Consider the following 124,391-nt stretch of genomic DNA (forward strand, 5'->3'; position numbering starts at 1 on the left):
TTTTCAGTTTTGATATAGTAATAAATCAGTGAGTTAATTAGTAGCAGATACATAAGTCTGAGATATGCAGTTAATTTGATTTGCCTTTTGGATCGAACCAATAAAATGGATAAATAAATTGTTTGATACTTAACTTCCTTCAAATGTTTCACAGCTCCTGGATAGAAGAATACAAGCTTAAACTTTACTCACTACTATATGATCTTTACAGTGACTGATCTCAAGAATAAATGAAGTGCCAATATTTAAATTGCTTGTGGTTATAGCAACAGGTATGGATTATGCATTTAATTATATTCAAACAGAAATTTGTCGTATTCGAGTATCATCAATTAGTTTTAAGTTTTGATATAGTAATAAATCAGTGAGTTAACTAGTAGCAGATACGTAAGTCTGAGATATGCAGTTAATGTGATTTGCCCTTAAGATCAAACCAATAAAATGGATAAATAAACTGTTCGGTAACTTCAAATGTTTCATAGCTCGTGGATAGAAGAATACAAACTAAAACTTTACTCACTACTATATGATCTTTATTTCTATTTATGTGATTATTTCTGCCTATAAACTAGTAATATTCATTAAGTACTTCTGGTTTATTTTAATGTATAGACAAGCAGGAGTACATACTGAAACATGGAAAACACATACTTCCAGAATTGTCATAATTAGTTAAAAATTTAAATTATCAGCTGATTGACCGGTAGTTTTTAGGTATTTAAACTATTTGTTGAGTAGCTATTAATATGCTCTGCCATGTTGGGCATTTGCAAACTTTCCTTGCCATATGTGATACCTTGAAAAGGGATAATTTTGAATGACCCTAATTTTTCATTGAAGAACATTAATTATACATTGCCATATACAATTTTTTTCTTAAAATGGTGTTAAAGCCAACAAAGTTCTGATTGTATGAATTTAAGCATTGATAAAGACAATATTATGAGGCTGGCTCATTCGTGGCTTGCACGTTTCTCAGACTGCCTATAAATTGGCTCAGATGGTTTTACCATGGAAGCCCTATGATTTTGGTTATACTAGTTGGCCACAGATAGAGGATTTCATATCAAAAACAGCCCTACCGGAGAGCAATCACCTGCAGGTTTCTTTTTGCTCCCAAAAGCAGTGCATTATATTTTACAACTTATATTACATTGACAGTTTTATCTGCTTAGTTGAACTAGCTTTGCTGTTGAAATTTCATTGCCTTCTCTGGCGATTGGCCAGGCCATACAACTGTAATCCTTCACTTTTCTTTCGTCAAATCTGAAGTTTTGTATGATGATTTTGACTATTATGATATCTTAGCAGGTCGCAATCAATTCTGGTGGTCTTCCTACACCAACACTGTACAACATATGATGGCGTCTTCAGTCCCTTTTGTATCACAAGAAGAATTCAAGATATTTCATGAAATTGACAGGGAGTTATACACGATCCTTGCCATTAATTTATGGCGGGATCCTGTGGAATCTATGCAGGTTATAGCTTTATTTCTCTGGTTGGAGCGAGCAGGCTTTACCAATGTTGTAAAGAAGATATTATCCTTGCCGTACACATTGATAAATGAGCTAGCAGATGAGGCAGTCACATGCCTGAACATCATTAACAACAATCAATTTCCTTGCTTGTCTGAGAATAATGATCTTCCTGTGATGCAGTGCTTGATGGCCAAAGAAATCTCTCTGAGTTTTTTTTACAACAATCGGGAATATGCAACTCAAGGGGTCACAAAAATTGCAAGCGAAGTGTGCATTAGAGCCTTGGCTGACATCATGCAACGAGCCATTGAGAGAAATGCTGCTCAAAGCGTAACAGAGAGCCAGAAGATGATAGGGAATTCTATCCAGAAATCCTTGGTTCAACCTGCATATCAGGTGACATATTGTCCGAATGAAATGACTCAGCCTTGGATCCAACCAAATGAGGTTCCACCAGATGATAGGACTATGTTCGTTACTTTCTCCAAAGGGTATCCAGTGAATGAAAGAGAGGTAAGAGAATTCTTCACAAGATGTTATGGGGATTGTATAGAGTCCTTGCACATGCAGGAAGTTCAATCAAGTGAGCAATCCCTGTTTGCTCGTATTGTTTTTCGCTCGTCATCTAGCATTGATATGATTCTGAATGGTATGGGCAAGGTAAAGTTCACCATTAATGGGAAGCATGTCTGGGTTCGGAAATTTATTCCAAAACGCCCAAAATCCTTGCCGTCACCATCACAGCTTCCAAGTCTGTAATGTTCATTGCAGTTTCGGAAGATATTGTTAGTTATGTCAGTGTCATTTTCCATGAATAAGTAGATTACATAATCTGTGTTATTTGAATATTAGAGTGGCAATATGCCATGCTAGGCAAAGTAGTTTGGCTGGTTTATGAGTTAAATGATACGTTCAGTTTGAAGTTTGGCCAAATTCAGATGCTAGTTTTCAGTTCAATTTGTAGTCCTTGGATTTTCTCCTTCAAAATGACCATAAATGAGGGAGATTAGGATTCTGAAACTAAATCCAAGCAAAGCAACATCAATTTGAATATCTTCAGCCTCTTTTTTGTAATTAAGGAAGGTAGGTTTTCACATGAAATTTGCAATCAAATGTGGTAACCTCTTTAACCTAGAAATGAAATTTGGCAACAGGGTAAATTTTACTCTTGATTTTTTTCTTTCTGGAAATAAAATAAATGACTTGCTATGCTTCTAGCCAAACAACCAAATCTAAATTAAATTGCAATAAATATTACTTTAAAAATAACTCTCTAGAAATTGTACATTATTAATAAGTTTAATTCTTTTATTATTCAATAATAAAAATAAAAATATTAATTAATAAATTTCAAAATATCACCAGGACTTGGGTTCCAGTGCAGTCTCCACCATGTCGTCTTCTAAATCTAAAATCTTGGAAACTCAGACCCAGACCCAGCAAAGACCTTTATAGGTAATTAAAGATGACTGCAGCATTTTGCTCAGAAACGCACGCGGTTCTAATGTTAAATTTGTTAAATGAAACATAAATTGATTTTATTTATTCATTTTTAGTTTACAAGGTTTATTGATTTTCGCAGTTTTGAATGGAGAAGAACCCACCTCGTGGGATGAGCCATACAGAATAAATTTGATACCTTTGAGTTGTTTCTCAAGTCCAGAAAAGAAGTCGAGGGGTTACGAGTTGGTGTCAAGTTAGAGGTTCTCTCCTCTAGCTTTTACAATTTTTTAGAACGATTTTTGTTGTTTGAACTCTTAAAACAAACTTCTGGAGTATATTGGTTGTGGTTACTACTGGTGGAGAAAGTTGTTCTAATTTTGATTTTAGTTGTTTGGTTTTGTTTGATGGGAATTGAGAATAATAACAGAGTATGGCATCTCGATGTATGGACTTGTGTTGCTTGAGTTTCTTCAGTTATGTAGGACTGTTGGCTTTCATATAAGGATCCAACTTTTCTTGTTTAACCATAATATTTTCTCTATATGTTTGTTCCTGTGCAATACCAATTTATATTTCGCCATCTCTTTGTCACTTGATTCAAAAATATAACCGGAGCTTAGTAATGTGAGCATAGGCATGATACATGGGAATACCACTGTTTGTGTTGTGTATTGATTTTTACTGGACATACCTTGGATGTTATTTGTGCGGGATATATGTTGGCCTGTACATTTACCAGACAAATGAATAAAGAGGAGAGCGTATACTTGGCTCAAAGTGAAGTTTTTGGTGTACTTTAAGTGATAAATACTTTAATGTAGTTAAGTGATCAAGTATTGATTAGAGATGGCAATGGGACGGGAAGGGGTTGAATACTTTAATCCCTATTCTATGCTTGTAGGGGAAACTTTTTTTCATCTCCATCTCGTCTTTGATACAAAGATGATAAGAATTGTCGTCTCTAATATGAGGATGACAAAGAATCTTCATCCCCTTCCTGTAAGAAAAATTTCTCTTCTTTTACTCTTTTTATCCTTGTGGGAAACATTCCCCACATTCTCTCTCTATCTCTAGTAGAAAATTAATGTAATATTTATTAGATATTATAATATATTTGTAATAATTCAAAACTATTAAGAATAATTCAATGTGTAAGGGTTTAGGGAATATGGAAGGGAGGAGACAAGTTAGAGATATATTTATTTTCATTCCTACCTCATCTCTGACTACGAAAATTTTAGTTGTTCTCATGCATGTTCTCATTCCCTTCTTTATCAGGGAATCCTCTCCTCAATAGGAGAGGGGCAGGTTAAAAACCCAATTTTATGAGCCGAAAACCCGATTTTATGGACCAAAAATTGTCATATCTAGTATTGATTTCAAATTAGAATGTTTGATGTCTTGAATATCTACTTCATAAAAATGGGAATTATGTGGCTTACACGCTGAACATTGTGCACTATCTCCTTAGTCACTTGCAACCATTTCGAATACTTAAATTCATGAAGTGGTATCTATATTTTAGATGTTGCATTAACTTAGCAATTGTGAAAGATTTTGTTCATAATTTTGAGCAGTTCTATAATGCTTCCATAAATTATTACCAAGTAAAGAACATATTGAAACCTTTGGCCTCTAATCGAAGGTGGTAGTTTATATGATAACTTTTTTTTTTCGGTAAGTAGTTTATATAGTAACCTATCCATCAAGATGTACGAATTCTTTTAAGAAAGATCTCTGTCACCAAATATCTGAATCTCTAGGTTGACATTTTATCTCGATTTTTGTCCTAAAGCATTCCTGTCCTAGGACAAAATAGGATTTTACATACGATTGCATGTTCTGCATGATTTCTGCAAATTTTAACTAATGGTATAGGTAACTTTATTGCTTGTTCAACTAAGGTCTATGCAAGATTTTGGAGCAATGTTCAAATTCTTGTAAAATTACAGGTTGTTATAGGCCATAATTTTCAATTGCATGCAGTTGGCTGGAAATGGAAACTCACTACGTGTTTGGGTGGAGATGGAATATCTTGGATCCAATATAAGACATCTCTTGGTTTTGCCGAGGTGCTGTGATGAATACCGAAACCTGCAATTCCTAATAAATTCCGCAAGCACGACAATTTCTTACACACACAATCAATAAACAATCAACACTCATCCAAAATTTATATTTCCTGAATGCCAATGTTTATACAACTCACACCAACAACACTTAGCAAAACCTAATTAGCAAATGAACTCCGATAATTCGAGGCAATGGTCCTTCCCTATCAACTATTGTTACCCAAACCTTGTTTTTTAGTTCTTATCCTCCCTCTTTTTCTCTAATCAGCCTATATTCCACCCCATAACAAACTTCAACATTTTTATAATCGCATAGGCCCACGTGATTTATTTGTATCATTAGAAACTCCTCAAATCTCACCCTTGACCACATTCCATTCCTATCCCATTCAGTCAGAATAAGAACCATATCTTCTTTTCTATACCTCATGCTACTGAAATGACTACTACCTCCATTTTTTAACTACCAATGTGATGGCCATAAATTCTCTCCCTTACACTGACCAAGATTTCCCCCTAGATGACAAGACTTGATTGATATAGACTATTGGTCACCCAATTTGCCTTAGAAGAGCACTCCATCTTGTACTGGAAGCATCCGTTTCAATGACAAACTCATTGAAATTAGGTATTGCCAAGACTAGAATTGTAATCATAGTTTCTTTTAGATTATTGAATGTCGTAACAACTTCTTATTCCATAAACATGAATCTTTAGTAGCTTAATCAACGGGATTGTTATTCTTTTGTACCAGTGCACAAACTTCCTATAATATCTCGTATGCCCCAATAATCCCTTCTACTCTCTAACAACCCTTGGAGTCAACCATTCAACCATGTATTGAATTCTCTCTGGATTTGTTGGTACCTCTTCATTTGAAATGATATGTTCTATATGCTTTATCTTCTTTTACCTAAATACAAATTTCTTTCTATTCACAACCAACTGACGACCTTGCAGTGTTAATATCACATATAAGTGTTTGTTATACTCCTTCAAGGTTCGACTATATACCAAGATGTCATCAAAAAATTCAGGAAATACCAAGATAGCAAGTGAGCTTGAAACACTTTGTTTTTGAAGGATTAGAAGGCAGTTGGGGCATTAAAGTGTTCGAACAACATTACCAAAAACTCATAGTGTTTGTTATGTGTCCTAAATGTCATCTTTTCAACGTCTTCTTCACATTCTTGAATTTAGTGGTAACCCGATTTTAGATCCAACTTGAACAAGATAATTGCTCTCCATAATTCACTCAATAACTCGTCAATGGCCGAGATAGAAAATTTATCCAATATGGTGACCTTGTTCAGGGCACGATAATCCACATATAAACCCTAACCCTCATCCTTCTTCACCAAGAGAATAAGACTTGAATATGCACTTACACTTGACCTAACAATTTCAGTAGCAAACATCTCTCTTGCTATTGTCCCTACTTTTTTTTTTTTTAGTGTGGGGATATTTGCATGGTCTAATGTGGAGACTTTGACATGGTCTTGGGGTTTCTTAGATGATTTAGTAAACAATTCTTAGAATTCCTCCAAAATTTCTTATGCTTTTGGCTCCACCTCGACCCCTTATTGGTTGTTTTTCTTAATTATCGATTGGAGTTAGATAAGTATGCCTTATCCCCTCACTTCAAATGGTCATATTGTTGGACTTAGTAGATACATCTACCTTCATCAAAGAGGGGTCTCTAATAAAACAACCTTCGTCCCTTCCTAATTGAATTTGACAAACTAAGTAATCTAATTTGCCTTCACATAACCCAATTTTCGTAGCCAAACTTCTGCCAATGTAGCATCCACACCACCTAACCTAGTAGAAAGAAATTTTGTGTTACTTTAAAACTTTGTAAATCAACACTACATCTTTACAAATTCTTATTCATCCAACTCTATATTCATTACGCATAGTTATCTTATATCAATTTTTCCAAGGGATTGGAAGTCCCAACTTCGCCACCAATCGTGTTGAAATAAAATTGTGAGTTGCCTCACAATCTAGCAATTTAGCTATGTTTACTTCTTCGATTTAGCCCTGGAGCTTAATGGTCATTGAGGAGTTAAGATCCACAATCAAATGCAAAGATGGTTCCGACATTTTCTCCTGCAACTCATTACAACTTTCTGTGACCTTATGTCTTTGTTGACTTTGCTTCCTCCTTATGAAAAACATGCAAATGCAGCTACTGTAATTTACACCAATGATTGCAAGTGAACTTTTCATCACATTGAAAACAGAGGTCTTGATTGAGTTTGGCCTAGAATCTCAAGTTGGTAAGTCATTGAAATTTCCCACTGTGCTTGTTCTCTACAGTGGATTATGTCGTCGATGAGTTAGAAATTTAGATATGGATTCAATTGATTTGGAATTTTGTTGGAGTTGTTATTGTACTCATTAGGTGATATTTGTGGATTGAGTCCTAATGTGAATCGTTGATGATTTGAGAACCTGCCTGCTCTAAGAAGGTTAAGGTTTCAGTCCCAGGCTATAGGTTGAGTCTAGTTTTATACTTGGAGAAGGCCTAGTCTTTTGCTTTATCTAGACCAACAAAAATTGTTAGGCCTCTTCCTCTAGCATAAGCCCAATTCTTGTCTTTGGGTTGACGAAAGGGCTATTAATTCTTCATGTGGTGTTCCCTCTTGAATCGATCTAAACCACTTCCTCACTACAATTATAAAGTCAGCCCAATCAATGAACAACCTCACCTTGCACCATTATGGCCATCCCATCACTATCCCTTCTGGACAAATCGTTGCTAAAGAGATCCTCTCCAAATTTGAAACTCCATTGACATAGAAATCTCTTTACCTTAAGTAACCTTGAACGATGACATCTCGAACTATCTACTTGGGTTTTCCTTTCAATTGTTATTAGATGTCAAAGGCATGGGGTACTCCCTCATCCCTAGAACCATAGTCATTGTTGGTCTTCCTTCACCCTGCGTCATCAACAGTGTTAACTGCATCAACTTCATGGAGTTTTGTCCCATTGATCCCTTACCTCATTTGTTGACTCAATTTGAAGAACCCAAAAGATCTCCAATATTCTTGTAATGACTGAACACTTCTCGAGTAGGTCTATCTTTTGTATAATACAAATATCATTCTTTAACAACTCTATTATTTTTTTCACTTTGCTCATTTCATTATCAACTCCCTCGATTCTATCCTCCATCCTAGTATTAACTATCCTTGGAAAGTGCTCTATTACCATTTGATGAATACTTGTAATTCCTAATAAATTCCACAAAGACAACAATTTCTTACAAACAGAGTCAATGGACAATCAACACACAGCCACAATTTATGTAAGAACCATATAGGAATATTGAAACAAGAACGATTTATATATCCAAAATACTAGTGTTCATACAACTCACACCAACAACACTTAAACAAAACCTAATTAGCTAATGAACTCTAGTAGTTCGAGGTGTCATTCCCTCATCAGCTATTGCTACCCAGACCTTGTTTACTAATTCCTTATCCTCCTTTTTCTCATCTCAGCCTATATTCCCACCATAACAAACTTCACCTTTCTTTCTCATCCCATACGTCCATGTGGCATCTCCCTATCATTAGAATCTCCGCAGAACTCACCCTCCACCACATTCCTTTCCTGTCCCAATCAGTTGGAATTGGGACCATGTCTTCTTTTGTATACCTCACAACCAAAGGTCCTATCATGTTGATTTGCGGTTCAGTTGGAAGGCAGGTTATGCTCTTCTAGAGATTAATGAGCAAGTTCCTTGAACTTCACTACAGTTACCACTGAAGAATTAATGAGAGCTTTAAACTTGTATTTAAAATATTGTTAACTTAATTAGATTTCAAAATCAATCGTCCTCGAATGGTTTATGCAAGTGCTGGCTCTTGTTCCGCTAGAGATAGCAATTCAGTCATGTATATAAGGAAGAACTCTTGTTTATGCACAATATCATCACGTTATGTGCATTTTTTTATTGGTGATGGTTGAAACTTGAAACTTTGAAATTAACAACACACTAGGTACTGGTGAACCATTGTCAACCTGAACTCAGGAATGTTGCAAGCATCTCTAGACAGAGTTGAGGTTATTCTTACGCATACATCATGATACTTTTCAAAGAAACCAGGTAGACATGTCTTTGACGTTTGAACTTACTATTGGATGTAGAGGTCCTCAAATACTAATTTTTAGGATATGAGGGATGCTTGATCTCGCCAGATTTCTTGTCTTGTTACCCTTGCTGTTAATAATTTCTTACTTGCATAACAGATGAGATGATTTTCTATTTATGTTTGCCATTGAAGTAAACATTAGACATTGACATTATATAAGGTAAGCATTATTTGTGCAACTGCATGTCAGAATTCCTAGGTGGTTTGGAATGGAGTACAGTGATTACTGATAGTTTTGAAATTGAAAGTGGAGTGGGTTCACCTATGCAGTTGGCTTTGGTACAGTTGAGTGATGATTGTTATAGCTGGTGCATGTGTCTATCCACTGGATTCCATTTGCTCTAAGTTGATGTAGAAGCTATGTTTTATCTATATTGCATCCCACTTTGGCCTTCTAAATTATTTATATGCTTTTGATAACACAATTAGATACACAGATGATATATCATGATATAATTTAATGTTATTTTATTCTTAATTCAAAATCTTTTAATAATATAATGATACATCATTATATATCTAATTATATACTAAAAAATTTGTGTATATAATTTTATTAATATTGAATTCAGTAAAAACAAATTGTATCAAAAGCTAAACCAAATCAAGATTGTACCCTGCTGGCAGATGAACATCCTTCTTATGCACGAGGCGATTCTCAGGTTGGTTTGGCAGTTAAACAGTTTTTTTTTTGTTTTTGAAAATTGAAAGAGGGCAACATGTCATTTACAAAAGCTCAAGGCAAACGACATATCGGTTGGAAGATCCGTCTTTGAATTCCATCTTGATCGTGTTTCGGGTCAAATGATTCGGATACAGGTCAAGTTACAAACCTGACTATTTTTAGCCTACATATGTCTATTTTCAACATTTTAAAAGTTGGTTTTCTCAAATTTTCAATTCTAATTCATCTAGATAATCAATTTAATCTAAAAAGCTTAAAATAATGTGTAAAAAAAATCAATCAATTCAAGAGATAGGATATAACAAAATTCAACATCAGGGATAATCTAATATTCTGATAACGACTGTAAAAATTCTAACTGATCTATCTATGCATAAATCATTTAAATAGCACATAAATTGATATAAATTAAAATTCGGAGTCGAAAACTAACCTCCAATTATTGGTTGAAACCTTTAGCAGTAATTCAGCAGCAGTGAATTCTCTTTCTTCCAAGCTATCCAATTCTTTGAATAATGGTGAACATAATAGATTAGTTAAAAGTAATAAAAAATTATTTTATTAATCTATTTTTTATTATTGTTTATTTTTTATTACCTGATATTATTTTTTAAAGATAAAAATATTTTTATTTTTAATTAATATAACAATTAACCTAATAAATATTTTATAATTACACTAAATAATCTTTAGATTTAAGTAAAATGATATTTAAATATTCTTTTATTACCTCTAACAAAATATAATAATTATTTATATATGTTAATTTTTATTAAATTTAATTATATTTTATGCTAAATAATTTTTTTGATTATTTTTTATTTTTTATAATAAAAGATTACTTTAACCAAACGTTATGAATGATTTCTTTTTCACCACATTTGTAACTGCAAAGAAATGGAAAGGCAGGGTTAGCCACATTGGTTGCTCAATTAACTAGGAGTGAGCGATTACAATGGAGGAAAAATCACACATTTAAATGAGTATTGCTACTTTTAAATACTAAACCAATAAATATTATTACTCAAAAGATGTAATTTTTTTTTTTAATCGAAGATCTTATTCGTACTAGTTGGACAGATAAATTCATAGTATAGCAATTAAATTCATAATTATTATATAAAAGAAATTAAGATTTTATCAGATAAGTGAAGTAATGTAATGTTATTCATTAATTGATGCATTATTTATCTTCGTTTCATAAGCTAGTTTTATATTCTGACTCTCCCGATATATTTTAACTCTTTCAATTATCATTTGACAAATCGCTTTGTGTACTCAACTTTGTATATATACTTTGCTAGGCAAGTACTTTTATTCATTACAAATATATAGTCTATAAGATCTTAAAGATCTAAGAAATCAACAACTTTTTAACATAGGATCAAGAAACCCAAGAAAACAAGGAAAAATGATTTGAATAATTCCTTAATTTTTTCATATATCGATTCATTAGGGTTTATAACATGTGTATACTTGAATGAAATTATTAGATCAGCTACAATTTTTAGAAATACATCTCAAATGTAGATCAAGTGAAGAAAAAAAAAAAAACTAAATCATACCTTTTTAACATCTTCCGATCAGTAACTTAACTCCGATCTTAGATTTTTGACACAAGCAAAGAAGAGAGAAAAGGGAACAAAACTGATGAGATATTTTAATAAAGAGTAGAAGCGTATTCGAGAAGCTTCTTACCCTTTAAAGATAAAACGATGCGTTTTGTTTTTTAAATTATTGAAAACAAAACGCATAATTTCAAATAACGCATGTAAGAATTTTAAATGATCTATCTATACACGAATACTTTGAACAACACATAAATAGATAAAAAATAAAATTTAGAATTGAAAACTAATCTCCAACCATTGATTGAAATGTTCAATGATAGTGAATTCTTTTTTGATCCACTGTTCTTGCATACTGTCCAATTATCTCAATAATATTGAAAGTAAATTTTTTTAAGAATTGTTTCTCAAAAGAATTATGTATAGTTTCCTTATAAGCATCTTGTTCATCTTAATTAACCATCATTGAGCAGTTACAATGAAGAAAGAAAAATTTCACACATAAATGAGTAATGTACAACTGGTCTGATGGAACCCATAGTTGTGTGCACAATCTAGTTTTGAAAATATTTTAAACCAAATTGAAAAAACGGTTTGATGAAATCTCATATTAAACTAAATTGAATTGAAAATTACGGATAATCCCAGTTCTCGAATAACTTGTATCTTATCATCATTTGCCAGGGCTCCCTGGAATTTCCAGAATTAAGATGCATGCATTATACTAATTTGAATAATCAATTTACAATGCAATAAAAGCCACACAAGCAACAAATACCGACGACCATAAACGGAAATTCTCAAAGCCAAATTTCTGAAACTATCATGGCAGCCAACATGCTATCATGAGCAACTTTCCCAATGAGGCCATGTTCACATTCAAGAACAACAATTTCAGTAAAACATAACTAGCTTCTAAAACCTTTAAGCACAACCAAATCACTCAAGTTCTTCATTTTCACACCAGTTAAGGAATCTCCAGACCCATTAATCCCACAACCATTATCCACTACAACACACTGCTTCTGTTCACCTGACTCAGATGAGCCTTCATTACTCCCATGGAAATACTGATAATATTGCCATCATCATGCGCCACCACAATTCACACTATTATTTTTGTTAATAGAGAAATAAAACTGCATTGTTTATGATTTGATCTGGTTTCATTTTCACCTAAATCACAAACTAAACCGTAAATATTTATTTCTCGACCAAACTGAAAAATACTTGGATCGAGTCTTTGATTGGATCAAGGTCCAATCTGAGTATTAGAACATTTACCCTTATTTTATGGTTATCTTTATCCATCCAATTCAGTGTAAGGGTATTTTTTGAAGGTTCAACTCCTGATTTTCTGAATTTGGTTTTTGGAATAAAAGACCCAGACAACACTTATAATGAGGGTCGACGGTGATCTGGGGATTAAAGTGGCGTACGACAACTGGGATGTGAGATGTGTTCCAGATGAGCCCTTCTTTTGATAGGGGTGTGATCATAATCTTGCCTTATCTTTCACTTCTTGATTGTAAAGTCTGGAGTCGTCTGGTCACTAATCACTTGTTAACCGTTTAGTCACTATAGTCGTTGCATCTTGTTACACTTGAGAGATGACTTCAACAAAAACTTTCTGATCAAGAGTTTTGAGTCCTTTTAGACATATGGTACTAGTACAGGAAAAAAGACATTAGCACTATAACAGTTCCATCCAAATGACCATAGAAGTCGGAAGTCTGCCGTGTACCTGCCAGTGTAACAATGTGCAAAGTCCGGTACCATCAACTTTGTATGATTTTCTATCAAAAAGTGTTAAAGAGTGCATTCCGCAAAATATTCAAGTGAGATGTGACTGTAAAAGACGAATGCAAAATGGAGCCTATATGAGTTCTCTATAGTCAACAATGAAAAAAATAATTATACCATCTATATACAAATTTGTCGAGAGCTAAAACCACTTCCACGATGAAACTGTCACAAGACAAAAACCAAATCTTCAATCAATAAATGGCATACGCGTAAACTTATGATAAAGTTGCAGTGTCACACAAATTGTTCCATTGCATCAGAAAACTAAGTCCATGACAGTGTAAAGTCCAAAGCTGTAAGAAGAAAAGAAATTTAATTTTTTTTTTTCCATTATGCAAGTTTTTTAGTCAAAACCAATTGCATTCCTTGCATGAAATCTAGGGTTGGCAGTAAACTTTTTCTTTCACATGCCATGCGTTGGAATTAACTTACTGCATCTACATTTGAAGTTTCCAGGTTACAACAAAATGCTAGCAAAACGCATCTGTAGATCTGCACTTATCAACATTGAACATAATGCTGACTACAAGTAATGCAATGGAACTTCTTCATAATCAGGCACCTTGAGATGTTTCAACAGTGGAGACATCCGCAAACCAATGATTTCTACCTCCGTATTTGAGTGACCTTCGAGGAACACATTTGTAATCTAAAAACATAACAAATTTCCAAGTGTCAGTCAAAGAACAATGTCGCAAAAAGTTGATAAAAAGGTATTCACAACATAAGTCTACCTGAGTGCATCCAAAGACTTTAAGGATCTTCAGTGACAAACAGCTATCAACAATCAGACCCACAGCCTCATTTGTCAAATTTCGGCAAAAAGATATATCTAAACTCAACAAGTTTCTTGATCGCTTGACAAGGGATACTGCAGTGTTGTGGGCAACCTATAAAAAAGTCTCAGATCCCCATGAAAATTTAGAGAAAATAATAAACCCCTTTCACCTGACTAAACTTAAAATGAAAAACAGTGATTAGCATATTTTGAACAAAGGCATCACACTCATAGCCTATCTCCTGCAATATGCACAGACCATTACTCAAAATAGATAATGTGCTTACCTTGACACTGTTCATAGAAAGTTCTTTCAAAGACTCCCCAGAGATGTCCAAGAATGCAGCAACAGCTTCATCACTGTAACACCGAATGAAGTGACAAAAAGTTTACAGTTTAATCTTAGGATGGCATGAGATGTAAGCATGCAACATAACTTGCATCTCATCAAGAAAATAAGATTCAGAACACAGTAAAAATATGAATTATTACATTTGTATAATCAAAAAGATATTTTTTCATCTTCAGAGTACTGGGGAAAAGCATGATTCAGACTATACAATTAAGCAGGAATGACTCCGCATAGATCTTTTGTTTGACTATAAATACTTTCCCAGGATGTCTGGGCTTTCATATCTATATATTCACCAAGCTAATGAAAAACATTTCGAAATGCCTTCTTAAATAATTTATCAATTCAACAGGAAAGTCATTACTAAAAAACTCCAAAAAGTAGCCCTTTCCTCTAAAGCTTGCATTTTTTAAAAGGAAAATACACAGTTATATGGTTATGAAAGAGCATAATTTCAATACTATAATTGCTTAAGAATGGCAGCATATATTCTTAGAAAATTTTCCTACAACTGAGTTGTGCATGTTTCAACTATCAACTATCGCGACAAGAGTTTACAAGAAGCTGTTGATAATACATTAACTGCTATATTTTCCTCTGTAATACGTTAATTACAAAATCACCCATTGCTCACATCAATGTGGCAAAGATGACAAATGACAAATGACATGGGGTCAAGAGTTCACCTGAAGGAAACAACTTAAGCAAGGGAGTTAACGACTCTGGATTATTAAATACATATAAAATAATAATAAAGAATTATACAATGGCCAGTAAACTCCATCCCTCAATTTATCTTAAATGCATAGGATTCAATTAATCAATAATCACCATCATCATCGATTCATAAGTCCACCAAAATATTATACAGTCTTAATCATCCTTTTATTTGAGCATCATCATCCATTGACTTTGTCTAATATATCTTATGTCCACTACTCCTTTTCTCAGCCTTATTTAACTCCATATCATAATATCCAAGCCCCAAAAGTGAACATCACAATCTTAGGTTTTTTTTCATTATCAATTAGGTCCCCTATCCACCAAATCCCAAAACTAATTTATTACAATGATCAAATTAAGGCGAGAAGACTCAATGAACAGCATCAAATTTAAGCAAAATCACTATTTAGAATTACAATAAGTTTGAGGCACAAATGTTCAAAGGGGCTGCTCAACTAAACTCAATTTAACAAATTCAAAACATAGGATAGCACTACAGGGAATTGTAGTTCCACCCACAGTGTTTAAGGAAATAAAGTCCCACTCTAGCGCCATGAAAGCTAGTCTATTAACTCAAACAAGATTAAACACTGTTACCTCATTATGCATTTTTCACCAAGCTGGTGCTTAATTATATCAATAACCAAATAAATGAATCAACTATTAGAAAGGAATTCCATTTTTATGTTCACACTCAAATATATGCATGCACACAATTTAAAGCAGCAAATCTGTAACAGTAGATCATAAGCAAATACTGAATCACTAAGCAAGCAGGAAGGGAAAGTAAACTGTGATGCAACAATAAAGTTTATTATGTTGTACAGAAAATATATAAACTCCCAGTTTTAGAGTAGAAACCTGAAAGCATTATAGCCAAAATTCAATTTTTGAATTGCTTGACAGCCATTTGCAAGATATCCAATAGAGAAGTCTGTCAAGCGGCGCAAGTTGAAGATATTAAGTCCACGTAGTCCCATACAGGTTTCAGCAATGGCTTTCAGCGAAATATCAGTCAATTTCCTGCATAAGAATAGGAGTCCTACGTGACTAAAGGAGGTAAAGTAACTCCGAAGCTAAGGAATTTTACAACAAAAGTTTCAGAAACTTACACACATTCAGACAAAACAAGCTCCTTCATATTATGACCATGAACACTAACAAATTCTCTGATAAAATCATCACTAACAGTTTCAATGCGTGCTACTGATAAAACCTCTAAATATTTTAGCTTATTCAGTGCTGGAAGAATAAGCATAGCATCAACATTTTGGCAATCATTGATGTACAGTTCATGCATAACCGATCCCAATGAATTTGCTAGGATGTCAATGCTAGTAGCAGTAACAAAGGAGCACTCGCTGAGATTAACACATCTTAGTGCTGGAGCAGAAGAAACGATTCCCTGAAGCCCAACATCTGAAAGCCGGCATGCTCCACAGAGGGATAAAGTAGTTAGGGAGGGCAAACTATTTGATGACTTCACTAAGGTAGAAAGAACTATGTAATCTGGTAGGCGTCCACAGTGGTCAAGCTGTAAAACCTGATTTCACAAAACAAAATTCAGATTCTCCACAAAGTTCTTCCCAATATAAGACAAAAGACCATATTTCACACTCAATATTCTAGAAGATGATCCATAACCAAAAGTAAAAGTCTTTCACAAGATAATATCCAGTCTGAAACAGAAAAGCAGGTCAGGGAACTATGTTCCACTTGCAACCTCAAAACAGGAACCACAAATAATTCCTTATCTGATTCATTCGTTTCTCACAATTACTAGTCCAAAATTTCACCAAAAAGTTCTTCCTGAAACATACTATGAACACCATCTACATACAAAACATTAATATAAATCATTTACCTGGAACAAATACTAGTAAAATAATGGGAAAGCCAGAACAAGAAATATGAAACTAAAGCTCCGTTTAAAAAAAAAAAGAAAAGATCATACCGTCAAGTGCCCGGTGTCACAATCCTGAAAAGCTTCAGTGAACTGTTCCTCTGTTAGCCACGAGCATTCGCATAGACGAATCTCTGTAGGGGACCCAGTGACAAGGAGGTTTAGAAAATGACTATTCATCCTCCGAGAACTGCATAGCCTCACACTGAGCTTGTGCCTTAGCGCATCCGGGACATTTTCAAGTGAAGTCATTGCATCAGCGTTCTCTACAAGAACATTTAAACATAATTCTTTCAATGATGGAATACGCAATTTTGAACGACCCCGACCAGTCTTGGGAATCCACGTTATTGCTGTAGGATTTTTATTCCCTAAAGGGTTGTTCCTATGTTTCCTTTTCAACTTATCATCTCTATCCCTAATAATCTTCATAGCGGTAGAGAAGGGACCCGGCCAATCTTCAATGTCCTCTTCATTCTCAGGAGACACTTGCTCTTGCTCAGAGAAAAGTGCAAATCTAGATGCATTCTGCCTTGCTATATCTCGAAATTGTTCCATTCTTGATTCGCTCACCCTCACACTACTGTTTCGTTCCATTCTTGATTCACTCACCTTCACTCTATTCTTTCCAACTACAATTTCTCCTGAAACATCAGCTGAACTCTTAACTTCATCTTCCAAATCCCCTTCAATATCGCCACTTCCCTTCAATACCGAGTCTTCAACAACCAGTTTCGTCTTCCCTTTCTCTTCTCTACTAAACTGCCTCGTACGGTTTACACTACGGCTTTGGATCCTCTCTGTCTCCAAGTTCTCCCTATCAACACCTTCTTCATCTTCTGTTATCTTTCCCTTCTTTTCATCCTCATCCTCAACTTCAAACTCTAATTTCCCCTTTCCTTTCTCTCTTATTTTCCTTACATTACCCTGCTCATCACCAAAATTTTCTTCCACTTTCCTCTTCGCAACTTTCTTCCCCGACCGCAAATTCAAACACCCACCACTTTCCTCACTCTCCGAACTCAGCAAACCCTCATTCATACCCAGCTTTCTCTTCCTCTTCACCAAACATTGCTCCACAATCTGATCAGCGCCACAAGAAACTGATGATTTTGAAGCGAGCCGAGCACTCCGTCTGCAAACGGATATAGGACCATTTTCGCGGGTCTGGGAGGGAGTAGCGGGCACTATGTTGGCTCCATTTTTTACCGGTTCGATTTCGGGTTTAGTTGGAAGTATTTTGTGGGATCGAAGGACTGTCATATTGATTGGTGCTAAGGAGAGGAAATTATGCATGAAGGACTGTCATACTGAAAGGCGCCTTTGGTTGTAGGGAGGTATTTAGGGCTCGAAACTTCTCTTGTACGCCGATTGGGGTTCTTCACTTTTCCCGCCAAAATTGCACAGTAACGGCATTTGGGCCTTTGGGCTTCTGGCCTGCAGTCTTTTAAGATAGAAAAAATATAATAAAATAATAATAAAATTATATATACCAATTTTAAATATACATTTGATATATATTATTATAAGATTAAATAATTTTAAATTAATAATAAAATAATATCTAATTATATAATAATATATATAAATATACATATATTTATTTATCTAAATAAATATATATAATATTATTAAAAAAATAATGAATAAATGAAGTTTTTGTGTAAGGGATAAGACAAGTGGCAAATATTTAAGATTTTATGCATGAAATTCATCTTAATGATATTTTATAATTAAATTTTATTTTTTATTCTAATAAAGTTTTATTGGTAAATAATTTTATCAAAGATCCTTAATTCTATTAAGGTGTATTTATTTTTTAAATCACCCAAAAAAGAAAAATACATCGTTTTGAAATGTATATTTTAATAATATAATTTAAAATAAATTTTAATTTGATCTGAAATGGAATGAAAATATCATGTTTGAGATAATTTTAAATTTTAAAGACAAAAAATTTAAAAATTTGAGGATACAACCAAATAATCACAAAGTCGCAAAAACTAATACGATAATAAAAAAGGTTCACATCTTTAAAATCAAAAAAGGAAAAATTATTACGTTAATAAATATCGTTAATTTTTTTGTATAAAAATATCTTATAATGATATTTAAATAACAAAACTGTGTTTTATAATTTATTTTACAAACTCATTGACAACATTAAAATCTACTATCACCATCGATGATACTATCATTATCCTGTTATTATCGACAATCCTAATAGAACATTCAATCAAGCAAACAAATATACACCTAAGCACACAAAACCCCTCCTCTCGCCCCCATCCCCCCAACCCCAACATTCAAATAAAAAATACAAGCCGAGGTGAAAAATCAAACAAACAAAATTCTCATCATTGTTTCATCAATAATTAAATATGTTCATTCAAAAAATTGACTATGATTGTAATCACATTATTCTAGAGTAATTTTCGTTAAATTATTTTATTTTGGCATAATTACAATAAGAATAAGACTATTTAAGGGAGATTTCAACTAAATGGGCAATGATTAATGTGTTTCATTTGGGACAAAAGTTTGGAAAGATGTAAAGAGGGTTGGGAAGTGTCAAGAGGTGTAGAGATGAAGATTGATGGAGAAGAAAGTAGAGTTGTGGTTGTGCTATGGAGATGGTGGGACGCGAAGAAGAAATAAAAGAAGAAAGAGTGAATAAAAAAGATATTATATTTATTTTTTTAAGTTATAATTAAGATTTAAGTAAATACATATTTAATACCATTTTGTAGTCGAATTATAATTAAAATTTACATAAATATACAAATTTAATATCATTTTGTAGGTAAAATTAATGGAAAAAATTAAACGAAAGATGATAATTTGTCGTTTTTTAATTTTATAGATAGTAACTATTATTAAGGTAAAAAAATGTGGGAAATAGTTTTTTTTTTTTGGGTAACAAAGAATCTCGTCCGAATCAAATATCTTTTTGAAGACAAACCAATCATATCAAGTAAGATAAATTTCGAGTCTAATAATTGACTTCATAATTATTGAATCAAATAAATTAAGATTTTGATTTTGATACGTTATTAGAGAATAATTGAATCTATTTTTTTTTTTACATATATAAAAATTAAGTATTAACTAAATTTAAGTTTTGATTGTTCTATATAAATAAAATTAATCATAAAAACTCAACTGATTAATTATAAATAAGTTTATCTTCTTTTTTATCATAATTTAAGTTTTTAATATATTTTTTAATTAAAAAACATAATTTTTTAAAAATTATTTTATTATTAAAATTAATATGCCCGACCCACTGTAATGCAGGGTGTTTTGCAAACCTTCATTATTTAGCCGGTCGGTCCAATATACAAGATCCATACTATAGGGAGGATTGGCCTAGTAGTGAGGCAGCTATAATGTCATATTTCTTATTTTATACTCCATTACTACTATTTTAATTTGTCACGTACATGCCAAAATTAAATGAAAGAACAATATACCTTTTAAAGAGTAATACATACATATATTTTTTTACACAATTTAAATATATAAATAACATTTTATCATATAATTAGATATCACTTTAGTTTGATTTAAAATTATTTATATAATAATATATCATCTGTATACTAAATTATATACTAAAAATATATATATATAATTTTATTGATTTTTTAAATTGAGACACCCACTAGATGTGCTAAACAAATGTGGCAAGATTGAATTATTTAGAGGCCAAAGGACTATTTCCCACCCAAATTTTAATACAAAATTAAATATACACTCGTGGTGTTTTAAAAACTCAAACACATACCCATAAACTAACTGCCTTTAAAATTTTTTATTAGAATTAAAAATAAAATTATTATTTTATCAATAATATTAAAAAAATATATAATTTTATTTCATTTCACCCCTAGCCTCAACTTTGAAAAAATAACTTTTTCCCCCAAATCTCTAGGATTTTCTCTTCTCTCTGACGATGGTAACCAACATGGTCTCCACCTTTAGCCCAGTCGTCTCCCTTCTTGATAGACAACATTGATGGAAACGAAGTTGGTCTTGTCTTCATTGACAGAGACAAAGTTTTTTGTCTCCGTTGAAGTCGTTTGTTAAGGAAGGAGATGATCGGACTAAAGGCAGAGATGGTGGCAGCCACCATTGTCAGAGAGGGGAGAAAACCCTAGGATTTTTTTTTTTTGGGTTATTTTTCAAAGTTGAGGTTGAAAGGTGAAATGTGAGTTTTTAAAACTCGGGATAGAGAAATGAGATAAAATTATATATTTTTTAATATTATTAATAAAATAATAATTTTATCTTTAGCTCTAATAAAAATTTTTAATAACAATTAATTTATGAGATAAAATATGTATTTATCTTTGTATTAAAACTTAAATGAAAAATAGCTCTTTGACCTTATTTAGATGGTGACCGGGAAAAAATAATGACCAAAATAATTACAAGCAATGCCGTGACCTTTATGTGTAAATTAAAATAGGAAGAAATGGTCTGGTTTCGTCAATTTTGGTAGGCAGGACGTAGGGAAATTAATTAAGTGGTTTATGTGATTTTAGTCAACATATTAGGTGTTTCACGATCGGTGTAATTAATAGAATGAAATTGGACAAATTTGTTTTAATATATAACATAGATTTTGGTTGAAGTTACCCAATATTCAAACTTGGAATCTTATAAGTTCAAAGAATTTTCGACAAAGAATTAGTCATCCACTAATAATATTTTGCTAAAATTAGGTTTAAATGTTTGTATAAAATGTTTAATACTTTTATTTTATAGGTTTTTTCTAATGTTATTATGTTTATGATGAAGGGTTTTTGTTTATCATTTCGAGTTAGGGTTTAGGATTTTTTTTGTTATGAATATTGTGTTTTTTAAAGCTAAAATTGATTCATTGTTGATAGAAAAATAATAAAAGATTCCGACTGTGTGTTTTTTTGTTTTTTTACAAAATTCAAAACAATAAAAAAAAACTTTTCAATGTGATTTACTTTATTGATTTTCTAGATATTAAAGGGTAGAGATTCAGTGATGTACTCATACATTTTGTATTCCTTTAACAAATAAATAAAGATAACTAGTTTTAGAGTTTGATTTCAATTGAATGAAGTTAATGTCTACTCCATCCCATTAGAATTCGCGATAGTCATAAGGGTGGCATTTGGTCCTCGCATGTTGATTAGAGGACCAAAAAATATCCCTACTTAGGGTTATTTCCTAAGATATTTGAAGGGAAGGCTATAAGTACCTTGCAAGTCTCATATTAACTATTTAACTTTTGTTTTAATATACTTTATTGACAAGTTTTGTGTCTAACATAACAAAATGATATTAACCTATCATGGAGTACCTTGGCTTTATAGAGATTGACACCCCCAATAGACGGTCACTTAATATTGAGCAATATGTCAATTCAATCTAGAAATCTCCCACAAAAACATACTTGGTGATGATGAAAAGATCTTTGTATATAACGATGACATCTCGATCAATAATTGTTATTTCTTGCCCAATCCTTGCCTTGATTTATGTGAGTCTAACTGAATTTCGATAACATCTTACCACAAAAATGTGAGATGATGTCAAAGATGTTGTTGACACATAAGCATACGAGCAAGGGCCTTATAACCATGTTTTAAAAGAATATTGACCTTTGAATCATGACATTTAGTTGGCTTATTGTGCAAGCTATGCATTGTCGGCTAACGTTGTGAAGCGAGTAAGCTCACACTAGGATATAATGCATGAGGGAAGAGCGAGCTTAGCGGTGCACATTGGTTGCACTTGGTGGTTAAACTCCAAGCCTCGAGAGACACCAATGTCATGAGTTTTGACCACCTCAAAATGTATGTCTTTTGTAGGCTATGTCTACGTAATGTGTGGGAATATGATTGTTTGAGATCCACCTTAGTTAGTGTCCTTGAAGAATGCTTCGAAAAAGTATGTTTATAAAAATTACAAGCGAGTATTTTAAAAAGGATTCGATTGAAAATAAAAGTCTTAAAGAAAATTACTAAATTTTATGAGAGCTTTCTTATCTAATTTAGGTTGAAATTTGTTTGTATTTTAACAAGTTTATGTGTTTTGAGCTAAAAATGTATATAAACATGGAAGAACACAAACAACATAAATACAATTACACTAAATTATATCTAACAAATAACCAAATAATCGAGCAAATTATTGGTTGAATTAAACCATAAAAGCAACAATAAAAAACCTTAAAATTTGAAATGTCAAAGGAAAACAAATACCTTATGTCCGAAACACAAAAATGTTAAGGTCGGTTATACAAGATTCAGGCAAACGAAATTGATTCATGACGTTTGAAGATAGAAAGATAGAATTTTATACTTAGATTAAATGGTATTTATTATAATAAGAATAATAAACAATAAGTAAATAGTAAAATTTAAAGTTTAACTTTTGCGGTGTTATCAGTTCAATTTTGAAAAGATATTCTGAATTTAGTGAGATTCCTTTCTTTAAAAAAATAATATAAAATAGTAGCAAAATATGAGAAAAAGTTTTCAAAAAGCCAATATTATATTCTTATTTATCTTTTATTATTATTTTTTTGAATAAAATAAAGAGTGACATAAAAGTTCAACAAAGAAAGTTGCAAAGTGAAGAACAGAAGCGGCGCCTTCAATATTCAACGCTTCCGTCAACTTACGCTAATATAAGTCCATGATTCACAGCTACGCTGACGGTGTCTTCACTAATTAATTTCGATCAAATTTTAGGGTTGTTAATATAATTATCAAAATTAAGAGAGTGCACAAAAATTGACTAACTCTTTAGGAGTTTTACGGATATAACTGACACATTATTATTGGAAGGAAAAATCTATATATAAATAAGAGCAATACTATGTGTACCTACTTTGGATACATAAATATATATATACTCATATATGTCATTATATGATTGATTATTGTTTTATTTTCAATTCAAAATCATCTAACATATGATGACACATATAAATACGTATATATTTATGTATCCAAAATAAGTACACATAGTTTTATTGTATAAATAAATCTTAAATTTATTGTCCACGATCATAATAACTTGAGATAAACCTTCAGACTGAAAAATTCTTTGACAAAATATGAACATGAAGAGACATATATTTAAAACTTTTACTCACATAGGCTTGCATGCCAAAAGTGTCAATATACATATATCAAAATAAAGCCTCAAACATAAATGTAAATCTGATCATTCATGTCATTAATAATAGTGTCTAAAATCTCAAAACAAATAATTAAAATATGCAAAAGTATCACATGGTCTCAAACTATATAACTTTATGCAATTTTATAGGTTGACCCGTTACTCATTTCGTTTGCCTGTAAAACCACAAACAAAGAAACGTGTGAATGTTACAACACGTCATAAATAGATGACCTATTGACACTTTAAGTGCAAAACAATTGAACTAGTGTTCTTAAGTTGAATTGAAATCTCGTATTATGTGATCTACCTACAGATGTTTTCTGACATTTTGGATGCATATCCGTCTAACTACAATATACTTTTCCTCTATAATCATAGGTATTGTCATCCTGAATGACTAGTTTTAAACTCATAGTATCATGCAGATACCAACTCTGATCTAAACATCCCTAATGCTATGTGAAAACATACTAAAGGACATCTCAACTTGCAAATCAATCTCGCCTCCACCTTGAATGTGATGATTGTGTTTCTATTACCACTTCCCTTATATTGACATTGATTGACCTCGCCATTAAGGTTAAGTTTTGAATGAATTCATGACAAGAGTGACAGAAGATAAAAAGACGATGTTCAAGAAGTGACGTCAACTTACTTTTAAATCGTTAGTTTTATCACCGAAGAAATTAATTAGAGAAGAAATTGATTCTAATATATGTTTTGCACTATAAAAGTTTGAAAATATACTAAACCTTAGGTAAGAATTAGCCTTTTGGCCTCTCCAAAATAAAAAAATATTGATCGGAGGTTGAGAAAATCATTTTATCAAAATTCCAGTGGAAAATACTTATTCAACCAAAAATTGATATTGGTAAAATCCCAAGTCCCTGTCGGTCAACTGACTAATTCATAACGTACCTTTCATTTAATTTTAATTGACAAACCTTCAATGGCAGCTAATCATTAATGGAAAGTAGTTATTTTACCCTTTCAACACCGAATAATCTGAAAGTAAATGAATTCTCATTCTACGCGATACGCGGATTTCAGACTTTTTGGGTTTTGGAGACATAACAACGTGTAATCGGCTAAAGTCTGTGTCTGCTTCAATCTATCGAATAGAGTTTGTTCAGTTTGTTGATGACAATCTCCTCAATTTCCAGTCAAGTATAACAACAGTATATACTTCTAATACATCGGCATAATGGGTCATCACCACCATCACAACACCGGCGATGGAGGAGTTTCTCATCAGCGGGTCAACAGCCCGCGATTCTCCGGCTCAATGACTCGACGAGCTCACTCTTTCAAGCGTAATCCTAACAACACTCAGAACAATGTTAACGAGATAATTACTAACACCAGTGGTTCTAGTTTTAGTACTCACCATGAAATTGATGTGCTAGTGAACTCTCCCAGATCTGAGATTGGACCCAGCTCGGGTTCTTGTGATACGTCTGAGTTTAAGCACCAAACTGTGAACCATGTGAGCCAGAGAGTTCATTTAAAGGGTTTGTTGAAGAAGCCAGTTGTGGGATCTGTGGTTTTAGTATTGGGTTTCAGAGAAAAGAAGAAGCTTGGTCATTGGATGTTCTTGGTTTTTTGTGGGGTTTGTTTGTTTTTAGGTGTTTTCAGGATCTGTGTTAATGGCTGGTTTGGATCTGCCATTGAAAGAGCCGCCTCCGATCAGGTTTGCTTTACAACTCTGTTTATTTCTGTATGTTGGTGATTTTTTGAGCTTCTGTAGTTTAATTTCTATATATGTATGTGGTTCATAGTGCTATTTATGCAATGACTGATGGCATATCAATTGGGACGTGCTATCTGCTTATAGTAATGTTATGAAATTTTTGCATGTTGCAGTTTTGAAGGTTGTTTCTTCTACAAGGATTTTGTTTGATTGAAGGCATCTATTTTCCTTCTCATTACAGATTTGTTCCTTGCTCGTTGGAATAGAATGATGCAGTTTTGTTATCTGCAATGCATATTTAAACTTTTTGTTGATCGTATTTAACTTCCTAGTGTGTAATGTGGAAACCCAACGTCTAACATCACCTAACACAAGAGTAAAAAGGCAAAAGGAATTTACATGGAAACCCAAAATAAGGGAAAAATTACAGGCAGAGGAGTTGTGCTCATGATTTCATCCCAAAACTCTTTTCCTAAGGCTGGATTTGAAATCATACACTGAGCCTTCTCAAGTAGTATTCTGTTCATCCTTTTTACAACTCCATTTTGCCGAGGAGTTCCAACAACAGTTCTATGTCTTGCAATGCCTTGATTTTACAAAATTCATTAAATTCTTCATTGCAGAATTCTAACTCATAGTTTGTTCTAAGTCTTTTAATATGCTACTCTCTTTGCTTCTCAACTTGGGTCTTTCACTACTTGAAAGTAGCAAACACTTGATTCTTTCTCCTTGAACAAATATGTCCAAACTATTCTAGAAAAATCATCAATGAAGGTGAGCATGTATCTAGCTCTACCTCCCTTAGAAGGAACTTGGGGTGGCCTCTAAAGGTTTGAATGGATTTAGTTTAGAGTCCCTCTGGGCTTGTGTGTGACTAGTGCTGAAACTTACTATTATTTTTTTTTCTCAAACATAATGTCCACAGAAACTTCCCTTTATGTTATCCACATAACAACCCTCTTTTACTCAAAACTGCCATCCCTTTCTAACTCATATGACCAAGCCTCATATGCAAGAGCTTGGTAGTATCTGAATCAGATGTAGAAGTGGTAACAACTGTTGATCTTGTAATTTAGAACCATGCAGTAAATACAGAGTACTAATTTTGTCAGTTTTCATCAATGACAGAGCACCCTTGGAGAATTTAAGTACTCCTACGTCACTTCTAAACTTGCAACTGTTCCTTTCTAGAGAACCTCAAAAAATCAAAATCTTCTTCTAGAATGTGTTTCACTCCTGAAAGTGTTCTGGTTACCCCATTATGCATCTTAATTTGTAGTGTGCCCATTCCAGCCGCCTTAAATATGTAACCATTACCCAAAAACACACCTCCATTGAATGACTCATAAGTTGTTAACCAATTTTTGTTAGGAATAACACAAAGAAACTCACTGATTTTGTCATTTATAATATTTGCTTCTTCTGAGTTAGTCAAATTATCATTTGCTTTTTGTCTATTTTCCAATTTGAAAAAGTCGGCCTTTACATGTCCCTTCTTCTTACATATATTACAAACGAATTTCTATTTTTTGACATGGACTTAAACTTTTAGAGACTTCGAATTTCTCTCCTTTAGTCTTCCTCAATCAATAAATAAACCAACATCCTTATTTCCTTCGACAACTGTCAAATTCCTATCAATCTTTTCTTTTGTCTCTAAATTTGACTTTACCTAATCTGAGGAAAATTCATCTCTTCCATATATCATGGTGTGCCTAAAGTTCTTAAAGGAAGTAGACAACGAACACAAAAATAAAAACATTTGATCCTGACCTTCAATTTTCACATCTAGCTTCATCAAGCTAGATGTGAAATTTAAACCTTCTGACCTCCGCAAAGTGTAGAGAAATTCTTTTAACTATAGCTTGTTGGTGAGAGATTTCTTCAAGTATTTAATATTTATCCCCCAATTTCATCCTTGCTCCTGCAACAGTTTTCTCCTTCATAATTTCTCATAGTATATTGGCACTCAAAGCCGATTGGATTGACAAAAAGGCTCTTTCATCCATGTCATCCCATCCATCATTGTCCAAATTCTTTGGTTGCTTTGCTTTCCCATGCAACGCCTTCTTTGTAACTTCAGTGGTTAATACTGCCATCATTCTATTTTGCTAGATTACAAAGCTAGTTAACCATCAAACTTCCCAATTTCAACCTTAAAAGATGATGCTAAAGTAGATACTATTAGTACCTGCTTTGATTCCACTTGTTATGTGAAAACCTAAGAAACAAATAATGGAAGAAACAATGCAAGATCAAATGAACTTACGTGGAAACTCAAAATAAAAAAAAATCATGGGCAAAGGATGGAGAAATCACTAATACTGTAGTTTAAATTACAAGGAGAATACAAGAAATTGAAAGCTTTCTTGAATATCAAGCGCAAAAGAACATAAGGCGACTTGCTTATGCCTCTCTTAAAACTTAATAAAATCTGCAAACAATATATATATACATCTGTGACAGAATGACCTTTCCATTAGATGGAATGCTTGTTTTGGAACTCAAGTCGTGGCCTCTCAAAGTAGGAATGAGACCATTTGTCTGGTCATTCACTATTCTTCCCAAAATTGATGATTCAAGTGGAATGTTCGTTCATAATGATGAAATGTCTGTTTTGTTGTTGGAACACTTGCTCTTCAACCTAGGACACCTGTTCCAAAATTCAAGTCACTACATCCATCATGGTGTATAACTTATGGAGCATGTTGTTTGTAAAATGATGTTTTGGGTCAACATATATCTTTTATTGTTACTAATTGAAGTTCATTATTTTACTTACCCAAAAAACAAAAAAGGAATTTTAGTATTTTCATAGCATGATAAGTTTGTTTGTGCATATATGAGCTCTTGCATTTTCTTTTTGATTACCTACCTATATCTTAACCAAGCTAGTCTTGTGTTTTTCTAGGACTTACCTTCCTCTTCCATCGCTCAGTCAAATGTAATGGACCATAGCTCTCATGATTACCGGACAGGGGAAGGAGGTAATGATGTTGAACGGACTTTAAAGATGGTTGCATCTGGTGTTGTTGGTAGTAACTATGGCACTACCGAAGTAAGTGTCAAACACATAACTTATACATTTCATCTATTTTTGTTTTTGTTAGTAAATATAAGAAGTCATAATTTTTAACAGGAATTCCATAAAAATGGTTTGTTACTGAGAATGAAGAAGATGTTAGCTTCTTGAATAGTTCATTTACTTCATTCGTGAAATTGACTTCTTGTTCAGTGTTCAGGTATCTGGTCCCAGCCTAACAGTGAGAATTACACCCAGTGCATTGGTGATCCAAAAAACCACAAAAGTAAGAAACTTATACTTGTGTTTGTGTTCCTTATGTTTTTAGCATCCTCTTAGTTCCCAATTCTTGCTTCTCTTGGCAGAGCTAGATGCAAAGACAAATGGCTACATGCTCATTAATGCTAATGGTGGCTTGAACCAGATGAGATTTGGGGTCTGGCTGTTGTGTGTTTTTATCATTTCTACAGGATTATGTTGCGTGGTTCATCTTTTCTGATGTATCCATAATTTTAGAGTGCAGATATGCGATATGGTTGCTGTTGCTAAGATAATGAAGGCAACACTTGTCCTTCCTATGCTTGATCACAACTCTTACTGGGCTGATGAAAGGTTTGCTTCTTCTATGCATTTTTCTGATTAAGATAACTACAAATGTGTTGTGTTTTACATTTTATTTACATGTATAACACATCAATACTCAACTTTTAGCCACATTGATTAACCATCAATGACTATTAATGACTAACTTGGTCACTGAACATTGTGGTTAAGCTTTGAAAATCCCGTGTTAAATTGTGGGAAAAATAGGTTTATAATGTTGAAATTACCATATCTCTCTTCGTGTTGATGCTCTTGCTACCTTAAACCATTGGCACAGACATTTGTCATCTGGGAACTAGTATTTACATTTTCTCTGAAAAAAAATTATTCATTGTGTGACGTCCAGTGGACAGATTTCAATGCTAAAATGGCAAAAGAATCCCTTTTAGTTTGAACAATGCAACCATGTGCCCATCACTTAAGTGACAGCACATTTCTGCCATCATCACTGGAGGGTTTCTTCCAATAATACTGAACAGATAATCTTTTTTATGATCATTTAATTGAATCTTTATGATGCCCTCAGGATATTTTTTTCTGATATGTGTGTGGTCAAGTGGAAAAACTTGTACCGCATAGCATTCATTTAATTTTCTGTAATGCTCTATCATAATCTAATTCATCTTATTTGTACACCACAGTGGCTTCAAAGATCTGTTTGATTGGAAACATTTCATGAAAACACTTGAGGATGATATCCATATGGTTGAGACATTACCGCTTGCCTTTGCTGCATTAGAGCCTTTCAACAAAACACCAATATCTTGGTCTAAGGTGAGTAAATGTTTTATCTATAATTAGCTGATATCTCAGTATCTGTAGGACAAACCACCTTAGGCACATGCCAGTTAATGTGGGCCTTCTTTTTTCAACAAAGAGTAGTGCACTAAGCTACATGTTAATTTATTCTGATATGAACTTTAGGAGAACTACACCTTAAAAGATAACTATTGAGATTGAAGAGCCCAAGACCATATAAACCCTACATTAGAAGCCCATGCTTTCCAATGTGAGATCCAAGTTTCATACTTTGCATTTAGAATCCTAACAGGCCATCACCTTTCGCAACCCCAGCACCCACGTGGGCTGGCTGTGTGCTAGCTTCTTGCTAGTCTCAGGCGAACATTGCAATGTCGGCGTTACCACCCGCGCCGCATAATTGCTATTGGAAATGGGTGTGGGTTAATGAAAGTCGGGTTATGGGCTGGAAATGTGGCTTGGTGTTGGGTTGGATAAGTAATGGGAGTTGGGTTTGGGTGATTGACAACTTGGTTATGGGCTGGAAATGTGGTCTGGTTTGAGGAGTTGGGTTGTTGGTGAGTTGGGCTGATAATGTGAATGGGCTGTGGGTTATGTAAAGTGTTAATGTTTTGAGAGTTATGGGCTTGGAAGAACCATACCTCAAAAGTTAGCTATTGAGATTGGAGAGCCTAAAGTTATATAAACTTCATATTAGAAATTCATACTTTCCAATGTGGGAACTAAGTCACATACCTTGCACTTAGAATCCTAACATACCATCACACTTCATAGCCCTAACGCTTAGGCAGGCTAACTGTGTGTTAGCTCTTTACTAGCCCTGGGTGAATACTGCAATGTCGGTGTCACTACCTGTGCTGCACAATTGTGGCTAAGAGATGTAATGGCGGGCCTGATACCAAATGATATGAACATTGGGAGAACAACACCTGAAATAGTCAATTCGATAATTTGGGTACTCACACCGGTGTGCAAGTGTTATGCTAAGCCATTTTTACATCATTCTTGCTAGATCTTCTATTGTTGTAATCTTCTCTGAGATGGAGTAGTAATCTTTTAACTTGTATTCTTTTCTTCAGGTTGGCTATTACAAAACAGAGGTGCTCCCCCTGTTGAAGCAGCACAAAGTAATCTATTTTACCCATACTGATTCTCGTATTGCCAACAATGGAATCCCAAGTTCCTTACAAAAGCTGAGGTGTCGTGTAAATTATAGGGCATTGAAGTATTCAGCCCCCATAGAACAACTGGGAAATACCTTGGTTTCTAGAATGAGAGAAAATGGAAGCCCATATCTTGCTCTTCATTTAAGGCAAGTTCTAGTACTTGTATATGTTACACTGAGTGAGTTGGAAAATTTTTCTTTTTTTCTTGGGGTGTTTGTGGCCTGACCTTTTTTAAAAAATAAAATGTGTATTATTTTGCTCTCCCTTATTTTGAATTTAGATGTTCAGGTTTTTTTTTTTTTCCCTAAAAGCTGTATAGTTAATGCTAACTTTTTATTTAATATTATTTTTTTGAAAATGAAACCACAATAGTATCTACACTTTTGAGTTCTGATGGCAAATAAAGAATAAAAATTGAGTAGTATTATACGTACCCATTTTGAATGCATAAATGAGTACACATTTGTGTGTATCATTTTGTGATTGAGTGTTATTTTATCCTTAATTTAAAATTTTACCTATTAAGTGTGTACCAATTTGTTTACTCAAAGCAAGTACATATAGTTTTATTGATAAAACTTATAACTATCTGCTTTATCTGATTATCTGGAGAATCAGTTGTGTCATTCTGAGACCAACAGGGTTCTCTCACTTTTTGGCAATCCTAACTTAGTTTTCAATCTATACTAAATTGTTTTAGATTTGAGTACTAGTTTGCAGAACTACTGTCAAGCATGTTAGTTTGGAGCTTATGGAAAAGGGGATGTGATCCACTTGCCCCTAGGATGGGCTATATGAAATGTGAAGCCCTATTTTGACTTGCAGATTTTCTAATAATTTGTTGTTTTCTCTGGCCTGTTGCTTGGACTATATGAGTTCATGCTGAACTCAGTTACTGTTTTCTGATTGGGGCTTTTAATTGTTTAAATTGCTAAAAGGAATTAAATAATAAACTAGTTTTTTCATGAACCAGTGTGATAGATTAAGCTTAATCTTTTTATGTTTCTTTTAGGTACGAAAAAGATATGCTTGCATTTACAGGGTGCAGTCATAATTTGACAGCAGAAGAAGATGATGAGCTACGTAGGATGCGATATGAAGTTAGTCATTGGAAGGAAAAGGAGATTAATGGAACAGAAAAGAGATTGCTTGGTGGCTGCCCGTTGACCCCTAGAGAGACTTCACTTCTGCTTAAAGGGCTGGGATTCCCAGCCAGCACCAGGATTTATTTGGTAGCTGGTGAAGCTTATGGTAAAGGAAGCATGCAATATCTTCAGGATGCCTTCCCCAATATCTACTCTCATTCCACTCTTTCTACAGAAGAAGAATTGGATTCCTTCAAAAATCACCAGAACATGTTGGCTGGTTTGGATTATGTAGTTGCGCTACAAAGTGATGTATTTCTTTATACTTACGATGGAAATATGGCAAAGGCGGTTCAAGGTCACAGGCGGTTTGAGAACTTCAAGAAGACTATCAATCCAGACAAGTAAAGTGCTGACTTATCTTAGCTCATGCTGTCAATTTCCATTCTAAACTTGTGAATAATAATTTCATTGCAACCTACATTGCAGGATGAATTTTGTCAAACTTGTTGATGAATATGATGAAGGAAAAATTTCATGGAAGAAATTCAATTCAAAAGTGAAAAAGCTACACAAAGACAGAGATGGAGGTCCATATCTTAGGGAGGCTGGAGAGTTTCCAAAGCTGGAGGAGAGTTTTTTTGCGAATCCACTTCCGGGATGTATTTGTGAAACTGCTCAAAATACATAGGTGTTAAATGTAAAGGATTTGGAAATGGAATTATATCATTTGAGTTGAAGTTGAAGCAAGAGATGGGTAGGTGGGGTGGCAGTGCTCAAGGTGTAATTTGTCTCCCAAGGAGGCAAAAATTTAAACATCCAAATTCAGCTTCATGAGAGATGTTGGAAAAAGAAAAGAAGAAAAGCAAATGGCACATATCATTACACAGGTGAAATGAAATGTGGGAATCCATGCCATGAATGGGAGAACTCTATTGAAACAAATGTTATTGGGTTTGGGGTTATTGAAGTGTATGTTTGTACTTGCAATTGGTTTTTACAGGATAATATTAATGCTTCTGAAATACGATTTTCAAAAATTTTAATTGCAGGCTAAGATCAAGTAAATTCAGTGCAGACAATTATATAGCTTTTTTATTTTTGGGATAGAGAACTGAATTTTTCATCTAGATGTTTCCCTTTTTTTAATTCTTATAATTTAATTAAAGGGATTTGTTAAAAGAGAAGTAATTATAACCGGTTATAATTACATCTTGGAACTGAGAACGAAACGTGCAACCCTTTTAAGTCATTAATGTTCTTTTAGTGATCCAAAGACTATGGCTGACAGATTCAAACTGACTTCAATGGTGTCTAATTTATCTATTGCAATCTGGCTAATGGACTATTTCCTCTCGGGTGTTTGGTTTGAAATTTATAAGATTATATTGATAATTTATCTTTTATTCTTTTATTTAGTTTATCAATAATAAAAGATTATAGTAATATTTTATTATCAATATTGATTTGACAGGTAATATAGATGGTAATCTGATTACCACCTTTATCTTAAGTATTTAAAGATTACTAAGATAATCTTGATTTTATTATAATTATATTATTATTTATTAATTTTTTGAAATAAAAATAAATTTATTTTTAATTAATACAATAAATAATATAAAAATATTTAAAAATAATTATATTTACGGCCATTTAAGTAAAATAATTTACTAATAATATTTTATTACCTTTAATTAAACACAATAATTATTTATACTTATCAAATTTAATCAAACATAGTAATCATTTATACCTAGTAATCTATCTTCTAAGTAATCTTTCTATTTTAGTAATAAAACATTACCCAAACCAAACACCCTTAGAGTTTTAACCTAATTTTAAAAACATATTTACGATATTTAAAAATTTTTAATATCCATTAATGACTTAACTTTTATTAAAATTTTTTGGTAAAGATAATGATAAAATCGTTATTTTATTTTAAAATCCTAAAAATTTATATTATTTTTCTCTCTTAATTTAGAACACTAATAATTTTTTTTTATAATTAAACTTTAAAAATCTATATTTTTTTTTAAGGTTTTTTCTTTTATCTCTAGTAATTTGGAATTAGTTTCCACCGTTAGTCAGTTTTTTCACCATCCCATTTTCATTTTGTAAGACGAAAATAATTCATCTTTGTCTGATGAAAATGAGATGGTGGGAAAGGCCAACGGCAGGAATCAATTCCAATTGATCAAAGATAGAAACAAAAACTCTAAGAGGGAAATATAATTTTTTAAAGTTTAATTATAGAGAAAATTTTTAATTTTTTAAATTAAAGAGGTAACATGGAATAAATTTTTAGGTTTTAGAGTTTAAAAATAAAATAATAATTTAATTTTTGTCATTAACAGCAATTAGCGTATAGATAGTGTTTGAATTTTTCAATTATTATAGATATATTTTTAAGGTTATGGTAAAACTTGGGTGGAAATAGTCTTTTAGCCTAACAATCTTTCTCCAAATAAATACTTCTACTTTCCAAACGGGCGTCGATGGCTAAAATACTGTGACTGCATTATGGACTCTACAAGATCGTGGAGATGTGCAAGCTAAGCTACTTCGATCAACCGGAATTCCTGCATGACTACACGCATTAATAAACACATGAAACTTAAGACAAAATGTTTAAGCAACTATTTAGATGAGCTTCTTCCTTCAAACTCACGATCCTCTGCAAGTGTGAGTGATAGATATGGGCATAAAAAGTGGAACAATCTCTTAAAAATTGTCTCAACTGCAAAACAATTTCCAGTTCACAGATCACCTAACAATCTTCATGTTATGGTTCGAGCCTCCTGTCGTTCGTATTTCATGTAAATACCGAGGTGCAACACTACGCTTGGGTTTCAGAGTGATTGCAGCCGTTAAAGACGAAATAACTTCCAAACATTGGTATGATACCTTCTCTTGATAGTGAAGACCGCTTGAGTCCAGTCCATCAAATACTCGAGATATGCGGGCGCAGACACCTCTATTGGATTCTTAATCTTAACTCCATCAGCCCATCTATACTTGCATCTATGAGTAGACAAACTTAGTGCATGCATAAAATAGCCCTTGATTCATTTGCCTATGAAGAATTACGACAGAATATTAGGCTAAACAGAGCAAGAAAAACTTTGAGCTAACTTGATGATAATTATCAAGATTCTAACTGCATTAACTATTTTAAATGGAAATTCAGAAGGGTTGAGGGATCAGAATTATACGTTGGTCTAGCAGTCATCGATGGGCAGTTGCATGTTGTGCAGAATTCAGTTAGAATACCATAAACAATATTTACCTGGCTGAAGAAATCTACAGCTGTAGAAGAAGAACATATCCCTAAGCAGACACTGAATGATAAATTTACACAGAATTTGCCATTTGAACATAAAAATTGCGGTCAAGAAACCCAAATGTTGAAGTCCTTACTGTTTACAGCTAGCCACTCACTAACATCTTCTCCAGGAGGCAATCTTAACTGGTTCTCTCAAATTCCTACTACCCAAGGTAACATCAATAAGTTTTGAAGTTGAGCACCCTGAATTTGCATAAAAGATGCATTCAGTGAAGCCTATTCCATACAGAAATAACACCAACCGTACTTCCTGAAGGGGCGTTTTTCAGGACGAAAAGTCTTCTGATTTCAGCAGAATTAGGCAAAGTTAAAAATGAAAACGGCAGAGAATGTCAAATCAGAACCATCGACGGCACAAAAAAAGTATTTATATTCACAATCTTCTTGAAAACTTTCAGTTAAAATACAGTTCTCTTAATATATCATATCATCAATTGCATACAATTGAATGAACAAATTTGAAACGTGTGTAATGCGTATAAGCAATAAAGTTCCATTTTGAGCATGAAAATCAACATCCGAAAAGAGATTATATGAAAAAGATGATCGTCATCTTCCGAAACCAAAACCAAGAGGACTCAAAAAGTTATCGATTAATGCTAAAAATACCTGCTTCCAAGGTCGAAGAGACTCGTTTTCTAGCCACCTAAAGCAAGAAAACAGAAGCTGCAGAAACAAAAAATTTTACACGTACATATATAAAGAGAGAGACTTTCAAATTAAAACATGTTAATTCATAAACACAGGGCGATGACAGACTGGCAAAAATATGTCTAAGCTGACAGAGAGAGACAGAGCTTAAGAGACGAACACAACCAGACGAGCTGTATATATTGTTTGTTGGATTGTGCATTGGTGTTGTTGGGTGTTTCTTGTTATGTAAGATTGTTGGCAAATTTGATTTCGTCCACTTCAGTTTTGGTTGGATCACGGAAATAAAAATATGAGCTTTTTTCCCTTTCAAAGCAATTTTTTTCAGTTCAGCTGACGGTTACAGTGACAGTGACAGTGATGGCAATGCCACCGCCCAAAGTTCCATTCACATGGCTTCTTTTCAAATGCAAAACCATTCAACAATTTAAACAAACACACACTCAGCTCTTAATTAGAGGCTTAAGCCACCCACCGCCTTCTCTAAGACCTACCGTTTCTTTCGCTGCCCTAAATCCCTCTGGCGATATTCATTACGCCCTTCGTCTCCTTTTCCAATCTTCCACGCCCCCTCAAATATTCCTCTTCAACACCCTCATTCGTGGCCTTGCGCGCGCCTGCCACTCGCACTCTATGTCTACCTCCTGCTTTGTGTTTTATAGAATGATTGACTTGAATGTTTTCCCTAATAACTTTACATTTACGTTTTTGTTCCAGGGTTGTGCTACCAGTCGTGATTTTGATTTGGGCAGGCAGTTACATGGTATAGTGGTTAAAAATTCTTTTGCTTTGGATGTGTTTGTGAAAAATTCTGTGATACAGTTTTACTCTGTTTGTGGGAAATTGAGAGACGCTAGATGGGCATTTGACGAGAGTTTGGATGTTGATGTTGTTTCGTGGAATTCAATGATGAGTGGATACCTAAGGAATGGTGAGATTTCAGAGGGTCTTGAGTTGTTCGACAAAATGCCTAACAGAAATGAGGTTTCTTGGAATAGTGTGCTTAGTGGATTGGTTAATTTCGGTTTCTTGGATGATGCTTGCAGAGTTTTTAAGGAGATGCCATGTAGGAGTTTGGTTTCTTGGGTGGTGATGATTTCTGGCTATGCTCAGAATGGGCAACCAAAGAAAGCCTTGGCTTTGTTTAGGGGGATGCAGCTATTGAATTTGGAGCCCAACTCTGCAATTTTGGTCAGTGTGCTTTCTGCATGCTCACAGTTGGGAGCTTTGAATCATGGGAACTGGGTGTACTTTTACATTCAAAAGAAATGCGTAAATGTTGATTCAATACTTAATGCAGCTCTAATTGACATGTATGCAAAATGTGGCAGTATTAATTTAGCAATGCAGGTATTTCATTTATCCAAGGAGAAAGATGTTTCATCTTACACAAGCGCAATTTCTGGCCTGGCAATGAATGGACGTGGTATAGAAGCATTTCAGCTTTTTGAGCAAATGAAAAGTGAATGCATCTCACCTGATAGTATCTCTTATTTGGCAGTTTTATGCGCATGTAGTCACATTGGATGGGTTGAGAAGGGTTTTCACTATTTTCATTCAATGCTAGATGATCATGGAATTGAACCGGAGTTGGATCACTATGCCTGCATGGTTGATCTTCTTGGCCGTGCTGGCTTGTTGGAGGAGGCAGAAAATTTCATTGCTTCAATGCCTATGAAACCAGACAATGTTATCTGGGGGACTCTCCTTGGTGCCTGCAGAGTTCATGGTAATGATCAGATGGGTCAAGGGATTGGGAATATGTTGATAGAATCTGATCAAAGCCATGATGGCTGTTACATTCTACTGTCCAGCATTTATGCTAAAACCATGAAAGGGGACAATGCCGAAGAAGTCCGGAAATCCATGAGAGCCAAAAACATAGAACGTGTCCCTGGGTATAGCTTGATTGAAGTGGATGGTGTTGTTCATGAGTTCTTGGCTGGAGACAGATCCCATGACAAAACAGAGGAGATCTACACAGCGTGGGAAGAAGCTGTTAAAAAGATAAAGAACTATGGTTATAAGGCTGAAACAAGAGGGGTTCTATTTGACATTGAAGAGGAGGAAAAGGAGACTGTGATTGGTTACCACAGTGAAAAACTGGCTTTAGCTTTTGGGTTAATCAGCACTGAGCCTGGATCTGTAATAAGGATAGTTAAGAATATTAGGATCTGCAATGATTGCCATTCAGCAATGAAGCTTATCTCAAAAGTTAATCAAAGGAAAATATCTGTAAGAGATAGGAAAAGGTATCATCATTTTGAAGGAGGTTCTTGTTCCTGCATGGATTACTGGTAACCAAGCAATAAACAAACTCCACTGAAGGAAAAATTTGTTCTTAATAAACAATTCATGGGTGTAAAATTGGAAAATCTGGAACTTATGCAACAAACACTAGAGAGTGATCCACCATGAAGTTGGCGAGATTTAGACCCACAGGTCTTATCCAAAAGAGTTGCCTCCATCTACATGAATCCCCTTCTGAGACTAAGCTCAAGAGAAGGTCACATGTGCCTTTAGCCTTGGTTTGAATCTCCACAATCTGACCTGGTTTTCTCATTGGGTTTCCTCTAGTTCCATATAAAATAAGCACCAAATGTGGGCTACCCTTTGAATTGAGAATAGGGAGTTAAGCATGGAGACAGGCTGATTTTCCTGTATTTCTCTCGGTTAAACGACGGAAACCCGTTAATTCACTGAGTACCAAGATAGTTTAAGAGGTGGCCTCTCTACGATCTTGAATTTTTTGATCTCAGTTTCATTCAAAATTAATATACTCTTCAGCTTATCCACTGTCATAGTCTGTCAAGGTGACCCTCGAAATGGTCAAGAACATGTATGTTTGATTTATGTGACTTCACTGAATTTATGCTCAGTTTGAAAAGAAATACAATGCCTACAACTTCCTTGCCTTATCAGTGCATATTTATTGTTTTCTTTCTTATTTTTAGTATATCAATAAGTAAATACACAGAATTCGAGAGGATTTAGTATTTAGGGTTTAAGATTTAGAGATAAATATTACAAATTCATGGTGACAAGAAGTAGCAATAAAATTGCTTCTTATTAGAGATGGATGCAGTGACTGGGATCAGAATTAATTCACCTCCAAAACACAGTAAACAACTAATAAACGAGATTCTATTTATTGCTGAACCAATTAACTTATGGTTCTCGATAGATTAAATCCCAAGGAGAAGCCAAGGAATTGAACAAAAAAGACACCAATTGGAGGCTGTCACGCCAGTGCTAAACAAGTTTAATTAACCTTATCCAGTGCCACCAAGAACGGCCTTGAGCTTCTTAACCTGAGCATCATCAAGGAAAGTAGTCTTCTCAACCAATTCAGACGGCAAATTGTTTCCGAACAAAGCATAGTCGACGATTTGGAGCCCGGGCTCGGACTGCTGAAGCTAACAAATGCCAAAGCCGGACTTCCCCCTGCATTCACCTGGAAGTGCAATAAACCTTGGGGGAAAACCATAATGTCACCCTTCTTAAGAGACTTCAAGTAAACTGCATTTGCATTGGAAATGAAGCCAGCACAAATTGAGCCTTGGATAACAATGAGCACTTCTGAACCTCCAGGGTGAGTGTGCATTGGCACAACTCCGCCAGGGGCCAAGTCTAAACGGGCCATGGAAATACCAAGGCCATTTACACCTGGAAGTTGTGGAGAAAAAGCTGGTGTCACGGCGGCTTTGATAATGTTTGAGGTGTTACCAGCAGCACCAAGGCCAGAGTAAACAAAATCATCGACTGTGACAGCCGATTGCTTCTTGCAAGAGTAGCCTGCAGGGCCTTCCGGGGCTGAAAGGTCTGCAACACAGAAGTCTTGCACGGCGGCATAGGAAGAGGAGAAGAGGAAAGAAAGGAAGAAGATTGGGAGAATCATTTTGGTTAATGTTGATTTAGATTGCGTTTCCCAAAGGGTTTATTCATGCTTATATAGAGTGGTTATTTTGGCAATCGTCCTGTTATGTGGGATAGGACCATGCAAGATGTCACGGGCATGGCAAAGGCTATAGGTGTTTCGGAGAAACGACACACCCTGGGCCTCTCTGGTGCATTTTCCCAGATAAAAACAAGATTTCTCTTTTTGTTTGAAAGAAGCAGACAGAAATATCAAATATCTTTTACGCTTCTGTTACGGTAGAAAATATCTGTTCATCATTCAAGAATTATTAGCTCTGTAAAAGCTTTAGGTAGTCCATTAATAGGAATATTTATTTTACATAAACTAAATAAAATCATCCAATACTATCATTCAATATTGATTGCTTTAAGTTTATAGAAATACTCGAATTATCATGTATTTGAATCCATAAAACTTTCAAAATTACATGCATTAGTTTTCTGCTCTTGAAACATCTTCTGATAACTTTTAAAATGGGTAAAACCATAATCTATATATTTCAGATTAGGATATTAGATCACATCGAAGATTTAATAAACCTTATACTTACACTAATGCTATCTATCCAAATTATAACATTTAAAAACGTTAAACTTATTTTCATTGATTATTTAAATCTATCAATTGCATCATAACTTAAAACTGTCGTCTCACTATTCAATTAACTATTTTATTAAACTAAAATTATATTTAACATTAACCCACATTAAATCCACCTTAATTTTTCTAAGCAGTTAGAAAGACCTAATAATTCTACTTATTAATCCTTCTTTGCACCCTGAAGTTTAAGTGAAACGTCCTTGGATATTGGCATATTAATGGAAGAAAATGAAATGCAATATGCGAGCAATGATTAGATCTTTAATATGAACCATTAATGAGGAGATGATTGAATATCAACCAGCACCATTCATATTCTGATGGAGTCAATTACCGTAGGAGAAGGAGAGGCGTAATCCATTTTAATCTCAGAATCATCAAAAGAGACGACAAAGTTAGTTATATTGGCACTTTCCAGGATTCTCATAAGCCAATCAACAGTCGATGTTATAAAAAATCTTGTGGTCCATTAGCCCACGTGATGGGATGAAAATTAGAGCATAAGATGACATTTTTACAGCTAACAAGACTTTGCAAGTCTTCTTCCCTCTTTTAATGCTATCCAGGAAAAAATTTGTGGAACGAAGGAATTCCCTCTTTTCCACGGCTTCTCAGTTGGCTTTTTAACAATCTGAAGAGCTATCTCAATATATAGGTATGCTGTTGTTGTCAAATTTTTTGTAAAACTTGTCTCATTCTTTGACACTGTTATGATATCTCCGGTGTACATGTGACTAACAAAAGAAATGAACCATAAATTATTTGGTGCCAAAAGAAGAGAAAAAGAGAAAAACATAAAGGCTCAAGCATTACATGAGCTGCAATGTATTACATGGTAGTCTCCTATCTGTAAAACATCTTCTGGAGAAGTGAACAGTTGTAGAAGCCTATGCCTTGACCTAAAGGATGCAACATGTTAGCTAGCATTCAAATATACTTACAGTGGAAAACTATAACTTTCTGTTTTATCAACTCTTCATCATTATATTATCCTCTAAATGAATTAATCAAGAAATTATTATTTGAATTTGGATTTTAAATATAACTGATAGTATTGCAACTATAAACCTTATGAATTAACAAAATTGATGAAATACTAGAATTTTCAAAAAGAATGTCTAAGTTCGAGTCTCGAAATTGAATTTTAGACATGATAAAATGCATGTTCATAGGTGGCAAATAGTCCTTAAATTTCCAAAGAAGATGATGTAGGCACGGGATAGCAATGGATGTTACAAAAATAGTAAAACTTGTTCATATCACAGGAAGAGAGAACAATCATTCATAGACCATAAACAACTTATTTAGCTTTAAGTTGTCTTCACTATGAATATGTAAAGATTTTGAGTTATGTGAAAGTCATTGTTATAAGATTAAGTTGAGGTGCCACAATTGTGTGATGTGGCATAAGGTTAAGTAAATGACTAAACGTGTCACTACTATAAGATTTATGACATGATGCACTATTGTTCTGTGACCTGTGGCACAAGTTCATAAAGTTAATATTGCATGATTTTTGGCTTAAGAACTCAAATGTGAAAGCATGAGGGTTTTTGTGTGATATAATACTTATGAGATGATTCATGCACACGTTTGATATGGGAGCATCCACAGTAGGATGTCAATCTTAGTAGTCCATGTGATATATATGCATGGAAAGAGTGATTGCATGAGTTTATTTTTTGCATGGCTAGATGCTTCATGCACTTGTTTGCAATAGGGAATACCTTAGGATTCTTTTAGTAATCCATGTGATATGTGCACAAGGAAAGGGGTATTGCAGGAGTTTATTTTCCTTATTTGGCTAGGGTTTCTACGCATTTGCAACTTATTTTGATGGACAAAGTGAAATAAAGTGAAATGAAGTGCTTGCGATATAAAAAGAATAGTTATACTTTCACGACGAGTTAAGTATTAGGTTAAGCATATTTTATCATCACAGGAAATGTCAAGACAGATTGTCTAGATAATGTTAATTGTTTGCGAGAATACACAAGTTAATGTAAGTTTGACATACTATATTATTCACTTACTTGTTTAGTGTTTTAACACTGATTTATTCATTATGTTTATTTTGTGGGTAGGAGATGATTGTGCAAAGTTACTAGAGGAGTGAGGGCCAATGAGAGAGGATTACATGAGGAGGGGATTAGCATGATGTTATGTTTATGTATTTAGTTATGTTCTCGCTATTTATGCATGTTTACAATTTTTGGATGTAGAACATGTTTACAAGTTTTTAAAGTAATGACACCTTTTGCATGCCTGTATAGAAGTTTAATCAAATTTCATTTAAAGTTTTTATGATGAGTTACTTTGTTATATTTTTGTCTGAAATGAATAATTTTAAAGTAAAATAAATAAAACACGTTTTTTTTCGAATATATATCTTTTTTATAAGGTATTCGTTTAAAGATAGGTATTACAATTTTTAGTATCAGAACATTATTTTGGAACCCAAATGGTGTCGTAAAATTTTAAGTAAAGGTAAATGTGTATAAGTTATAACTCTCACACGTCAACCACTGCAAGTTCGAGCTACCTGCATTTAAAGGTTTTTGTTAGGTTGAGCTAAGTTTTTGGGTTTTGTAGAATGAAGAGATCAAGACGATATGCTCTAGGGTTTCCTATCCCACCTGAGTCTAGCAGTTAATGGCAGCTGCTTCAACATCAGTCTCAACCGATGGACACCACTGAGATCAAAATTACTGTACATGAGGTTTTAAGAGAGAACTGGGTAAGTGTGTTGGAGAGTATTGGACACCTGGTCAGTGCACCACTAACGATTACATGAACAAACTGCTGAAGAAATTCAACATGGGTACCTTCATGGATTATGAAGAGGATGAAATTACTACGGGAGGAAATAATAAATATTAATAATCAGGCTGTACAATAGAATAATAAGGTTACATGAGTCAGTTCACCATGATAAATTCTACTATGAAAACTAGGAAAAAGCCTTTCTTTGTAGTAGGTTCGACTACCACAGGAGCTATTACCAATCTAATTGGTACTTTCCTTTTATTGATTCTTAGCTGAGTGTGAGGTATTTAAAGTGCAACGCATTAAAGACATATTAGATCACGGAGCGCATGGGTATTTGATTGACCAGTTTTTGAAGGATGGGATCAACAACAGAATTGATGAGTATGGTGGATTCTTGCAAACCGATGCAGATTCTTAATGGAGGTGGTTCAAGCGCGCTGTGAGTGAAGCCATTGGCGCAGACCGAGTTGGTGTAAGAATTTCGCCCGCAATTGATCATCTTGAGGCCATAGACTCTGATGAACTGAATCTAGGATTGGCAGTCATTGAGAGACTAAACAAGCTCCAGGAAGATTTTGGTGAAAAGCTGACATATCTCCATAGAACACAGCCTCGATAGACCGCTTATGGACAAACAGAATCAGGGAAAGCGGGCACTGAAGACGAAGAAGCTAAGCTCTTGAGTCTTGAGGACTTGGAGAAGGAGTTACGAGGGAAGCTTCATTTCTAGTGGTGGGTTCACCAGGGAGCTTGGACTGCATAGACTACCCTTTCCTCAACAAAGGAACTGCAACCCACTCTCGCCTTTGATTGCTGTTTTTGGTGTTTGGTGCAATCAATAAAGAAAAACAATAAGTTGAAATATATATGTGGACTGAAATTCTCTGCTGTAAACATGATTGGTTCCTGGAACATGTGGTCATCTGAACCAACCAACCAAAACAAACAATCAGTCCTTCTACTGGATCCATCAATCTTGAAATGTAAAAGAAATAAACCTAAAAAGGAAAACTGATTACTCTGATGCCGATACTCAAATTTTATTGTTAGAAAAGATTTTTTTAAAGTGACTGATCATCAAAGTAAAATAAGATATGTCTAAGTCATTGAAATGAATAATATGTGAATTAGAATCGAATGAAGTTAATTTGATGGGATTCTTCATAACAACCTGTGGCTGGGTAGATTGACATCAAAACACTCAAGGAATCTGAGCTGCCAAGTGATCTCTTCATAATTGAAGTGAATCAAAAACAGTCAAACAGATTGATGTTGTCAGATCAAAACCTTTTTAAGGCTTTGTTCCGTGTTGGTTTTATGTGCCTAGAATTTTTCAGTGGGATCTTTAAGAGCTCAAGATGTTCTTTTTCTTTTGTACAAACAAGAATTGTACCATGACTCTCTCTTAGCTTCAATGCAAAAATCACAGCTATTTCATTAACATCCAAGACACAAATAAAAACAAGGCCAAATGACCATGTCCCACCCAAGGTTTGATGCAAATCCCATTTCCCACTAGTTAACTATCAAAAATTCAAGTACTCACCAATTTGTTAAATTTTACTGTTATTATCAGGGTTAAAATTATTATTTAATAAAAATGTTTTAAAAAACTATAAATTCATCACATTTTTCCCTTAGTTTAAAAACTAAAAATTCTTTTCTCACCCAAAATTTGAAAAATGATTATTTTGCCTCCTAGGGTTTGTATTTTCTCCCTTGCTACTTTTCCGACAACCAAAACTGACCAACCTCCTCCATCCCATCTCTCGCATGAGGACAAATCGTCCACTAATAAGAGGTCGGCCAACAATTTGTTGACTCAACAACACGGAACTGTGAGAATTTATAATAATGAATTTTAGTTTTTTTTAAATATTTTATTAAATAATAATTTTACCCATAACAGTAACAATAAAATTTAACAGATAAATAAATATTTAGATTTTTAAAAATTAATAGGTGAGGTATTGGGTTTGCATCGAACTTTGTGTGGGACATAGTCATTGGGCCTAAAAAACAAATCCAAATCCACAGGCGAATTAAGCCAACGCCTTCTCTATTCGCACCATTACTCATATTCAGGGGTCTGTGACTGTTCATTTACAAAGAAATTAAATTCAAACAAGGAATTAAATAATGAAAAAGAGAAATAAAAATTGAGAGTTTGGTGTGAATAGGAAGATCAATGAACCAGTTTAATTACATTGGCATTATCACTGAACCATCCTAAAGACATTTATTTTGGTATTACATATACACTTAGAAATGAAGTGTCACCAGGAGTAGTACGTATTACTTAACAATGAACTTGTTTTGTCTAGAATATTGACTATAGAACACTCACTCTAATAGTATGCCACTTACACTATCGTAAACCATTTATGCCAACATTAAATAATTGTACATACCCATCATGCTTCTTCTGCAACAAAACATTATACTTCGGTGATATTATTGTCTATTATTTTGAAGGTTGGAAAATTGATATGGTGAAATCATTTAAATATGCAACGAAATTTCCATGGTGAGACCACTCTATAAAGTAGTGGTTCAGTACTATTATATCAAATTAACCATGGTTGAAGTCGTGACAAGTTCAATGTTCAAAACCTGAAAATTATTTCGTGGTTTACTTAGTGAGATAACCATTGAGAATGTTGGTCTTGATTAATTTCTGGAATACCCACAATATGACATAAAATTATTCCCATAATCAGTCACTCTTTTAATGTCTTTTTGGTATAATTAGTTCCTGTGAAACATAATATTCTGATCCTGTAGTGAGAAATTCCCCAATTAGTTGGAATTTTCAAGTTAACTCCGCATTGAATTTCAATTTCCTGATGAACACTTGTCCATAAACTTGTGTTCCGGAGGGTGGAGCCAGATGGTTTCCGGCATTTGTCATAGGACCCATTTGGCATTAGAATTCTCCACCTCTCGGAAATGGGGACGGCGGTTGATGAAATTGGAGCAGCGCCACCAGGTTGATAAACAACATCTACATTCATAAAATATTTCACCGTTGGCCAACTTGCCACGGTTGATAGAAAATAATGGCGCCCTTAGCATGAACCACATTCACCACCATTTTCCATGCCTCCACTTGTTCTTCCTTGTAAATTCCAGGATCACCAGAAACCAGAAGATATATTAACTAGATACCTAATTGTGTACTGCAGAAACCAAAGCTCACTCCGTGATGAGAAAGCCAGCAGGTGTTGATCTCTGGGGATAATACGTAGCCAAAGCCGGCTGTAGAATTCCATTCAAAGCTCTGCAAGTGACACCGACCTGTGAGACAGACTGAACTTTTTTTTATATATTCGTAAGTTAGAGAGATTGAATTTGCCCATACTGTACGGAGAAAAAAGAGTGATCCCTCTTTCTGTACTTTTCCGGCAATACCACTGCTATTGGTTAGTGAATGATCTGATTATTTAAGAAGACGATGGTGAATATAAGAAGATAGAAATGACAGAACAATAAAGAACAAGTTCAAATTGGTTATTTGAAAAAAAAAGGCAAAAGGACTTGTTTCCCACGCAAGATATAGTGAAACACCAAATCCTACTCTCTAATTTTCAGAAAGGCCAAAGGCTTAATCCCCCCAAAGTATGTTGTTTTGTCAAGTTTTCCTTTTTAATTTTAAAAATCCCAATATCTACCGATGACTAGTTAAAATTAACGGTTCTAAAGACAAATTTGTCATTTTATCTGTAATATTAAAAATAAACTAAAATATAATCTACTTTCCTCTCCTAAATTTTAAAAACTAAAAGTTTTCCCCTAATCCAAGTTTCAAAAAATGATAGTTTACTCTTAGGGTTTAGTTTCCAGATCTCCAGTGCCATTGTCGATAGCCTCTATCACCCGAAGCTTCTTCTCCCTCGACGATCTCTCTCTACTTAGTTGAACGCTGATCAGACATCCAACTAAGTGGACAGAGACTGTTAGAAAAAGAGAAAGCTTCGGGAGGGAGAGGCTACTAGCAATGACACTAGAGATCTGAAAATTAAACTCTAAAGGAGAACTGTCATTTTTTAAAACTTAGATTAGGGGAAAACTTTTAGTTTTTAAATTTTAGAAGGGGAAAAGAGAAAAAATTTTAAAGGGTTAGAATTCCGTTAATTTTAACCGCCATAGATGGGTAAATGAGATTTTCAAAGTTAAAAGGTGAGAACTTGAGATTAGAGGATACTTTAGGTGGAAAATAGTCTTTTGGTCTTTCAAAAACTCAAATATTCATTTATAAGTCATTTCATATTAAAATTTTCAATTAAAATAAAAAATAAAATGGTTATTTTAAAAATAATATTAAAAATTAAATTTCATTATTTTTGCCTTAAATTCTAAAAGCTAACAACTTCACCTCTAACTAAAATTTTTTAACTTTGAGAAGTAACATTTTTGTCCCTAAACTTAGGGTTTCCATTTTTTTTCAATTTCAACAGCCCCCAAAACTTTTAAAAACTAAAATTTCACCCCTTCTTGAACTTCAATTTCCAGCATCCCTTCAAGCATCCTCTTTGTTCATCTTTGCCTCTTCCTTCATCTAAGTTGAGTCGACAATGCGACGAAGTCCGACCCCCATCTATGACAAAGAGGCACAAGCGCAACATTTTGGATGAAGAGATGTTATGCCTAAGACTCGTCGTTCAGATGATCATCTAGAAGATGATTTGTAGGGTGGGGAAATGTAAACTGGTGCCGACGACAGTTTGGAATGAAAAAGGGATGTAGTCGGCGCCAAGATGGTGACTTGAGGTGAAAAAAACCTAGGTTTGGGGGGGGGGGGGGGGGGGGGGAGGAATGTGATTTTTTAAAAACTTTTTTAAAAAGGGTGAATTTGTTAGTTTTTAAAACCTGTGAGAGAAATATAATAATATTATTAAATAATAATTTTTCCTCTAACCTTAATTCAGATTTTTAACAGAATTTAACTTATAAATAAGTGTTTGAGTTTTTGAAAATTAAAAAATAATACTTTGAGATTTCTTTATACCTTAGGTGAGAATAAACCTTTTGGCCTTTGAAAAAAAAAAAGCCAAAAGACTTGATTCATCATCAAACTTCTAATAATTAAGTGCGAAAAACTCAAACTTCTAATTGTCAGTGCTTAAAGTTAACAAAATCAATTAAATTTAAGGGTATAATTGTTATTTAACCATTGATATTAAAAAATAAAAAATTATCTCATTTATCGTTTTAATTTTAAAAACTAATAATTTTCTCTCTATCTAAATTTAAAAAAATTTTATTTTCACCCTAAGGTGTTAAGTGATTCAATGTTTGTAAATTAAAATGCTGATTTCATCTTGTAAAAACTGTTGCAAGTTTACGCTTTTGTAAATTAAATGCTGTAAAAATTGTTGCAGGCGTTGGCTTCGTATCAACTAGGAATTTTAAGAGGAAGCACATAGTTTAAATTTGGTACTCAATTCTTCTTTGTCAGGGCAAAGGACTATTTCCTACTTTTGTTTTAGTTGAAATTCAAAAATACACTTATGATAGTTGAAAAGGCCAAACAACTATTTCCCACCCAAGGTTTAGCGTTTTCTCAAAAGTCCCCCCTTTAACTATGGAAACACCAAACACCCATCCATGACCGGTTAGATTTAACCAAACCCTAACGGTGGTAGGGGTAAAATCGTCATTTTGGCTATAATATTAAAAATAAACTAAAATAGAATCTAATTTTGCCCCCCTAAACTTTAAAAACTAAAATTTTCCCTCACCCTAAGTTTTAAAAAATCACAGTTTCACCCTAGAGTTTGGTTTTGAAATCTCCGACGACCTCTCCGGCTCCGTTGCCGACGGCCGCTCCCTCCGGAAGCAACCTCTCCTTCCGGCGATCTCTTTCCTCCCATTTGGAGGTCCGATCGACGCCCGGAGACGCCGTGGGAGACGAAGACTTCGTCGGGAAGACGAAGTTCTTCGTCTTCCCAGACGAAGCCGTCGTCGTCGTCTTCGTCTGGGAAGATGAAGAACTTCGTCTTCCCGACGAAGTCTTCGTCTTCCACGGCGTCTCCGGGCGCCGATCGGACCTCCAAATGGGAGAAAAGAGATCGCCGGAAGGAGAGGTTGCTTCCGGAGGGAGCGGCCGTCGGCAACGGAGCCGAAGAGGTCGCCGGAGATTTCAAAACCAAACCCTAGGGTGAAACTGCCATTTTTTAAAACTTAGACGGGGAGAAAATTTCAGTTTTTAAAGTTTAGGGGGGCAAAAGGAGATAAAATTTTCAGCCGTTAGGGTTTGGTTAAATCTAACCGGCCATGGGTGGGTGTTTGGTGTTTCCATAGTTAAAGGGGGGACTTTTGAGAAAACGCTAAACCTTGGGTGGGAAATAGTCGTTTGGCCTAGTTGAAAAACTCAAATTTTCATCTACAGTCCAACTTCTGTTAACTTTTTCTGTTAAAATGAAGGGTAAAATAGTTATTTTACTATTTATATTACAAAGTTATAAATTTTATTACTTTCTCCCATGTTTTAAAAATTAATATTTCACCTTAATCTAAAATTTTTAAACTTTAAAAAATAACATTTTCACCCCTAAACTTAGAGTTTTTATATTTCTCAAACTACGTCGCCCCCCAGAACTTTCAAAAACAACAATCTCAACCCTACTCTTCAACTTTAGCTTGACGTCGTCTTCGACCCTCTCTTTCTCTCGGTGCACTAGAAAACCATACGACGAAGAGAAGGAGATCCCTTCGTCGCATGGTGCGATGAAGACACAAAGATAAGAGGTGTCTCTAGAGATCTGCTTCTCTTTGTCGCACGATTTTTCGACGCATCGGGAAAAGAAAGAGGCTAAAGAAGATGTCAGAAGAGATTTAAAAGCTGAAGTTGAAGAGTGGGGATGAGATTGCTAATTTTGAAAATTTTAGAAGGCGATTATTGTTTGAAAAATATGGAAACACTAGGTTTGAGATTAAAAATGTTACTTTTTAAAGTTTAAAAACTTTAAGTAAAAGTAAAATATTAGTTTCTAAAATCTAGAGGAAAGTAATAAAATTTATAATTTTTTATATAAATAATAAAATAATTACTTTACCCCTCGTCTTAACAAAAAAAGATTAATAGAAATTATATTACAAATGGGAGTTTGGACTTTTTAACTAGCATAGGTATGCTAACTTCAGCAAAAAATTGGGTGGGAAATAGTGGTTTGGCCTTTTTATTATTATTAAATTTGATAGACACTTCCAAGTCAAAAGGCCATTAATTAAGATTCAGAACAAAAATTGAATTCAGTGCATAGGTTCATCTGCATCTGAAAAATTGTTGATTTAAAATTAGGTTGACCAAATCTTATGCTCTACAACTTCATATGATATTAAAATCAGTCTTCACATGCCCCATTGACATCGACAACTAATTTAAATTAATCATAGTTGATTATAGTCAGTTTTATTAAAACCTGTCAGTAATATTGATTTAATCAGATTAATAAGTTATTATATTTTTTTAAATACTATCAAATATTTATTATATTTTTTAAATATAAAATATAATTTTAAATATATTAATTAAACAATTAATATTTCATTACATAGATAAAAAAAATCAATTACATATTGTTAGTTTTAAATAGTTTTTTTAGTTTAATAAATTTTTTGAGTTCGACCAAATTTCACATAAATCAATATTTATATATAGAGTATATTAAATTGTGAAATCGGATTAAATTATACACTGGTTCACGATTCAATCAATCAAACTAGACAATCTGATCCGATTTTAAAAATATTAATTATAGAAGTCGAATCGTATATTAAAAATTTAATTTTTTATCGTATATCATATTTTATAATATATTTTTTAAAAATTAAAATAATAAAATATCCTAAATTGACATCTCATTCTTTTAAAAACTGTTATAAACACTCATAAAAATTTAAAATTTATCATATAAATTCTTTCATATAATCATTTTTTTATAAATATATATTGATCTATATTAATAATATATATTACATCATAAAATATATATACTATATTATATAATATATTCAATATATTATATTAATTAAATATATCTTATAATATATATATATATATATATATATATAATAAGGTAATGATATCTATTATTATAAGTAATTAACACCAACTCATCGATGGAGTCGTAAGGCACATGATTTTGGTTCAGTTGGTGTATCCTCTCTACACGTAATTGTTCAACCATTAAACATTGTTCTTTAAGCTTTGGATTTATGTGACATTTTACATGGTTATACAGTTACACCAATAAAAGTTTGATTCTCATAGAATTCCTCACCTACCGACCTTATTAAATCAGTGTGGAGCCGGTCATCGACTACAAATTTTGACCTTATTATACATTAATTTGTATTGGCTAAAACTAAAATGGCTGCTAACAGTTGGGCTTTGACGGGAGAAGAAGAGGTTTGGAAAACTCCATCGATAGCTACAACGAAGATGGTCGATAAAAAGGAAGAAAAAATCTTGGAAGAATATAATCACTTTTGAAATATTAATTTTTAAAATTTTTTAATTAAATAATATTTTTATTCTTAATTTTAATAAAAAATTTTAACAATAATTGATATTTAAATTTAATAAACAGGTCGTGATTAAATACACAGGCTGAATTGAGTTTTCAATATTAACTGTGGATTTAAAATGATAATAACAAATATTAGCGCCTCCTTGGAAGGTGGTACGAGGATAGTAATTTCGGTTCAAAATTAGGAGTCTTGCTCTAGATGGGAAGAAAATTTCCTTATAAAATTGGAGAAGAGAACAAAAATAAAGATTAAAAAAACCCTTGTAATATAGAAAGGCCAAGAATAGGGATATATGTGTTCGCTTCCTGTCTCGTCCTATCATTTTCTTTGTCTTCATCCCTTTATACTAATATATTTATTTAAAATACTAACATATTTTTATAATTTTAGATTATTTATATTTTTCAAATTTATTTAGATTTTTTTGTGTATATTAATATAGTTAATATATAATATTTAAAATAGTATGTTCATTTAATTTTATTGTTTAATATATTTATGATGTGTTTAAATAGTATGTAGAGAGCTTTTTTTTTGTGGGTACAAAAAGAAAATTTTTTTTTGTAAGAATAAAAATTTTTTGTTTGTAAGAAAACAATAAAAATCTTTGTTATTTTTATAATAAAAACAAAAATAAATATCTCATATGGACTGGGATTCTCCCTCAACCTTTTTCTATTGCTATTCCTAAGGTGGTATAAAATATAGGGAAATTTTATAGAAAATTCCCACAATATTATTATGAATAATTCACGAGAGTAATATCAACTCAATTTCATCAAAATCTTATAACAAAATTCAATAGATATATTATTTAAAAGAAGAAAATAATTCTTTAAACATAAAGACGCGAATCGCGGAAGGGCAGTGGGAAGAGATCTATATACATTCCTAATTCCCAAACTTCCATAATGAGTTCAACATGAATCGGATTAAATTTGATCCGTGTTTATTTAAATTTAAATTTTAATTAGATTTAAATAAATTTTAAAATAAATTAAATTTAATCAAATTTAAATTTAAGAATTCAATTTTTTCAAATTCAAACTTTATGAGTGATCAGTTTATAAAACTCGTGAACTTAAAAAATTTAATACGAATTGATTAAAACAATGTCATTTTGAGTAATATAAATCAAAACGATATTGTTTTAATATCGAACTAAGCTTAAATTTGAGTTCGACTTCTCTCAAATAAACTAAACTTGAACACTTTGAAGTGAGTTCAACGAGTTTAAATTCAAGTTTGGTTTAATTTAGTTCGAATCCAACTCTAAGTATGAATTACACTTGGGTGGGTTATCTGCAGGTACCCCTTTAAAAAATGGGCATATGTTTTGGATTTTTGGATTTTCTTCTTGTGGGTAATAGACTTTTATGGGCGAACTGAGTATGCCAATTGGTACTTGTGATTTTTTTTAAACTCATTTTATTTTTTTCTTTAATATTAAACTTACAATACACACAATATAAATTTCACATACTTTTTCTTTTTTTAATATAAAATAAACTCAAACTCACTTTAAAGTTAAATTAAAAAAACAAATCCATTTAAAAATTTGCTAGTTTTTATCACTCTAAGGCTATAATATTTGAAATAAATATCTATTTTTCACTAGTATGACAAATTGATTATTTTTTAAACTGACCTATTAGTTTATTATTATTCAAATATATGGAAGGCATTTTTATGATTTGACATAGATTCCACTCCTATATGAAATACTTATCCTCTCTGTGTAGAAAATTTAAAAACAAATTATTGAAAGATGTAAAATGAATACATTAAAATAATAAAAATAAAAAAAAGTAGTGTAATATTAGTAGTTAACTTATGAGTCGATCCGTACCTATAAAATCAAATACGAGTTTTAAAAATTATCACCTATATAAATCAACCCGTACATGTTTTACCCACTCTTGTTTTTATTCGGTTTGTACTTGGTTTGCTCATCCGTTTGTCAAGTCTAGTATGAATGAATAAACAATAAACATGATTATGTTATTCCATAATGTGTACAAGAATTAATTCAATAAAACTATATGTACCTACTTTGAATATATAAAATAATACACATTTATATGTATACGCATATGATTAGATGATTTTAAATTAATGATATATTTATACTTAATTATATAATAATATATATTAATATATATTTATTTATGTATTCAAAATAAATATATATAATATTTTTTAAATTATATTGTAAAATTAGGGATGATCGTTTTCCTTGTATGGTTATGAATAAAAAAAAGGGAACAAAGTATGGTTGGTCCATGTAAAACATGAATGGGGCCTAATCTATATCACAAGTAGAAAGGGGGCACGCTTTGATCTCATCATCATGCCGCTCACTGACTTTTCCCCTCATTTAACACTAATTAATCAGGTCCACAAAACGTCCTTTGCTTTCTTTATAAGTTTTTTATTTAAATGGGCAACTTCCTGGAGAAGTCTGCTTCAACCGTATAAATAAAATATTAGTTTAAACAGTCTGGTAGGATTCGCAAGTGTCAAGATAAGGCTTAAACGTCCACGTGTGAAAACTATACCCCTAAACGAATGCTAGCCGTGAGATTTAGAGGGAAAACTATGCCGTTTTAACGATTGACAAATGTGGAACGGGGACACTGTATGCTTTGTTACCAAACAAAATCTCGTTACGGCTCACAAACCGTGTGCACATGTAACAAAGCAAAACAAGAAGAAGGCCGTCCCCTAAAATTTGCAGCTTTTTATCGACCAACACAAGGAGGAGCACGGGCTCTGTCTTTCTTCTTTCCTCTCTACTTCCAAGCTTTGAACTCTTGTTATACCGCCGTCTCAACTTTTTCTTCTTATTGAAGGTGAGTTCATGTTTATTTCATGGCGAATTATTGGTATCTCTAGGTTTTTTTTTTAAATTTTTTTATGATGAAGAAAGGTTATTTTTCTAATCGGTGTTGCACTTTGGAAAATCATCGGTTTTCAGTTGAATAAATTTTTATTTTTCTTTTGATCTAAGTTTTTGTAACTGAAAAAGTTAGATAAAGGGTAAGTAATGGAAATGAATGATGAAAAACTGAGGGAAAGTTGAACTTTTGTTCTTGTATGAACTCAAAGTATTACTTTTTAGTACACAGGTTTGAAAGTTTACTATATCTGTAAATTATACTGTAAGTGATTGATTTTTTTTCTTTTTAAGAACAGAATAAATTAATTTTAGTACTTGAAAGTTTTGCTTAATTTGATTTTGCTATTTCAAAAGCGGTAAACTTTAGAGTTAACACTGTTTCTCCTAACATGTTTGTGCTAAGATTTTCTCGATGGAAACTTTTTTTTTTTTCAAAGGATTTTCTACTTTCTCAATTCTCTTCAGCATCTGCTGCACTGTTGCTTTTTTTTGTTGACACGTTTTAGTCAAAATCTAAATAAACGTTGAGTGAAACAGAAAGAAAAGGATATGAATTTACTTGATAGTTTGAAAACTGATGAATTAAGGATCCGCACATGTTTATGTTCTATGTTGTTGTATAGTTCAGTTTTGAATAAATTATTTTGGAATCAATTAGTTATAAAGCAATCAGAGTCAGTTGTGCTGCTGCTTGAGCACGTTTGACTTTAAGAGCTATTTCAGTTGAATAGAATATTTTTGTGAAATAAGTGTTTTATTCCTGTAGATAATTATCCTAGAGTTGGACTTTTGTTTATATGGGATGTTTTTGCAGTTGAAGAATTTTTAGGATGTCTAAGAGTGAAGATTCTGTTAGCCCTGGATGGAGGGCTTCATTTTTCATGCCAAGCACTGAAGATTTTGCAAGAGCTGTAGCTGCTGCTGCCACTGCTGCTAATTCTCCTCGACCATCTGTAGTTTTCTCATCAAAAGATGAGAGTGGTGATAGTCAATTTCAGAAAATGCAGCGCCGAGTTACAAGAGTATTGAAAGGGTTCTCGCATCCTCCTGAAGAGCAAAAAACTGGAACTTACAATCCAGAAGTTCTAACCAGCCAAAAGCGTCAATGGGCAAGCTTTCAGTTGCAATACTTGGTATGTATTTTCATTCAAGTGTACTTCATACAGGAATGCCACTGTTTTATAGTACTTGGTATGTACTTTCTTTCAACTGTACTCCATCCACTAATTCCACAGTTTTGTGTATCAAGATTTTTTGGTAAGTGTCTACCAAAGGATTTGCCTTTGGGCCCAAGTATTTTAATCAACTTTGTATATTTTTGTTACTTGTATAATTGTGACTCAAATCTTTATAATTCTTGTTAATTCAGTATAAAAATTTATTGTCTGAAGTTGTTAACACGCTTGACATCCATTGTTTTTTGTTGTGCATACTCTTTCTAAATGATGTCTTGTATTATTTTTTAATTCTGTTCATTTTGTTTTTATAACAGTTGTCCTATTCAAGTTTTGCAGGTTCATAGGTCCTTGAAAGAGCCATCAAGGCTTTTTGAGAGCATGGTAGTTGTTGGACTTCATCCTAATTGTGACATTCAGGCTCTTCATAGGCAATATATTGCTAGAAAGTCTGAAGGTTCTGGTAAACTGCGAAGCGCTCTCAATTACCAGAATTATTCTCGTGTGGAACCCAATCTTGAACCTCAGGTGGGTATTCTTGTTTTAAAAAATGTTGAATTTTGTTTTGTTAATATGCGACAATGTTTTAAGCATTGGTTTTGTTTTATGTTTCGACTTTCAGGTCTTATTTGCATACCCTCGAGAAAAGCAGCTGCCACTTAAATACAAGGATCTCCTTTCATTTTGCTTTCCTGGAGGTGTGGAGGTTGGGTATATACTTGATTATTTTCTCAAGAAACTAACCTTTTTTATTACTATATTAATCGCAGTTGTGTTAGCTTGCCTGTTCTTGTTTTTTTTTTTTTTTTTTTTTTTTTGAGTCCAGTAGTTGTCACTAGTAAAACTTTAGATGATAAAGAGAGGCTTTGCTAGCCATTTTCACATTCATGACATGCATGACAGCTGTCATGGTACTTCTGAAAATTCTTGTCTTGCCTCTTGACAAACAGAGATGTGTACTTAATTAAGGAAAATGGGCTTAAGATGTGGATTTTGGAAGTTCAACTGATTGAAAGAATGGGTTCCATTGCTAATCTGATTGTATCTTTAAACAGTTATATTGTGAAAGAAAGCAATAACATGCTCTTGTGTTATCATAACTGAATTGATATCATCACGGAGTGTGATGTCTACTTTGAAAAGAGTTGAATTCCATATTCTTATGTGCTTAATTTTTTTGAGCTGACTTTATCCAAAGTCATTTAATCAAGATTGATGTGCCTTCCATATAGATATCTCATACATCTTTGATGTGTTGTTTTAGGTTCATGCTGTTGAGAGAACGCCCTCCATGAGTGAGTTAAATGAAATCCTTCTTGGGCAGGTATTTTTGCTCTCAGATTTTAGTATAATTTTCTTTTCTAGCTGACTCTGTACCTTATCAATCTTCCAAGTTTTGTCCATAACCGGTCTCAGTAAGTTATAGATGTATGTTAGAAATGCGGTTGATTTATAATTATTCTTACAAGAACATAATTATGCAACTATCACGATGCATGATTTACACATTATGGTTTGGCTTGACATCAGTCTATAATTATAGCATTATCACACACATAATGTGCGCTCACCATCACATTGTTATGATTCAACAATGTGGGTTTAGCTGCACAAATTAATTTCCACCTTTTAGCTTTATGTGAGATCATATTCCTTCTGTCTTCCCTTAGGCACATTTCTAGGTGATGCTATAGGATAATGTCAGGCTTTACATTAGCATTCAACAGAAATCTAGTATGTAGACTTCAGAGGCGGCCGTGTAGAAGATGAGATACTGACAATAACTGACAGTTTTTTCTGTTGGTAGCAATTTGAATCTTTAGCATCTAGTTTATATAAACTTTAATCTAGAAATGTTGTTTTTATTTATGGTTTAAAATATATATCTTGTCAAACACCGTTTTTAGTTTTCAATGCTTGTTTTGCAGGAACACTTAAAACAAAGTGATTTCTCATTTGTATTCCGGCTACAGGTACTACAAAATACTGTCATTTTATCTCTACTTTCTTGATTGCTTCTATTATTTATTTTTATCATGTCATTTCTTTCATAAGCATTTACCATTTCCTCTTTCCATTAAAATTTTTGTTGAACTTCTATTATTAGTTTATTGAATGTGTGATTTTCACAGCTGATAATCCCATTCAGTGTCTGCTGGTTGTCGTTTGCATATCTGAGGCAGATCTATTATTGTAATTTATAAGATGGACAGTGTTTTATAGGTTCTGTGGGATCTGCATTTTCATAAGCAGTTAATGGGATATGTCCTTTTTATTTATTTCAATGACATTATTCTGATTTGTTTTTGTTGTTTATGAATTTATGACTCTATTACACCCTTTTTGATTCCTAGGCTGATGGTTCAACCTTGTATGGGTGCTGTATGTTAGTTGAGGAAATAGTGCAAAAACCATCTGGATTGCTTTCCATAATTTCTGATAAGCAACCTTCTTGCCCAACTTTGAGCCGTCATTTGCTGACTACAAGAAGATGTTATTGCATTCTTTCAAGGCTTCCATTCTTCGAGCTACATTTTGGTGTTTTAAATAGGTGTGTGTAATTTACCTTTTGTTATTCTATTCGTTATTATGCAGTCTTGTTTACTTTTCATGTGGTTAATATCTTGATACTGTGCTGGAAATTAAAAGTTTCAGTGAACTAAAAATATATTTGTCCAAATTGCATTAAGCTTCTTGTTGGGTGGAAACGCATTCAAGAGATGAATCTAAACAAATTAAAATATACTTCTTGAACGATTTTTAAAATATGCAATGGCAATGATGATCTTTGTTTAATGTAGAATCTAATTTGACATAGGTACAAATAAAACTTGCGAAGAATTATCAGCTTTAAAAAAAGTATCTTTTGATTGTTGTTTGCATTGATTTATTATTCTTTTCTGTAGCATCTTTGTAGAAGAAAGATTGGAACGGTTAATGAAAGGCATGGACAATTTAGATTTTGAATGCTTAAGCAAGGAACAAAATTTAGATGATATACCATTTGATCAAACATCTGTAGAAGACACGGTGAATGGAACAGCTGAGATATCTGAGTTAAATATGGGTGTTTCAACATCTGGAAGAGTTAATGGTGATTGCCACCTGGAGAATCAGATGCTTGAGGCTGATGTTGACTTGTTGGAAAAAGGTGTCAATGATGATACTGCTACTCCGATAGATCTTGAACCTAAGATGATTAGAACTGAAGGAGAATCATGTGGTGCAGACAGTTTCCCTATGAACAAGCAAGCAATAGAAAGACCTTTACCAAATGCTGTCCTGCCACTCCTGCGCTATTATCAGTATGAAAGCTCTGAATCTTCACCCAGGTATGTTGTTTCAGCCCTTTAATGTCTTTAATACCTTTATGATTAGTAATGCTTTTTGTTGGTGAATTGTTGCTTAAACATTTACAAGTCTTTGTAAGTTAAAGTTTAATCTTTCTCTTGCTAGATTTATTTGACAATCCTGACAATAGCAGATTTGGGATTTGGGACTTGTAGTCATGACTTTGGTAATTTTAGAAGTACTCTGTCAAAAAATGATTTTTGTTTTAAATAAAAGTTGTTTTAAGAAGTTTAATCTTTTTTGAGCCAAATTGTATGGTCCAATAACAAAATGAAATTAAGGCAGTAAAAAAATCACTTAAATAGATTTTACAAGAGGACTTGTGCATATTGGGGACCAAGCTTTTCTGGCTGGCTAACCTGATGTGCAGTGTTGACTGTAGTGTGCTTGAGCATGGAAATGGGATTTTGTTAAGTATTCAGCTACATTTTCACCCAATACTTCAAACAAAAGAACAAATAAAGAAAAAAAAATCATTTATTCATAAGAGAGTATTTACATGGATAGATTGGATAATTCAAGGAGACGAGACCTCCTATTTCCGACCATTCGAGGTACTGAAGACTTCTCAATCAGTCCTAAGGCTGCCTACAACCCTAAGGTTCCCAAAATCCTTAATTCTTTTTTTCTCCCCTATGAAAATCCTAACTGCCCTTTTATATGATAAAATCTAACCTCTAAAATAGGACAAGTGTCCCCCTATCTTGATGTTACTCACCTTTTAAAAAACCATCTTGTCCCCAGAGTGAAAACATGGGATTTTTTTTGCATATAGATATATTTTGCTAGATAAATTTGAAATTTCAAACCATAGGCTGGCAGAATTTGGTTTGACCCACGGGAGAAAACATCTAAACAGTTAATCACATCCTCTCATGGCAGTTGTGATATCTTACCTTTTTTCCTGCTAACTGTCTCTTCTTTTCTTAGTTGCTATCTATTAACTTTCCTTTTTTGTTTCTTCTTATCTGCCAACAATAAACCCTTCCCTTTTTTCCCCTTGTCTCCTTCTTTTCAGCTTTTTCTTCCCCTTTTGCCAAACCCTAACTCAGCACCATTGTCTAACAATTTTTACCTGTTCAATCACTGTCGCCATGGCCTTTCATCTTCCCAATGCCAATTAATCTTTCACCATCATTTTCTGACATTGATCTCACTTCCAAAAGTGATGTTTCAGCTTTGCAATGACCTTCACCGTCCGTTGATGACTTCTAGACTTCCATCTTGCTGAACCACTGTCCTCCCTTGTCATTGATCTATGCTCTAGCCGCAACACCGTTCTATCTTTTCAGCGTTGTTTCAGATTCTTTCATTTTTTTTTTTCTAGTGTCTCTTTGATTTCTCCACCATTTTTTGATGCTGATCTGTATCCCCACACCCATTGTGGGACCTTTCCATCTCCCTTAGGTTCCACCAGAGCTGATTCGACTTCACGTTGGCGGATCTACTCTACCCAAGCTTCCCACCATCAATCTTCCTGTTCCAGTCATCTCCCTCACTAGATCTCACTGCTATAATACCATTTTGTCATGTATCCAACCACAAATTCACCCGAACAGAAAAAAAACCAACGAAGAAAGAAAACAGAAATAATATTATTCATAAAAGGGTATTTACATGGATAAACTAGACAATTCGAGAAGTCAGGGCCTCCCATTTCCAGCCATTCGAGGCACTAGAAACCTCCCAATCAGCCCTAAGGCTGTCCACAACCCTAAGGTTGCCCAAAATCCCTAATTGTTCTTTTCTCCCCCCTTGATAATCCTAATTACTTCTTCATGTAAAACAATCCAGCCTCTAAAATAAGACAAGTGTCCCTTATCCTAAATGAGACTTCAATGTCAGAGGCAACATTTATAGCAATCTTACCCTTAATACTATCTGTTATAAATCTGCATTCAAATTTCCTGTCTCTGTCTTGACTGTGGTGGCTTATTGTTGTTGCGCTTATTGGTGATAGTGCTAATGGTCATCGAGTGACAATTACTCTTAACTTATCTATCATTGCATTGACATTTTGTCAGTTAAAGTAGTAAACCAGTTGGTCCAACCCTGAGGAAAGTATTGTATATTTTGCATCTGTATTATTGAAGTTTTAAGACAGATGAGTTCCATATTATGCTTGCACTTTACCAGGTAGCATATGACCCTCGCTAACCTGTGCTCTTAGGTATCTGCCATAACTAGATAGCCTACAGTTATAGGTTGAGTAAGTTCATGTAGTTAATTGTAATTCTTATTTAAATTTATTATGTTGCCTGATCAAATCAGCATTGGGTTGCTTAAACAACTTGGATATTTGAGGCCTTGGCAGACTAATTTTTCTTTATATTGACTTTTGATGTATTGTTGGAAAGCTTTGCTTTTATTATCAAATTCTGTGAGGCATGACTGGCCTGAAAGTATTGGTGCATTGATTACATTGCAATCTTGCAAACTCATTGTCATTTTCAATATTTTGGGTTTGTGTTACATTGATTGAGTGAACTTTTTGCCTTCTCTTATATCTTGCTTTTGCAATTACTGGAGCTGCCTTAGCATGCCTTTTTAATTGTTTTGTGCAGTTTCCAAGGTTCTCCCTGTGAAGACAGGAACTTTAGGAGTGACGTTGATGATACAGAGACAGACGAAGCATCTTTCTCTGGGCAGGAAGATTCTGGTGATAATATTGATATTCTTGAATGGGCTAAGGTTTCCATTTATCTTTTTTTTAATACCTTATAATATATTGTGTGGGAATCTCCTGTGTCTCTTAAAAGTTTGACCAATTTCACCAAATTTCCAGGCAAATAACTATGGATCATTGCAAATTCTGTGCGAGTATTACCACTTGCGTTGCCCTGCAAGGGGTACAAAACTTTGTTTTCATCCATTGGAACATCTTCATCCCTTGGAATATCATAGACCAGATGAAACAATTTTACACACTGCTGGGACCACTATTGATTTGAGATCATGCAGTTCCAGTCTGGAATTTGTGGAGGTAGATGTGACGCCATCTTTTTTTTTTTTTTTTTTTTGCATATGTGTGGTTAATTCTATTGTTTCTTGCTAGAAATTGTGTATCTATCACATTTCCAAGCATGTTAGGACATTTCATCTTATTGTTTTTGCTTTGATCAGGCACATACTGCACTCTGGGCAGAGGAGGAAGCTACTGCACTATCAACATGGACTGTTGCTTGTTTATGTGGTTCCTTGCGGCTTGAAAATGTAACTTTATGTCTCTTTTTTGGATAATTTCTCATGATTTTTGTCCTCTTTCAGATTCAAGGTATTTCATTGAATTAAATTCTTGGGAGGATTGTTCATGGCTGTAGTCTGTTATAATTCTTGGGACAAACATGTCTAAATTTGTGCAATTTCTGTTTTGAGGATGCAAATTTATTGAGTATAATGATGCTTGCATGAGTAATGCATCTCTGATATTTTAACTCATCCATTGGATAGAGATATCGCTTTGATTTTAGTTTTTGTGTCAGAACTTATTGCTTTTAACTTGGATTAGTAATGAAATATTTTTATTCCGTGGTAATTTAGTCAAAATGAAGAAGATGCTGCATATGCTTGATATATATCCATGCTGATTAGATCAAATGGGATTGTGCTATATTGTTATGTTGGATGCTAATTTGAATGTGTTTTCCTGTAATGCTTTTTCTTTGGACCTTCATAAAAAGGCTGAAGATTGTACTTATTTCTTCCTGCAATTTGCAGGTGTTAACATTGTTTGCTGGAGCTTTGCTGGAGAAACAAATCGTTGTTGTTTGTTCTAATTTGGTAATACTTTCTTGGAGGTTGATGATTGTTTATGCATGGGGATTACAGTCCTCTCTATATAAGATTCCTTTTTTATCCAAATCTATTGTAGGAACATATAAAATTCATTATTTCAAATTTAAATATGGATATCTTATCCTGAAAGCTCCTTGGACCAAGCAGCCCTATTGGCCATTTAACTAATTGATATGAACCGTTTGTTGGTTAGGTTGGTTTGGGATTTTTCATTACTTGTGTACTGCAGTGCTCTGATTGAAAAAGATGGCTTAGTTGGGCCTAAAAGATTTCCATGGGTCTATTTAATAAATTATCCAATGCAGATTCCTTCCATCCAGAACCTTGAGAAAATTTAGTCCGATACTTTGGATCTTTTGCTGTTTCTTTTACTTTTATATATTGATGCTGAACTGTGAATGGAGAAAATTTTGTGGACTTATATTGGGTTTCTTATTCTTGTATACAGGGAATCTTATGTGCATCAGTTTTGTCTATTATTCCTCTAATACGTCCCTACCAATGGCAAAGCCTGCTAATGCCAGTATGGTTTACTTCTGACCTTGATTTTTGTTTAGTGTTTCTTGACTGTTGCTTCATTATGATATTTTGGTGTATGGATTTACAGGTTTTGCCAAATGACATGCTGGACTTCCTTGATGCACCCGTTCCATATGTTGTAAGTACTCAATGTTGTAGTTGTGGTGATACTGATATTTTCAGATGTGCATTGTAGTTGTAATAGATATGCTGTTTATGGATGCATGGTCATGTTCAAGTCATATAATTCCAAAGGAGATATGAGTTATAGTTGTTTATGGTATAAAATAATAACTCCTGCATTGTTGCCATCTCAGCACCTTTACAAGTATATAGATGTTAAATTTATCAGGAAGAAACTCCAGCATGGTCGCCATTGCATATCTTTACAACTATTATGGATGTTGTTTTACCAGAAAGAAAAACTGAAGAAATATTTTCCTCTAGATTTTTTCCCAAGGAATAAGATAAATTTGGCATTGTGATGCTCTTATGGAGTCTGATCTGTAATGCGTTTCATGTTTAGGAACTGTCATCTTTTTCTTGGTGCTATTTCTGGCACTCCATTGCCTAATAAAAGTAACTTTTGTAGGTTGGTGTAAAGAACAAAACCAGTGAAGTGCAGTCAAAGTTGACAAGTGCCATTCTGGTTGATGTTAACAAGAACCAGGTTTGCATCATATTCTGCTATTCTATTTGTTATCTGTTCTTTTAACTCACTTTGAGTTAGGCTGGATGTTAAGCATGTACTAACTTTGCATGTTAGATATATAAACCTAGTGGAGGATTTATATTGAATTTTTTGTCCTTGATTTTTATAAAGCAGTAATATCATATTTTCTGTAAGATTGATATCAATATTTGCAATCATACATAGGATTATTTTATGGTTTACATTTTAAAAATGCTTTCCTTCTCCACTAGTGTTCATTGGGAAAATACTTCATTGGCATCTTTTTGTGGCTTTAGGAGTGGCAGCCCCCATACTTGTATTATTGACTTATTATTGTCTTCAGTGGATGAATGGGAAAATTGGGAGCCTTAATTTTGGGAAACAATGCAATCATATTATGTTAATGACTTTTGAACCATTCTGTTGAAGGAAAAAGAAAAGACCTTTCAACGTTTGGAGTTTGATTAATAAAAACAATTGTTGTTGTGGTATTTGATGTGTGCTGTATTTGGGGTGTGGGCAGAGAGTTTGTGGATTCAATCCTTTCTAGAAAGGATGTACTGTTCCATGGGTTGGGTCCTGGCAAGTATTGTAGCTTCAAATTTACTTATGATGTGTAACAGTCTGCTGCATGAGTACCCAGATGAAGCTTTTTTACAAAATGCTCTGCACTTCTTTTAAGTCTATTGAGTTTCATGCTTGCATTTAGCTTCTTTTGATTTTTTTTTTCTTTTTTTGATATTATGCTCTTTTTCTGTATATTTTTTTAATAATTGGATTGCTGGTGTAACAGTGGTGATCAACTGTTCTATTTTCCATTTTATGATGTAATAGGTAAAGGCACCATCAATACCTCAACTCCCACAACACAAGGAGTTAATTGCATCCTTAAGTCCTTATCATGCAAGGCTTGTGGGAGAAAGTTATTTGGGGAAGAAAAGACCAATTTACGAATGCACAGATGTGCAGGTATGCCTTTGTGCTTAGACTATCTTTGTACTTAGTATAAGTCTTCCTCCCCCTTCTTTCACCTCCCATTTTCTATTTGTTACTTGCAATAAAAGCTTTATGCAACAATGTATCAAGTTCTTGTGCAGTATAGATGGCTATAACTCATGGACAAATAATTGAATTAATTATGTTGCAGCTCCATGTTGAACTTCATTAAATGAACTAGATCTCCTGTTCCCTGTGTTCTTTAGTATTATGTTTTTGTATTGAAACACAAATTTGAACAAAATCACTGTTTGAAATTATAAAGGGAGCTCTGCCTTGTGGTTTCTAGAGTTATTGAGTTGACCTCTTATTAGTAAAAATGAATTTGCATTTTATAGTTTCTACTATTATGAAATATCAATTTTTCAAAACAGTTAGCATCACTAAACTTCTATTTGTTATCATTTCTTGAGCACTATAGCCTAGAAGTTAGGCAATTATTTATCTCATCTTCATACTACCCTATCATTTTTTGTTAGCGTTCTTCAATTGCTTCTTCCCTCCATTCTGAGAAAAAGATGGTTAACTGCCCATTATATTACATTTTCATTTTCTAATCTTGATCTGTTGGATACTGATCTGGTAGTCAACAATTAATCAGATCAGAAATGGAGAACTTTTTTATCAAATTTAACTTTGGGCCCTGGTCCTGGCATGCAACACTTAATTTTAAGAATCACATTCCTCATAGGGTAGAAGTCAGTGATATTTTTCTTCTACGTATTTGAGTTTATTTTTCATTTTCGTTTTCTAATATCAAATCTCACATTATGCATTGGGAAGGACATTTCTACTATTTAGGGAATGGATGTACATGTTCTTGCATGCTTGATGTTTCCAACCATCTTGGTTTTATGGGAATATTCCCCAGACCTGTGAATCATTGATCTGCCACTTTGATATATGTTCTGTATCTTGTCTAACGGTTTACTTTATGTTAGTAATTTGTGCCTCTGTAATTTCTTCGTCTTGTTGAGTGTTGTTTGTGTTATGATATGTGTAGGTTGAAGCTGCAAAGGGTTTTCTAGCTGTGTTAAGATCTTACTTGGATTCCCTTTGCTCTAATCTTCGCTCGCATACTATCACAAATGTACAATCAAATAATGATAAGGTTCGTAATTCTTCCAAATTGTAGTGTTTCATGTAGAACAATGTCCGCATGGCTGTACCAAGTAAATATTTTACATGTGTGACACTTGATAATTCTTTGGTTCTCTTTTTAGAATCTAACTTTCTGGGAAAAAATTATTTAACTCAGTGGAACAAATTGGAGAAACATGAAATGATTCTATCAGTAGAACCATATTTTTTATATATAGGCTGTATGTCATTTAGAAAAAGGTCTTTAAATAAATTATGTAAATAAATGAGACATTCAATTGAGAATGATAGTCCAAAATATCCTTTGAAGCCATTATTTGGTGCTCTGGAGAAAGTCTTCTGTTGCCCATAGTGTGCAAGACTTCATTCTCTTAAACCTAACACTTAATGAAGAAATGGCGGAAGTTAAAACACTATACATTTTACTCTTTGCAGAGCATTGGATAACAACTTTTGTTTATGTGAAGGTCATTGGTTTTAAATCCCTTCTGTTTAGCTGGTCAAATAGTTGATGCCCTTTTTTCTCTACATTCTTGTAGAGGAAGTACATTGCTTGAAGCACAGAGAGTAGTATATATTAACTCTGTGAACGTAATTGTATTATTCTGCATGTTAACATTGCATTTTTTAATACTAAATAAACATTGTATTGCTTTAAACCTGATTCCAGAATCTTCCTCATGTAGGTATCATTGCTTTTAAAGGAGAGTTTTATTGACTCATACCCTAGTCGTGAAAGACCATTTATGAAGGTTAGTTTTTTTGAGCATTCAGCATATATTTCTGTTACAGTCCTGGTTTCTTTCTCCACAACAGTAGCAGTTCCTCTCTTCTTCTCAGTCCAGAAAACCCACCCTGTAGTATCCTTTTCTCAACCACAACCAAGCAACACAAAAGATATTTAGATAATAATCAGTTTTAACAACATAGATACATAGATTGACGAGTAAACTCAACAACCTTCATTGATCATATTCCAGCTACAATATCCAGATTAGTTTTCCATTACAATGAAACAGTAAAAATTAAGAAAATGCATTGCTGTTCAAGAAGCTGAATCTCTCCCTGAATTTCCTAGCTTTCAAGAGGCTAGGCACTCTCCCAAACTCAACCAGAGCTGCCCATAATTTTGCAGAAAAATATCCTCCCATCTTTTCTCTTTAATGACTACTTTATATTGCACTTTACCCATCTTTCTTTGCCTCCCACTTGTCCTTACCTTTTTGGCAACCGTACCCAATTGTTCCACCTCACCATGGGGTAGTGGTCCTCTGTTTTTGCCCCTAGCTTTCTTCTTGTACGCCTTGGGTCGTAACAATTTCCCATAATTTACAATTTTGCTTCTGTATTTTTGAACTTTTTGTCGTTTCATAGACTAGTAAAAAAATTTTCATGACAGCAATTTGTTATTACCTTAAGCCAAAGTATTGTGATGTAATCAGTGCTGCTTGGTGGGTAAATTGAGGAAATTAGCATGTTGCCTGGCTTATTTGGGACTGATCCTTTTGTTTAGGATTATATATATTTTGAGCAATAATACTATGTGTACCTATTTTATGTACATAAATAGATACACAATCATGTAGCTTATCATGTCATTAGGTGTTATTTTATCCTTAATTCAAAATAACCTAATCACATAATAACACATAAATATATATTTATTTGTGTATTCAAAATAGGTATATATAGTTTTATTAATATATTTTCTATCTGTGTGGGTTAGAAAATCAAAGCTTTACAAAGTTATACTGGTTGCTTCAGTCAAATGCATTTGTAACCTTGATAGTGATTTCTGTTTCAACAAAACTATGCATATACACTTTAAGTACACAGATGATGTGTCATTATATAATTAGATGAGTTTGAGTTAAAAATAAAGTAGTACCAATCATATGATGATATGTTATCGTATACCCAAATTGTGTATCAAAAGTGTGTATACATAACATTGCTCCAATATTAAATATTGAATGCAGTTTAAATTAGTAGGAGCTGAAAGAATTCTGACTGAGTTTTTGTTTATGCCAAACAGCTTTTTGTGGACACACAGCTTTTCTCTGTACATACGGATCTTGTTCTCTCGTTTATCCAGAAGCAATAGTGGTGCTATGTAAGAATGATCTGCAATTGTATTTTTGTTAGTTCTGTAATGCATAAAGTTTAAACTGTTTATTTATGATAAAGTTTTAGTGTGGTTTAAACTTCAAAGTTGCTATTTCTTATTATCAATATCAGAAAGTGTAACAAAAAGAGAATCTCCTTGCTCTGTCAAACACATTTTAATGGTTTTAAATGAGTATACAAAATTTATAAGACAACCCAATTTTTGAGGTTGTAGTTGTGTAAGTTGAGCCAGTCTCTCTTCCTTGTATAAATTTTACAGTTTCTGTCAAGTGGCTGAAAATATTTACAAAGTGAAAATGGTCAGGAAGGTATAGTGATATGAAATTTGATTGAATCTGCTAGGCGTATGACGGACAGATGCCTACCTGTTTCGATTGCTTCTTCAGTAGGATTTCTCTCCCCATCGGTGCTCCCACTCCTCTTGGTGCTAAGCAATGCAAATCTCTGACATTTTGGCTTTCTTCTTCGGTGTGAACTGAAGAGACGCGCGATCCCATCTCTGTCGTCTCTGGTTCTGTTGTCTGATTTTACCACTGGTTCTGTTATTTTAATAGGCCAAAAGACTTATTACCGGTGCCCAACTAGAGACAAAGACGACTAGAAGAAGATGACTTCGGCGTGACGAAGCCGCAGAGGTAGAGACTTGATCAGGTGTCTCTTCAGTTCGTGTCCAAGAAGGTAGCCAAAACGTCAAAGATATTGTTTCTCTCAGCACTGGGAGGAATGGGGGTGCCAGTAGGGAGAGAGATTCAGCTGAAGAAGTAGTCGAAGATGGATTTCGGTGGCTGGAAATGTTGGAAGGAAAATGGAAACCTATGGGAGAAAATGTCACTTTTTTAAACTTAAGTTTGGAAAAAATTTATAAGTTTTCTAAATTGTAGGAAAAAAATAATATAAAATTTTATGTTTTATAATATTATTAATTTAATAATAATTTTACTTCAGTAACTGACTGGTTCGGTTAACTTTAATAACTAATAAGTGGGTATCTTGGTTTTCGAAACTTAGTGAATAGGATTTTGTGATTACACTAAACCTTGGGTGGGAATATGTGTTTTGGCCATTATTCTATATAAAGGCAAATGACTATTTTTCGACCTACGAAAGTAAGTTTTATTGATTAAGAGTGACACCTAGTGTTTTACGAAGATTTAAGTTTGAGATCCGTATATGTTAAATCAAAATAAAACTTTTAAATTATCTAAATCACTTATTAGGTTTAAAATTTAATCTATTCAATCTGATTATTTTGATCTTGTAGAGACAGTCAAATTCAGGTGGGATTGAAAACTTTCATGAAATGATCTTCAAAGTAGATTTACTCATTCTTAAATGGTAAAAAAGTCATTTACTCATTCTTTCACCTCTCAAAAGACAAAACAACCCGATTCTCATCTTCTTCGTAGTAATGAACACCACCATGTTTCCCAGGTTTAGAAATCCCTTTTCCTATAAAACCATCTTCATTATTCAGGAACCCTCCTTTCTCATCCAAATTTACCATCATGCGAACATAATCATTCTTCAAATTTCTCTAAGGCTTAAACTGTCATGAGAACCTAGCCATAAGTCATTTTTCAAATTTCCCAAAGCATAAAGTCTCGTGATAAACCAGTCATAAAGTCTTCGAAGTCCTAATGGTGGCGGTGGCAGTGGCAGTGGCAGGATCAAGGCCTGGAATCGTCAGCGGCAGGTGAAGGCACAGGAGTCCTGGTCTAAGTAGTAACGAACAAAGATGGAGAATCCATGTGATTGGAGGTGTGATCAAATGGTTGAGACTTGAGACTTGAGTTGTGATCAAACGGTTGTAACACTTAATAAATCTCATTCAATCTTAGTCCTTTCATATCGTAAATTCGTAATTCGTCGGATCATATGGCTTACGACACCTATCCTCAATGCACAGGCAAATCCTGTTAATAACTCCTTGTTGCAGACAAGATAAAGATGAAATTGTCATTTTACATAATTAATGTAGGAGTGTACTCAATTTATCACGCATGCACGGGCCTTACTACATCATCCCATAATCATAGTTTGCATTCTCAATTAATCCTAAATTATTCACAGTACATGTTGTACACAAAACTCTTTTTTATTTTTTTTGGCTGAGGAGTCTCTTTGTATTGGTTGCGCAAGTAAACTCCGGGACATAATCTAGTTTTTCTTTTTAGCTGAGGAGTCTCTTTGAATTGATTGAACAAGTAAATTTTAGGACATGAAGATTAGACCTATAATTATTATGTTAGATAAGTTAAGATTTTACAGACATGATAAAAGCTTAAACTTAGGTCTTTTCCTTAAAAGTTTGAAACGGTCTCAAAACTCTAGTTTTGTTAATCTTCATTACATGTAAGGGACGTTTGGTTTGAGTAATATTTTATTATCAAAATAAAAAAATTATCATAAAGATATATTACTGAGAAGATTATTGGGTATAAATGATTACTATGTTTGATAAAATTTAATAAAAATCGATGGTATAAATAATTAATGTGTTTGATTAACGGTAAAAAAAGAATACTAATAAATTATTTTACTTAAATGTCTTTGAATATAATTATTTTTAAATATTTTTTATTATATTAATTAAAAATAAATTTATTTTTGTCTTAACAAATTAATAAATAATAATATAATTATAATAAAATCAAAATTACATTAATAATCTTTTAATACATAAAGTAAAAGTGATAATCAGATTACCATCTATATTACTTGTCACATCAATATTAATAATAAAATATTACTGTAATATTTTATTACTGATAAACGAAATAAGATAATGTAAGTAATAAAAGATAGATTACTAAGATAATCTTTAAAATACTGTAACCAAACACTCCATAATGATATCATAAATTCCCAGAATCGTACCATGCTTACCATTCAAATGATTCATTTACATTTTTACACATTCTAAATTACATGACACATCAACATGACCAAAACTTACACAAATCCAGAAATAAGATGGGATGATAGCCTACTTACTTTTCCGTCGGAGATTTGTTAATCTTCACATGCTATTCCGGTGACTCACCTTCCGGGGAAGCAACTGAGTCCTCGGAAACCTCTCAAATCTCTCTCTTTCTCTCTCAATTTTAGTCTGCGGAGTTCCAAGAAAAAGAAATAAAAGCTTAAAAACCTTTTGGTAGAAACAGGACTTCCTTAAAGAATTTTTCAACATAAACCATTCTGATCGACCGCTTAGCGTACCACTCATGCGCACGGGCGTTCATAACAGTTCAACAACCTCAATCGTTTTCTCCTCCAAAGCCATGATTATCAAATGACTTCCTATCTTGCACGGTCGTATATGATGTCAAATTACCAAATTTGTCCTTGAGCAATAGATCATTCTACATGAACAATTCCTAAATACCGAATGGACATGCCTTTATCATGCATGATTATTCATCTCGTAATTTCAAATTTATATAAAGTTAAAATTTATGAAAAATTATAACACTTTTGATATGTATATATGAGTGTTATAAATAAACGTGCACTCTAATATCACTTGAAAGAGTTTGATAATCAATAAAACAAATAAGTCGGAGCAAAGTATAGTATTTTACAATAAAAAAATAACCAAAAGAGCATCCCGATAGATGAAATGATCTTTTTATACACAATTTTATAACATATTGAAAATATATAATTGTGTTTATAGGTTTTGCCACACAAATTTTACCCGCATCTATTTTCACTTTTTTCGTCATTACAATGGCATGACTAAACGTGAGAACACTTTAGGAAGTTTCGAAGGTGCTAGCATGTATAAGTTTTTATTGATTGAATTGGGATTGGAGATGAAAAATTGAGAGAGAATTTTTCCATTTTTCCCATGAATGGAATCACTAGATCCAAGTGTAAAGATAATTTAATAAAATTATATATTTTTATTTTGAGTATATAAATATATATATTTAATATATATAATTATATAATTTAAAATTTAAAATAAAATAATAATTAATAATATATATTATTATGTATTTATTTATATATTTAAAAATAATACATATAAAATTACTCAAAATAATTTTCTCAAGTGAAATGAAATAATAGAGTACGAAAACAGTAGTTGGGGGAAATTTGGTCCTGGGGAGCTGTCTGAAATGGTGAAGTGGGATTGTACAAGGCCAAACGACTATTTCCCACCCAAGGTATGCTGTAATGACAAGTTTCCCCCCTTTAACTATGGAAATACCAAACACCTACCCATGGCCAGTTAAAAGTAACGGGGTTAAGGGTAAAATTGTCATTTTCTCTATAATATTAAAAAATAAACTAAAATATAATTTCCTTTTGCCCCCCTAAAGTTTGAAAACAAAAATTTTCCCCCAGCCTAAGTTTAAGAAAATGGCAGTTTCACCCCAGGGTTTGGTTTTGAAATCTCCGGCGACCTCTCCGGCTCCGTTGCCGACGGCTTCTCCCTCCCGAAGAATCCTCTCCTTCCGGTGATCGGTTTCCTCCCATTTGGAGGCCCGATCGTCGCCGGAAAAGCGGTGGGAGACGAAGAACTTCGTCTCCCACCGCTTTTTCGGCGACGATCGGGCCTCCAAATGGGAGGAAACCGATCACCGGAAGGAGAGGATTCTTCGGGAGGGAGAAGCCGTCGGCAACGGAGCCGGAGAGGTCGCCGGAGATTTCAAAACCAAACCCTAGGGTGAAACTGCCATTTTCTTAAACTTAGGCTGGGGGAAAATTTTTGTTTTCAAACTTTAGGGGGCAAAAGGAGATAAAATTCTCAGGCGTTAGGGTTCTGTTAAATTTAACTGGCCATGGGTGGGTGTTTGGTATTTCCATAGTTAAAGGGGGGAAACTTGTCATTACAGCATACCTTGGGTGGGAAATAGTCGTTTGGCCATTGTACAAGGAGAAAAGCTTGTTGGCATGTGTTGGCTGGGCCTGGGGATGAAAACAGTAACACTGCCAAGACTGCACAATACTTGTACAATTCCTGCCAAACTTGTAACACTTGAATAGTTTCTCTGTATTAAATGCAGACGACAAACGCTCAGTTGCTCCCTCTTCTTCTTACTAATATTTGTTCAGTTACACTTTTAAATTGAACCCTCTTTCTAGGGCTGGCTGGATTCCAGCTTAGAGTTCGATGGCTTGACTTGGTTTATTTGAAATCAAATTTGAATTTGTTTTAAAAGAGTTTGAGTTCGGTTTTTTTGAAAAAAAAATTAAATTTGAGTTTAATTTGAATCAAATTTTAAGTTAGATTTATTATTAAAATGATATTATTTTAATATATATATAGATTAAAATAATACTATTTTGTATTGAATTTTTTAAGATCATCAATTTTGATTAGCTGAACACCTATAAATCTTAAATTTGAGTTTAAACTCACTTGAGTTGAGCTTGTTTCAAGATAAGCTTGATTTCTAATTTAATCTTACCTCTTTTGTCTAGTGCCTTCGACCAAAATCTACACAAAACAAATCTTAAACCATAGGTTAAGCAAGTTATTTTGGAAACACAGATTTTCACTTAAACAACCTAGTATGCATCTGGTTTAGAATACTTAATTAAGTAATCAGATGACAGATGATATAATCATGCGATTGAGTATTATTATATTTTTAATTTAAAATCATCTAATTATATGATAATATATTATTTAATTACATAATTTGATATTCAAAATTGAATATATATAATTTTATTGTTCCCGCTTAACTATCACATTCTTCACTGTTCTTTTTTCAGGTTTGGCTCAACTCAAACCTCTTGAAAGTAATTTAGTAAAATGTATATGTATATATTTTTTAATATATTATAAAATATATATAATATGTTATTATATAATTAAATAATTTTAAATTAAAAATAAAATAATACTCAATTATATAATGATATATCATTTGTACACTAAAAAATATGTATATATGGTATTGCTCTTTTGACAATGGATGAATACAATAAAATAGGTATACAGATGATATATTATTATATGATTTAATAATTTTAAATTAAAAATAAAATAATACATAATCATATAAGAATACAATATATATATGTATTTCTTTTATATATTTAAAATGTATACATATAATATTTTTAGGATGGATATTACTTCTAACATAACAAAACAAAAAAACAAAGTGAAAAAATAAATATATGTGATTAAACATAGAACAATTCTCTATATATATATATATATATATATATATATATATATATATATATATATATATAAATAATATTTTATTATGAAATTGAATATTATTTAATTATTAATTTATATTATATATATTTATTTATAAATTAAAAAGAAATACACCTAATTTTATCTATGAAGTTAAAAGGCCAAAAGAGAGACAAGATTGCAGAAATGTCTGTGAATTTAAAAGAGTTGCTGGCTCTGGACTAATATTTCTGATACCTCATTTTCTCAATTTCCCACGATGAAAAGGGTCAAATACTTAAGTGGGGAGCACTTGGGTGGGTCTGTATTAAAGGAACAGAGCAAAAAGTAAAAGAGTTAAGTGGCAGTAAAATATGGTGACCGTACAATCGTCTCAGGAGCAGGCATTGGCCTGGTAATAGTCTGACATCATCATCATAATCATAATAATAATAATAATAATAATAATCGGTTGTCAATTTTTTATCTATATGGGGTAAGCAACTTAAAAATTTTAATTTAAAAATTTTATTAAAAATATTTAAATTTATACTTTTTTATGTAAAATTTTTTATTATTTAAATATTTTTATTTAAAATTATTAATTTTATCATATTTTTTTATAACAAAAAATATTGTTTAAATTAAATATATTTTTAAAATTGAAATCAATTATATTAAATATATCAAATTTTAAATATAATAATTAATCTTATAATCTCATATCTTATTATATATTATAATTTCATTTAAATAAGTGTTTGAAATCTTAAAAGGCCAAAGGACTATTTCCCACCCAAGGCATATTTTTTTTTGTATAGTCTCATCCATTAACTTTGAAAAGCTCATTACTTATCTATAAACCGTTAAAAAAAATGAAATAAAAGGTAAAATCATCATTTTATCTGTAATAATAAAAATAAATTAAAATTTAATCCTTTTTTCCCCCCCTAACCCTTAAAAACTAATCATTTTTCCCTAGGCCAAGTTTTGAAAAATAGCATTCTCCCTCCTAGAGTTTAGTTTTCAATCCCCGACGCCAAATTCGATGACGAAGCCTTCCCAATGCACCACTATACTCAGACGACCTCTCTTCTCTCCTCTGGAATGTCGATTGACCCAGATATGACGTCATCTTCACCTAAAAAGTTGAAGAGCTTCATCGAGAGATGAAGCTCTTCGTCTTCCTAGACTGAGACAAGGTCGTCGTCTTCATTTGGGAAGACGGAGAGCTTCGTCTCCCGACGAAGCTCTTCAACTTTTCAGACGAAGATGACATCAGATCTGGGCCAATTGGTGTTTCAAAGGAGAGAAGAGAGGCTGTCGGAGCATAGTGGTGTATTAGAAAGGCTTCGTCTTCGACAATGACATCGAATTTGACATCGGAGATTGAAAACTAAATCCTAAAAGGGAGAATGTTATTTTTTAAAACTTAACCTATGAGGAAATGGTTAGTTTTTAAGGGTTAAAAAAGAAAAAAGAGATAAAATTTTAAGAAGTTAGGATTCTGTAAAATTTAATTGCTTATAAACTGTATTTAGTATTTTTAAAATTAAAAAAAAGAAATTTGAGGATACCGCATACCTTGGGTGGGAAATAATCCTTTCGCCATCTTAAAAATAGTTGGGGTGAGGAAGCAAAACTTGTACGTAGTAGGTAGTATAGTATCACCTCGGTTATAACCCCACTTAAGCAACTGGATCGAAGCTAATTCACAGTCTTTCAATCCACTATCCCTTTGAACTTCAGGCTTTAGTTTATGGGTTTCCGCAGAGGTGTCAGAAACATCAGACAGCAGTTGCAGGAGCAGAACCTACAGACAGGTGCAGTCATAATCTGAGCAGCTATCAGGGAGAGAAAAAGAAGAAAAAGGACAAGAAAGAGAAATGTGGCAACACAGTAATCAGAACCGTTGGTTTTACCATGTACAGTAGATTCTGCAGGCCAATGGTCCCTGAAATAAATATACCTACTCTACTAACACTGAGCCCTCCTCTACTGTGGTTCTAAGTAATCAACCAAGAACTATATTTTTCACTGAAATTTACCATCATTTCTCTCACTTTCTCACCTTGTTTCTTAACACCAAAGCAACTTTCTTTTTTGAATTTTCTGAATCTTGTTTGTTTCATGCTTCATTCACTCACAAGTCACAATGAGTGGAAGAAATATATTTCCTTTCACAGCGTCTCAGTGGCAAGAACTTGAACGTCAAGCTCTAATCTTTAAGTATATGGTCTCAGGAATCCCTATTCCTCCTGAGCTCCTCTTCACCATCAAGAGAAGTTGTTTTGACTCTCCACTCCCTTCCAAGCTCTTCTCTCATCAACGTCAACACCAACATGGTTGATTAACGACAGTTTTAGAATGTCTTTCTTTTGATGGGTTATTTATTTTGTGCTTTTAATGAGGTTAATTGGGTTTTGTGGGTGCAGTTGGGTGGAACTGTTTTCAGATTGGTTTAGGGAGAAAAATAGACCCAGAGCCAGGGAGGTGTAGAAGAACTGATGGAAAGAAATGGAGGTGCTCAAAAGAAGCATGCCCAGATTCAAAGTACTGTGAGAGACACATGCATAGGGGCAAGAATCGTTCAAGAAAGCCTGTGGAAGTTACTTCAAAAACACCACCTCAATTTAATCCATTAACAGAAACCATTTCACCTATTACCAAAAACTCTTCTTTTGTCAACCCATCTTCTGAAACTCTTCAAATTCACTATCCTATTCCTTCTTTTAACAACTCCCTTCTCGCTACCCGTCCCTTTTTATATTCTTCAAAGCCTCAGGAAAGTTTAAACTTAAACTCTAGTAACTTGGCTTTGGATTCTGGTTCTTTCTCCCAGACTGACTTCAGGTTTGTCTAAAACAAGGTTGAAGATTTTTAGGCTTTCTGTTTCCTTAGATCTCTTTTATTAACAAGGTTTTGGTTTTTCTTTTGTTGTGATTTAAGAAGAAACAGATATGTTTATGATTTGAAAGAGGAGCATGTTGATGAGCATGCTTTCTTCTCTGAACCATCAGGAACTATAAGGAGTTTCTCTGGTTCATCTCTGGATGATTCTTGGCAACTTACTCCATTGACTATGAGTTCCTCTTCTTCTTCTTCTTCTTCTAAGCAGAGGGGTTGCTCTGGTCTGCAGAATGATTACTCTTACTTGCAACTTCAAAGTCTCAGTGATCACACTCCAAAGCAACAAGAACATGAAGGACCCCAAAAGACTGTTCACAGATTCTTTGATGAGTGGCCACCAAAAACCAGAGATTCATGGCTTGATTTAGATGATAAATCATCAAATAGTGCATCTGTTTCAACCACCAGGCTCTCAATTTCTATTCCTTCTGCTTATGACTTTCCCATCTTCAATTCAAGAGCTCCATGATGGTAATTGAACGGTCGTTTTCACACTTTCAAGTTGTTGTATCAATTGATTAACCATCATTTATTCAAAACCTAAAACTCTTGCTCTACTGTCTGTTATTATGCAGATGGTTGAATTCTTAGTGATTGGCTTGTGTTCTTAGGACTGTTGATTTTAGTTTCTTTTTTGGGCATTTCTGCTAAATTTGGTGAAGTTTCATTATGTGTATTTAATGAAGGACCCAATGTAATAACTCCCCTTTCTACTTGACTTAATTGATTATGGATCATGACAGCCAAAATCTGTTTTATTAATGTAAATCTTCTGGGATTCTCATGTTTGCTTTGAATGTTGCCTTAAGCTCATTAAAATTGTAATTGAGGGGCCAACAATGTTTCCAAGGTTTTCACAAATTTATCACTTACATCTTCTCTAGACTGCACTTGCCAGAGGGTGTACCCCTTATGTATTCTTTAAAACTCACACAAAGGGATTTTTTTTTAAACAGAGTATAACTTGTTCAAAGGTTTTAAATAATAATCAACATAACATATAAATGGATAATATATACCCATATATTAAATGGAGTGAATTATATTTTCCATCCAAGGTTTGGTCAAGAAAAACTTTTTCAAATCTTAAATATAAATATCATTTTTTCACTCAAAACCTAATATTTATAGTGTCAATAAATTATATCACCGGATCATTCATAATTGTTTTACTTTTCAAAATTATCATATCACCTCATATTAAAAAATCACTACTGTTACTATTTAAGTCATCGCGGCCTTAGCCCTTACAACCCACCCAACCTTGCAAGCCAGCCTTACTCGCTCACCAACCGTCTTTCACTTCTTTGTCGCAATCCCCCCCACACAACTATTTTTTTATGACAAGGAACTCTACTCTATTAAACCATCCATTCAGAATCAAACTAACCCCACTGAGTAAATTAAATCTTGAATATGAGTCTAATGAATAACTCAACAATCACTGTACTAAGTAATTCAAGAATTTGATCTTAATAGGATACTTATAGGTCTCAAACTCAGACCCTTTTGAGACTATTTAGGGATTCTACACTTAGTCATTCAAGCTACCCTTTGGGGACACCTCACAACTATTGTTGCCACCAAGTCATTGTGGCTCTCATGGGTTTCAAAGCCTCTGTTCTTTCCAAAACACTAATGAATATCACTGTGTCTTTTGCTTTCAATGACCTAATCCCCTTGCTCATCACACTAGTCTTCTTCTTCACCCATGAATTCATCATAAATGGATTAAAATACCTGATCACATTAGAACAAGTCTTTATGCATGTTGATAACCCATTCTAGCTATTTTGTTGGTTTCGAAGCATTTTGACAAGATCTTTCTAAAGTTAGTGAAGTCTTCATGTGTGGTCGAGACAGAAAAATTGTTTGTAAAGCTTAAGAAATTTCCAATGATAAGTTATAGTTATTTAGTGAAAACTAGAGTTACCAAAATTAGAAGGATTGAATTCCAGGTTTTCAAACCTATAAATATGCCAAATATCATGTTTAAAACGTTAATGTGAGATATATAAAATGACTACTCTTTTTATTTTATTTTTTCAAAATTCTTGGATAATAAAATTATTATTTTACCTTTATAATGTTAGTTTCTTTAAAATAAGTTAGGTTTTGGATGTGAAATTATAATTTATGTATTATATAATCGACAAAGTGTTTTCACACCAAACATAAAGTGGGAAAATGTAATTTCATCTAGTAATTACAAGTAAATTTCTCTAATATAAATTAGAGTAATATTACATACATTAATATTATATACCAACAACAAAAATATAGACTTTGACATATCCATCATATAATATAATATTGTCTCATCGAAATTATAATTACTTAATAACATAATTATATGTTATTATTTATACTTTATTTATAAACATTGTTAGCGCATGAATATCTCTTTGAAATATAACATTGAGAAATTGAGTGAGGAACATCACAAATTTAAAACTTGCTATAAGAATGATTTAGGCTAATGCTTTTGGGATTGATTTAGAAGTTTCATTGGCAACTCATAGTAAAGGCCATGCTTTGATTGTCCTTAAAGATGAGAAAATCACATTCCGAATTGTCCTGAGAAAATTTGGGAATCATTTTTATATAATTAAATAATTTTAAATTTAAATTAAAATAATATTTAAATATATAATAATATATTATTTATATATAAAAATTATATATTAAAAATATATACACAACCTTTAATGGGTTAGCTAAAGTCTCATTACTTTTTCGCAGTGCAAATGGAGTGGTTGGTAGCATTGAACGAAGAAAATTGGAACGTGCGGTAAAGACAAGGGGCAAGTCGGTCAGGAAAACAAGGTTGGGCAGCAGACATAAAGTTCTGAGAAGTTTGGCTCAAAAACAGAAGAAATAATGAGATGGTGTTTTTACAGAGTGCAGAGTTTGCAAACACAAAGACTTACACATTGATCAGTAGCACAGTGGCCGCCAGTGGGTGCAGAACTGATCCTCCCCTTTTCAATGCTCCCAACCCCACTTGTCAGTCTGACTCTCCTTCTTTGTCAGGCCCCATCGCATTTAGTATATGAATTAATTAATATTATTATATTTAATTAATAAAATAATATAAATAAATAATATTTAAAAAATAAAGTTATTTGTATAAATAAATCTTATTGACTCTTTTATTAATAACATAAAACAAAAAGAGGAGCAAATCAGTGCATGGCATGTGATGAACTCCCGCTCGCATCTCTTTTAGCAAAATGTGATGGTGCAAAAATTGGAATTGGGGCAGGACTTTTACAATTTAGTCGTGCATTCAAAGGCACGCCTGTACATCAATGAATGCATAAACAACCATGAAGACTTGGTCTTGAACATTCATGCAAGAATCATATGCACGCTCATATAAGATCATTAGGCAACCGTACATAAAATTGTTTTAATTGATTTAAGGGATGTTTAAGGGTATGTTAAAATATTGAGATTTGCCCAAGAGAGAGGGTAAGAATAGGCAAGAAGATTAGAAACATGAACACTAGGTGAAAGCTAGATAGTGGTTACATAAGATGAGATGATTCATGGGATCGAGAGATAGAACTTTGAGAATATATTTTTGAGATAAGATAGATCATAGATGAATAGATGATTCTAGGTGATTGAGTCAAAATAGAAACATGGAAGTCTCATAGAACACATGTGACGCTTGGATACTCCGAGAGTGGATGCAAAGGAAAAAGCATTCTTGTAGATTATGAGATGAGACACCACCCACAAAATATGAAATGTAGGGTATGTTAATGAGAATATTGTTGCAAGAGAACATCTGCGATATATGTTTTATACTCGTAAATAGGGTAATGAGATACTCTATCGATTGATGTCGATTAATATGTATGTCAAGACTAAAAGTCTATTGATTGACTCAGGACATGTTAGGACATAGATAATCTATTGATTGACATCCCTAATATAATTCTGCTTAGACTATAAGTCTATCGATTGATAATCATAATAAAATGACCAAGACACAAATAGCCTTACAGATGAGTCATATGGTCATGATGCTAAATCATTGTCAAAACTTAGTACGAGCAATAGAGAATGATAAAATAAAAGATTGATAGTTGAACTTTCTTTTACCATAGATGAGACAAAGTAATATGTACATGTTAGTGTTTCAAGTTATCCAAATTAGGTTTAGACAACCCTATATGATGAGAGCAATTAATTTTCGAGTACAAATTTGAAAACAAGAAGGGGAATAATATGTTTGATTATTGTAGGATATATACTCTTGTACTCCTACGATTGAATGTTTTGTTATTCACTCTTTTCTCTTCGTAAAGATGATGATGTGATAGGGCAATGACAAGGTGGCCGTTCTCCTATTAGATGTATTTTGATTTTAATTTATAGTTTTTTAAACTTATTATTTTATTAGATAGTGATTTTGTAGGCACACTTACTTTTTTTTTTTGGATTGTTTTTATGTTGATGCTTAATTTGCCCCCTAACAAATAAAAACATGATAGTTATACCCTAAAAGATTATACATAACATACAACAAAATGTGGTTAAATATTTTATTACAACTATGTAGTTTCAAAATATATAAGAGTATGAAAAGAGTTCAAAGAGTGATTTGTATGCTTTTAAACTTTTCAAGAGTTAAATTAGTATGTTTAAAAAATTTGGGTAAGATAAAATAAAAACCTTATTTTTCCAAAATTAAGACATTACCTACCTTAATAATAATTACACATATTTTTATTGCTTTTTCTAAACAATCTGGCGTAGCTAGTGTAGTTTTCTAAAATGCCAGGAGACTTATTCCCACCAAGGTTCTCTGTAAATTCAACTTACACCTGTTAATTTTTAAAATTTAAATATTTATTTATTTATTAAATTTTATTATTAATATTAGGGATAAAGTCATCATTTAGTTAAAAATTAAAAAAAAACTAAAATTTTATTACGTTTTATCTCTTAGTTTAAAATTTTAATAATTTGTTCACCTAAAATTTAAAAAGTGTTTTTTTTTTCTACGGTTTTTTTCTCCTTTTCTCCAGTAACCATTCACTGTCTACAAGAAAAACTAGAAACTGAGAGAGAGAAGAGATGGAAATGAAAGTTTCTAGAAAGTCGGGGGTGCTTGTATATGAGAAAAAAATGAGAGTTTGTAACTTTAAACTTAGAGGAAAAAATTAGTTTTTAAACTTAAAGAATATGAAATTAAAAAGTATAAATAAAATTTTTAAAGTTTAAGGGTGATCTTAAAATATAAATTTAAATAAAAATTTTAAACGACAATTTCATCTTTGGCAATAATAATAACGGTAATATTTAATAAACGGGTAAGATTTGGTTTTTAAAAAATTAGTGGGTGCGAATAGATTTTAACTAAACCTTGGGTGGGCAAAGTCTTTTGGCCTTTCCAAAATTAACACATCGCTACGATTCCACTGAATCAAGACTGGCTCACCAATCCGTGTGACAGCAATCAACTGAGGTATCTCGATGCCAATTAAATGGTAAAACAAAGAAATTCTCTTCGAAAATTTGTCTGATCTTAAAATTGATAGCTGTTGATTCGGTTAAATTGCTTTTATTAGGGTTTTGCATTGGCAACCAAATGCAGGCACCAGCTTCAGCAGTCAAATCTTAAGCGAAGTTGCGTAGTGTGTTGAGAGCATCAACGGGGTTAAAGAAGGACGTTGGCAAGCTACTCTTACATTCTACAAACCCATTTTACGAAGTTTTTTCTTCACCTTTTCCTTTTAGTGTTTTATTGATTTATTATTTAAATTTCTAAATTCTCATAATTTAAGTTACAAACAGACCAGTCTCTAGCGGGGGAATTCCCCGTTAGACTCTCTGGGGATTTCAGTTCCAGAGCAGCCAAACAAGTATTATTTCATAATACGGGCTCAGCGGATCGTTATGGAGGCTGATTCCTCCATTCAAAATATAATGGAGAAGTTACAGTCTTACAAAATAAGAGTGGCTCTCAATTTTTATTGTAGGTTGTTGTAGCGTATGATCGTTTATGTAGGGATTTTAATATCAACTGGGTGACTTCCAATTGAGAATGAGAAAACTTGTGCCCGCTCATTCCGAAAATTTGAGAGGTATCGTTATGGAGCTACTCAATTTGCGTGAATTTTAATCGTTTTTCTGTCTATTTAGTTTTCATAAGCTATTTTATAATAGAAAATTTTCACTCATCTGATTTCTTTGTTATTGATGAAGCTGTAGAAATTTTGTATTTCGATGGTATTTTCTTGTTGAATTTTACTCTATAATGCTGCATCTTAAAGAAAACAAACTCATGGTTCTTAAGACTGGTTTCCAGAAATTTGATCCATAATGTGCCATAGTGCGGCTAAGTTTTGTATTTGATTGATTAAAATGGGTGTAAGCGCATTTGAGAATTAAGTTTTCTTCCTATATACATTTTGTCCCTTATCTTTACGCCAAATGAAGCTGAAAGGAATTTCAGATTGTTTGATGTGGCCAGTTTTAGCATATTTTATTTGCACAATATCGACTTTTGCAATTTTCTTTTGCGTGATCTTTGTTGAAATTCCTGTTGAAAGCTGCTTATATAACAACTTTGGTCGGAGCCTGGACTACAGATTTGTATTACAGCTGAATTGGATATTAATCTCAGGTCTTGTTAATGATAAGGGTTGATTTTCATGACCTTGCAATTCAATTACTTTATGGAGTTATTGAAATTATATGCCAAATATGCTAGTCTCTGATTCTTTTTTATTAGGCATTACAGCTTTTGTGCTTAGAAAATAATTTCATTACTGAATCGCTCCTTGTTGATTTCAAGTGATTGTACTTTGCAAGTCCACTGGTAGAATCTTTGTAGTTTTTTCTGCTCTATGGTAAACTCTTATAAGATGCCAAAAAAAAAAAACAACTTAGAAGACTCATTTAACTCTTAAGTACCTCTGTTTCCTGCCCTGCAGCTCTTAACATGTTTATCATTCTTGTTATTAAAAGAGTATAAGTTTTCATGTTGATGAAGTCACTAGTTTCCTTATAGGTGGAGTACCTTCCCATTTCTTCAATTGAAAATCCAGACAAAGTATGGAAGAGTTTCTAGACAAATGGCGAGAAGCACTGTCAAAAAGATCATTACCGGCCCAGTTTATGCATGTGGAACCTAATTTTACTGAGTATGGCCTCCCAGACCGTTATACAGCACAGCACACAGCAGTTCAGTATGCTACTGTAATGGCTTAACTGATTGCATCTGTGCAAAGTGGGCAGGCAGTGAGAAATTAGTAAGTAACCATTGATCATTGTCATATATGTTTATTGTATGACTGGCTTTTTCTTCTCAGTATCGACAAATCTGGTACCTAGGCTCAGCTTATTCTTTGTTCAAGCTTATTCCTTCCCAGTAAAATTTCAAAATAACCGTACCGTTTTATGGATAAAACAACAAAAATTCAGTAATGGAAATATGATTTCAAAATAGCCATAAATATGGAAAAGGATGAAGCCATCACTACCGAATGGAATTGAAACATGGGTTGCATTTGAATGCTTCAGCTGTTGGATGAACCCCAGGAATCTCGCTGGTTGCAGCAAAACTCAGTGTTTAACAGTGAGAATGAGAATCGTGAATATTGGGATTGAGAACAGTGAGTGTACTAATGACAGGCACTAAATTTGGATTGCCATGGGAGTTGAGACTATAATTACTTTAAACAACCGAGAAACTTGTGATCTTATTTTGGATAAAATTAAGACGAATCCAAAATAATAAAACCATTCTTGTTCACTATCGGTTAAATTAACATATTTGTAAAGTTGGGTAAAAATATATTTCAGAATATGTGCCTTTAAGACTATATACAGAGAAGCCAATCACATGGCACCGACGGGTTGTGTTGGGCTGAAATTGGTATGATCCATAATATTCTGGTATTATCTTTGGCCAAACGACTATTTCCCACCCAAGGTTTGATGTTTTCTCAAAAGTCCCCCTTTTAACTATGGAAACACCAAACACCCACCCATGACCGGTTAGATTTAACCAAACCCTAACGGTGGTAGGGGTAAAATCGTCATTTTTACTATAATATTAAAAATAAACTAAAATAGAATCTAATTTTGCCCCCCTAAACTTTAAAAACTAAAATTTTTCCCCAGCCTAAGTTTTAAAAAATGGCAGTTTCACCCTAGGGTTTGATTTTGAAATCTTCGGTGACCGTTCCGGCTCCATTGCCGACGGCCTCTCCCTCCTGAAGCAGTCTCTCCTTCCGACGAATGTTTTCCTCCCATTTGGAGGCTCAATCGGCGTCGGCTTAGCCTTGGAAGACGAAGAACTTCGTCGGGGAAGACGAAGTTCTTCGTCTCCCCAGAGGAAGTCGACGCCGTCGTCTTCGTCTGGGAAGACGATCGTCTTCCCAAAAGAAGACCTCTGGGAAGACGACCATCTTCCCAGACGAAGTTCTTCGTCTCTCAAGGCCAAGCCGACGCCGATCGAACCTCCAAATGGGAGGAAAACATTCGCCGGAAGGAAAGGCTGCTTCGGGAGGAAGAGGCCGTCGGCAATGGAGGCGGAATGGTCGTCGGAGATTTTAAAACCAAACCCTAGGGTGAAACTGTCATTTTTTAAAACTTCAGCTGGGGAAAAATTTTAATTTTTAAAGTTTAGGGGGGCAAAAGGAGATAAAATTTTCAGGCGTTAGAGTTTGGTTAAATCTAATCGACTATGGGTGGGTATTTGGTGTTTCCATAGTTAAAGGGGGGATTTTTGAGAAAACATCAAACCTTGGGTGGAAAATAGTCGTTTGGCCATTATCTTTCACCTAGTATATCGTACTATCACAATTTTATTCGTTTTAAATATAAAATTTATTATAATTTTATTTTTAAATTTTTTAACCCAAAACGTTATATATTATTTCATTAATTTTGTCTTAACATTTTTAAACATACGAGATTTTACTAATTTTATAAATTATAAAGAATTTATTAAAAGTATAATTTTTAAATAAATCTTATATTGTCATAATATAAGAGGTATTGAATATATAATATGTATCTTATATTGTTTAAAAATTACAAATTTAATAATATCTTAATCAAATATTATATTATATAAATATTATCCTAATTAATATATTATTATTTATTATTCTAATCAATCTTATCTTTATTTTATTATTATTTGATTACTCAGTAAATAAACATAACAGTAGAATTGTAAACAGAAAAAGTTTAGGTTTTCTTATAAATACTTCACACTAGCATTGGGTTGGCCACTTTCTCTGCTTCTGAGGCGCAGCCATATTTGGCCATAAACGGTTAGCTCTCACTCTACTGCTTCTCCTCTGGAAAACTTATATAGATTGAAAGGTTGATCATCTCACTAGAAATCGTTCAGAATAAAAGTGCAAACGTTACGTTACCGTATCAGATATCAATATCTAATGATTCCTTCAATTTACTGATCATCACATTTGTACTTTTTCTTTTATCGAAGATTTTCTTGTTCAGCTGTGATGGAGCCAGAACCTTCTGACAAACCAAAAGCCCCCAGAAAGGTTTGGTTTCATCCCTTACTTTATATATATATACATAAAATGGCATGGAGTCGTTATTTTATTAGTTAATATTTGATACTGGGTTATTTTGTGATGCAGATGAAATTTGCACCAAAAGCTCCGCCTCTGCGTTTACCAAAGGCTGAGGTTAAATCGTAAGTATAAAATTGCAACTGGCAATGAGGCTAACTTTTCTTTGTTTTTGCTTCATTTTTTTAAGATGGTTTGTTACCATTTGTTTTTGCAGTGAAGTTGGTAATGCTGAGAATGCCAGTGCCCAGGCCAGGGATTTGCTGCGACGTTTCAATGAAAATGTGTTTGTCAATTGTTTTGGTTTTTTATTACCATTTATCCACTTTTCAATTTTTTTTTTTTCAGATCTCTAATGGTTCAGATTTCTATTTTTTAGCAAGGTAACATGAAGGCAAAGCCAAAATTTGAAAAAAAAGGTAATTTGATGTTTTTCCTAGCACATTTGGCCATTTTTACATTTTTGTTGTTTATATGTACATACGTATAATAGTTTTAATTATTGGTCTAGTTCTGCCCAGTGTCAGTACAGTATGATTCAACTGTTTGCCTAATGAATATATCTCAGAGTCCTTCATATCTCAGAGTCACATTCTTTGATTTATTTTTTGAAGAGCTGAAAGTCTCTGACAAACCCAATGTTTGGTTTTCCAATTTTACTTTGAATGTGTAAGATTCATATTGTCTTTGTCTCACTTCTTTATTGGGCATTATGGATTATGAAAGCAAATTGATTGCTAACTCTTAAATATGGATCCATTGGGTACTTTGATTTCTAAATCTGGAAGTCTTTTCTTAGTATATGCCTAATCTGCCCTGCCAGGAAATTTTGGCAGTATATTTTGGAAAGCTCATTACTTGTTTCTGTTGCTAAATTGTGGAAAAGTTTTAATTCTTTTAATCTGAAAATGCAGTTGCAGCTTCACAAATTGCGTTTGGTCAAGGGGGTGCATCAACTTCTATAAAATCTTATGGTGTTTCCAAAGGTGGGGCTACCAGTAACAGAACTGGGCTGAATGGTATGCTATTCTTAGATACATTTTATTCTAAGCTACTAGTGAGAAAATTCTAGTGCATTACACTTGTGATTTTGATTCTGCTGGTGGCTATGCCTCAGGTCTAAGGGAGGAAAAAGAATACCAAGAACCATGGGTAGGCAAAACCTTGGCCCTGTTTAACAAACAAATGTAGCTTTGCTGGATTTCTGTTTTTGTATTCTCAAACTAGATTGCACACCTTCTGTATCTATGTATCTCTCTTTTTGTGTATAACAATTTATTTTTTCTATTACGATGTTGCAGGACTATTACAGTAATTATCCTGTAACTCTTCCCCTGAGGAGACCATATTCAGGAAGTCAAGGTTTGTTTTAAAAAAAAAATAAAACTACTTTACCCAAAGAATAGTAGGACGTTACAAGCTACCTTGAATTACTTAGGCTTTGGAATGAATTAGGCATTACTATTAATCTAGCTAAGGTTGTTTTATAGATGTTTGGTTTGAGTCCATTCTTGTACCAGAGTTTATCAACGAACTTTCATGATAAAGTTGGATTGCATCACCAAACTATATGACTGACTTTTCTATTGCTTGTAGAGCTTCTTGATGAAGAGGAATTTGGAGAGGCTTCAGAAACCATGGATTATGATGAAAGTTCAATAAAGCCGGCAGAAGAGCTCAGTCTAATGGTTAGTAATTGTAACAAGATAAATAGTACAATATGCTTGGCTTATTCAGTATGCTTCATGAGGTTGGTTTGCAGGAGGAAAATCTGGAACCAAGCATTTTTTTTCTTCAGTTACCACAGACATTGCCTATGAAAAAGCGATCAACAACAGGAGATGGCCAGGATGCAGCTGGAAGCTCAAAGCCACATGGGCATACAAGAACAATGGAGAAGACATGTAGTTTAGATGAGTTACCAGCAGGTTTTATGGGTAAAATGCTAGTATACAAGAGTGGTACTGTCAAGCTCAAGCTGGGTGAAACCCTTTATGATGTGAGTATTCTCAACAATGATGCTAAGGAATGCACAAGAAAATTCGTTTTACTAAAAGCATGTGAGCTACATGTATTTACTTGTTACGTACTTGAGTTATTGTCTGATGAATAATTAACATCTGATTTTTAAATGGCCTCAGGTTACCCCAGGTTTGGATTGTACGTTTGCCCAGGATGTTGTAGCAATTAATAAGGCAGAGAAGCATTGCTGCATTGTTGGGGAGCTCAACAAGCGTGCCGTACTGACTCCAGATGTGGATTCTGTTTTAAGTGGTTTTGCTGATTCATAATGGTATTTGTTCATGTACTTGCACTAAGGATAAAAATAATTAATCCTTAGATTTTAAGGGGAGGAGGGGGCCCTAATAGCATAGGGCATAGCTTACAATTTTGTTACATTCATCTTTAGGAATAAATAGAGAATTAAAGGGGGAAGATCATTTTGAAACTCTTGAGAAGATTTATTTTATTTATTGAACAAATAAAAATTTAGGAATTTTCTCAAGTGCATGAATTTTCTTAACACAGACATTACAACGATTGCTTTCAATTGCAAATTGTAATCTAAAATCATGAGCTAAATGATGCTATTGCCAATGAGCAAATCATTAGATAATTTATAACAGTTCAGAACACATTATAACATTCTCCAGAAATATAACACAGGACAGATGCTTTACTTTTATTCGTATGTGATTCAGTTCATAATCTTCAACATTTCAGCTAAGCCTAATGCTTTAGAGCTTGTGTAAAATAATTTGAGCTCCGTGTTGTGGTTGAAGAGTCGTGACAGTATAGGGAGCATGAGAGTAGGAAGGTGAGAGCTGGAATGAGAAGTTTTGTAGAATCATAGCTAAAGCCACCTTAGCTTCTAGCATGGCGAAATTTTGGCCGATACAAGTGCGAGGTCCCCATCCAAAAGGAAAGAATGCTGATTGACCCTGACCCTTAGATGCCTTGGCAATGCCTTGAGAGAATCTCTCTGGTTTAAATTCATCTGCATCATCACCCCAAAGCTCAGGATCATGATGAATGAGAAGTGTAGGCAGTGTTATATCTACCCCAGCAGGAAGGTAGATTTCTCCTAAATTGGTTTTCTGATTGGTGTGTTGATACTCAGCAATAACTGGCGGATATAACCTCAAGACTTCATAAAGTATCATGGTAACCTGCAGGAAAATTACATAGAAACTTTAGCAAATTATATGAATCTGACTGTTGAAATTACTTTTACGGGGAAATTTCTAGGAATCGATGTGTTTACAGAAATACTTAACAGTCTTAAGGTGAGTTATGGCTTCAAAGTTAGGTTCAATCTTTTGACAAATCTGTAAAACTTCTTGCCTCGCTTTCTCTTGCCAATCTAGGTGCATAGCTAAGACTATCATTGCCCATGTGAGCAAGCTCGAGGTAGTTTCTTGGCCAGCAATGTAGAAAACCTTGCATTCCTCTATCACCTCTTCGATTGTCATCCCAGTAATTGTTGTGCTACTTGAATTGTCTTGCAGAATGTTTTGGTTATTACATTGCAGGAGTATGCCCAGCAAGTCATCGACCCTGGATTCTCCGGTTTTCATTGCATTTTCTTTTCCCTGAATTATATTTCTTAGCATTGTTGTGATCTCTCTGTCCAATTCCTTTCTTCTCCGATTCTTCTTCATTGGAACAAATCTGTACAAGAATGTCGATCAGTAAATAATTATCTTAAATATCTATTTGCAAACACTCACCCTAGCTATTTTATGTAATGGCAGTGGAGACACACCTATAACCAGGAATGTACACTGTCTGCATTGCTTCAATGGTTAGTTGTAAAAGCTCCTTTTGAAGCTGAAAGATTCTTTTCCCTTGTTCATAGTTGCTCCCAAAAGCCACCCGAGAAATAGCATCTGCAGTAAGTTTCTGAAATTCAGGCCAAATGTCTAATTCACTACTTCCTTCATCACCAACCATCTTCTTCCATTGTTCTATCATATTGCTAGAGCTTGTTAAAAATTCTGGAATCATTACCTGCATATTATCCAAAATTTTAAACATAAAAACTGTGAGTGCGCCATTTTACTACTCTGAAGTAGTGTTTGTTTGGGCTACTTAACCTTCAATTTCTCGAGGTGAAAGGCAGGATTGAGTATTCTTCTATGTTTGGCCCACTTTTCACCCTCTAAACTTGTCAATCCTCTTGCTAAAATGAGAATAAGAGCATTCAATGGTGGTTTTTGAAAGTGACCTTCCTTGTTAGACAACACCTCTTTCATCAATTCTGGATCCTTGATGATCATCCTGGGGCTTGTCCCATTCCAACAAAGCGATATATTCCCTGCATTTTACAAACCCATCAACGAATTTAGGCTAAAAGAATAATACTATATATACACACTTTTAATTATACACTAAAGTACATAGATGTTGTGTTATCATATAATCGGATATTATTTTAATTTTAATCTAAAATCACCTAATTATATAATTATACATTATTTGTGCACGTAATTATATACTCAAAAGTGTATACATATAGTTTTATTGTTTACATTAATAATCTACAGTTATTTTGATAAATTGTAGTTAAGAATTAGAGTACCATATTTTTGAACATTTTTTAGAGTGAATGGATCGACTCTCTGAACAATCTTGTGGTTTAGATGAATAGGTTTGGACCATGCTTCACTTATCAGCTTTATTAACTCTTTCATGTCCCCAACCAGAAGCTTGTAGCAATTGCCTGCAACTCCCTGCTGCTTTATCTGCCACTCCAGCCATTTGGGTTTCCACCAAATGGAGTAGAAAACTCTTGCAACTCCGTACACCAGAAGAGGCAACGAAGACAGCCAAAAGAAATATAAGATTAAGTTTCCCATTCTTGTTTTCTTTGAATTCAAAATCTCAACTCAGTTGTTATTAATGATTGTTCAAAGTTTATATGTACGTATACATACACATACAAACTTTTGACCATCTTTAGAAACTACGAGTGTATGAGATGTTTGACTGCAAATCTTTGGTTGAGTTTTCTTTTGACTCAAATTTTTCTTGGAGGAGAAGGTACATTGTACAGCTTTATTAAAAAATGTTATCACTTCCACTAAAAAAAAAAAAATTCCAGGACCAGAAGTGATGGCGAAATAATAATTATTATATAGCCACTGTATGTGGCCCTTTCTGATGTTGTAAAGAGAGATTTCCATAAATGGTAGGCGAAATAATTGTTTCATATACCTGATTGTTGGAAACGTTCTGGTTTATGCGTGAGGACCAAGTTAGTGAGCCCAATTGTGGCCTACAGAGGTGTAGAAAACTTAGCATTTGGTCCTCTCGGTAAGGTATTAAGATTATACTTTAGATTAATCCGATTTAATAATTATAAGATTAGACACTGAATTCAGGGTTTTATTTAATCAGTATAGTTAGTTCGATACTCTAACTTGAATAGAATTTCTCTTTCAAAAACATAAATAAATAAACTATACATTTATAAGCGGAGAGACTACTTTTATTTAGACTTGGCAAAAGGAGTGGGTGTTTGTGTGTATAGATTTTAAATTTTTAAACCCGTATCTGTTTCGATCCACCACATATGTTAATGGTAAGATTTTTATAGGTAGGTTGAATTTATCCGTGGATATCCATGGGTAATTGGTAGTTTGAAAAAAAAAAAAAAAACTCACCATTTTCACTCTCCTTTTCATTTACAGTGCAGCCAGACTTAAAACCCACCAGATCCTATTCTAATCTGTCTTGGCTCCCTCCACTCAAAACACAATTTTTCATTGTTAGTAATAACAATGTGGTCTTGAACTACTTACTGTTTTACTTTTTTTAAATAATTTTTAATTATTATTTTTATTATTATATATCAAGGATGCTTCTTCTTATGTGACACACATTTTCATCAATGCTATATGTATTCAGTTTAGAGTATCTAATTTGATATTCAGATAATATATACTCATATGATTAAGTATTAATTTATTATTAATTTAAAATCACTTAATTACATAATAATATATCATCTGAATATCTAATTATATTTTAGAACTAAGTATACATAATTTCATTGATTTTATAATAATGATGCTTCTTGTTATGTGATAAACATTTCCATAGTTTTCAAGAAGTTAAATGTTTAAAAATAATCTCATGTTTTAAACAATACAAAATTACATAGTTGAAAACAGCGACTAGTACTTTCACTTAAAATTTTGACAGAAAAATAATTTTTTTTCTTGTATTAATTTTGAATAATTTAACATCTAATATATTGGTATAAAATACAATTAGTATGATTAATTTACAATCAATACTTTGCTAATATGTCAAAGGGAAATTAATTAAAATAGGCATGAAGTTTGTCGTGTAAACCTTTTTTTCGGTAAAATTTATGTAGTTTTACCTTTTTAAACAAATCTTATTTTTTATTCCAACAATACCTTTTATTCTATTTCTTCTTATTCAGATTAGTTTTTAATAGAAATATTTTATTTTTGAGAGTATATAGATTAAGTTTAATTTTTTCATAATTATTAAAATTTACATATCAAAAATAGATTAATTTCTTATGTAATAGTTGATATTTACATATCTTTAGAAAAATTATGAACATAACTACACAGAGACTGCGTGTGGGTTGTGCATAGGTGCTAAAGGTGTGCATTCTTTTGAAAGGGTGTAAAAATTAAGAAATGGTGCTCGTTTTTTTAAAAGAGTGTGAAAATGTGTGAAATGGTACAAAAATATATGAAAGTGTAAAGGGATGTGTGAAACTATGAAAAAGTGTAGAAAAATGTGAAGGGGTGCGTCAAAATGTAAAAATGTGTGTGAAATTGTGAAGGGGTGAAGGAAAATGTGAAGGGATTCGTGAAAATGTGAAAAGATGCGTGAAAATACGAACGGGTGCATGAAAATACAAAAGGATGCGTAAAAATATAAACATGTGCATAAAAATACAAAACAGGTACGTAAAAATACAAACGGATACATAAAAATACAAACGAGTGCATGAAATACAAACAAGTGCATAATAATACAAAACGGGTGTGTGAAAATATAAACAGGTGCATGAATATATAAACATATGCGTAAAAATATAAAACAGATGCGTGAAAATACAAACGGGTACGTCAAAATACAAAATGGTTGCGTGAAAATACAAACGAGTATGTAAAAATACAAACAGGTGCATAGAATATAAAAGAGGTGTGAAAAATATAAAAAAGGTGCGTGAATTATAAAAGGGCACGTGAGATATATTATATATTATATTAATAATATAATGTATAATATATTATATTATATATGTATATTATATACATATATAATATATTTTATATATTACTAATAATATATATAATTTATAATATTTTCACGCATTCTTTTACAGTTTCATACATCGCTTTATATTTTTACATACTTCTTCATAGTTTCACGAACCCCTTTATATTTTTACACACCCCTTCACATTTTTCCGTATCCCTTCATAGTTTTACGCATCTCTTTATACTTTCGTATATTTTTGCACCATTTTGCACATTTTCGTATCCTTTCGAAAAAAACACATATTCTTTTGCACATTTTCATACCCTTTCAAAAGAATGCACATTTTTAACACTTATGCACAACCCACACGTACTCTCTGTGTAGTTATGTCCATTATTTTTCTAAAGGTATATAAATATCAACTTTTATATAAAAAATTAACCTGTTTTTGATATGTAAATCTTAACAATTACAAAAAAATTAAACTTAATTTGTATACTCTCAAAAATAAAATATTTTCTAGTAAAAACTAATCTAGATAGAAAGAAATAAGATAAAATGTATTGTTGTAATAGAAAATAGAGTTTACTTAAAAAGGTAAAACTATAAAAATTTTATCAAAAATGATTTACACGATAAATTTCATATCTATTTTAATTAATTTTCCTATGTCAAATTACCCTACGAAGAAATCTTACAATAGTAGGAACAATCATATAGATATATTTTTGCAATCAACGAAAATATATATATAATCAATTTCAATATTCAACACTTTAAATAATTTTTTTTCAACTCGGCCTTCATTTTGTTTGTAAAAGCTTGGTTCATTCAAATAATTCAGGTTTTAGATAGAATTTTTTGTCTAACCAAACCCGAAATAATATGTAAAGAGTATACCATGCTGATACACAACATCTACGTAGAGGATATAAAAGTAGAGTGAGAAGGCATGCAGCATGTTAATTTTAAGAAAGGCATCAAGGTTGAGAAACATGGTTACCAATAAACAAAAGTGACTCTATTCTAAAAGAGCTTTAACCAAATTAAGCTCGAAACAAAAGTTCACAAAAACCAACTGAGCTACCAACTCTTCCAAGCATTTGACAATTCCTAGCTCACCATACAAAATAATTTTTTTAATTAAATAATTAGGCTTTGAGCTTGCCCAAAAATGACAGTATTCTAAAAATGTTAAAACATATGAAATTGATCATCCTAAGTATAGAGTTTATAACATGACATATGAAAAGGTTTATTAGTATATGACCGGCATGATCCTTATATTTTTTGCTTAATGACGATAAATCTTTAACTAATTTAAGAAAGACTTTATGTTTTATTATTAAATTGTAAATTATTTAATAAAACTATAGACCAAACGAGAGAATATAAGAATATTTTCATTAGTGTAGCTCCTGATAGTTAACATAAACTGTAGGTTCAATAATAAATTATGGGTTAAAATGTTATTGGTCAATATATAATAGTTTGTATAATATAATACACTTTAACAGGGTATAAATGATATTTACCTAATGACGGTATCAAATTAATTCTCTTATGAGGGAAGGGAGAGAACTCAAACTTCTTTCAATTGTTCCTCAACAATCAGAGCAAAATTTCATATTCAAAATATCAATGGAATCAAATATATTTTAGTTCGATTAACTTGTTAAAGTTGGACTTTTAAATTTATTGGGATAAAGTTAGGGCAAAATTTAAAAAAACAAGTTCTTCACCTGTATGTTTTAAAACGGGTTCTCTAGTTTGTACTAAAATAAAAAAACTTAAGTTCAAATTTATATCATATTTATAAAACTCTAACTTGGGTTCAATTATCTATCTCAGGGTCATTCGTGTAATGCATATATGATGAATTTTTTAATTTAATTTTTTTATTTCTAATTTTCAGCTGTGTGTTTGCAGTAGTTGCATATGGGAATTTATTGATGGTCATTGGTCAGTAATAAAAATAAAAAGGAGAGAAGAATGTAATCGTTTTCCATTACATAAAAACCATAAATTGCGGTTAGGTAATCAACTTTTGACAGAAAGAAGACTGGACAATATTTTCAAAAGGCATGGCAGAAATTTGATGTTCTCTCAACCACACGAAAACGATGCCGTCTCAAGTCTTCGTAGTTGTTCAATTTACTAGCTTTTATCATTTCACTCTTCTTCACCGCATATGTTTTTGTTGATCTCCATGGAAAACGACCTTATTTAAGTACTCTTTGTAAGTGTTTTTGTTTCAGTGAAGCTAGCGGATGAATGAACACCAAGTTCCACAAGGTTTTTTCTTTTATAAACAAAGGTAAATTGTCATCTTGTCAAAGAAGATTTGAATTTTTGTTCTTGTATTTGAAATTTTAAGTAAAAGTATATATAATTTGATTCAAATCATAAAATTGAATTGAACCATTTAAAAATTATCGTTCAATTTTGTTTTGTTTGTAAAATGATTTTGTTTGAATTTATAAATTTTTTAAAAACAATGTTCAATTTAAATTACAATTTAAATAATTTTTAAATCGAATTAAACCATAAATCATGTGTGTCTCTCTCTCTCTCTCTCTATATATATATTCAATAAATAATTAGGTATATAACTTATTTTTTTCGTATTTATTTTGTCATTTTATTTATATGTATAATTTATATATTTTATATGTTTATATTATATTCTAAAAAATTATAATTCAATTAATTATGTTAAATAATATATATTTAAATGTAAATGATTTTAATAAGTTTAAACTCTAATACAAATCAAACTAAATCATATTTTTTTTAATTTGATTTAGTTTAATTTAAAATTTAAAATTGTTTTATTTAGTTTTTCAAACCATTTTTTTAAATTTGATTTAAAAAAAATTTTAAATTATACTAAGTCACATCATACAGACCCCTAATATCAAGCTTTTACCACTCATGCTATCCCATAAAACAACCCATTTGTATATGAAAATGATGGAAACACTAGAGTTCACCATCACGTGGTAAAAGACCAAACCAAAATAATTGAGGAGAATATGCCATAAAGGTATGGTGTGTTAACGGGACGTGGGTCCAAATTAAATCTCACCACAAATTCTTTATCCATATTGTGCACATTCTTTCGGAATATTAATTAAAATAACCGTTTTTTTTTCTTTTTATTCATACCTAGTTATATTTTTTATTATATAAATATAATTATTTTTTAATTTTATTTTATTTTTTAAAAGAGAATATTTTGAGAGTTGAGATTGGTTAAAGTTTGTTAAACTCCATACTGACACTCTTTCCTCTCTCTAAAGATAATGATTTGTCGATCGATCTAAGATGGGTAAACGATTCATCGACACAAAGATGGAACAAATCTAAATCGAAGAGTGACGCAACAACAAAAGCAGAAAAGGGGTGACAAGATGTCACAAGCAAAGCCATCGGAAGAAGAAATCTATGCACCAACGAATCATGCGATACACAGGGGAAAAGGTTTAAATCCTTTCTTAGGGACTTCCAGTAGACGATTTGTAATCTTCCATGAGATAGGAGGAGTGTTAATATGGAGGTTAGCCAACTCTAATCACTAAAGGTGCAGCAATAAAGGAAAACTGTAAACTCTAAAGAAGAAATATTGATTTTTCAAATTTTAAATGAAGAAATTTTGTTGTATTTTTAAATTTAGAAGAGAAAATGTGATAAATTTTTAATTTTTTAAATATTTTAATAAATAGTAATTTTATCTTTAATAATAATAATAAAATTTAATAAATAAATAAATAAATAAATAAATATTTAAATTTTTGGTAATTAACAAATAAAAAATTAGGTTTGAATACAGCGGGCCATTTTAGAAAAATAATTGAAGTCTTCGGAGACAGGTCAATAATCTAGGAGACATACATCCACGTACACAAACACTCTAGAAGGTTTGATTTTGTGTCTCAAGCCATGTGTCAGGCAACCCTTGTTAAACGCGTTCAGCTTTTGACCACTTGTCCGGAAAGGAGTTGGGTATATAATTGCATGCGTAATAATTGAATAGAATTGTACACCTAAATAATCTATATTCACACTATTATATATTATTATACAAATAAATTTTATTTTATTATTAATTTAAAATTATTTAATAATATATTATAATTTATATATAAATTTATATTTATTATTTATATATATAATTTTATTAATCATAATTATAAATATGTCTATAACTTCTTGTATTTAAAAATAAATATTATAATAAAAAATAAATAAAATTTTTTAAAACTGGTTTACTGAATCAGTTATATATATATATATTTTTTTTAACCAAACCAAATATTTGATTCAAAAGGAATGTGGAAGTGAAACCAAAGTGATTTTAACAATATCTTATTTTAGAACCAAATTTTAAAATTAAAATAATATCCATTAAGATATTATAACTAGTGAATCAATATCAAATAAATTGGTAATTTTTCTTATGAAATAGAGATGGAAGTTTCCATTCGAGAGGGTGACTCTAAATCAAATAAATAAATAAATTATAATTTTTTTAAAACATAATAAATTATAAACTTATTACATCTATTTGAATCGGTACATAATAAGATTAAAACTTTACTTTTATTATCACTATTATCAAATCGGTAAAGTTTGGGTATAATGCACCAAGTAATTCAGATTTTACTAGTTATAAGATTAATACAATTTAAACCAAGGATCTCTTTTTAAGGAATCTTGCAGTTTTATCACTTTTGCTAATTTTGGGGTCACAAAGACTATTATTTTAATTAGAATAATATTATGTATATCTATTATATATATAATTGTATATATATTTATATGTGTCATTGTATAATTAGATATTATTTTATATTTAATTTAAAATTACTTAATTATATAATGATATATATATATATATATTAATTAACTTTATCAAACAAAAGATTTGCTTCTTCAAATAATCCTAAATTACCCAAACATCTAATAAAGAATCCATGTAAATATTTCTCCAAAAACGACAAGAAATTTAGGGTTAATTATTTATCTAAAAAACACGTGTTTACTATAAAGGGAGTGGAGTGGGCTTATAACGTATGGTTGGGAGAAGGTGATTCTTAAAGGGAGGGAGGGAGGAGTTGGGCAAAGGGGAACCACATAAACTTAGAATATTATATAATATACGTATTTTTATATATAAATAATAATGATAATATATTATTATATAATTAAATAATATTTTATTTTTAATTTAAAATTATTTAATTATATAATAATATATTATAATTATTTATATATAAAATTATACAATACTGCACTTAAAAAATGGTAGGACAAAAGGAAAAGAGGAGCCAGAATTAATTGAGGATGGCGTATCAGGCCCACTGTGGTCCGACATTGTTCCATTTCCAGTCATAAAATGCTTCTTTGTACGACCCAAAAACACTACATTTTCAAACTAATTATATATTTTATTTTTATTTAAATGAAAATATTACCAAAGGTCAAGAACACGTGATCCACGATTAGTTACAATTTGCAAACTTAACCAATCCGAGGAAATTAATGATTCAAAACTATTACTGTTCTTACGACATCAATAATGAACATCACTTATGTAGGCTTCCTTTTCTGCGTTGATGGAGATAAAAACAACAATAAAATATCTTTAAAAGAGGTGAAGAGATTTGTCTTTGTTTTATCGAAAATAATTTGTCATTTTCAGAGATAACCACTCTAGAGATAAGAGAAAAAAAAGATAAAGTCGTTGAAAGGGGAGAAGTTTAATACTTACCGAGTATCGATTTAAGAATTCAACAAACCTTAAGTGAGAATAAGTCTTTTGGCCTTTGAGAAATCACCATGTACCCCTTAATGTTGACATCTCCTCCAAGTATTGGGTAATCAATCGGATTCAAATTTGAAAAATGGATTGTCTAAGAAAGATCTAGACTACTCCGACAACACGCCACCCTCAACTCCGCCAAACTCACTGCTTATACACATGTCTTTAAATTTAAAATACTTTGATCTCTATTTGAAAAAAAAAATTATTATTCTTAATGTATAAGGCAACCCAAACTAGTGCATCCCAAATTTCCTAAAATTCATAATTTACTCATTATCTCCCAATAAATTCATAATTTACTCATTATCAATAAATTATTATTCTTTTTAGTGTTTTTATTTTTTTTTCAATTTTTTTTAATTAAATGCTATAAAAGTATTTATGTTCTAATTATTCAATTTGTGGAAGTTGTTTGTCGTTTGTGTCTTGTCGATAATTATTTTCTTTGTCCTTTCAAATTATAATCAAATTAAGAATTAAACTTTTCTTTGCCACTAAGGCCCTTTCCCCTCCTTTCCTCCCAAGTCTCGCTTTCTCAATAACTACCACACTAAAAAGCATCATCATTGGTTTTGTGCATAACACCACAACCACAAATACGTTTTAAAAGTACTTTGGTTATTTTGGTTTATTTGAATTATTCGAGATATTTGAATTTACAAATTTAAGGAGGTAAATAATTGTGCATGGTTTTGTTACGTTTGTTCATTTGTTAGGAATCGTTCATATAAAGTAAACAATCATGAAAAAGATAAACTGGTAATTTGACATGATGAACAATTGTGCTTGAGAGAGGTATGACTAGTTGTAAGATTTAAATTCAATTATTGGATAATCATGATTCCAAAGAAGAAGGAATACAATTCAAAGTTGATAAACAATTATGAACGATCATGTAGGCCTAGATATAAGTTAAATCAGCTCAGTCTCAAAAGCATGTTTGGCTCAATGTAGCTCAGTTTGAGTTTGTTTTTTATAAACTTGAACCAAATCTTAGCCATGAAATATGGTTTGTCTAAAAATTAAGTTGTACTCAAACCAAAATCAAATTCAATTCAGTTTGGCTTGTGAGCCAATCAAGTCATAAATTTGAATACTAAACTCAAGCTACAAATTCGAGTTACAAACTTGAATCATTAATTCGAGCTACGAAACTTCAATTTTTCTTTCAAGCTAAACTCAAACCTTCATTCTGATTAACTCAATAAACTCAAGCCGAACTCAAACTACCTCTAAAATCATTTGAATCGAACTTGAGCTAACTTATGTCTAAGCTCAATTTGGTTCGAATCCACTACAACGATCGTGCATAAAGAGTGCATGCCGGTTCATAGCAATTTTTATTGAAAAAATATATAAAGTGACCTGTTTTCTCTGGAGAGGTTTTACACAATTAACATGTTAACGAACTAACATCCGAGAGAAAGCGAGTTAGAGACCGGAGAGGGTACGATTAAAGTATTTCCATCCGAGAGGTCATTTGCCAGAAGGACCTCATTGTCAGGTAAAGACTCATAGCGTCGCCGGAAGAAATTAAATGTAAGTTGGACTTATATCCTACCTCTGGTTATGATTTTCCAGTGAATCTGGCATGCTCTATATAATAAGTGTGGACGTAATAGTAGGTCGAACTTTTCTTTGGTCAACTTTCAATAGTCTCTAGACTGTTAACAGCCCTTCACAATTTGATATACTTTTGTTGGGTGCATGTAATTTCCAACATCAGAACTTTAGATAAAGGTCCTTCATCAGATACTGTGATAAAAGCAAGTGACTGTAAATCTAAAAGAATACATTGGATTAGGTTTTTCAATATTGAAAGACCAGGAACATGCACCCATTGCTGTAAATGTGTTATCACATTTAACTTCCTTGACAACTCTCTATTTATTTTTCAAGTATTTTATCTTCACAATTCTTTTGTCTTTGTCTCTATAAGTTCTATTAAATTCCACCCTAAAAAATAGGGTCCAATTTTTTAAGGGAAGAGTATATGATAAAATGATTTTGAAATTTAAAAAAAAAAAAAAAAACCCACCACGTCAACTTGTCATAAATGATTACCTCAAAGTACATAAAATAAATTTATTTAAAGAGGTAATTTTATTTTATTAATTAATAAAATAGTCAACAACCATCGTGTAGCCAGTCTCCTCCGGTCGAGGAAAAAGATGTACATGAGTAACTGAGATTTGTGGCCGCATTCGTCTAAACACTCCATAAGGCTTGTAGGAATTCGTCGTCGTCAGAGACGGCAAGAGGATTTTCTGAAGAATTAGGAGATAATACGTTACTGTCATCGTTGCTGTCAGTAGCTGAAAAGGTTCCACATAAATCGGAGAAATCAAAATTTAGAAGTTCCGATAGACTAAACTCTCCCATGTTGAAGTCCGTCAATAAATCTGATGAAGATGGCCCATTATTAGATTCCATTAATATTGATTTATTATCCAACGAACAATCTGGTGTTTCCTGCAGCATTGACGCTCCTGCCTTTGAGTCAACGTTGCTGCCAAAATTTTCACTCTTTTTCCAACTCTCTGGATTCAAAGAAACCTTGGAGCATTTCACTGCCTTTGTTCGGATCACATATTTATGTGGCTCCATCTTCAATGAAACCTTGTTTCTGTTTCTTTCAGGGGGTTGTTTTTGAAGCTTTTTGGCTAGGTTTGTGTTCCAGTAGTTCTTTATTTCATTGTCTGTTCGCCCTGGAAGCCGCCCAGCAATCAAACTCCATCTGCAATCGGTGACATCGCATTAGTCAACTTATCTATTAAGAAAAAAATAAAACACTGAATGTCTTGAGAAGAATTAAAACCTGTTTCCCAAGAGCTTGTGAAGTCTGATGATGAGCTCTTCTTCATCTGGTGAGATATTCCCTCTCTTAATATCTGGTCTAAGATAATTCAACCAACGAAGCCTGCAACTCTTCCCACATCTCTTTAGACCTAAGCAAACACATCTCTCAAATTAATAAAATCCAGAAAAGAAAGAACTTAAATCTTGTCAAAATTTATAACCTTGAATTAACTCACCAGCTTCTTTTGGGAGGTTTCTCCATCTTCCTTCACCGTGTTCTGCAATATAGTCTTTGAGAATTTTGTCCTCTCGAGCAGTCCAAGCACCTCTATTCAAACCTTCCTTCACACAACAGGGACTTCTTCCCATTTGCCAAATCTCTCTCTTTCTTCACTCTTAGCACCTCAGTCTGTTTATTGTAGTTGCTATTCTAACTTTGATTAAGTCTTTCCTTTGCTCTAGGCAGTGTGTACATATATATATAGAGAGAGAGCAGTTGATTTTATTTTATTTTTTCAAATGAAGAACATGATATCTAATGACTAACTCTATACCACCGAATTAGATAAATAAAAAAAAGACTTAACAAACCTTCCTTTTTGTCACTTAAATTACCTTTCAGTTTTTTGTTTTCTCATATTGACTGTTATCTCCTGTATTGCTGCAAACCTAGTTGTACTTGAGCCCTCTTAATGATGCAAAAACCTACCAAATATGAACTCTTTTACAATTGGTGTAAATTTTCAAACTCAGTCCATCAATTTCATCGATGAATTCCACTGGTAAAATGATTTTTTTATTATGATAATGATAGGTAATTAATGCTCAGAGATAATCCTCCCATATTAAAGCTATATAATTGGATCTTCATAAATTACTTGATTAAAATATTTAATCACGAATTCACATTTCTTATGTGATAAGATCAGTTGAAGTTGTACACTACATGCTCGTTTGATTTTTTCTTTTTCTCCAAAACTAGCTAACTTTCTAGCACACCATTGAAAGTTGGTTGAAGGGAGGAAGGGATTTTGTGAGTGAGGGTCTTCGTGCATGTAAATTATGTCAACTGACAAAAAGTGGCCACCGCAATCGTATGGGCTGCTTTTAAATTCTACCGTCCCTGTCTCTATCATTTACTTAATAATTTATTTATAAACTCCTTCCCTCTTTTAATATAATAAATATCTTTGACTTTTCATTTTGTTAGTGAGCAATGTGCTAGTTTCACGTAATTGTGTATGTAATGTATACCCTTCGTATCTTTATATCAAAATGCATTCGAAATTTATTTGAACACGAAATCATATTTATGACTATAATAAAATTATATGTATTTATTTTAAATATATAAATAGATATATATTACCATATAATTATGTGATTTTGAATTAAAAATAAAATAATATTCAATCATATGATGATACATATAAATATATACTTATTTATATATTTAAAATAGGTACATATATTATTATTGTTATAACTGATTATACATGTAATGATAAAGATTCTAAGTTAAGAATTTAATATATTTGAATCTTGAAATAATATCGAAGAAGAAAAAAGTTTTAGATTCATACATACATACATACACACACATACATACATACATACATACATATATCCATATATACATATATACACACACATATATCCATACATATATATACATACATACTTACATAATGTAAAATTGGAAAATAATATAAGTGTTAAGGTTGTTGACAAAGTGTTAGATTAGGAGTCTTTTTCTAATAAGATATGATGTGAATTTTGATATCTTAGGTTTATATTTTGTGGGAGGATTATAATAAATTATTATGCTATTTATTTTTTTTATGAAGACACATTTATTTAGAATTTTGAGTTTGCACGGGTCTAAAATTAGAATACTATAAATAAGAAATGTATTAATTTTTTTTAAAATATTTAATTAAAAAATCGTACTTAATCTTAGATAGAGAGAAAATAAAAGATACATATAATTGTTTCTGATTCTAGTGAAATAAGTATTTTTACGTTACGCCTTGTGGGCATAATCATATTATTGAATTATGTAGATCTTTCATACCTTCTCTTTTCTTAATTAAACCTATTCATTGTGTATTCGATCAAATATTGTTTGACCAAATATTTTGCAACAATGGATATAAAAGCTTAGATAAAAATTGTTAAAACTCGAGACTAGTGTTTTTGAATTCAATAAAATTCTATATATAATCTTATATACAAATAAAAATATATCACTACGAGTGTTTACACATAAAATTATATATAATACTACTATTTAGAATTTATATGTGTGGTGGCCCTTGTGAATGATGGATGTGTAATTGCTCTGAAAGGAATTTATTAGAAGCAAGAGAAGATGCCAATGAGGTAGACTTATACCATTAATGTATCTGAAGATGAAGGATGGGTGTTTTTTGCAATAACATTTGAATGACTTGGAAATCTTGATTAACAAATTAGCAGCTATTTGGAGTTCCCAAAGTAAAGAGTTTGGGTTCAAATTTTTTGATCACATGTCAAAATAATACTCTTAATTTATATAATTTAATGATTATGAATTGATCATTAAATTTGAGATTTGACCTATTTAATATGATTAATTTCTTTTAAAAAAATGATCTAACTCATATAAGATTTCTCGTTAAAGAAAAAATTACTTTATTGTATAGATTCAAGAATACAAATAATTCTACTATCATTAATTTTAAGTAGCTCCTTAGGGAAATATTGTTGAAGTCAAAGATTTATTATAAGAAGATGGAGAGGTGTCCATGAATTCCCAAGGTGATACGACAAATCAATGGGTGCTAGATTCAGCTTGTTTCATTTCGTATGACTCTACATAGAAATTAGTATCACTTGTCAGACATGTAGGGATACTCTCGATCAGTAATATTATATGTATTCATTTTAAATATATAAATAAATATATATTTATATATATTATCATATGATTAAATATTATTTTATCTTTAATTTAAAATTATTGAATTATATGAGTATACATATCAAATATATATACTCATTTATAAATTTAAAGTGAATACACATATTAAATTTAGATTTTTCCACTTTAATTGGCTATAAATTTGCATCCTTAAAATTGAAAAAAAAAAAAAAAAAGATTTGACAGGGAAAGACGGTGATATCCACTCAACAAACAAAATACAAAATTTGACGATGAAGACAAAGAATAAATGAGAGACAAAACAGTCGATGCAAGCCAGCTCGAAAAATTAAATGGAAAATGGACCAACAGATTAAGACAGCTCAACCGTAAATCCTTTAGAAAATTGGAAAACATACTCATAAAATTACGTATATATATGTATAATTTTAATATAAATTAAATATTTTTAAATTAAAAATAAAATAATATCTATTCACGTAATAATATTTCATTTATATATCTAAACTGGTGCATAAAATTTATCAAAGCAGAGGTAAAAGCAGTGTCATAGTGGCAGAAATTTTAAATATGTTTAGCAATGTTTTGTTTAATGTAAGGTTAGATTCGAATCGAGTTAAGTTCGAGCTCGTTTGAGTTTGAGTTCGGTTTGGTTCATATATAGTTGAGTTCAAGTTCGTGAAAGTCAAACTAGAACTTAATTTAAATTCGGTTTGACTCGTTTTTTATTATTAAAATAATATCGTTTTAATACATATTAATCAAAATAATATTGTTTTGTATCAAATTTTTTAATTAAACAATCTGACCAGTAGCTCAAACTTGAGCTCGGTTAGGACTGATTTGTTTTGGACTTATCCAAACCGAGCTCAAACTGACTCAGTTCGAATCTAACCTTAGTTTAATGTGAATTTTAGTAGCCTTTTTTATTTCTATATTTAGTATTTTGGTAGACTGGTTTGCCGACGGTTCTGTCGTATTCCAAAAGAAGTTTAAATTAAAGCAATAAAAGTTGACGAACCTTTGATTGAGGTGCATGCCCATGACCAGGGCGGCCGGTCCATAGCAAGGGGAAATGGTTCATTCAATCGAGAGTCTTTTACCATAAAACGCATGTATTTTATAATATGATATAATGCATAGAAAAGAGATCCATATTTTAAGAAATATTAAATTAATATGATATAATAAATCTATTATATAATATGATATATATTACTAATATAAATTGATATATTTAAAAAATAATAATAACATAATAGAAGAGTATATAAAAATTTTAAAATTTTTAGAAATTGTTTCTAATATTCTTCAACATCATGATATGTCAATTAGGATTTTTTTATTAATTAAATAATATTCTATTTTTTAAAAAAGATGTATCATACGATACACAATACAAAAAATTAAATTTTTAGTACATAATACGATACGTAATTTAATTACAATGATTTTAGGCTAAAAGACTTATTCTCACCCAAGGTTTATTGAACCTCAAAACTGGTTCCGTTAAATATCAAAAACTTTTAATCATAGGTTTGTTAAAATTAACAAAATCAATGTCATTTAATGTTTAATATTGAAAAAATAAAAATTTATCTTTTTTTCTCTCATAAATTTTAAAAACTAATAATTTTTTTCCAACCCTAAGTTTTGAAAACTTCACTTTTCCCCCTACGTTTATTTTTTTCTTGTTTCTCTGGCAACCTTCTTCGTCACCGACCAACTTCGTCTTCCCACCATCTTCTTCTACAATGCTCTTTCCCCCTCCTGGTGCTCTCCCTGAAGAACAACCGCTAAAGAATCGTCAAATCGAAGCATGGGTCGTGTGTTTTGTCAATCTATGCTTCAATTCGACGATGGTCGCCATTGTGTGTCATTGTCGACTCTAAAGCCACGGAAGTCCATCAGTCTTCATCTAAGCTCTCATGATTCGATTGTTAGAGAGACAAATCAATCGGATTCGTGAGATGAAGCAAAAGATGAATTGGTTGGATTCATCTTCTCAGGAATCGTCTTCGTCAATTTGTCTCTCCGACAAAGACAGAAAGCATTGAGGCATCCATCGTTGGTCTCAGAAAAGGTACCCTAGTGATTTGGTCACCAAAAATAGTGTACAATTTTTAGTTAACCCTAACAAAGGGGAAAAGTGAAGTTTTTAAAATATAGATTGAAGAAAAATTATTAATTTTTAAAATTTAAGAGAAAAAAATAAGATGAAAATTTATTTTTTAATATTAAATATTAAATAATAATTTTACCTTTTAAACTAATTTATTCTATTAATTATAGGAGAACACAAGTAAAAGTTTAAAATTTTTTATACTCAATGAATACTAGTTTAGGGATTCAACGAACCTAGATGGTACAAGTCGTTTTGGCCATGATCTTATGAACAGAAGTCACTAGCAGGAGAGAAAGGAACAGGACAAGCCCGGGTGTGGTGGGCCTAAGTGACAAACAGACATGTGATTTTAGAGCAACACAAACCTCAATAATTGCACCATCTACATTTCAAGTGAAAACCCATTTATCAATTTCCCATGTTGTAGGACTCATGCCGCTTTCACTCCTATCTAAATCCTTCTAATTTTATCTAACTTTCTTTGTTGAAAGTTTGTTGGAAAACACACGACACAACTTAAATCAGCGAAGCATAAATAAAGTATGGCATTATTGCACTTATAGAACATATTCTTTTTGATTGATGATCTATGCATTGAAGACCAATCATCCTCTCAAGTTTCAATGAATTTCTATTTATTTGTATTTTTGCTTTTCACCTCAATTATGCATGTATCTACTTTCGTATTCGATCTGGATCCGCTCCAATGGACGAAAACAAAATCATGTCATTATTCGATTTTTTAGAGGTCCAATGACTTCGATAAAACAATTTATCGCCCATTTTTGTTAATGAATATTATTACGTGAAAATATAAGAAAGGCATTTTGCAAAGAGCTTTCTCTTTTCTTATTTTCTCCATTTTCTTATTTTTTTTTTTAATTCCTTTTTGTCATCGATAACAAAGTTAATCAGTTTCTATTTTTGACCAAATTCAGCTGAATCTATAATGCATCGTGCGAGAGAAGTTATCCCTACAGTTTCACAAATTCCAAAAAATCGAATCTCTCTAATACTTGTGCAGAGAAAAACTCACTGTGAGGAATGGACAAAGTTTGGAGCTCTCACAATTTGACTGGAAAAGTTTCAAAAATGACTGGGGGACGATGTTACAATTTTGAGGAATGCCAAACCTATTACTCTATCAGTCAAGTGATCGCACGTGACGCCATACCACGTGCAATGGTCAGTCGTGGACTTTCAGTTGGTGACAAGCTCCCACTCGGCTGCAAGTGTTCTATCTTTGTCGGCAATTCCTTTCCACGGCCTGATGAAATCTTCATCCGTTTCTGTCTCAGCTGACACTGCCTCCGGCATTGGCAGTTTCTCTCAACGACTCTGGTTGATAACAAAGATCAGGGGTGTTTTCATAATTTCACTAATAATAAGGGTAAATTGGTAATTAACATTTGCATTAAATGTTCAGTGTAATTTCATAACTTAATTAAAAATACAAACTAGTAATTTAAAGTGCAATTAAACAATTTTCATTAACAGAAATGAATGAAAAATGGACAACTGAACTTTTTAAACTTAAGCAGGACAAAAAGTTCTTTCATCAAATTCATGGAGGAACATACTGATTCGACATTTTGAATTTTATTGAATATGTTAATTAGGAGTTCGGTTTTCTCCAGCTTCAGTTGATCAATTGATACATAATTAAAAGTTGATATATGTATATTTAATAATACTATATATATTTATTTTAAATATATAAATTGACACATATTTAATGTATATCATCATATAATTAAATAATTTTAAATTAAATATTAAATAACACATAATCATATAATAAAATATATAAATATGTAATATTTTTTATACTCAAAATAAATAAATAAATATAGATAGAGTATCACTCAAGTACTTCTGCTGCAGTACTACTTGTGAGTTAAGTGTCTTTTACTTTTAGTTATTCAACCAAATGACTATGTCCCACCCCAGGTTCGATGAAGTGAAAAATTCTCACATTTTAAATTTTAAAAACCTAAATTATTCGTTGTCCACTACTATTAATGAATTTATTTAGTTTTTATAAAAATAACTGTTTTACTTTTTTAATAAAATTGCAAAACTGCCATTACCACTTAAACATAAATGTTAATTTATCAACATATCATTATCAATTTAAAAATGTATCACTTAAACTAAAAAAAAAAAAATCAAAACTCTACCTAAATGTAGAAGGTTGATTTCGACCAAATGTTATTTTTCAGAAGCGCAAATAACATAATTGTGGGCATATACTCCCAACCAATGAACTAAACCATATTAAAAACATTTTGTTTTTATTACTCCTAGACATGAGTTATACACTCACCACTATCACTTTCACTCATCCACCGACATAGTAGATAAGATTGGATTTGAATCGAACCAAACTCGAACTCACCTTGATTTACATAAAACTGAGCTCAAGCTCAAGCTTGGATTCATCAAGCTCTCTTCAAATAAGTTTGAGCTCAAATCAAGCTTTTAACTAGCTTGTTATTAAAACAGTATCGTTTTAATATATATTGACCAAAACGATATCATTTTATATTAAAATTTTTAGCTCGCGGGTTTGACGAGCTAAACACCTTAAAACTTGAGCTCAAAAATGTTAAACTTTTAGAGTCAAACTTGAGCTTAAACTCGTTTGAGACTCATTTGAATAGAGCTAGAGTTGAACTTAAATAAATTCGATTCAAATCTAACCTTAAGAAAGGAGACAAAATTATATTGTTAATTTCCCTTGTCATTAACAATCTCCGTGTAGAGAGTCTAGTACTAGGACTTTCTAGTTGGTGTAGGGATTTTCACATAGACCTTACGAATGTCTCATTTATGTACAGATTTTCACATCATCAGTAACCACATAATAACTTTGCTGCTTAATTGTTTAATTCCTCGTTAAAAAAAAAGACCACCCATATTCATCCTAATCATTAATGTCATACGTCTAAGTTCACTTCCTATCACTACCACCACAAGCAACAACCAAATTATCACCTTTTCACTTGAAAGGGGGTAAAGATTGATGGGTCTATAATTAATACTTCCTTCGACAAATGTAAAAGAGAAGTAATATCGAAAACTCACAGTGATTCAATAGAATAAGAACAATTTCTGCAGCAGCAAGTTCAGAGGCATCTAACACGATAATTTGAAATGTCTTTGGAAGTCAACATCAACCAAAACACACCCCTGTCAAGTTCTATTTCTACCAATAAGTGTAACATAATCCAACCAAAAATTGAAACCTGATCAACTGGAAAAAGTCCTCCAGCTACCACATAAACTCGCACAACTACCAGAAAACTCGAATGAAATACTCAAAATCTGAATGATTGAAAATAAACAACTTTGATGTGACACCCAGTATCAGCATAAGCACAGAAGAATACTGGGTTTATATGTATATCCCATATTGGGGATACTCTCAGTATATGATTTAGGTTATAAAATTCAAAAGCAAAATCATTATAAATTGTGTATCCAAAATTAACAATATTTATGAGCCGCGTTATTGGACCAGAGATTTTTTATTTGACTGAAAAATCTACCCCAAGCTTGTTTGGAGGCCATTAGCACATGCCAACAGGTCATTCAACCACTGAAACTTTATAAATGTTCTAGGACAAAATGAAAAAACATTACTAGAAACTAAAACCCTTATTTTCTCCCGCAGAGAGTGACCAAGCGGTGTGTGAAAAAGAGATACCATGTTCAACACTTGGGAGGACATTAATGTCAACGTGAACAGCTAATCAACATAAGAAAATGATAAATAAATCATGCTTACACTTAAAAAGGAAACGTTGATAATCCAGTCAATATTTTTATTGATTCTTAAACAAGTCGGTGTCTTGATAGCATACCCATAAAGAGATACAATTTCTAGAGACTGGAAGCAGAAGGCACCACATAATCAACGACAATCACGCCCTCCAAATACTCCTTAATCTTCTCTTTCTGCAATTTCACCAACTCCTCATTAGAATCAGCCTCCTCCAGTTCCTTCACTCCCTTGAAAACGGCAATCGAAGCAATCGAAAACCCTTTTGCTCTGACTGGGGAAAAGTTTTCTCCACAAGTGAGTTGCTCAATTCCCCCAAAACTTGCCTTAAGTCCTTTGATTACCCCTAATATTTCGTTTTTCACTTCCTCGCCTAAATTTTCTTTCAATTTTAAAAAGGTGATTCTTATGGCCGACCCGGCTGGTAGAGCCACAGGATTAGGAGATTGATCGGCCACCCAATCGACGGCCATTACGTCCTCACATATCGGCAGGACCGATTCTTTGACGACACTCATGTGAGCGGGGTGTTGAGAGTAGGCATCCAGATCATCCTTAGAGTTGTAGCGGCTGTGAAGCATGTGAGTGAATGAAAAGAGAGAAGATCCGGTTCGAATGACCGGACCGGAGGTGAGATGGAGAACCTGGTCAAGGGAGACAAGGCCGTTGAGGTTGTTAATCATAGTGTTGACTTTGGACTGGTCGGTGTCGGACTTGACCTTGAAGAGGACGATGTGCTCGATGGTTGACGACATGGTTGGTCTGACGGAGAAAGTGCGTGGTGTGAGGCGAGGGAGGCGTTTGGGAGGTGAGAAAGTGATGGAAAATGTAGACGTCGTTAAGAAAGGCCGTGCTCGCATACACAGCATTGTGTAGGACTAGTGAGGGTTTTGAAAGTGACTGGAAGCTTTGTTAAAAGCGGAGAGAGCAAGACGCCACGCGCTGATGCTGTGTTATTGATTAAATAGTTAAAAATAAAAAAATATTTAATTATTTTAAAATGTATAGTGGCTTTGGAAAGTGTAACGTACGCAAAGTGGGAATTGTTGCGCTTGGTCTTATTTTAAACAGGGAATCTGTATGATATATATATATATATTAAATTTTTTAATAAAATTATATATATACCATTTCGATACATAAAATTATATAAATAGATATATTATAATTTAATTAAATAATTTTAAATTAATAATAAAATAATATTTAATTATATAATAAAATATTTATATATAAAAAATATATACATATAACATTAATCTAATTTTTTATGAAAAAATTTGGCACCTTTAAATAGAGGTATCAATTGAGCAAAATTGTAGGAGCCAAAAAAAAGGTTGAGTATGAAAGGGCTTGATTGCTATTATAGTGGGTTGAGCCCGAGTCATTAGTTGTCTAGGTTATGTTGTGAGCCGACATAACATAGTTTGTTACTATTGATGATTCAAAAAAAACATAATTTAAAAATTATTTTTAATCAAAAATATTTTTTTTAAGAAAATTAATAAATCAACCCATTATTATACAATTCGATCTGACTTTATATATACGACCAGATCATAGGCCCCATGCTTTTATTAGGGTATCCTAACCCATAAGACCTGTTATGATAAGGGTCTTAAACCCAATAGGTCATGCCCTTGAATAATGATAATAAAATAGTATAATCTAAAAAATGAAATGGATTTGAAATAGGAAAGTAAATGTTCAAATCCATCATATTTATCAGTCATCAAATTTTATGTACAATTTTGAAAATGTTATTCCTAGTATATTATGAAGCAAAGTGTGTTAATGATGGAATAGTTTCTTTTTGGGTGCTCAAAATTAATTTTTAAACTAAAATTCAAACAAAAAAAAGAGTTTATTTGAAAAATTGGTTTGGATATCTATTCAAAACATATAGAAAAATTGGTTTTTTAGTTATTGTTTATTTTTTAAACTGATTGATTGAACTGAACCAATATTTTAAAAAATTAAATAAATAATTAACAAAATATAGAAAATATTTTCTAAAAAATTGATAAAAAACTAATAAAATAGGATAATTATATAAAATTTGTTCAAAACCAATTAATCTTGAAACCGATTCGATTTTTATTTATAATTTTTTTTGAGCTAAAAGTTTGATTCAGTTTAACAATAAACCGTACGGTTACACAACTCTAGTTTCTTCCTTGTATGGACAGATGTAAGTGTCACAATTGGTCAAAGCCCAAAACACGTAGAAAGCCCAATTCATTAAGTCTGAGGCTGGACTTTGAGTGTATTTAGAATCTTTCGAGAAGCTTCATGTGTGATTTTCGGGCTTACAAGTAACCAATCTCGCAGTTCTAGGGTCACACTTTTCGTTCAAGCCTGTGACCCAGTTCTTGATTGCTTACAAGGCTTTCCCATATTCAACTTATTTTGCGCCATTTGTAGATGGAGATTTGGACTTTGCCTTCCCAGCTTAAGAAGGAGATTATTAAGTTTTCATGGTAAAAATTCAGTCAATGAGAAGTATACACATTCAGGGATGTAAACTTAAACAAACAATTCGTAAAATCATAAGATTTTTAAAGTGATTTGACTTATACTTAAAGTCCACTTGAATGATTATATAATTATAAAAAAAATGCATCATTTTAACTTTTTACAATCTTTTATTTGTAGCATGGGTATAATAATTGATTTCTAAAACCATGATTTATAGGATAAAATGTGAGGATAATTGAGTAATTACATGAAAATATATGTCTAGACTTTAGTACATTGAATCTAAATACCGAATAAAATTAGATGATTGTGTTAACCCAAATTAACAGAAGATAATTGTGTTACCCTATAATTAGATGTGTCGATTAGGTCAGGTTAGTTAAAGTTCAGAAAAAGTATAGAAGAGTTCAACCCTCTATTAAGCGAGCTAAAACTGTTTAGGTCGGGTTGACCCATTACTATAGAGCTCGACCCTTTGTATATATAGGGTCAGAGTCGTGAGTCTCATAGTTTTATCATACTAGCCCCGCCTATAAAGTCTGCTATTATATGTGTCTTAGATGCTACTCAACCGACTATCGCCTCAATCTGTAATGGTAAAAGATAATCACTACCCTATAATAATAAGAGATGATAGAAATGAGGTATTGAGAATATCCCAAAAATAGTTAGAAGTGTCAAAAGTCACTTTTCTCAATGTTTTTTAAAAGAATGAATTATGACTTTAGATCAACCTACGTATAGGTGAAATGTCTAGTTATTGTATATCACTCACATAACTAGTACTTTTTAGGTACAATTTTCATTCGTTTTACTAAGAAAAAGTCTAATAACAGAAGAATTGTCCCCAAATTTTTGGAGTATAAGTAAAATTTCAAACACTTTTCACCTCTATATAAGAATAAACATGCAGATAATCAAAATATGTGCTTGTAGTATGTTGTGAAAACAACATTTCCACGTTACAATTAATGTATTGCATTTATATGTCATCTTTTATTAAAGTAATTCAAATCATTGTGATTCTTTTGTTAAATGATAGATAACATATCTTATTGGATGGCCAACACGTGTCACTAACTCAGTTCCAAATATTGGGGTTAATTCCCATTCAATCCCATTTTGTCTATAAAAAACCGTCTAAAATTACATCTTTGTTTATTTAAGTGAACATCTTGTTAAATTATTGAGCTCTCAAGCCTTTAGAAACTCTGGAGCTCTCAAATAACCTTCAAACTTTTAGAAAACCTTGGAAACATGACTAAGCTAAGCCTTGTTATTAGGAATAGCTTGCTTGCAGTTTTGCCATATTGCCAGTTTGATTATCCCTAACCACAAGTTTTAATGGAATCAAAATTGGATGAAATAATAAATTTTTAATTTAATTTAATTTGGCTTAAAATAAATTTTTGATTTAAAATTTTATCAATACATTCTTTGAGTTTTTTTTTTTAATTTTCTAATCTGAAACTTCCAAACCCTTATTAATAAAATTATGTATATAAATAATGTGTATAAATTTGAGTATAAATGATATTATATCATTATATAATCATACCATTTTAAATTAGAAATAAAACAACATCTAATTATATAATTATATATTATCATTTGTACTTAAATTTGTGCATGTTGTTTTCACACGTAATACTTTTTACTTTTATAATGAGAAACGCTATCCGAATCAGATCACCCCTTCATAATCGAATCAATCACACTAAGCAAGTCAAATCCCTAGTCTAGTGACCATCTAATCTCACAACTACTGAATTAGGTAAGTTAAGACTCTTATTTTAATATGTCATTGAAGATACTAAAATTCAAACTCTTTATCTTACAAGCCCACCTCGTTAACGATGATATGTTATCATGTGATTGACTATTATTTTATCTGTAATTTTTAACTATCCAATCATATAATAACATGTTGTTGTTTGTGCATAAAAATTATGCACATAACATTACTCAAATCTTAAATAATTAAAAAACAATACTATGTGTACCTATTTTTGGTACACAATTCATGTACACAGTAATGTGTCATCATGTAATTAGGTGATTTTAAAACATGTGTCATCATATGATAAAGAAACATCAAATCACATGATAACACCTCATTTGTGTACATAAATTGTGTGTCAAAAATGGATGCACATCGTTTTATTGATAATTAAACTATGTGCATAAATGACGATGTGTTATCATTATGGTTGGACCCAAACTAAGCTAGTTTGGGCTCGAAGGTTGACTCGACTCAGTTTCAATTTGTTTACTTCAAATATGAATCGAGTTCAAGTTAAGAGGTTTGGTTTGTTTTAAAACTAAACCGAACTAAAACTATAGAGAGTTTAGTTTGGTTTTGCTCACAAGTTGAATAGATGACTCTATTCGATTTGAATTTGACTCATGACTTGATTTGAATTATATTAAATAATTGTTAAATGACGTCATTTTGTTAATGAATCACAAATTTGAGCTACATTTCGGGTTATAAATCTGAACCATATATTTGAGTTAAACTTGAATCGAATCATTTTCATTTTAATCGAACTCGAACCACCCTAAATATTGATTTGCAAAATTTTAGTGAAACTTGAATAAAGTTATTTTTTATTTAAATCGAACTCAAACGAAAGGATGTTTAGGCTCAATTTTGTCCATGTCCATCTATAGTCATCATATGATTGACTGTTATTTTATTTTTAATTTTTAATTATTTAATTATATAATAATTAATATTATTTTTATATAAAATTATATACATAATATTATTCTATCACAAACCGTAATACTACTAATCAACTTATTACTTTTTATATTTTTATTTATTTATTTATGAGTTGCGAGGTTGAACTCACAGGTGTCCAATAATTTGATTGGTTTGACTGGAGTGAAACACAGTATCCAAATACTGTTGTTTCTGTGACAAGCATAGGGACCGATGGTAGGCTTACTGCTACTTTGGTGATTGAAGTCAATCAACCTCTATACTAATGCTCCTCTCTCTCTTAGACGATGATGAATCGTTGACCAACCAAAGGTGGATCGATGTTTCATCGGTGCGAAGACAAAATCGATCTATGTGTCATATAGATTTGTTTCTTTTAATCAACGCACAAATTAGTAAAAGAATTTCTTCTTTTGATTGATTTATGCGTCGCCTAATACACAGATCAGTCATAAGAAGAAATTATTTCTTCTTTTGACCAATCTATGTGTCAACCAACACACAAATCGACTAAAAAAAATAGATTTGTGTGACGCACAAATTTGCCTCGTCTTCATGCGGACGAATCAGCAGCTCACCTTCAATTGGCTGACGATTAGTCATTGTTCAAGAGAGAGAGGAGCACCTATATGGAGGTTGTCAACTTTAATCACTGGAGGAACAACAACAAGAGAAAACTATAAACTCTAAGGGAAAAATACTCATTTTTCAAACTTTAAGTAAAGAAAAATGATAGATTTTTAAATCTAGAAAGAAAAATGTGATAAAACTTTAATTTTTTTAAATTTTATATTAAATAACAGTTTTTTCTCTAATTTTATCTAATATTTTTAACAAAAATTATTTCATAAATAAAAATTTTAACCGATGGAAAAGATTATATCAAACCTTGGTTGGGAACAAGTTTTTTGCCCTTTATTTTTGTTTTCATTCCAACCAACTTATACGGCTACACCTGCTCTACTCAATACGCCCACTTCCCTTAACCAAAACTCTTTATGAACGCCCATTTAATACGTTACTATCACTTGAATCATCGTGGCTCATTATTTTAAATAAAATTATACATAATTTCTTTTAATAGTATATAATTAAATATATAGATATATGATAATATATTATTTATATATTTAATTATATATTTAAAAATAGATATATAATATCATTTTATTATTTTTATTTAAATATAAAAAATAATCAAAATTATAATAGTCAAATTATATATCAAAAATCTAATTTTTTATATCATATATCGTATTATATGACAAACCTTTTAAAAAATAAAATAATAAAATAATCATATTGATACATCATCATTTTAAAAAATATTATAAATATGTTAAAAATTTTAAAATTTTTTATATATACCTTTATCATATCATCATTTTTTCTAAAGAGATATATCGATTCATATTAATAATATATATCGTATCATACAATATGTCTATTATATCGTATTAATTTGATATATCTTATAATATATATATATATTTTTTTTATATATCATACCATATCATATTATATAATACATATTATATATCATAAGATAATGATAACTATAATAAAAATGTCCATAAGTGAATCTCTCAAACTTTGGTTTTGAAACATTCCATCTTCATGGGTTTTCAAGTAACCATTTGGTCTAATCCAGTCAACCAACCAAATTACACTTCATTCCGGTTTGTCCGGCAACTTGATAGGAGACAATCTAACTGTGATTTAATGTGTTAATTTCACTTATTGAAAGCCTCTAAATATCATCCCGAGAAACTTGTCATGTGCGTACTTCTAAAAAGCAAAAATATATGTCTCCCATGAAGGTGGAAATCACTGATAATCATAAATCAAACCACAACAATAACTCTGATCATATCAGGCCAAATGGGAATGGATGGCCCATGATTTATTTTTTTATTATTTATAAAGTTTAGTCAATTCAAGGTTAAGCGTTAGTGTTGGTATAATAATAATAACCTTAATCAATGGTTCATTTTCTCATTAACTATAAATGTTTCAGGATCTTAAGTGCCAGTGGCCATGGCCACGGCCCTGGCCCCATAATCTTTGATTCAACAACATGTTTTTTGCGTTTTTCTTTTGGCCAAAGGACTTATTTCCACCCAAAGTACTTTGTCTTTCTAAGTTTTCATCTTTTATCTTTGAAAATCTCAAACACCCACCTATGAGTGATTAAGGTTAATGGTTTAAAAGTAAAATCGTTATTTTATTTGTAATATTAAAAATAAACTAAATTTTTTGCCCTATGATAAATACATCAATTGGGTCTGATCAAATGGAGGTCCGGTATAAAGTACGAAAAAAAAGCACGGCACAAGAGAACCCGGTTCGATATTGTAGCGTGTCAGGCTAGGCCCATAGGCCTATTGGGCGGGCCTTGGGCTTTAATATTAAACCCATGGGTTGACCCAGCCTAATCTAATACTGTTTAAAAATATTTTTTTCTCATCTCACTCCAACGGCCAAACTTCTCTTGTTTGGAAGTTTGAAAGACGTTGAATGACGTCAGAAAGAACTCCTAGCTTCGTCGGAAAGATGAAGTTGTTCATATTCCCCGACGTAGACGAGATCTCTTGTCTTCATCGAGGAAGACAAAAATGAGATTCGATGAAACATCATCTTTACATTGGGTGTAATACCCTCAGGTATGTTTCAGGGGTATTTATGTCTTTTGACTCTATTTAGAGATATTTCCCATTTTAAGTACATATATTTGTTTTACATGTATATGTGTTTATATATATATATATATATATATATATATATATATATATATATATATATATATATATATATATACCTAAAGAAAAAGAAAAAAAAAAAAGAAAAGAAAAGGAAAAAGACAAAGAGAAAAAGAGAAAGAGATAAGGTTTTATAAATAAAGATAAAGAGAAGACTTCTCCATCATTTTTCCGTCCATATTCTAGTAGCCACCATTCTTCATGCCTTTTCTTTGCTTTCTTGAAGCTAAAGAAAGAAATTGAAGAGATATTGGAAGATAAAAAAAAAGAAGCACCTTGGAAGCTTTGGTAACCAAAGATCTCCTTCCTTCTCCTTTTATCTATGTTTATATGCATGTTATGTGAATATGTTAGTGTGTTTTGGTATTGATTCAAAGTGATTTTGGTGATAAAGGAAGCAAAACAAAGAGGAGGAAACCAACTTACAAAGATTTGGCTTGAAACAAGGTAAGAGGTATCCTCTTTGATATGTTACATGTTTTAGGCTTTTAGTTCCTTAGATCTATGTTATAAATGATGAATTTGAAGTTGAGGAATGTTGTTTTGCCATTTGGGATGTCTATGTGTGTTATTTTGTTCATGGCAGAAAGTTGCATGATATTTACAGTTTTTGCCACTGAGTTCGTCCCATGTTTTGGCTGCCTTGTCTGATGAATTATGAGTGCTATTATATCTTGTTGGAAAGCTCTTTGAATCGTATTTCCAATGATATATAGCTTGTATGAATTAGAGATCATTTGGACTGTTAAAGATTTGTATGAACTGAAAGGACTGGTTTACTGAATAAACAGAGGAGGCAGTTTTGTCACTGAATGTATCTCACATTTTGACTGCCTTATCTATGGAATTATGAGTGCTATTATATCTCGTTGGAAATCTCTTTGAATTATCTTTTCAGTGATATATAGCTTGTATGAATTGGGAATCATTTGGATTGTTAAATATTACATGAACCACAAGGACTGTTTTACCAAATAAACAGAGGAGGCAGTTTTGTCACTGAGTTTATCTCATGTTTTGACTGCCTTATCTATGGAATTATAGGTGCTATTATATCTCGTTGGAAAGCTCTTTGAATTATCTTTTCAGTGATATATAGCTTGTATGAATTGGGAATCATTTGGATTGTTACATATTGTATGAACCACAAGGACTGCTTTATCAAATAAACAGAGGAGGCAGTTTTTGCCACTGACTTTATCTGCTGTTTTGACTGTCTGATTGAATGAATTATGAGTGCTATTATAGCTTGTTAGAAAGCTCTTTTAATCCTCTTTTCAAGGATATATAGCTTGTATGAATTAGGAACCGTTTGGACTGTGAAATTGTATGAAAAAGAAGGTTGTTCTGTCAAATAAACAGGGTGTGAACAATATTTCACAGTTTGGAAAGGAAAAGAAAGAAAAGAAAGGAAAGGAAAAGAAAAGAAAGGAAAAAAAAAAAAGAAGAGAAAAAAAGAAGAAAGAAAAGCAAGAAAAGGTTGGGACTCAAGATTCAAGGGTAGTCCCAAGAGTAATGTCTGGTGAGTTATGAATAAATTTAGATGGAAGCAAAATTAGTAAGATATAAGACTCGCATGCATGCTATAAACTATGAGGGGGCACTTTACACTACACCGCCCGCAGTAGGTCACGTCCGCAGTAGGTCACGTCCGCAGTAGGACACGTCCGTAGTAGGACATAGACCCCCAGTAAGGTCCGCTCGCAGTAGAGCATGCTAGCAGTAGAGCTCAATTCATATTCAGAAATAGTGCAGTGAAAGAAAAAGAGTTTGAGCTTAGAAAAATGTCAAATCCCTATAGTTAGCTTCCAGAAAGTATCAAATAGACACCAGATGAGACAAAGTATGACCCAAATAGTAAAGAGTGAACTAAATTACCCCCTCAATCTCTTATAGAGGTTAAGATATAAGGTTGAGTTCCAAAAGTGAATTAGAACAGAAAAAAAAAAAAAGATAGTTTACTTGATTCTTTCCCCTTACTGAGTGTTCTTATCACTCACTCCCTTTTCTTTCCTGATTGTAGGTATAGGTGATCGAGGTAGCTGCGAGGCAGGGTCAGGTTAGCGTAGGTAAATCCGACTGGAGCAGGTTATCTCTGGTTTATATTACATGCATACAGTGACATATTCTTATCGACTTTTGACTTTTTGAGATTATGGTACAGTTGCATATGATTACTCCTTGTTTTCAGATGCTTTCAGATGAGTTTTCATATGAGTATATACATCTTTTGTTCACTTCCAGATTTTCAGTTTTCTTGAAATACTTCCTAAACACTTTTAATGATGCGTTTATTTTAAAGTATTTTTAAAAAGAAAAAAATAGATGCTTCGAATATTAATTCGTAACATTTCTCCTTCGGTGGGTAGTACTTCTAGGAAGGGATGTTACATTGGGTTTAGAACTACCAACTGGAGGAAGAGATGATAAAAGAGCCACCGCAGGAGGAAGAGAAAGGAGATGCTATTAGATAATTAAAAAAAAACCCTAAGGAGGAAATTATTACTTCTCAAAACTTAGCCTAAGGGAAGAGATTGTTATTTGTTAAGATTTAGGGGGTGATAAGAGATAAAATTTTAAATGTTAAGATTTCATTAACTTTAATTATTTATAAATAGGTGTTTAAAATTCTAAAAAATAAGAGTAAAAATTTGAGAAAACAAAATACTTTGGTGAAAATAAGTCCTCTGGCCTTTTCTTTTCATGGTAATTTCCATTTCACATTGTATGTTCAACTCAGGTCAGCCTATGTAATGCATACAATGGATAGATGGGAGAGGGTAGGGAAAAAACATCAATGTTGGATAGCGTGACAGTGCCGTGTGGGATTAGATTTATTCTTTTTTTTTTTTGGGCAAAAATGACTTATTACCATGCAAGGTATAGTATAATTTCAAATTCGCATCTGTCAATTTTTTAAAATTTAAAATATTATTTATAAACTAATGTCTATTCAAATTTTTAATTAGAGTTAAAGATAAAATCATCATTTTGATAATAATATTAAAAAAAATTCTATACTTCATTATATGTTTCCTTTAGATTTTAAAAACTAACAATTTCATATCTACCTAAAGTTTTCAAAAGCATTACCCCTACTCTAAAATCTAGGGTTTTTTTTTCTTCCCTTCTTTGGTCATCGACGACGACACTTTCAATCCTAAAGGATTGTCGTCAACCTCCCACACTTTCTCTAACATCATTGTTCAACTACTTATCTAGATTGGATAAATCCAAACAATGAGTTTTGTTTGCACACATCATCGTCTAGACGAAACTCTTCGTTTGGATGACGAAACTATCGTCTAAACAACGCTCATCTCTTTGTCTGGTGGTCAAAGATCTAGAAATCGTGGTTCTCTTCGTGGCTGGAAATCATTCGAACGACAACACGGGTTCTTTTTATGGTCAGAGATTTGGAGATCTGGAAATTATCTCTTTGTCGTTGTCTCTTCTCTTTATGGTCGAAGTAGGTCTTTTAGGATTGAAAGAGTTGTCACTAGTGGTCCAAGATGGTGACTAGAAAGGAAAAGAAGAAAAAAAACTTTAGATTTAAAAGAAAAACGTTACTTTTTAAAATTTGTAAACTTTGGACAAAGATAAAGTTGTTAATTTTTTAAAAATATAAGAAAAATATAATAAATTATATTTTTTTGATATTAGTATTAAAATAATAATTTTATTTTTAATTTAAAATTTTAATAAATATTAATTCATTGGTGAAAATTTAAATTAAAAAAAAATGATAAATATAAGATTGAAATGACATTATAGCGTGGGTGAGATTAAGTGTTTTGACCTTTCTTTTTTTTTTTTAATACATGTGCAAATACAATTTAACACAGTATCGATGGCGTGATGTTGTTATGGGTCCCATTCCATGTTAAACTCAATCTGGACGGACTTGGATCCGAGCCTACAAATATCCCAAGCCTACGTTACACGCGTCGTCTTTTCATTGGTTCACAACAGTTGCTCGCATGATTTTATTATTGTTTTTTCAAAACTTCCCATTCTCGGCCAAAACGATGCTCTGCGGGCGGATTTGATGCCGGCCAGACCAATATGCCCTTCACCATTTTACAAATTTACCCTTCATCACACTGCATAGTTTTTTTCGTATTATTCCAATTAATAACGGGGA

General features: G+C 32.4%; 11 protein-coding genes and 1 long non-coding RNA gene across 28 annotated transcripts in view; 6 read left to right on the forward strand and 6 right to left on the reverse strand.

Moving 5' to 3' along the window:
- LOC123195287 overlaps positions 1-3,504 on the forward strand; it is a 6,872-nt gene extending 3,368 nt beyond the window's left edge. For all 4 annotated transcript variants that reach the window (XM_044608953.1, XM_044608950.1, XM_044608951.1 and 1 more), the window contains 4 exons: positions 1-272; positions 980-1,102; positions 1,312-2,936; positions 3,064-3,504. The exon at positions 1-272 is cut by the window's left edge. In XM_044608953.1, the coding sequence (XP_044464888.1) occupies positions 1,359-2,240 (882 nt within the window). In that variant the 5' untranslated portion in view covers positions 1-272; positions 980-1,102; positions 1,312-1,358 and the 3' untranslated portion in view covers positions 2,241-2,936; positions 3,064-3,504. The remainder of the gene's footprint in view (positions 273-979; positions 1,103-1,311; positions 2,937-3,063) is intronic.
- Positions 3,505-13,410: 9,906 nt separating this feature from the next.
- Positions 13,411-18,330, reverse strand: LOC123195238. The gene is made up of 6 exons (XM_044608892.1): positions 17,032-18,330; positions 16,190-16,620; positions 15,939-16,100; positions 14,290-14,362; positions 13,959-14,114; positions 13,411-13,873 (listed from the first exon to the last, which is right to left on the reverse strand). Exons 1-6 carry the CDS (start codon positions 18,274-18,276, stop codon positions 13,748-13,750), a joined length of 2,193 nt encoding a protein of 730 aa, XP_044464827.1. The 5' UTR covers positions 18,277-18,330; the 3' UTR covers positions 13,411-13,747.
- A 6,784-nt stretch (positions 18,331-25,114) lies between these two features.
- Positions 25,115-33,546, forward strand: LOC123195007 (O-fucosyltransferase 35). Its single transcript, XM_044608555.1, has 9 exons — positions 25,115-25,843; positions 28,755-28,901; positions 29,079-29,151; positions 29,231-29,301; positions 29,389-29,477; positions 30,110-30,242; positions 31,307-31,539; positions 32,406-32,882; positions 32,968-33,546. Exons 1-9 carry the CDS (start codon positions 25,358-25,360, stop codon positions 33,167-33,169), a joined length of 1,911 nt encoding a protein of 636 aa, XP_044464490.1. The 5' UTR covers positions 25,115-25,357; the 3' UTR covers positions 33,170-33,546.
- Positions 33,547-35,028: 1,482 nt separating this feature from the next.
- LOC123194811 lies at positions 35,029-36,553 on the reverse strand. 2 transcript variants are annotated; one of them, XR_006497333.1, is made up of 2 exons: positions 36,437-36,553; positions 35,029-36,010 (listed from the first exon to the last, which is right to left on the reverse strand). It is a non-coding gene; the product is annotated as an uncharacterized LOC123194811 (long non-coding RNA). The 2 variants fall into 2 exon arrangements; XR_006497334.1 differs by having other exon boundaries at positions 35,029-36,109; positions 36,437-36,551.
- LOC123194809 (pentatricopeptide repeat-containing protein At5g66520-like) lies at positions 36,249-39,394 on the forward strand. Of its 2 annotated transcripts, none has more exons than XM_044608241.1 (2): positions 36,249-37,904; positions 37,980-39,394. In XM_044608241.1, exons 1-2 carry the CDS (start codon positions 36,839-36,841, stop codon positions 38,777-38,779), a joined length of 1,866 nt encoding a protein of 621 aa, XP_044464176.1. In that variant the 5' UTR covers positions 36,249-36,838; the 3' UTR covers positions 38,780-39,394. The 2 variants fall into 2 exon arrangements, with proteins under 2 accessions (XP_044464176.1, XP_044464177.1); XM_044608242.1 differs by having other exon boundaries at positions 37,156-37,241; positions 37,336-39,394.
- A 119-nt stretch (positions 39,395-39,513) lies between these two features.
- LOC123194810 (auxin-binding protein ABP19a-like) lies at positions 39,514-40,430 on the reverse strand. Its single transcript, XM_044608243.1, is given in 2 exon segments — positions 39,514-39,884; positions 39,887-40,430. Coding segments are annotated over 2 exon segments (624 nt in total). The 5' UTR covers positions 40,377-40,430; the 3' UTR covers positions 39,514-39,750.
- Positions 40,431-54,885: 14,455 nt separating this feature from the next.
- LOC123194655 lies at positions 54,886-69,159 on the forward strand. 2 transcript variants are annotated; one of them, XM_044607986.1, is made up of 19 exons: positions 54,886-55,153; positions 56,015-56,333; positions 56,715-56,903; positions 56,998-57,081; positions 57,640-57,699; positions 58,304-58,348; positions 58,730-58,926; positions 59,282-59,707; positions 62,291-62,417; positions 62,512-62,709; positions 62,850-62,939; positions 63,444-63,506; positions 63,970-64,044; positions 64,129-64,179; positions 64,633-64,710; positions 65,548-65,682; positions 66,713-66,820; positions 67,497-67,562; positions 68,846-69,159. In XM_044607986.1, the coding sequence occupies exons 2-19, from the start codon at positions 56,031-56,033 to the stop codon at positions 68,912-68,914; spliced, it is 2,364 nt and encodes a 787-aa protein (XP_044463921.1). In that variant the 5' UTR covers positions 54,886-55,153; positions 56,015-56,030; the 3' UTR covers positions 68,915-69,159. The 2 variants fall into 2 exon arrangements, with proteins under 2 accessions (XP_044463921.1, XP_044463922.1); XM_044607987.1 differs by lacking the exon at positions 54,886-55,153 and having other exon boundaries at positions 56,172-56,333; positions 56,707-56,903.
- A 7,900-nt stretch (positions 69,160-77,059) lies between these two features.
- On the forward strand, positions 77,060-78,792 carry LOC123194426 (growth-regulating factor 1-like). 4 transcript variants are annotated; one of them, XM_044607615.1, is made up of 4 exons: positions 77,060-77,430; positions 77,521-77,938; positions 78,035-78,466; positions 78,571-78,792. In XM_044607615.1, the coding sequence occupies exons 1-3, from the start codon at positions 77,241-77,243 to the stop codon at positions 78,462-78,464; spliced, it is 1,038 nt and encodes a 345-aa protein (XP_044463550.1). In that variant the 5' UTR covers positions 77,060-77,240; the 3' UTR covers positions 78,465-78,466; positions 78,571-78,792. The 4 variants fall into 4 exon arrangements, with proteins under 4 accessions (XP_044463550.1, XP_044463552.1, XP_044463551.1 ...); XM_044607617.1 differs by having other exon boundaries at positions 78,044-78,792; XM_044607616.1 differs by having other exon boundaries at positions 77,063-77,430; positions 78,038-78,792.
- A 4,660-nt stretch (positions 78,793-83,452) lies between these two features.
- Positions 83,453-92,589, forward strand: LOC123195281. Of its 8 annotated transcripts, none has more exons than XM_044608939.1 (14): positions 83,459-83,499; positions 83,581-84,096; positions 85,026-85,266; positions 87,480-87,540; positions 87,640-87,695; positions 87,788-87,854; positions 87,950-87,989; positions 88,485-88,589; positions 88,688-88,722; positions 88,872-88,932; positions 89,167-89,258; positions 89,333-89,569; positions 89,712-89,863; positions 92,277-92,589. In XM_044608939.1, exons 4-13 carry the CDS (start codon positions 87,499-87,501, stop codon positions 89,859-89,861), a joined length of 885 nt encoding a protein of 294 aa, XP_044464874.1. In that variant the 5' UTR covers positions 83,459-83,499; positions 83,581-84,096; positions 85,026-85,266; positions 87,480-87,498; the 3' UTR covers positions 89,862-89,863; positions 92,277-92,589. The 8 variants fall into 8 exon arrangements, 7 of the variants coding, with proteins under 7 accessions (XP_044464873.1, XP_044464874.1, XP_044464875.1 ...); XM_044608940.1 differs by lacking the exon at positions 92,277-92,589 and having other exon boundaries at positions 83,581-83,723; positions 83,807-84,096; positions 89,712-90,067; XM_044608942.1 differs by lacking the exon at positions 92,277-92,589 and having other exon boundaries at positions 83,581-83,723; positions 83,992-84,096; positions 89,712-90,067.
- On the reverse strand, positions 90,217-92,463 carry LOC123195280 (cytochrome P450 72A397-like). The gene is made up of 5 exons (XM_044608936.1): positions 92,153-92,463; positions 91,668-91,888; positions 91,337-91,581; positions 90,849-91,242; positions 90,217-90,740 (listed from the first exon to the last, which is right to left on the reverse strand). Exons 1-5 carry the CDS (start codon positions 92,427-92,429, stop codon positions 90,309-90,311), a joined length of 1,569 nt encoding a protein of 522 aa, XP_044464871.1. The 5' UTR covers positions 92,430-92,463; the 3' UTR covers positions 90,217-90,308.
- Positions 92,590-102,735: 10,146 nt separating the features above from the next.
- On the reverse strand, positions 102,736-103,976 carry LOC123194372 (transcription factor MYB1-like). Its single transcript, XM_044607559.1, has 3 exons — positions 103,687-103,976; positions 103,470-103,599; positions 102,736-103,388 (listed from the first exon to the last, which is right to left on the reverse strand). Exons 1-3 carry the CDS (start codon positions 103,817-103,819, stop codon positions 102,860-102,862), a joined length of 792 nt encoding a protein of 263 aa, XP_044463494.1. The 5' UTR covers positions 103,820-103,976; the 3' UTR covers positions 102,736-102,859.
- An 8,328-nt stretch (positions 103,977-112,304) lies between these two features.
- Positions 112,305-113,240, reverse strand: LOC123193856 (stress-response A/B barrel domain-containing protein UP3). Its single transcript, XM_044606925.1, has one exon. The coding sequence runs from the start codon at positions 113,149-113,151 to the stop codon at positions 112,384-112,386; it is 768 nt and encodes a 255-aa protein (XP_044462860.1). The 5' UTR covers positions 113,152-113,240; the 3' UTR covers positions 112,305-112,383.
- Between the last annotated feature and the right edge of the window lie 11,151 nt (positions 113,241-124,391).

Source organism: Mangifera indica, chromosome 13 (assembly GCF_011075055.1).
Source record: "Mangifera indica cultivar Alphonso chromosome 13, CATAS_Mindica_2.1, whole genome shotgun sequence".
In the NCBI taxonomy this organism is placed as follows: domain Eukaryota; kingdom Viridiplantae; phylum Streptophyta; class Magnoliopsida; order Sapindales; family Anacardiaceae; genus Mangifera; species Mangifera indica.

Excerpts from the sequence above, each read along its gene's own strand:
- LOC123195280 (XM_044608936.1), bottom strand. The coding sequence starts at position 92,429 with ATGGGAAACTTAATCTTATATTTCTTTTGGCTGTCTTCGTTGCCTCTT. Across the intron at positions 91,582-91,667 it reads TTCACCTCGAGAAATTGAAG|GTAATGATTCCAGAATTTTT; the intron begins GTTAAGTAGCCC and ends GATAATATGCAG. Across the intron at positions 91,243-91,336 it reads GTGTACATTCCTGGTTATAG|ATTTGTTCCAATGAAGAAGA; the intron begins GTGTGTCTCCAC and ends ATTCTTGTACAG.
- LOC123194809 (XM_044608241.1), top strand. The coding sequence starts at position 36,839 with ATGGCAATGCCACCGCCCAAAGTTCCATTCACATGGCTTCTTTTCAAA. Across the intron at positions 37,905-37,979 it reads CCTGGCAATGAATGGACGTG|TTTTATGCGCATGTAGTCAC; the intron begins GTATAGAAGCAT and ends CTTATTTGGCAG.
- LOC123194426 (XM_044607615.1), top strand. The coding sequence starts at position 77,241 with ATGAGTGGAAGAAATATATTTCCTTTCACAGCGTCTCAGTGGCAAGAA. Across the intron at positions 77,431-77,520 it reads TCAACGTCAACACCAACATG|TTGGGTGGAACTGTTTTCAG; the intron begins GTTGATTAACGA and ends TTGTGGGTGCAG. Across the intron at positions 77,939-78,034 it reads TTCTCCCAGACTGACTTCAG|AAGAAACAGATATGTTTATG; the intron begins GTTTGTCTAAAA and ends TTGTGATTTAAG.
- LOC123195007 (XM_044608555.1), top strand. The coding sequence starts at position 25,358 with ATGGGTCATCACCACCATCACAACACCGGCGATGGAGGAGTTTCTCAT. Across the intron at positions 25,844-28,754 it reads AAAGAGCCGCCTCCGATCAG|GACTTACCTTCCTCTTCCAT; the intron begins GTTTGCTTTACA and ends GTGTTTTTCTAG. Across the intron at positions 30,243-31,306 it reads CACCAATATCTTGGTCTAAG|GTTGGCTATTACAAAACAGA; the intron begins GTGAGTAAATGT and ends TCTTTTCTTCAG.
- LOC123195238 (XM_044608892.1), bottom strand. The coding sequence starts at position 18,276 with ATGCATAATTTCCTCTCCTTAGCACCAATCAATATGACAGTCCTTCGA. Across the intron at positions 16,621-17,031 it reads GTGACACCGGGCACTTGACG|GTTTTACAGCTTGACCACTG; the intron begins GTATGATCTTTT and ends TTGTGAAATCAG. Across the intron at positions 14,115-14,289 it reads TTTCTATGAACAGTGTCAAG|GTTGCCCACAACACTGCAGT; the intron begins GTAAGCACATTA and ends ACTTTTTTATAG.
- LOC123194372 (XM_044607559.1), bottom strand. The coding sequence starts at position 103,819 with ATGGGAAGAAGTCCCTGTTGTGTGAAGGAAGGTTTGAATAGAGGTGCT. Across the intron at positions 103,600-103,686 it reads AAACCTCCCAAAAGAAGCTG|GTCTAAAGAGATGTGGGAAG; the intron begins GTGAGTTAATTC and ends GTGTTTGCTTAG. Across the intron at positions 103,389-103,469 it reads CACAAGCTCTTGGGAAACAG|ATGGAGTTTGATTGCTGGGC; the intron begins GTTTTAATTCTT and ends CACCGATTGCAG.
- LOC123194655 (XM_044607986.1), top strand. The coding sequence starts at position 56,031 with ATGTCTAAGAGTGAAGATTCTGTTAGCCCTGGATGGAGGGCTTCATTT. Across the intron at positions 57,700-58,303 it reads ATGAAATCCTTCTTGGGCAG|GAACACTTAAAACAAAGTGA; the intron begins GTATTTTTGCTC and ends CTTGTTTTGCAG. Across the intron at positions 62,940-63,443 it reads GTTCCTTGCGGCTTGAAAAT|GTGTTAACATTGTTTGCTGG; the intron begins GTAACTTTATGT and ends TGCAATTTGCAG.
- LOC123195281 (XM_044608938.1), top strand. The coding sequence starts at position 87,499 with ATGGAGCCAGAACCTTCTGACAAACCAAAAGCCCCCAGAAAG. Across the intron at positions 87,855-87,949 it reads TGCGACGTTTCAATGAAAAT|CAAGGTAACATGAAGGCAAA; the intron begins GTGTTTGTCAAT and ends TCTATTTTTTAG. Across the intron at positions 89,259-89,332 it reads CAGAAGAGCTCAGTCTAATG|GAGGAAAATCTGGAACCAAG; the intron begins GTTAGTAATTGT and ends GTTGGTTTGCAG.
- LOC123193856 (XM_044606925.1), bottom strand. The coding sequence starts at position 113,151 with ATGCTGTGTATGCGAGCACGGCCTTTCTTAACGACGTCTACATTTTCC.